The sequence below is a fragment of the Ahaetulla prasina genome, chromosome 3 (genome assembly GCF_028640845.1).
Source record: "Ahaetulla prasina isolate Xishuangbanna chromosome 3, ASM2864084v1, whole genome shotgun sequence".
Classification (NCBI taxonomy): Eukaryota; Metazoa; Chordata; class Lepidosauria; order Squamata; family Colubridae; genus Ahaetulla; species Ahaetulla prasina.
Genome location: NC_080541.1, coordinates 178516636 through 178653603, shown reverse-complemented (window position 1 = coordinate 178653603; position 136968 = coordinate 178516636). Strand labels below are relative to the sequence as shown.

Genomic DNA, 136968 nt, shown 5'->3' with positions numbered 1-136968 from the left:
TAATTAGAGAGGGGCAGCAGAAGATCTAGTAGTCTTACCTTATAATCAGATAGATTTCTCCTGAACATTATGGTGGGAAAAAAATCTTAACAGCTACAATCAAGTATCTAGCAAAGTAGTGAGACTTTTGTTGTTTGGAGATTTTCAAGCAGACCTTGGCCATCCATTAGGACAACTAAACTTTGCACTGAGCAGAGAGTTGGTGGAAAACACACAAGGAAGGATCAAAATGAGTTTAAAATTCAGAAGAAATAAGAGGCTGGAGAAGTCAATTTACGGGGGGTGGGGAGCAGGTAATATGGCATTAGAAGCCACATATGTGGACATTTCTAGATAGACATTCCATCAACATGGGATGATAGATTGTACACAACTTCCCAGCCAAGGAAAGAGAACTGAAAACAAAAGCATCATTTATCATTATGTCCATTAAACAACCATGTACACGTACAAGTTGTTCTGCTTCCAATGCAAAGAACTAGCTGCATTTATAATACTTGAATATAGAGTATATCTCTTAATCTGTCCATTAATAAGAGTCAACATAAATTATTTGTTTATTTTCGATGGCATCTTCAATAGGGCAGAAATCAATGGAAACTCCTTCAGGTGTAGATGCAATTCTCTCTCTCTCCCTCTCCCTGTGTGTGTGTGTGTGTGTGTGTGTGTGTGTGTGTGTGTGTGTGTGTGTGTACATACATATCTATACATATTTATATGTGTTTGTGTGTACACACACACACACACATACATAGTATGGACTTCTGAATATATGATATGATTAAAGTGATGTTAATTAGATGCAAAATACATTCTGCATGAGCATAATGTAACTTGTATTATTTGTCAATGTCAGAGAGATTGCACAATAAATTCATTTAACTCAGGTTAAAAGACTGAAAGCATTTAGTTTAAAGTTTAATTGGTATTTTAAATGCAAAACAACTATTTTTCATAATGCTTTGAAAGATCATCCTAAAAATATAACAGTAAATGTAATACTTTACCACTGAACAATGAGATTTGGCATCTAAACAGGATCAGTCCTTACTCCTCTCAAATTACATTGGGGTTATTCAAGCTAAATGACTCCACTGACATTGATGAAGCATCTAGCTAAATCCTAACCATCCCGTAGATATGTAGAAAGTTGCAACTCACAGTACAAGAAGATCTATTTTAATACTTTAAAAGTATGATTAAAGCATGGGATTATGCTTGCCAAACAATGTTAATTCATATTCCCCCATAATAGAGATCATGTTGTAGGAACTATTACAATAGCAACAAAAGATACACAGTTACCCATCTGCAAAGCTCCTGTTACATACCATTATTTTATCATAAGATAAAATATCATGTTTGCAAAGCAATTTAATCACTAATCCATAGCTTTGCCATAGTTTATGCATTCACTCTAATGTAAAAACATTTCATATAATGATTATGTTGACCTTGAAACAATGTTCAGACAAATATTTTTAAAGTTTATTGGAATGATTCTCAAGTGTGACCACAACAGTACAAAATTGACAAAATATTGTTCAGTATGTTTAGGCTGTTATTACAATGTTCAGATTGAAAGTTGATGTTACTCTGGGAAAGAATCAGATAAATGACAAATTCACCAATGGTTATATGAATACACACTCAAAACCGTAGAAATGGTGGTAGACTTTAGGAGAAACCCTTCCATACTTCCACCTCTCACAATACTTGACAACACAGTATCAACCTTCAAATTTCTAGGTTCTGTCATATCGCAAGATCTAAAATGGACAGCTAACATCAAAAACATCATTAAAAAAGGACAACAAAGAATGTTCTTTCTGCGCCAACTCAGTAAGCTCAAACTGCCCAAGGAGCTGCTGATTCAGTTCTACAGAGGAATTATTGAGTCTGTCATTTGCACCTCTATAACTGTCTGGTTCGGTTCTGCAACCCAACAAGAAAAACACAGACTTCAGAGAATAATTAGAACTGCAGAAAAAATAATTGCTACCAACCTGCCTTCCATTGAGGACCTGTATACTGCACGAATCAAGAAGAGGACCGTGAAAATATTTGCAGATCCCTCGCATTCTGGACATAAACTGTTTCAACTCCTACCCTCAAAACGACACTATAGAGCACTGCACACCAGAACAACTAGACACAAGAACAGTTTTTTCTCGAAGGCCATCACTTTGCTAAACAAATAATTCCATCAACACTGTCAGACTATTTACTGAATCTGCACTACTATTAATCGTCTCATAGTTCCCATCACCAATCTCTTTCCACTTATGACTGTATGACTATAACTTGTTGCTGGCAATCCTTATGATTTATATTGCTATATTGACCATCAATTGTGTTGTAAATGTTGTACCTTGATGAACATATCTTTTCTTTTATGTACACTGAGAGCATATGCACCAAGACAAATTCCTTGTGTGTCCAATCACACTTGGCCAATAAAATTCTATTCTATTCTATGAAATCATTCATTTGCAATGTCTTTTCTTTTGATGATTTGAAACCCACTCAGTTCTGGAATGACTATAACCATAGTGTAAATAACTGATAAGTAAGTTATTTACTAATTGTTTTAAAATATATATTATTTTAATTTTACTTAGAAGTCTAAATCATGTTGATACTTCTTGTAACACTTTGGAAAATGTTTGTTCTTGTGCATAGACAAAGAAAGAATATTGTCTTACGAATGCAGGGTATTTGAGAATAACCTATTAATAAAAGAGAGAATAACACCTTATTTTCATAGTCCCTGTCTATAACTATTTTGTCATTATTCTAGTTTGTGAGATGGACACCTCTTTCTCTTGTGCACAACCTGATACAATCTGTAGTTGGACAATTGTGCACAACAGCAAATGATTTATTGTGCCTTCAATACCCTTCATGTCATCACCAAGGGCATTCAGATGACATACAAAAATAGAGCATGACTCTGAAATGTAATTATCCTCTCTTCAAAGAGAGGCAAAAGAAAATGGTGCCTTGTTTTTAAAAAGATTTTCTCACATTTAAAAAATGGTAACAAGCTTTTATTTATTTTGCTAATGAGATTTGCATCAACTGAATAAAAAGAATGAAGGGTAGGATCACAGGTATAGATAGTCCTAAACCAGACTAAGAATATCGTTTAAATTTATCATAGAAAATAAAATACAAATACAAAACAGGAAAACAAATAGAATGAAGAAATCATATTCCTCAACAACAACAATAACAAAAAGAAAAAAATAGTGTACAAAAAAGGAGGGAAAAGTGGTCAATTAAATTTAACATTTAACATGTACGATCAACCCTGACTGGGTGCTGAAAGAAAAGAAAAAGCAATAAATTGTCCTCCCCTTTCACAAATACATATACAGGTAATATATAAAAGAAGAAAAAGCAGTTAACAGGTTGAGCTAACACTATTCTTCAAATCCCTCTGTTAAACATTTGTTCTTATATTTAGCACATAGAAAGTCCACAAATGATTTCCAGTCTCTTATATATAAACTGTCTAGTCCATTATCTCTAATCAAAGCAGTTAATTTCACCATCTCCACTAATTCTGGCAATGTCAAAATCCATTCTTCAACCGTTGGCATCTCCCCCCACCCCCAGTGTTTGGCAACAACAATCCTAACTAAGACTAAGAATATCTAAGACCCAACTAAGAAAGACCCCTCATATAACGTGGGATTACATTATTCAGTCATCGTATTTGTATAAATCTACAAATGGAAACTTTGGGAAACTTAAATAAAAGGTAAGTTTGCACGAATAGCCAGCAACCAAAACATTCATTCAGGAACAATCAGCTTGTTCTAAAATCCATTACAGCTGTTCAAGGATTCCAGATGTAGGGGAGACGAGAGGGATAAAAGAAATGGAGAAATCCTAGATTGCAGGAAGTGCATCTTACTCCTTTTTAATTTTTGCAGAGTATTTTTGCCCAGGACTGCAGGACTTTTTGCCAGGAGCCCCATTTTACTTGCAAAAGTAGAAAAGTCATGTTCTTCAATCCACTGGAAATTTATCTTTTATATTGATGAAAAAGCTAAGCATTCCCCCGAGTTAAGTTCAACTCTTGTCAATATACAAGTAGTCCTTGACTTACAATCATTTGTTGAGTGACCATGCACTCAACAAAAAACAAAAAACTCAACAAAAAACTTTAGTTTAACTCTATTGTAATGTCCTTCCTGTTAAAGACTACTTCAGCTTCAATTGCAATAATACAAGAGCAACCAATAGATTTAAACTTAATGTTAACCGCTTCAATCTAGATTGCAGATAATATGACTTCTGTAACAGAGTTATCAGTGCTTGGAACGCACTACCTGACTCTGTGGTCTCTTCTCATAATCCCAAAAGCTTTAACCAAAAGCTTTCTACTATTGACCTCACCCCATTCCTAAGAGGACTATAAGTGACGTGCATAAGAGCACAAACGTGCCTACCGTTCCTGTCCTATTGTGTTTTTTTTCTTATATATATATATATGCTTATACTTCCTTATATTTCCTCATATATATGTTTATATACTGTATAATCTTTTTGTGTGATGATTATGTATATTGTTGTGACAAAATAAACAAATAAAAATAAATAAATGCAAAATTACAATGGCACTGAAAAAATGACTTATGACCATTTTTCACCCTCACAATCAATTCATCATCCCCATGGTCACATGATCAAATTCTGGACACTTGGCAACTGGCATGTATTTATGATAGTTGCAGTGTGCCAATGTCATATGATCATCTTTTGTGACCGGACAAGCAATGTGGAAGTCAGATTCACTTCACAATTGTGTTATTAACTTAACTGCAGTGATTCTCTTTAACTGTAGCAAGATTGTAAAATGGGCAAAACTCACTGAACAACTGTTTTGCTTAAGTGGTAGTAAGTCAAGGACTACTTGTAGTTCTTGCACATATATCAGAGTAGTTTGCCACTGTCACATCATTATCCTCCAACGCTCACCCTTCCTTAGATCTATCTACTATCCTGTCTTCTTTGTTTCTATCTTATTGTGTCACTAGTTGACAAAGATGGAATCAGAAAGCAAAGTGAACTTTTTCTGAAGGTTGTCATGCTAATGATGTATGTTCTGAAGTTACAAACTCATACTTACATTAATCCAGGCTTTCCTAGCCAGCTGCTTTTATAATCTATTAGAATGCAAGTCCCATTGTCTTCAACTGGCACAATCAGTACAATTCCCATAATCATACCACCAGCTGACATGGAACGCTAGAGGTGACTAGACTAAATACATAAGAGTCATGTATTTTAATTGCCAATTATGTGTTTCTATATTTTTTTTCATTTGAGCAAACTATGTGTGTGCGTATGCATATTGTCTTAAGCACAGATGTTAGCTCCTACCCTTATTCTGAAAATAGTTGCTCTTTCCACACCACCATTTGCAGCCTAGCTTCACAATGCAAAGTGGAATCAAATAATTAAACATTGAGTCCAGTCACTTCCTTGCTGAATATAGCATTAGTAGCAAAACAATAAGGATAAGAAGTACAATAGCACATAGCACAAATAGACAGAATAGAATGTTCTTATTTGCACTTTCAATATCTGTGATCTCTTCACTTCCTCTCCCATTAACTGTGTTTTGCCTAAATAAACATCAAAGAGCATTCAGAGTGTTCCTTTCATCTATAAATGCCGGAGAAGCCCCACGATTGGATCTCCCCCCACCCCCAATACCAATTTGGAGTTGATATAACAAATTCCATCCATTGCTAAGGGAACATAAAAACATTGACAAGAACTGCTTATTCACTTCTGTTGCCTTAAGCTGGCTCAGCTGGAAAGGCTCAGGAAGCGCCATGACTTTACTTCCATGTATCAAGCTCTTTCAATTATATGGTAACACTGGCAGCTTAGAAGTGGAATTTACTTAATTATTTCTATCATTGGAATTGCCTTGTTAGGATAGTACAGAAGAAGTAGGATGACCTTGGGGTAGCAAGGATAACAAATAGGAGCTCATTTTTAGCCTGCCAAGAATCAACAGGAGAAAGATAGGCATTGTGAATTAATATCATATTGAATCATTTATTTATTTATTTATTTATTTATTTATTTATTTGTCACAACAGTATATATAAGCATAAGCATGAAATAACTATACGATATATAAGCATATATATAAGTATAAGTGTGTAATAACTATAAGAAATTGGATACAATCAAAGGGAACATTAGGACAGGAACAGTAGGCATGCTGGTGCTCTTATGCACGCCCCTTACAGACCTCTTAGGAATGGGGTGGGGTCAACAGTAGATAGTTTTTTATTAAAGCTTTGGGGATTTTGGGAAGAGACCACAGAGTCTGGTAGTGCATTCCAGGCATTAACAACTCTGTTACTGAAGTCATATTTTCTGCAATCAAGATTGGAGCGGTTCACATTAAGCTTAAATCTTGGCCCCAATTAATGCAGGAATCCATAAACAATAACCATGAAGAAATGAAAGGTGAACTGTCTGAAGTGAAAGAAGATATGAAGAAAATAGACGATAGAATGGGGAAGATCCAAGAAACAATAGGCAAAAATGAGCAGAAGATAAAAATAGTAGAGGCAAGAACAGAACGAACTGAAAAGAAGTTGGAAGCAGCAGAGGAAAGACTGATAGCAGCAAATAGAGGCTTAGAGGAGACAATAATTCATCTAGAAATGAGGAGATCCTCTTTCTATTTGAGATTTTAAAACATAGCAGAGAACAAAGAAGAGGATTTACCCAAGCTGATGACAGAGTTGCTAGCAGATCAACAGATAAGCATGAAATATGGAAAACATTAAGCATACAGGGTACATACAAATTACACGAAACAGACTACCCCATGAAATACACGTAAGATTTGCGAAAAAATCAGTGAGAGATGAAATTTACAGAAGATCAAGGGATGACCAACTGATTTATGAAGGGAAGGAAGTTATAATTCTTAAATACCTACTGAAAAGAATCTGAGACCAACAAGGAGTCACCAATATCTCTCGTCGCAACTAATAAAAAACAGAATAATGTTTCGATGGTTAATATCCGAAGGTATGTTAATATCTTGGCAGGACAAGAAAGTAAAAGTGGATACTATAGACAAGGCCCAGGAATTCTACGTGCAATGCCTAGGGGAAGAATCAGACAGCAGAGAGAAGTTAGAAACCAAAAGCAAAGAGGAGCAACAGACAGAGGAAAAAGAATCAGATCAAGAAGTAAGAGAGAGAATAGACAGAACCAGGAAAGAGAAGGAGTAAGGATAAGACACCAAAGGGAAGCAAAAGCAAGGAGCAATAAATAAGTAATAAAATGGAGGAGGAAGTGAAATTAATATCGGTCAATATAAATTCACTTATAAAAAGAAAACAAACGATTTCCAAACTTCAAAAATTAAATCTGGACATCATATGCTTACAAGAGGTGCACATTAAAAAAGGAAAAGAAAGTATTTTGGAATCTCCCAAGTTACGGAAATTATATCTAGCACTGGCTGAAACTAAGAAAAGGGGAATCACAGTGTATATAAAGGAATGGCTAAAGCCTAAACAGGTATATGCAGATAAAGAGGGAAGAACATTATTGATAGAAGTGTCAATAAAACAAAAAAGAGTATTAATTGTAGTCATATATGCACCTAACACAAATCAGACGAGTATTATAGTAAATTACACAAACAGATAGCAGAATTAGAAATGGATAATATTTGTATACTAGGAGATTTTAACACAGTGGTAGATCCAAAGAAAGATTATAAAATGGGGTGGGGTGAGGGGAAACCATGAAAGGAGAACATTAACTGCATTTTTTGAAATGGTCCACAAATTAAATTTAAGAGATGTGTGGAGAGACGTTATCCCGCAAAAGAATCAATATACCTTTTTTTCCAACTCTCATAATTCATGGTCCAGGATTGACATGGTATGGATGGACCCGGAAACGGAAAAAGAAATAGCAGAAATAGAAATTGCACCAAACACCTGGGCAGACCATAACCCATTACAAATTAAGTGGAAAGGAGAAGTAAGGAGGAAAGGGAGATGGACCATGAACCAGAGGATGGTGAAAGAAAAGACTTATGTCCAATATGTAGAAAAAGAATTAGTGCTTTTCTTAAAGGAAAACTGGAATGAACATATTACTACTCAAAATTTATGGGATACCACAAAAGCCTATGGGTGGGGCATAACTACAGCGTATACAATACGAAGAAATAGAAATAAAAAGAAAAAATACACAGAAATCCAGGGGGAACTGGAGAAATTAGAAGCAAAACTGCAGAAAGAACCACAAAATCAGGAAAGCAAAGAAGAAAAAGATATAATTAAACATAGACTACATTTAATTACAGAAGAAGAAGTGGCCCAAAAAATTAGATCAATCAGACAAAACTATTTTGAAAATGCAAATAAACCAGGAAAATGGCTGGCCTACAAATTAAAAAAAGAACAAGAAAAGAAACAATCAACAATTAGAAGATGAAGAATAGATAATACACTTCAAGAAGGGGGGGAGAGAAAAATATAGCAGTAAAATATTTCCAAAACTTGTGTAGTCAAGAGAAAATAGAAGAGAAGGATATTAAGCAATATTTACAAGAGAGGAACCTCCCAACTTTACCGGAATTAAAAAAGGAATTATTAAACGAGAAGATAACAATGTCAGAACTGAAGAGGGCAATCCAAAAGCAAAAAAATAACAAAACTCCCGGGCTTTTGCCATTTCTTTTCTCAAGAATCGCAAGCCCATCTTGAGATCAGAGGCACAGTGTCTTGGAGAACTGCAGTGCTGCCTCATTATTTTTTTTAATGTTACCATTTTTAAAATTAGATTTGTGCCTGTTTATTCTTCTGCCTAGAGATTGATCATATTGTTCAATTTAAAAACACAACAAATATTGTTTGCAGATGATACTGTGTACTATAATAGAACTAAGCAAGTGTATATTCTTCTGATTTGTTTGGACTTTCCTGAAACTATGATACCAACATAGCTAAAACAGCCAAAAAATCCATATGCTGCATTTTTTTTTTACCACACCTTACAGATATCTCCGGCTGGCAGTGATGAGATTAAGTGTGGATGAACATAAAACATTTTCACAATTTCGGGAGTGAAAATAGAGGCAGGATTTGCATATGGATAAGAGATTCTCATCAGCATTATTTTAACCAACTAATCTATGCAGGCAAATCTTGTTATTTTTAATTACTGTTTTGCTAAAGGAGGCTTTAAGTAATCCTCCTGACCTCTTGACTTTCTAACATGCTGCCTGTCTCATTCCCAACAATATATATATAAATGGTATTCGTGTTGCATGTACCATTTTTTCCTGCCACAAGACTTGGTTTGCAGATGGTGATTATACAAGTAGAAATGAAACATGAACAGCAACTGAACAAATATAATTTATACTGTGTATCTCTGCATACAATGACAGTAAAATGAGAAAAGGAGGGAGAGGAAATCAAAGGACCGGTCTTATATAATAATTTAAAAATGATCATGCAGTCAAGAACAACAAATATTAGATAAATCAAACAAGTTAAAATATTAGTAAGCCTTTGTAATTAATAAATCAAATGCTGTAAGTAATAGCTCTCATATTTTTATAATAATAATATAATAATAATAACAACAAAGTTGGAAGGGACCTTGGAGGCCTTCTAGTCCAACCCCCTGCTCAGGCAGGAAACCCTACACCATCTCAGACAGATGGTTATTCAACATTTTCTTAAAAATTTCCAGTGTTGGAGCATTCACAACTTCTGCAGGCAAGTCATTCCACTTATTAATTGTTCTAACTGTCAGGAAATTTCTCCTTAGTTCTAAGTTGCTTCTTTCCTTGATCAGTTTCTACCCATTGCTTCTTGTTCTACCCTCAGGTGCTTTGGAGAACAGCCCGACTCCCTCTTCTTATCATCTATCCCCTTGTCCAAGTCATTGATGAAGATGTTGAAGAGTACTGGGCCTAAAACAGAGCCTTGGGGTACTCCACTGCATACTTCCCTCCAGGTGGATGTAGTTCCACTGAGGACTACACATTGAGTGCGGTTGGTCAGCCAGTTGCGATGGAAAACATCAGCTAATTCAGAGGACCTTATTTATAAATGTGAACTGTGAATTTTAACTGGATTTAATAAAAGTTGCCTTGTTGAAAATGAACAAATATCCTTGCTGGAATGAACAACTTCAATATTTTGTCCATGTAAGAAGATTTTTCAGATGGTAACAGTTTCACCTGCATTATTCATTTAAAATGTACAATAAATCTGATTGCTTCATAACTGTATACTACAGAGAACAGTATATTTGTTTCAACCAAATAATAAATCAGATCAGATCAGCAGATTAATGGTGAGACCTGATGTCACTACTTGCCAGTCCTGATCATTCTTCACCCCCAGCATTCTGATTAGTAAGTGCAAAGACTCTGTAATTACTTATCAGCAACAAAGGAAGCGGTAACATCTTATATAAAGTAAGTGTTAGCTTTAGGAGGAGAGAAGGGTAAAGATAAAGGTATTATTCATTCCATTTATTGATTAGATTGATGCCCATCACAGAGTTCTTGGTCTTGACATCCTCCATCATCAAAGAATAAAAAAGAATAAAAAATAAAATAAATAAAAAGAATGAAAAGATAAGAACCCATGAAAGAAAGTAGCAAAATAAATCCTAACATTCACAGCATTAGGACTGTTGGTTACAACGCATATTTCAAAGGATTTATGAACATCTTCCATTTTTATAACGTTTGAACATTTGATAGCACAAAGATGTATCAAATTCCTGGGTAGGGGCTATTCCAACCAACCAAACATACCAACCAAAAGTACAGAATCTGCAAGCCTCATCCCCCACTTTCTTTATGGAATTGGAGACTTCCAGCAGGTTGTCTTGGGACATAGGTTTTGGACAGGGTGTGACTAGTTGAACCAGGTGGTCCAGTGGTGAAATCCAATTTTTTTACTACCGGTTCTGTAGGCGTGGCTTGGTAGGCATGGTGTGGTTTGGTGGGTATGGCAGGGGAAGGATACTGCAAAATCCCCATTCCCACCTCACTCCAGGGGAAGGATATTGCAAAATTTCCATTCCCACCCCAGCCAGAGTTGGTATTTGCCAGTTCTCCGAACTACTCAAAATTTCCACTACCGGTTCTCCAGAACCTGTCAGAACTTGCTGGATTTCACCGCTGAGGTGGTCCTGTAAGTACAAGGTCAAGGTCAAGTCATGTAAGGTTTTAGAGGTTAAGACCAGTGCTCTGAATTGTATTCAGAGGCAAATACGGACCCAGTCCATACAGAGTAAATATAGAGTAAAGGGGTAAAGTAGTTATGACAAAATCTAGCAACCAGCATCTGGGTCTCTGTGTTGTGGACTAATTGAAGCCTCTGGGTTGTGTGGGTTTTTTTTATTCGCATTTATATCCCGCCCTTCTCCGAAGACTCAGGGCGGCTTACACTATGTTAGCAATAGTCTTCATCCTATTTGTATATTTATATACAAAGTCAACTTATTGCCCCCAACAATCTGGGTCCTCATTATACCTACCTTATAAAGGATGGAAGGTTGAGTCAACCTTGGGCCTGGTGGGACTAGAACCTGCAGTAATTGCAGACAGCTGTGTTAATAACAGACTGCATTAGTCTGTTGAGCCACAAGAGGCCCTCAAGTGTTCAATGGCAGACCCACCTAAAGTGCATTGCAATAGTCCAAACCAGTGGAAATGAAGGCATCTTTTTATTTATATATACACAAGACAGAAAAGTAATTTGAGAAAGCATTTCAGACTTGACCCTTCTTCTCACATAGATAGAAGGGAGAAGCATATCCAGACTTGAAAGATTATGTTTCTGTAACTCTGTGATAAAAATAATATTAGCACTCATAACTTTGGTTTTTGAAGGACTGACACATACTGAAGGGACAGCTGCAACTGGCACATTACCTATGCCTTGAGAAAGGGCAGAGGACACACCCTCCACCTGCTATATAGCAGTAGCCATGTTCAGGAGTATCCACTGTTTCAGAGACAGTGCCACTCCAGCAAGGAACAACACTGGAGGCAGTAGAGAATACCAGTAAACTTGAGAATTCCATCTTGCTTGAATTCAACTATTAGCCTGTATAATCCCATCCAGGTTGTTACAGCCTCCAACATTGGGTTAAGATATTGACAGTGTCTTGTACATCTAGAGACCTAACAATATGGCAATACGTATCACACAACTAAACCACCATACTGAACTCATCTTTCCAGGCAAAGCAAAGTATTGTAACAAAGCTAGCAGTGATACCTACCTTTCTTTCTCCACACAGAGATAATTGCTTTTTTTAGAGGGGGGATCCAGTACTTGCAACCTTTTTTCACAAAAGCGTCCTAGTTATTGCAGTTCTCTGAAGAATACTTCAAAGCACATAACAAGGCCGCATGTCTCCTTCATGAGTGTAAAAATGGTTCTTGTAACTAAGAAACATGTTTGGCCTTGTCTATGCATGGTGCTGCTTTTCTCCATAACTGAAATCCTGTTAGGTAGGTTGGGCCGAATGATAGTGACTGCTTCAGTACCCTATGCTGCTTCTGCTTCAGCACTGCTAACCAGCCACAGTCACGTGATCCACAGTCACGTGATCCAATACTCTCTGACAGCTTCCAACAAATCAATGGATAAGTCAGCTGGATAGGTGGCAACTTGCTTGGGTAAATCTACCACAGCAGCACAATCATCCCAGCCTCGCACTGCACCAGCCACTAGCACACCCCAATGTGCTCTCCATAACTTGCACAGCACCTCTCACAGACTTCTGCACGCCCTTCCCAACCTGTGCAGCTCTGCTTGCACACTTCCACATAGCACCTTCCCAACCCATGCCACATCTCTGTGCATCTTCCCTCACCTGCACAGCATGTGCTCGGTGACCCACATGGCACTTCTCATATACCCACATGCACTACCCCACAACTTTCTGAAGAGATGACTCAGAGGGTCACAAGTTGCCTCTAAAACAATAATCATACAGAATAAACATCATTTGAGTCGTGAGTTAGTCAGAGATGCAATTAAATGCTGTTTACTTTATCTTAGCTAAAAGAACAAAACAATTACAAATCGTAGCAACAGTGAATGAATATGGCAGAACAAGAAGTCAGCTAGTGGACCAGTTTCTTGTGTTTTCTCTCCAGACAAGGAGAGGGGATTGGCCAGAAATCTCCAGGGAGAAGCTCCCCATAAGGATATTGCAAGACAGCAGGTTCCAGTGCATTTAGAGCTCTAGTAGCTGAAGGAGATCATCTTTGCCCAAGCCTTGGGTTGGTGCCTTCAGAAAGACACTGGACTCACATACATCTTTTCATAGTCATTTTTGGAAATTGCTTGTTAACTACTTTTTCTGTCAATGGTACATCCTAATCAGAATCTTATCTGCTATCATAAAACTGGATTTGAAAGAGGTTTTGAAAGAGGAGCATGCTTTACTAGACAAGGCTGATTTGAATGTGGATGCTAAAATGACAAGATAAAAGTATAACATGGGTAAACTGGATACATACAAATGAAGCTGGCTGAGTCTTAATAATTAAAAGGGTTATATAAATAACAAAGCAGAAGAGTGGCTTACATAACTTTCATTTTAGATTTACAAAAGAGATGTACTAAAAGCTTTGAAGGACCTTTAAAGGGAAACTGAAAAGAAATTGAGTTCTGAGACACTATTTAAAAGGATTATTGATCAAGATTGTTAAAAGCAACAGAAAGGAATATAAAGCAGGTTTAGTTGATCAAGGTTAAATATACAGTATATGTTGTTTCTGATAATTCTTAATTTTTTTTTACAAGCAGGATCAAATGAAAAAGTTAAGATTTGATTATATGTTTATTTATAAAATATGACAATGAAAAAAAGATCTTTTTATGATACATAAAAAGATCTTTTGTAATAAAAAATTAATGTTATTATGTTAAAAGTAAAATGAATGTAAAATTACTATGTTAACATATGTAAATGTTAATCAATTTCATTAAGCTGAAACATCTGGTAACTCTTAATAGACTTTTTGCTGATTAGACTTAGATGAGAAGGCTTCAAGAATCTGTTTATAAGTGAGATATGAGATATGGGAAGAAGAGAGCTTTTGTTGTACTATCAGAGAAAGTGATAAATTGCTGGAATTGTTTGTACTTGTCATGATTAAAAGCAAAGTAGTTCTTTTATCTTTTTTCTTTACAGGTGGTCCTCAACTTAAAATCATTTTTTAGTGACCATTTGATGCTACAACAGCACTGAAAAAAGTGACTTATGACCATTTTTCACACTTGCACCCGTTGCAGTATTCCCATGGTCATGTGATCAAAATTGGTACGTATTTATGACCGCTGCAGTGTCCTGGGTCAGGTGATCACCTTTTGCGACCTTCTGACAAGCAAAGTCAATGGGAAAGCCAGATTCACTTAACAACCATGTTATTACCAACAGTGGTAGTAAAGGTAGTAAAATGGGGCAAAACTCACTTAATGGCCCTGCTTAGCAATGGAATTTTGGAGCTCAATTGTGGCCATTAGTTGAGGACTACCTGTACTATATTTTTTATTTGCACTTTTTAATTTCCCCCCCTCTTTTTTACTCCTATATTTTCTTAAATTGTGTTCTTTTTATTCTTGTAACTATAAACTTTATTAAATGCTCTTCTAGATTTTCTCCAGGACTTCAACAATCAGTTTAACGCAGAGACATCAACAACATTTTTATTTAACAATTTCTTCTAGCAATTAACAGCACCTCCACCTTACTCCATTAGATTGTACTAATTAAATGTTAAACATTGTAGCAATTGTTGTGTTATGCTGCATTCTGTTATCATTTATTTGCTTTTGATCAAGCTGAAGCATATCCGTTTTTCATTAAAATTCACATATCCATATCGTATGCTGATAAAGTGCTAGATTAAGATTGGGAAGAAACAGGTTAAAATCCACTGTCAATAACGGATGCTTGCTGGATGTCGGAGCCAGTCATTCCCCTTCAATTCAATCTTCCTCACAGTGGTTGTGAGGAAAAAATTGAGGCAGAAGTTCTGTCACGCTGAGTTTCCTAGAGGAAAGATGAGATGTAAAAAGAATGAATTAATGGAATATTCTTAATTATTATCAAAGACCAGTAACAATTACTTAATCGTTTTCTTCTGCAAATCTACAGCACTAAATTTCTGCATTATATGCTATTTGTATATGATGACATATCTAAAAATATAACGCTTTGGGGGGAAAAGTTGCTTCTCTCCTTGATTAGTTTCCACCCATGGCTTCTTGTCCTACCCTCAGGTGCTTTGGAGAACAGCCCGACTCCCTCTACTTTGTGGCAGCCCCTGAGATATTGGAACACTGCTATCATGTCTCCCCTAGTCCTTCTTTTCATTAAATTAGACACATCCAGTTCCTGCAACCCTTCTTCATGTGTTTTAGTCTCCAGTCCCCTAATCATCTTTGTTGCTCTTCTTAAAGAAACAACCTTTAAAACATAACAATGCTTAATGAAAATGTTGTTCTACTGTACTAGATGAGAAAGACTGACTCTCCCTCTCTCTCTCTCCCTCTCTGACATACTCTCTCGCTCTCTCTCCCTGCCTCCCACCCACTCACCCCCCCACACATGCGCAAACACATGTGTGAGTGCATACACACAGTAATCATTATAGCACAAGATAATTGCTTCACAGCTATCATTTCCCCTGATCATTGACCATATTGGGCTGGTGGGATTTCTAGTCCACACTTTCTACAATATGTAGTCATTAGTTTTGAGATTAAGAATGTGGCCTAAAACCATTGGGATTTTTGCCATTTGCTTCATCCCATTGTTTGCCATTTCTCGTGCTCCAGGGAAGCCCTCAAATCTAGTTGTCCTTTGGTTATTTTTACTCTTGTGAAGCACACATGGATCGCTTTTATTGATGGACAGTAAAAAAAAATCATTATTCTGTGCTTTCCAAGTCTGACAAATTTTAATAACATTAAGAATAGCTGTTCTTTGTTTATTGTTTCTCATTTCTGTTGCATCTGATAGAGGTGAAGAATATTTTGCTTTCTGTGAAGTCATTATTACTAAATGAGCATAAAATGCAGTGAAGTCTGTCCATAAATTAAAGATAAACCTCCTCAGAGTATTGTTGTCCTACATATTTCAAAAGCAACAGGATAATGTCATGTGGCAACCTATAAACCTGCCCTAGTTCTACTTTCTGTATGCCTTGCAGTGAATCACAAAATGTCAAAAGAAACACTTGCAGAGAACAGTTTTTCAAAATAAAGAAGGCCATATCCCAGCTGATATCTATTTGTGTCATTTTGCTAAATTCATCTGAACAATGTTGATTTACACCACCTCAAGAAATCTTACCAAAGGTGATCTGACATATTAGAAGACCAAGAGAATTAATCTCCTTGGGCAGAATCATTTGCCCCAAATTCTACACATTTTGGTCAGATACATTCAGGTTTCCACGGTATTGGTCTGTGCTCTCCAGGGTTGGGATGACATATAGAAAAGATATGAAATGAAATAAGATTAAGATTGGAGGTTAGGGCAGATGGTAATATTGATTTTTAAATTAAATATTAAGTAGAGATGAAAAATAGAAAAAATTAATAATATGGCAGAAATTGAAACATAAAAATTATATTTGGGAAGTACTTACGTTACAAGCTGTAAATTTTGACTCGGTCAATACTCTATTCAGAAAAAAATGTACTGTTTATGTTTAAAAAAATAAAAAAATTTACAAAAAAAAGATATTTAAAATACTTGGGAATTTGCATTGTTCACCTTGTTATCTCTATACTACTGCTCCATGTTATTGCTATTGCACATCTTCAACATTACCTTTCTACTCTTTCTCAAGCTCCCCACTTCTGAGCTGAAGTGCTCTCCAGCGATACTTGAGTCAGCATGTCATACCTTGTTAAACACTTTTTCTCCCTGTGGATCAAAATCAGGGTCTGTATCACATCGTTGCCAAGAAGCTTTGTGCCTCATGGTCACCAAAAAGTTTCAAACAAACTGGCTAATGAAAAGGTCTTCATTTTTCAGAAAATAGACCAGATGTTAGCAAAGGCAATTTAACAAAAGAGGCAGTGGCTCAGTGGCTAAGACACTGAGCTTGTCGATCAGAAAGGTCGGCAGTTCAGCGGTTCAAATCCCTAGCACCATGTAATGGAGAGAGCTCCTGTTACTTGTCCCAGCTTCTGCCAACCTAACAGTTCGAAAGCATGTAAAAATGCAAGTAGAAAAATAGGAACTACCTTTGGTGGGAAGGTAACAGCGTTCCATGCACCTTTAACATTTAGTCATGCCGGCCACATGACCACGGAGACGTCGATGGACAGCGCTGGCTCTTCAGCTTTAAAACGGAGATGAGCACCGCCACTAAAATCGGGAACGACTAGCACATATATGCAAGGGGAACTTTTACCTTTACCTTACCCTTTAATTTTCCTAGAATAAATACAAGCACAGAAGGAAGCTTTGAGGAAGAGAAGAAGAGAATGAAACAGATAAGACTCTGTAAATTGCTGTTTGAAATTGGCTGCTTAGAGTTGAATGTTTATAGTTTGTTAAGCTAAGGCTACTGTTAGATCTTCACCAACTCAAGGTTGACTCAGCCTTCCATTTTTCCAAGGTCGGTAAAATTAGGACCCAGATTGCTGTGGGCAATATGCTGACTCTGTAAATTGCTTAGGGCTGTAAAGCATTGTGAAGCAGTATATAAATCTAAGTGCTATTGCTATTGCTACTGTGTACATTAAATACTACTGCAAAATGCAGTGTATGTAGGGAAAAACCTTGCCTTCCTCCATGAAAATTGAAATGAAACAGGTGTGAAATTTCACCATCCACTTGCAAACCCCTAACCTGTCCCTATTGCCTCTATTGGCAGTCAGTGCCAGTGCCATGATTTCCTCCTAATGCAATGGGTGACAAGTCCTAGTAGTATTTATAAAATTGAGGTTGCTTTTGAATTATATTTTAATGTAGTCTAAGGCAGGGGTGAAATGCTCCCAGTTCGGACCAGGTTGGGCTATCCGGTAGCGATGGGGGCAGGTAGTTCGGAAAACCGGTAGCAAAAATCCCTCCCCTCCCCGCCCATGCCCACCCAATCACCAGGTCTCCACTTGCCTACTTGGTAGCTTCCTGCTTCTTTCAGTCTCGCTCGCTATTTCGGCCTTGCTTCGGCTGCTGCAAACAATTGCATCAGCTAGCAACTGAATCTGCCTGCCTGCAATCCATCTCATCGGTGAGCAACTCAATCTGCCTGCCTTTTCCCTTGAATTGGGTAAGTAGAGGGGGAGCTTTAAAAAAATAGTTAATTGGGGGGTTTTTTAGGAGTTTTATTTTTTTTTAGACATAGCAATTTAAAGTTAAGCAAGTTTTAAAGTTAAGCAAGTTTTAAATTTAGTTGCTTTTATCTAAAAATATAAATAAAATAAAATAATAAAATAAAATATTTGTGCAGCTTTCTGAGATTTGGTGTGTTTCTGTAGTGTTTCACTCTAACTAAACAAACACACAAAATCTCACAAAGCTGTATGTGGCATTTTGTGCGTGAAAGAGAGTCAGTCGTGTTGTGTAGTGTGTGTGTAAAGTGTGAAAGTATGAAAATTTTTAGATTTCACCCCTGGTCTAAGGATGCCAGTCTTACTCATGGTTTTAGGACAAGATAAAGGCATTATTTTGTGGGTGCTGCAGAAAAAGCAAAACCTGTTGTCAAGAATGCTACTGTTTGTACCTATTAGGTACAAGTGAAGAAGGCCCTAAGAGTTGTCTGAGCATCAGTAATAGCCTGTGTGAATATTGCCTTCTATTCATTATCAAGTAAATAAGCTTCGAAAGATTCATTCCATGAAACCACACACTTGTGTTAATTCCATTCATAAGGAGATTGTTTTGAGAAGTGAACAGTGACACCACAATTGTGGTGCAATAAGCCTTATTGAGCTGACTTCAAGCAGATAAAGAAGCAGAAGCTGCAGCTTAACTATGTCATTACAGAATGAGTGAAGGAACTGGCACAGAACTTGGGTCATTATTTTAATGGCATTTTAACTCACAAAAATTTAACGTATGAAACCATACAATCGTAACAAATTGAATTGAAATGCTAGATGAAAGTAGTAGATGCTTGGGTCACATGCAGGGAAAGCGAAATATTTCATCCTGCTTTGTTCTTAAGTGTAAATGTATTTTAATTATAGCTTTTAAATTTTAAAGGGTTTTATGTTGGCTTTGACCGTTTTAGCAATTTGGCCAATTAATATATTCGTTTTAAATGTTTTTTAAATTTGTTATTTATATTATGTATATTTTTGTATTTTTAATATGGCTGTAAACCGCCCTGAGTCCTTCGGGAGAAGGGCAGTATAGAAATTGGATAAATAAATAAATAAATAAATAAATAATCGAATTCGTGATCATGACAATAGCAAAACTATACTCGAAGTATTCTAAGCAATCTGAAAGGGTTCTTATAAACAAATGAATAAAACTAGCACAATTCTAAATGAACACCATTTGCTCAATGCCAAAGGCATTTGGACTTCAACAATCATGAAGTATGTATCTCTGGCTTGCTTGATGTGTTTCCAGGTTTGAACTTTCAAGGTGCTACTAGGATCATATGGGCTGTACGATTAGGCCCTTCGGTCAAAAGAAGTGCCAACTGGGCTCTCCACTAACCACTTCCTAGGAATGCTTGGCTTTAATCTGACACTGAAATAAGAATCTAAAAGGAATGGTTGTACTTGTCTTGCTTTTTATAAAAGTGTGTCCTTTGAGCATCTCTCTATCAAGCTTTGTTCCCTGAGACTCTTTGTAGTGCACGCAGTGGGGTCATGGTGTTATTTTTTTGAGAAATGTCAGCTTGACAGCAGTTCACAGAGTTAGAAGCAGATGCTCTGAAAATGCCATTCCAGCCTTATGACAGCATTGTTAAATTACTCATTTTCATTCAGTGTTTGTCAATACTTAAGATACAGTATGAAAAAGTCCAAGCAGTACATTTAAGTACTGTGGCATCTGCCATGAAATACACATAGTTTGAGATTCTAAAAAGTAGGCTTCTCTTTTTTTTTCCTTTTGATGTATGTGAGCTGCTAACAGGACATCGGGAAAAAAACACAACTTAGGTTACTCTTGGATCTTTAACCAGATCTGCAGAAATCAGAACAGATTACAGGTAATCCTTGCTTAGCAACTGTACTTTTTAGCAACCGTTCAAAGTTATGATGGAGTAGAAAAAGTAATTTTATGACTAGCCTTCGCTCTTACATTTCATTGCATCCTCCCCATGGTTACATGATTGAAATTGGGACACTTTCCAACTAGCAGGTGTTTATAATACCACGTTTCCCCGAAAATAAACCCTATCCTGAAAATAAGGCTTAGCTGGATTTTAGGTCTACACCTAATATAAGCCCTACCCCCAAAAATAAGTCCTAGTTAAGACCCCGCCCACTCCATCTGGTTGTATGAGGTGGGGTAAGGTGCATGCGTAAAAATCAAGCTAGGATGGGGGTGAGGGGTGGAGTTGCCCCATGCACCTTGCAGCCGCTTATCTTGGGACCACTGCAGCCAGGCCTCCCATGCCCTGATACCTGTCATGCTGCTGCTCCAACCCCCACCCTAGCTTGATTTTTACGCATGTGCCTCATCCCACCTTGTACAACCAGGCGGTGGAACAGAGTAGGCGGGGTTTTAACTAGGGCTTATTTTGGGGGGTAGGGCTTATATTAGATGCACACATAAAAAGTCTCTCCCAGCCATGTCTCACTGCCAGTCTCAATTGTTAAGCATGGACTACCTGTACTATTTCTTTCTTCCCTAAGCTGGGCAATGCCAAAGATTCACACCAAGAAGACCACATGATCTGACAATTGAACTTGTGTCTTACTGGCTTTTGTCAAGCCCTGTTTGTTTGACAAAATTAGCCCATTAATGCTTGGAGAACAAATTAGACTTCAAGGACTTCCACATGACAGAGTTTTTATTCATTTTCCACCCTCTCTCAATGCAAAGTTAAAGTGACATCTCCTAACCTGTGAGCAAAGAGAAAACTAAATAGGCATAACATTTGCTTTCCTCACTGTTGATGTCTGTTCTGCCACAGACACCTGTCATCCACCAGACTGAGGTATCCTTATTTACTGGGTGAAGGGCACATTGAGGAAAGTTATTCCTGAATTCCCCTGGGGAGAGGGATGTTCTTCTCTCCCACCAACCAATACCAGCCAGTAGAAGTAGAGCTACCGGAAATCCTCCTTAATGTGGAATGCGGAGGTTAGATTGTGTATTTAGGCACCTGTCAAAACTTACTTCAGAGCAAGGGTAAGTAATATTTAAGAATGCTGTGCTGTGCTGTTAATAGTGCTGACTTTTAATGTGTGTGTTTGCATTTTAAAATATTTGCATTGTGTTTTTATTCTTGTTCGTTACTCAGAGTTGCTACTCGTAATGGGCAGCCTTATATTTGTTAAATGAATAAATGGTGCAAAGCAGGGTTGCACAGTGTAATAGGAAGGACAATGCCTCCTGCTTCCTGGCCAGGTTATTTCTAATCGTCTGTTCGTCACCATTTTGGAAGAGCATTAGGTTCATGTGTAAAAATACCTGACTGAACAACAGAAGGTGGATGTTTAGCAATGTAGTGGAAGAGAAAAACAGATCCAACTTCATACAAAAGCATTCCAGTGCCATTTACCCTCTAGTTGAGGGATGGATGTTGTTAAAAAGGTATCTGGGAAAAGTTAATATATTTAGACAAGGTTCAGATATTTTCATTTCTCTGGTTTCTACCATCTTTTGTAATAGGCCAATGCCTGCACTTTGGTTTACTATATTCCCTAGGCTGAGGCCAATAAAAACTTGACAGTGGTCTGATATGAAAAACATGTGTGTAGGTTGCAGTATCCAAATCTTTCTTGCTCTTTATTTCCAGTTTCAATCTCCAGATGTGCATTCTGTAAGAGATAGGATTTATTTATTTATTTATTTTATTTATTTAATCATATTTATATACCGCCCTATCTCCCAAGGGACTCAGGGCGGTTTACAGGCACTAAAAACAGATAAATAGAATATAAATACAATATAAAACATTTAAAAAACTTATTCTAAAGCCCGTCCAATTAAAAATAGAAATAAAACCCAATTTAAAACCCAAAATTTAAAATCTAGCTCAGTCCTGCACAATTAAATAAGTATGTTTTAAGCCACAAGGAAGGTCCAAGGTCCCAAAGCTGACGAAGTCCGGGGGTAGATCGTTCCAGAGGGTGGGAGCCCCACAGAGAAGGCCCTTCCTGGGCGTCGCCAGACGACATTGCCTCGCTGACGGCACCCTGAGGAGACCCTCTCTGTGAGAGCGCAAGGGACGGTGGGAGGTATTCGGTCGCAGTAGGCGGTCCCGTAAATAACCCGGCCCAATGCCATGGAGCGCTTTAAAGGTGGTCACCAAAACCTTGAAGCGCACCCGGAAGGCCACAGGAAGCCAGTGCAGTCTGCGCAGGATAGGTGTCATAAGGGAGCCACGAGGGGCTCCATCTATCACCCGCGCAGCTGCATTCTGGACTAACTGTAGCCTCCGGATGCCCCTCAAGGGGAGCCCCATGTAGAGAGCATTGCAGTAATCCAGGCGAGACGTCACGAGTGCGTGAGTAACCGTGGATAGGGATGTTTACATCACTTTTATAAGTGGGCAATTGGGCATTACAAAACCATATGGGAATCTACTGGGCAATCTCAGAGTCAGGAAGTGAGTGTAGATAGTATGGCACAATCCAACAGCACATAATTAAGATGCCATTATGGCATATTTTTTTTCTGAGAGGGAAATTCTTAGGCAACTGCAGAGATGCCAATATTCTAAATAACCATTTTAAATAATGAAGAGTTGCATCAAGATAAAATGATAGCCCTAACTCTTAAGTTGGAGGCCTGACAAGCCTGTTTTAAGTAACAAATCTCTGTGAATCAACATTTGACAGCAATATAGGCAAATCCAAGGATTGATGACTTACTTCAAAAGTAAGCAACGTACCTTTTTGAGATAATATATTTGCAGTCATCTGTTTCACACAGGTTAAGCTGTACAGGTAATCCTGTACCTGATTTAATTCTTTTAGGCAGGCAGGAAGAAAACGGAAATCACATATACTAGAAAGCTAAGGCCATCTCTCACTATTGCTGACCTTCCCGGGGTGTTCCTGACCTCATAACCAGATTTCTTCAAAAAATGAATGGTGCCCTGTGCTGTTTGTTCTTTGTCTGATGAATGTAAATCCTTACATAACAAGTGAGTCCTTGTGGGTAATTTCTATTCTAAGCTGATAGATGCTGATAGATTAACTGAGAAATGTTATGCACGTAATTTTAGAGATTACCATGTGCTCACACCCATGGTACCGGGATTCTCCCAGAGCACAAAGCAGCTCAGGGACATGCTATTAGCAGATCTGCAAAGTTGTCTGGTCTCCTTAGCCAGTTGCTGCAAGTTCTGAACATAGGACTGATTTTCTGCCAGGGATGTGTCCTCTCTCTCCAAAAACACAGAAACTGAAGTAGTTTCACTTGCATATATGTAAGGAGAAGAATACATGCTGCAACAGCTAACAGAACATTCTCCTCTGCCACTTGAGTCTAGTAGGCAGTGAACCTTGACTTTCAGTATCCAAGTACCAGTTCCACAACTTCACTGTGCCTACTGCAATTTTTGGAACCAGGGGGATCACAAGTGACTTCATCAGCCATCTTTTGAAAGAATACTATCATCTAAGAAGATGGAAAAGAAAGGAGATGCTAACATCTATAGATGGTAGCGGGATGACCTGAAACAAATATACCAACTTCCATTTGCACTGAACAAGAGAGAGTTTCAGAAAAGCAAAGGAACAAGTTGGTTTCCACTATACCCCATTCTTATGGAAAGTTGTGGGAAATATTTAATATGGCAGAACCTTTCAGGATCATCCAGCCTAAGCACAGATGAAACCTATTGGCATGTGACTCCAGCGACAACTCATGGTTCTTCTACCCCTCTTCTTCCTCTGTCATATTCATCATACATCTAGATCTGCAGTTTATACCTGCATACAGAATATGGAATTCAGGCAGGCCCAAGACATGCTGCTAAATAAGCAGTTAGGTAAGACAACTTCAGCAATTTTCAATGAATGCTTATATGTGCCACCATTTTGTCACCCCATCCTTTTCCCTATAAGAATTATAGGTTATTTCCAGTTTAAATTCCGTCAAGTGGGCATCCTTATCAGACAGGTTGGAGTTTTTTTGCAAATGGAGTACAGATCCAATGGGAGGCATCCAATAGCTGAGGTGAGGTACAAAATTGTGGCTCACCTGGAACAATGGTTGACCGCAACATGGAACCCTTCACGGACAGAGGATGTTCCCATTCTCTCCCAAGTAGTTCTGAAACTATGAGATTTCAGTCTTTCCAGATTATTTCTGGATATTTACAATTGTTAGTCATGTAATTCTGCCTGCTGCCCACAGCACTCTGACACTGAAAGAAGGGTCACCTCTGTGGTCCCAAACATACGGCATCACTGCATCCTAAGTATCAGGCAGTTGATAAGTTTTTTAGGTTGTGCGTGTGTGCACGCACACATCCACATTTTTGAGTCAGTGTTAACTCCTGGTAACTCCCTGCACTTTTATTGGCAACATTTTCAGAAGTAATTTGCCATTGTCTGCTTCCTAGGCAAAGCAAGAGTGACTAGCCCAACTTCATCCAGCTAGTTTCATGCCTAAAGTGGGACCAGCACTCAAAATCTAGTATCTTAACCATTACACCAAAACTGATTCTCTTTAGGACTGATGCTTGCTTCCCATTGAAGAAAGTGGAGAAGCTGAGGGAAGTAGAGGTAAGCTGTTGATTCCCATTCTTAGGAATGGTCACAGACAAACACCTTCCAAAAATATCAGTTGACCATTGTGTGGCAGCCAAAAATAGTGTAGGGGTTTTACCAGAAAGAGTTGGCAGATTTTCATGAAGCTTGGCAGGCTATAAATGCCTAATACTAACATGTTTGACCTGCCTTTAAGACTTTATAACATTTTACATGGCAATCTATAGGTGAACCTCATCAGTTTTGAAGCATGAAAGAAAAGGCTAGCTGGCAGAGGCTACCTTGGGGGGACTAAGGTGAATAACAAAGGCACCATCATGGTGCAAGCTCAACCTCTTTGATACATACATTGTGACTTAACAAACATATACAAAGGGCGCAGGACTTGCAGCACAATGATTTCGTGTGCTTTTGTTATTTTAATAAAAATGTTCAAACCAACTAACACCCCTGCCTGGTTGCTTGACCCCAAAATATACCAAGCCCACTAACTATTTGCCTTTGAAATATAGACATTAAGATAGACCAGTTTTATATAAAACTGAGAAGGCAGGATCTGTTTTTAACATATTTCTACTTCTTGCAATGTAGGAGCGTACACTTCCAGCCCATTTTGCGCTTGCTTTTAAGTGATAAAAAAACTGGGATAACCAATAACGAATCTGCTACATAATGGATAATTTGAGCGCATGCAGCCAATTATCGCTCCACAGTGTGAGCTGAAAAGCTGTTGTTCAGGAATTCCTAATTACAGTTCATGTTAATAAAAAATTTGCCTGGATACATCCCGATATCTGATGTTAAAATTGACTGCCCAGCACCTTTCCCTTCTGTTCCTTTCTGAGCTTTCCTTAACCCCAGTTCTACACCTTTAGTGAGACAAAAATCTATTCTTGGGTCGCTTCAGGCCTTGTGAAAACTAACATTATTGTCACATGCATATAAATTGCTTTACTTGTTGTTAAGATTCCATATTGTGGACTATTTCTCGTTACATTGCACCAAAAAAATAAAAATGATTGAGGCAATGTGTTTTAAAACAATGGGGATAATCTTTTTCCCTTGATTCACTGGGTAAACTGCCTTCTTTAAAGTTATTGTAAATTATTTTTTGCTAGCATTTTAATTTTTTTTGACTTCAGTGGGTGAGATTCTGCAGATGCTTACGGTTCTCAATTAAAATAATGAGTCTGCAGCTTAACAATTTTGTGAACATTTGTGCTGATGGAAGACAGGAGACCCATTATCTTTGCACCAGTCCAGCAGCTGCCAAATCCTGTACTCAGCCCGTCCAAGATGGCAAAGACACAAAGTAGCTACCCCATTAACATCTGGAGCAAAGCATGTCGTGTCCACCTATCCTGGACAATTATAGCAATTGTCTGCCATGCAACTCAAATAGAAAAGGTAGCTAATTCCCTGCCTGTAAAGTTGATCTACTTTCAGCCCAGGATAGCTTCCTGTCCTATATAAATACAGATGATACCACAAGCTTCTGGAATGCAGTTAGCAATGATCGGGTTGGTGAGAATTCCCGCACCCCTACAGGCAAAAGTTTCCCGTTAGATCACAATGTCACACAAACGGAAGGAAGGCATTATTTACATTGCTTGGACCAATTAGTCTTTCCAACACTGTCCTCCCTTGGCAAACAATGTGAACAATCAGTCCTGCTAACATTTATTTCTCACTAGCTTCTTCTTAATGCCAGAAAGCTAAATATAGAAAAGAGAATTCGTCAATAATACTGAGTTTCCCGGTGCCCTCCCCATGATGCCTTTTGAGCCACCATGAAAGCAGACTCATTTAGAATGACGAAAAGGGATTTCTACCATTTTCATTCCATCCGGTATTGCTTATTAATTCTATCTCTTGTTTTCATCGCTTTTTTAAAAATTCTTTTTAGAAACACTTCATTTTTGTAGCAGTTTTCTAACCTGCCCAGAAAACTTTGCTTATTGAATGGTTTAGGTCAGGAGTGTCAAACTCAAGTTCATTGAGGGCCACATCAGGGCTGTGGTTGACCTCAGGGGAGGGGGCAGGTGGGCGTGGCCAATTGGTTGGTATGGCCAACTAGGTGGGTGTGACCATCTTGACACCACTCACTGGGTGTGGCTGACTGGGTGGGTGGGTGTGGCCAACTGGGTGGGCATGGCCAGCTTGATGCGACTTTTCAAACTGTGGTAAACTGGGCCGAAGCCACGCTGGCCTGATGTTTCCTCTTTGCACTGGGTAGACTGGGCCAAAGCAATGCAGGCCGACCCCTTACATTTTCCAGGATGTCTCCACAGACCGGATTCGACCACATTGCGATCCAGATCTGGCCCACGGACCTTGTGTTTGACACCCCTGGGTTAGGTGGAGAAATAAGGAATAAGGGGTCTTATTTTGGGTATGCATGTATACTGAAGGCACAGCAGAATGAACTATAACATGCTAAACATAAAGTACATCATATACGTGACCTGAATTTAAAAAAAAAAATTCAGGATTTGGAAGATATTTTAGAAGTTGTTGTTTTATTCTTTTTCAATACAAGTAGTCTTTGACTTATGGTTGCAATTGAGCCTGGAATTATGGTCGTAGGTCATGCCGGTCATCTTTCCAAAGTCATGCAAGGCTTCCAAAAGCTCCAAAAGTCCAGCATGGGCAATCTGTATTTAGAACAGAAGCCACTTCACAGTTCATCTAAGTTCATCTTGCATAAAAAGCTCTCGTGTAACAGACAGTTTATGTTTATGTTTCTGACTTGGGGCAGAGAAGGAATTTTGAAATCTCTAATTCTAAAGATCTACATGTGGATAAAGTTCAAGTTGAATGTTGATCCACTTAGAAATCCATGAGCTTGCCAGATTCCTGATTCCTTGCCAAATTCCTGATCAGATGGTCCAAAGAGCAGAAATGAAAATTTTAAATACTTTGAAAATTCAACAGCAGACATCTCATGCTGGAAGAATCAGGAAAATGTTCCTTTCTTCCTTGCAGATGTTATACCATGAATTGTTGTTGTGGCAAGTAAGGGAACTTTTTGGAACAGTGAGAGACAACAGTGAGAATCAGCAGAGAGCACATCTGTACCCTGTCTTTTTCTTTCAATGCTGGATCCTGGTGTTTTGATTATAAATAGAAGGAGCTTTTCCTTTCATGAATGACCAAGCTCCATATTAGTTAATATAAATATTCCAAAAGTATAGATTATTCTGCAACAACGAAAACACCCCCCAAGGATTTTGTAGCATGCAGCAGATGTTCTTTCTAGACAGCATTTCATTTCACAAGTATTTAAGAAAGTTTCTGCTTTAATTGTTCCTGACTATATTTCAACTTAGAAAAAAATGCACCTCTTTATGAGTATATTTCTCCAGCAACAGTGTAATTCCAAAAATGATTTGCATTGCCTCAAGTCCTAAGAGTAATAGCAAAATCATTGAAGAACTCTAATCTGATTAAGTTGGAATAAGTCACTTTGTCATGAACCATATAGTGATTTCATTTCCAGTGTTTTCTATCTGAAGCCATATCTCAGCTAAATGCCTAGAAATGCTTTTACTATCTTCTCAGTAGAAATGAGTATTTATTCATTTGAGATACCATATAGGGTTCCAAGTAAAGAGAAGTACATTACTTTTGTTTGCTTATGTGCTTCTATCAGCTTCTGGATCCACTGAAACCACCAGATAAAGCTTTACACGAGTTAATAAATGGGATCAACTGATGTTTGTAGGCTTTGTAAGTTACTGTTGGAAGAAATGTCCATCTGGGTTGAGTTCCAAGTTGGGAAAAAGACACTGGAAACATGGAGACTGCTTGGAAAGATGGTTTAATGGTGGTCAGGATCACATGGCTTGAGTTCCTGAACAGAAAAGGGATGAGATGCTGTGCACTCCCTGGCTTTATGCTTTCCCTGAGCTTTGAACTTCCTGAGGCACAGGAAAAGTATCCTGATTGGTTGTCAGACTCCCAGGGGGTGGGAGGTCTTAGCTAGCCTTGCTGGCTGATGTAATCTTCCCAGGTGCCATGTGGTGAGTTTCTGTTGCTAGATGGTCCTATTGTATTGCAGATGATGGTCCCATTGACAAAGATGGGGAGAATGAGTTTCTGCCTCTGGCCCATTGACAAAGATGGGGGGAGAATGAGTTTCAGTCTCTGACCCATTGACAAAGGTGGGGGGAGGCAGGAAGCTGTAGGGAGCTGCTTTGTCCTTAAAACATGTTTCTCCATTTCTCATCCAGGGAAATATATTCTGCCTTTTTAATATTTTCTAAAGTATTTCATTCTTCTAGGAGGGGGGTGGGTGCTAACTTCCTACATTACTACAAAAGAAATATAATCACAACAATAGCAATGAACAAATGGACACACTATTACATATTCTTTGGTCTTGAGCAGTTAATAAAAATGTGCCACCAGATTACAAACTCTCAGCTTCTAAATTGCTGATGGATGGTTGGCTCATTGTTGTATAAAAACTTATACAGTTTTGTATAAGAAGTGTGGACTTCAACTCCCAGAATTCCCCAGCAAGCATGTTCTTTAGATGAATATTTGTATCAGATTCCTATCAGAACAAAACAGGACTTTTTACCTTAATTTCTGCCAGCAGTCTACTCATCTAACCTGCCTCCCTTGCTAACAAGATAAATACTGGGCATTATTTTGTGGAAATGCAGCCTCAGTTCTGGCCCATTTATTTTCTTTCTCATTAGCAATACATTCTTTAAGCTCTTTATCAAGAGCTGGCAGCTGGGTGCTCTATTTATCACTGCTGCATAGGAAATGAGGAAATCAACAGAGCCTGTCAGATGCAAGACACATAAACTAGGTGTGCCCAGTTTCTGTTCCTGAAAAAATTAACAGATTATGCTTCTGTTTCCTTGAGCCTATAAAGTATCCTTAATCAGGAATGGGCAGCCTTTTGGTAGCTGATGGCTCTTTGAGGAGATGTTGAAGACAAAGTGTAAACAGTGCGCAGTTTGCACTGGCTTCCTGTGGTCTTTCGGGTGCGCTTCAAGATTCTGGTTACCACCTTTAAAGCGCTCCATGGCTTAGGACCCGGGTACTTACGGGACCGCCTGCTGTTACCTTTTGCCTCCCACCAACCCGTACGCTCACACAGAGAGGGCCTTCTCAGGGTGCTGTCCGCCAAGCAATGTCGGTTGGCGGCCCACAGGGGAAGGGCCTTCTCTGTGGGGGCTCCTACGCTTTGGAATGAACTTCCCCCTGGTTTACGTCAAGTGCCTGATCTTCGGACTTTTCGCCGTGAGCTGAAAACGCACCTATTTATTCAAGCGGGACTGGATTAAAATTTTATTGGGGTTATTTATATTTTAAGATTTTAAATTGTTTTAAATTTTCGGCCACATTATAATATGTTCTTTTTTAATCTCTTTTAATGTGTATATAGTGAATTTTTTATTTGGCTGTATACCGCCCTGAGTCCTTCGGGAGAAGGGCGGTATAAAAATCGAAATAAATAAATAAATAAATAAATAAATAAATAAATAAATAAATAAATAAATAAATAAATAAATAAATAAATAAATAAATAAATAAATAAATAAATAAATAAATAAACAGCAGTGTCTAAACTTTTAAGTTTTTTCTGCATTTTTTAAAAGGAACTATAAGGTCTTTGTTCTTTTAAGCCAGGGCCACAATTCATCCTCCTGATTTTCTGAAGGACCAGAGATCATTCAGGGTTGTTATAATTGAGGAAATATAGCTGGGCATATGTTATGCAGTTATTTCGGTCTGTAGGAAGTTAGCACCCACCCCCCTCCTAGAAGAATGAAATATTTTAGAAAACATTTAAAAGGCAGAATATATTTACCTGGATGAGAAATGGAGAAACATGTTTTAAAGACAAAGCAGCTTCCTGACTCCCCCCACCTTTGTCAATGGGTCAGAGACAGAAACTCATTCTCCCCATCTTTGTCAATGGGACCATCATCTGCAACACAATAGGACCCATCTAGCAACAGAAACTCACCACATGACACCTGGGAAGATTACTTCAGCCAGCAAGGCTAGCTAAGACCCCCACCCCCTGGGAGTCTGACAACCAATCAGGATACTCTTCCTGTGCCCCAGAAAATTCAAAGCTCAGAAAAAGCATAAAGCCAGGGAGTGCACAGCATCTCATCCCTTTTCTGTTCAGGAACTCAAGCCGTGTGATCCTGACCACCATTAAATCATCTTTCCAAGCAGTCTCCATGTTTCCAGTGTCTTTTTCCCCACTTGGAACTGAACCCAGATGGATATTTCTTCCAACATGTCTTTAGCAACGGGGGAGGGCTTAAGAATAACAAAGGAGAGAGGAGCCCCCCCAAAGGCAAACTGCTCCTATTCCAACTCTTAAAATCACTTTAAGTCTTGAAAAACAGTTATAATAATGCCAAAATTCAGGAATAATTGCTGCTAAACTTCAGTGGAATGACTTTGGGTGAGGGGAATTGGGTATCCATTCATTACATTGAACTTGTTTTAGAGATTACACCAGTTTCTTGCATTTTAGCTAAGTCAGGACTGTTTCTCATTTTCTTTCCTATTTCATTGTCATTTCCTTTTGAGATAATTGCATATTGCTGTATTTCTACTCTCTGTTTCTTGCAAAATACTAGCACTTCCTACAGAAAGCAATACAAATATATTGTCTGCAGCGTCTCAAAAATTTAGAGCTGTAACCATAATTTGTAGAATTAAACATACACCAGATTACAACAATCCAAATTAAATATACAGTACTAGGATTTTTATTTCATAAGTCAACAACCAGCAAGTATCCAAATTTGAACCTAAGATCCAGTTTTCTTGTCTCCCAATCCTAGGACAGGGAGGACCTCCCAATCCTAGGACCCTAATTTGCTAGATTTCTTATGAAAATTTTGTATCCACGTAGAACTGCAACTTGTGCAAAAGAATATATAAAACTCACAAATGAAGGCAAATATACGTGTGTCCCAGGATAATGATGCACAATCGAATTTGGATCAGTCACTGGGACCAGAGATTTACTCTTCTGAGCTTCCTGAAATCTCTGGTCCAAGTGACCGACCCAAATTCGATTTCACATATATAACTGTTGATTCTGTCTGGTGTTTGATCCCAAAGTGCCCTTTAGAGATTGCTCTGCATTGCCTGGTACTTTAGGGTATCAGTGATAAAAAATATTATGTTTGAACATTGCCAGTGATTCTGCAGCAGTGATTGTCTGTTGCTATGTTTAATTTTTGTTTGTCTAGCTAACTGCAGTGATATTGATTCCACCTCTGGTTGAATAGAAGATTGCAACCATATTATGTGGATATAAGCCTGTCATCCTAGGTACCTATGCACCAAGATCACAGGCCTAACATTACCCATTTGGTTATAAACAACCAAACCTTTTTTAGAAATGTAATGTATATTTTAACTTTATTTGTGCCTGCATAAGGAAACTAGCCATGCTGATAAAATGCTAAAGCATTTAAAATTCTTTAAAGGATTTATTTATCTACTGTTGCATGTGGACTTCAGATTTTTATTTATTTATTTATTTTTGTCACAACAGTATATACAATCATCAACATAAAATAACTCATCATGAGAGAAAAGTATATATAAGTAAAAGTATGCATATAATATTATAATGAAGAAAACAATAGGACAGGAACGGTAGGCACTTATGTGCTCTTATGCACTATAAATCTGCATAAGAGCACTTATGTGCTCTTATGCAGATTTATAGCTATGTTATGGTTGCATCACTTGTGCAAGTCTGCTTCTACAATACTTACGCACAGGACATTTACCTGGGTAAATGGTAGCTATGTGAAAAGTGTGTATTTCGTAGACTGTTTTTTATTTAGGATTTGAAGTGATGTGAATATCACTATACAATACAGTTCATTAGTACTTAAGATAGCCTATGATTCAAGGTTGGAGGGAAGCTAATTTGGACTTTATAAGTCACACTTGCCATAGATGTATCTCTGAAAACGCTGACAGATGCTGCTTAAAAGAAATGTGTGTAGATTAAACTCAGATATCTAACAGTGAAGGATGTTGGAATCTATAGTTCAGCAATTCAACAAATGGAAGGCTCCAGAGGTTTCCTATTTTTTAATGGCTAGGAAAAGAAATTCAGGCATATTACCAAATAATACCAAAATTATACATTTGCTTTTTTTTCTAAACTGTGATCATCTCTTTCTTCAAGTGCCCCAAATATAGAATAGAATAGAATAGAATAGAATTTTTATTGGCCAAGTGTGATTGGACACACAAGGAATTTGTCTTGGTGCATATGCTCTCAGTGTACATAAAAGAAAAGATACGTTCATCAAGGTACAACATTTACAACACAATTGATGATCAATATATCAATATAAATCATAAGGATTGCCAGCAACAAGTTATAGTCATACAGTCATAAGTGGAAAGAGATTGGTGATGGGAACTATGAAACGATTAATAGTAGTGCAGATTCAGTAAATAGTCTGACAGTGTTGAGGGAATTATTTGTTTAGCAGAGTGATGGCCTTCGGGAAAAAATGGACAAAATATATAATGGGAAAAAATATGTGAGTTTCTTCTTACTGATTATTGACTCAAGAGAGCAAACATTTTTTATTTGGTGCAGGACTGATTGATTCTTCCTGAAGTAATTTCACTTTCTGTAAAATCATAATTAGAAGCTACTTTCCCCTAATCTTTTTCAATCTATTTTTCAGCCATACATTAGCACCAAAAAATCATTGTTCAGAGTAGTCCTATTTTTGATAACGTGTTTTTTTCTTCATGATCTTTTCATGAAGAAGTTACTGGTTGGCTATTAAGTAATAGCCAGAGATATGGCTGCCTTATTAGAACCTTGATCAATAGCTGATTCTGCTTGGATGGATAAAACAGGCTTTCTCACAAGAAGACTGGAGCCTTTGCCTCCTACAGATGTTTTGCTCTACATCAGGGGTCTCCAACCTTGGCAACTTTAAGACTTGTGGACTACAACTCCCAGAGTTCCTCAGCCAGCAAAGCTGGCTGAGGAATTTTGGGAGTTGAAATCCACAAGTCTTAAAGTTGCCAAAGTTGGAGACCCCTGCTCTACGTAACTATTAAGTGAAATGAAATGAAATGAATGTAATATACATCATCATAATTTTAGCCATTGTCTATCCACTGCAGGATGAAAGCCTCTTCAGCATGTTTCCAACCCATAGGGTCCTGAGCTTTCTTTTGCCAACTGAGCCCGCAACATCTGCTTATGTTGTTGATCCATCTTGTTTTAGGTCTCTTTTGTGGATGTTTTTTATCAAGTGGGATCCATTCTATGACTTCCCTGGCCCACCTGCCATCAGTTCTTCTTGCTATGTGACCAGCCCATTTCCATTTCAATTCTTTTACTCTCTTGATGATACCATATACTTTTGCTGCTTCTTTAATCCATGTACAGGTCTATCTTGTCTTGTAATGCCGAGCATGTATCTTTCCTTGGCTCTGTGCCCCGCTTAGCTTTTGTAGAAATTGTGACGTTAGTGTCCATGTTTCACCAGCGTATGTTAAGAGCACGTAGCACAAATTGATTAAAACTTTTCTCTTCAGGCATAGGCAGAGCTGTTCTTCAAAATTACACTTAACTTGCTGAATGCCTGCCAACCACATTTAACATGCTGTTCAATTTCCTTTATTGTATCACCTTCCACTGAGATCCATTGGCCAAAGTATATGTAATGATCTGCTATGTCTAGTTCTTCTCCAGATATATAAAAAAATCTTTCTTTGGTGAATTTATTAAACATAACCTGGCTCTTTTTCAGGTTTATTTTTAAGCCAAATGGTTCTCCTGCTTTGTGCAGTTCTTGTATGTGTCTTCATAGCTCTTCTGGGTCTTGTGAGAAATGAACATCATCATCTGCAAATCTTAAGTGATTTAAATAGGGGCCATTGATTTTTATTCCAGTTTTCCCCCAGCCTAGTTTGCAAAATACTTTTTCAAGGCAGGCTGAGAAAAGTATAGGTAATATTGTATTGCCTTGACATATACCTCATTCTATGCTGATTTTCACTTTAAGGCAAATTGTCAGCGTTTTTCATATATTGATTGTAGTAAGTTTATGTAAACAGTGTCTAAGCCTTGGTTAAGCAATGCGTTAATTATTGCTTTCTGAAATACCGAGTCAAACACCTTTTCGTAGTCAATGAAAGTCATGCACAAAAGCATAGTGTGCTCACTGTGTCTTTCAATGACTTGTTGAACAATCTCGATGTGATCCATTGTGCTGTAGCCATTTCTGAACCCTGCCTGCTCCTTTGACTATGCATCATTTAATGTTCTCAATATTCTTTTTGCTATTTTGGTGAAAACTTTGTAGATGACTGAAAGAGGGCTTATTGGGCAATAGTTCTTTAAATCATCTTGAGCCCTTTCTTGTGTATAAGAATCACTTCAGCATTTTTTCATGCATCAGCTATTTTTTCTTCTCTGAGGCATCTCGAGTATAATTTTCTAGTATCTTGAGTAAACTGTGACTACCAGCTTTCAAGATTTCAACAGTCATTTCTTGGAGCTTTGCCATTTTATGGCACTTGATATTTCCTCCACTGGGATATCTGGCATTTCCTCTTTTGTGGGTATTATTACTTTTGAGTGATCTTAATCTTTGTATAGCTTTGAATAGAATTTTCCAATTATTTTTAACATTTCCTGTCTTATTTTACACACAGAGCCATCTTCACATTTTAATGCAAAAACTTTCTTTCTTGTATTTATAAATGTGCATTTTGCTCTATTAATCCCTTCGTTTTCTTCAATTGCCTTTTTCACAAGCTTTATGTTAAACTGAAGTGTTTTTTCTTGGATCCTAGAAATGAACACAGCTCAAATTTTATCCAATCTGCTAGTCTATGATATTAGTGTAATAAGGTACAATGGGCTGTGGTTACTAAGGAATACATAACCTTTAACCTTCTTGGTACAGAAATAAATTAGCAAAAAATGCAGAAAAGAACCATAGAAAATGAAAAGTCTGAGTAGGATAGTTAGTGGGGACCAGTGGTGAAATGTAAAATTTGTTACTACCGGTTCTGTGAGCGTAGCTTAGTGGAGGGGTAATGTGACTGGGTGGGCGTTTACTTTTAAAAACATTTTTTCTACAACCTCTTCAACTGAAGAGGTTGTAAAAAAATGCTTTTAAGGGGTTCTGACGATCCCAGCTGAGTTGTCTGATTGTCGGAACATTTTAAAAGCATTTCTTTACAACTTTTTGGCTGAAGGGGGCAGGGATTTTTGCTACCGGTTCTCCAAACCACCTGCCACCATCACTACCGGATTGGGTGATCTGGTTCGAACTGGGAGCATTTCACCCCTGGTGGGGACTAACCTATCAGTAGAAACAACAGGACGAAAGCTGCTTCCTGGATAATAATTTATTGGGAATTATCATTTAAAGCAAGTTAGAGCTATGATGACAAAAGGCCTCTGGCACCAGGATTTGCCAGCCCAGGAAGAGCACGTGGTCCTAGCTTGGAAGGAGGTGTAGACATGCCCCCTTCATTGTTGGGATGTTCAGAACTAGAAAAAGGCAAGGGGAGAGAATGATGTTCTTCAGTGGCTACAGGGGCAGTGTCATTAGCAGAAGCTGGAGCTTCTTCTTGTACTTTGGTCTGTTCATCAACTGTAGTAGAAGTGGGAACTTCTTCTTGTACTTTGGTCTGTCCATCAACTTTAGCAGAGGAACGGCGTTTCTGCCAGCGACGGCGAAAGCAATAGCAACAGCTGCAAGAGATGGACAGAGAAGCACTTAACTAGTAACACGTGAACCCAAGATATCCACACCATTGTTTTCCCAAAATAACATTCTCTTTCCTATGAGTTGTGTTTTTCAATTCTCTAGGAACCCACCGTATATAACCTTTTACAAAGCATAGTGAGAAATATCATATACTGAAAAGAAGCATTGTAATTGCTAACTTAAAAGAAAGTTTTAGGTAATTATACCTAAATTACTTAATTAGATAATTATAACTACCGTAGATCATAATTCTTCTTTAGACTGATTAATTTAAACTGATTACTCATAAATCAGTCTGGCCCTATGAAATTTTACAAGAATGAAATAAGATAGGAAATGAGAATAGTCAGAACTTACATCACAATGAGACAGAGGCAACCCAGTGGAGGCACAGCAAAGGCTATCATCACTACAGAAAATCGACGTGAAGGAGGGACTACATGAAGACAGATTAAGGAATCCTCAGCATCCAAAGTCAAGCCTCCTATATAGCTATAGCACCTATCCCAATTAAGTATTATATATGGAAGGAAAACAGGAAACTAGGGTACATAAATATTGGGACCAAGCACTACAGTAAATCTACATGTGTTCTTCTATGTTCACCTGCTGTTTTTCATTTCCATTTACTACTATATAAACCTTCCCAAACCTAGTGTTCTTCCCATGTGTTAAGATTACACTGTCAGGCCTGGAAACCATATTAGACTTTAGGGTTCCAGACGCTGCCACATTTTTCCCCTGAGGGGAGGAAGGGGGGCTGAGGGGTATGGTAACATTCTTCAAGCGGTCAAGGTCGGATGGTGTTCACATCTGCAGGAAGAGTGGCAAGAAGATATTCGAATGAACTGGGAGAACGTGGGACCATGTGACCATCAAAGGGGTCAGGGGGGTGGGACTCTTGGGGTTTGTATAACTGGGGAAAAGAATCCGGAAATTCAGTTTTGGAATTTCACTCATCGTGTGCCAGTTTCCTCATGCTAGTAAAGAACTCTGGAAAACAATGGCTTCTGAGTTTTTTTTTATGCAGAAGAGGTTTTTCTGGAACCTTGACATACACATGTATTAAGATTCGGAACTAGGACAGTAAACTAGACAGTAAAATAGTAAACTATTTATTTACAAAAAAAAATAGAGTCTTGGAAACTATTTTTCAGACACCTCCATAACCATACTCAGAGACTTATGGAATATCTCACTACTTCCTTCAATTTATGTCACTGAAAGAAAAACACTGGGAGACCAAACACGGCCCAATATTAACTGCATTTATGCTTTTAGCATGGAGTCCTTAACATGTATAAGTAATGTTAGTAGGGCTATGGGTTTGCTTATGATTATGATTGAAACAAGAGGAAAAAAAATGATTCCTTTTCCTGCTGAAGTCCTGAAAATTCCTTCTGAAAGTAGTATTTATATTTTTAAAAATAATAAAAAACTGACTGCCAATAATTGCTGCCAAAAATGGGACTCTAAGGAAATATTCAGTCTAATCCATACCTCTCATATTCATGCAGTCTGCAGATGTTCTGGCACCAGGGTGAGAGGTAAGCCAGTTGTTGTCACATGAAATACAAAGGACTGTCCCATAGTGCAAGCTATAGCTCCCAATTGGACAGAGAACACAGCTGTCACTGGTAGCCACACTGTATGTTCCAGGAGGGCACAAAGCTGCTCAGAAAATTAGTAGATAAAGGGAAAAAAGAAAGGGTAAAGTGAAAAAAGCAAATGTCATTTTTCTATTAATCTAATTTGTGGGAAGCAGAGTAGATGAATTTCAATGTTAACCACATAAGGGCGATCCCTACAAAAAGTATCTTTTTAAAAAATCTGAGCTCTTCTAAATATTTTTTTTAAAAAGTCTTGATTTGGAGGAATCATAAGCGGTACAGGCTGATAAATAGGTAAGACCCTACATTTGGACAGAATCTGCATAGGTTCCAAGATACACCTGACAGAGCTGCATAAAACATATGAAAAAGACAAGACAAATGGATAGGAACAGAATGGGTAAAAGTCTTCCCACAGCAGAGAGAAACAGAAGTTTATAGACCAAAGACAGTGTCTGAAGACAGATGAGGCAGTAGCTTTTGGATCACCTGCTTAACTCACTACAGCAGTCGGGACAGCGTGACTGTAGCTCCTGTGTCTGTCCATAACCATCTTGACACTTTGCATCTTCTAAGAAATTGAAAAAGGTGTTGACAAAAGTAACATGCGAACCATTTGATGTTTCCAGAGAAAAGTTTTTATTCTTCTCCATATATTCAGTCACGGCTTCCTTGGTCTGTAGAGCAATGGGTCAAGAAAAGAAAACTTTTGGATCCACAAAGTGAAACAGACAACCACTTTTCCTTTGAGTGTGTGTGTACGATTGTGAGTAGTTGAAAAAAGAAGTAAAAAAAGTAAATGAACAGAAAATTTAGGTCAGAAATTGCTGGAAATGTCATGTATATTACATAAAAGTGAGTAGGCAAAACTTAGTTAATTGTATACTAAATGTATTTCATTTCATTTCATTTCATTTATTAGATTTTTATACCGCCCTTCTCCCGAAGGACTCAGGGCGGTTCACAGCCAAATAAAACAATAAAAAGTGCACAATAAAACAATAGTTAAAAAACTTATTAAATGTCAAATTAAAATCCATTTAAAACCATAAAACCCCATAAAATTTAAATCCAAATATTAAAAACTACTAAAAATTTCTATGCCAGTCCTGCGCGAATAAATAGGTATGTTTTCAACTCGCGGCGGAAGGTCCAAAGGTCAGGCAATTGACGGAGTCCTGGGGGAAGTTCATTCCAGAGGGTGGGAGCCCCACAGAGAAGGCCCTTCCCCTGGGGGCCGCCAGCCGACATTGCTTGGCGGACGGCACCCTGAGGAGTCCCTCTCTGTGAGAGCGCATGGGTCGGTGGGAGGCAATCAATAGCAGTAGGTGGTCCCGTAAGTAACCCGGCTCTAAGCCATGGAGCACTTTAAAGATAGTAACCAACACCTTGAAGTGCACCCGAAAGACCACAGGTAGCCTGCGCAGGAGTGGCCAGTGCAGCCTGCGCAGGAATGGTGTTACATGGGAGCCACAAGCGACTCCCTCTATCACCCACGCAGCTGCATTCTGAATCAACTGGAGCCTCCGGGTGCTCTTCAAGGGGAGCCCCATGTAGAGAGCATTGCAGTAATCCAAGCGAGAGGTAACAAGAGCATGAGTGACTGTGCATAGGGCATCCCGGTCAAGGAAGGGGCGCAACTGGCGAATCAGGCGGACCTGATAAAAAGCTCTCCTGGAGACGGTCGTCAAGTGATCTTCAAAAGACAACAGTATTATGGATAAAAGCATGAATCAACTTCTTCAACAGACTTGCTGTTTGATATTCTTGTTTCCCACCTCACAGTAAATAGCCCCACCATCATAGATCAATTAAGTATCAACTATTAGCTTGAGGATGCAAAATGCATATTCACAGATTCTGATTAGGTGTAAGTGTAGTGACAAGAGCAGAATAAAAAAGCTATGCATCCCATTGACCTTTGCCAGATGTGGTTGATCCAAGTACATGAAACCTCTTGTTGCATTTTGAAAGATAAGCTTCCTAGCAGGCATTTGGTGAAAATGTAACTAGCTCCAAATCCAGCAAGTCATTTCCTAGTGGGACAGATTACAAACCTCCTGTAGATTTTTCTGGACTGCTGTGTGGTAACATTCTAATGCCATCGAATCAATCTGAGGGTAGCAGGATTTATCCCAGTCCTTTCCAAATGGAGTTACTGGAAAACAAAAATACATTACTGTTCCTGTGATCAGCTCTAACCAATAGACTCTCTTTTTTACCACCACACACAGAATCCAAACAGTCTGAAATACTGCAAAATAATAATACACAAAACATTTTCAGCACAATCTTTTTTGGACAGTGTTCTAGGCTCTCTGGAGAAGCGGTGCATTGTAAAATCAACTGACAGTATACTACTTGCTTTCCCCTGGTTTGCATGCATGAAGATTATAGTGGCTAAACTTTAGACCAGGGGTCCCCAACCTTGGCAACTTTAAGCCTGGTGGACTTCAACTCCCAGAATTCAAAGCTGGCTGGGGTATTCTGGGAGTTGAAGTCCTCCAAGTCCTCCTGGGAGTTGAAGTTGCCAAGGTTGGAGATCCCTGTTTTAGACAGTTGTCTACTTCATAATATATTTATATAATAGTCCTTGCCCCTCAAACACTATTTCCACTATTCTAAGAAAACAACTCTTTACCCAAAATTTATTATGAGCAATAGACAGTGATTTCAGGGAAAATTTACCTCTGAAAATTTGAAAGCCAAACTTAAGGTAGAAAAATCTTCTTTTCTGCATGAATCTTTCCTATGCTAAACTTCACTTACTCCGCAAAGTACAACTGAAATATATCTTCCTGATTTCCTCAGGGAGCCTCCAAACCAGGGATGAAATGCTCCCGGTTCGGACCGGATCACCCGATCCGGTAGCGATGGTGGTGGGTGGTTTGGAGAACCGGTAGCAAAAATCCCTGCCCCACCCCGCCCCCGCCCAGCTGAGCTGCACAATCATCAGTTGTTGTTTTTTTACTTTTGAAAGCATTTTTTCTTCGGCCGAAAAAATGCTTTTAAAAGTTAAAAAAAAAGTTGGTCACGCCCACCCAGTCACATTACCCCCCCACCAAGCCACGCCCACAGAACCAGTAGTAACAAATTTTACATCTCACCACTTCTCCAAACCATATCCCTTTTTGCTCTGACCTTTTAGCTCTACTTGGAGGTTGAACTCATCCAAAGGCTTCTCCACAGTAGGAAAGCAAGTGGTGCTCCCAGAAAGGAGCTCACAATGTAGGTGAGACACCAACTGACTCAACTGTGTGTGTAAACTCCTCACAAACTCACGCGCCAATGACTTATCACATGAATTGCTCTGAAAAATCAGGAGGACCTGTAATTCTCCACGTATGTGATACCCTGAAAAAAGGAACAAAATTATATTTAAATTCCACTACAAGGATAGTGAATGCACCACATCATAGCAATCAGGAAGAAAAGACCAGACTCTAAATTCTGGAAACAGTAATGAATTCTTAGAAAATTGTAAAGGTATGTTGGCATTCGGCTAGAGGATCCAGTCACGGGAAAACTGTTTTCTTCATACTTATTTCTGAAAAACATTTTCTTCCACAATGTCTCCATATAATCAAATAAATCCAATCAAATGTTTTTCTCTTATCAAGCATCCATAGCGTTGGTTTCCTGTTGTTTAGCTATCCTTCATAACAGCAGGGATATACTCACCCACCACCATATGAGAGAAAGTCATAGTATGGAGCTGGTCTCCCTCTGTGAAAGAGATGGAACAGGTATAACGTCCACTCTCCTCAGCACGAAATTCATGCAAAATCAGGGAGGCACCAGAATGGAGAGTTAGATTTTCTGGAAAGTAGACAATAAAGTTGTATCATTCGAGAATGGCAATTTCATCTTAGTCAATCAATGAAAGCACCTACAATGAACTAGAAATTTTATTTATTCATTTATTAATAAAATTTATATGGCTGCCCAAACCACAAAGAGTGACTCCTGACAGCTTACAATATTAAAATTTCACAGTGTAAGAACCCATAACCCACTCCCCAACTATTTAACAGTCCTTTTGGAAATGAATCTTCTCTGATACGAGCTCTCTCTCTTTGCCCAGTTCATAAAACCTTGAAACCTAATTTCTCCTGATTTTATGACTATCCCACATAACATCAGTACCTTACTTTTTCATATCATCCCTTCACTAAAAATTTACCTTCTGAACTTCGAATTTAAAAATTTAAAATTAAATATAAATATATCATTAACGATATGGCAACGACTAGCATGTATGTGCGAGGGGAACCTTTACCTTTACCTATCATTAATCATATAATTAAATTATATGCTTAAAATATTAGGTTTTCTCATGACTTACTCCAATTATTATTTTCCAGAGTCAAGGGTCTTAAAGATAAAAATTATGTTTCTCAATTAAATAGAAAAAAAATAGTTATGTCAATACATTGTTACACTTAATAATGTCATTCAAAACAGCTGTTCCAATATTTTCTGCATTATAAAATAGATACTAGGAAAAAAATTAGCCTAATCTATTGAATTGCCTAGACAAATATAGAGAAATTATTATTAAAATTAGAATTTAAGGGCCGGAATAGCTCAGGCTGTTAAGAAGCCTGTTATTAGAACACAGTAGCCTGCAATTACTGCAGGTTCAAGTCCGGCCCAAGGTTGACTCAGCCTTCCATCCTTTATAAGGTAGGTAAAATGAGGACCCAGATTGTTGGGGGGGCAATAAGTTGACTTTGTAAAAAATATACAAATAGAATGAGACTATTGCCTTATACACTGTAAGCCGCCCTGAGTCTTTGGAGAAGGGCGGGATATAAATGTAAAAAAAAAAAAAAATCTGATCAGCTTGGCTTTTTACCTGGAAAGTTGAAAAGCATATTTGCAGATTTGTCTTAGGGCTCAAATTGTATGTTTGTAGTTGGATAAGAGTCAAATAATTAGGACTATCTGAACTGCAAAAAACTGGAGGACCACTAAATGACAGCAGAATTTTCTGCATCTCTTTGTGCCATCTAGTTTCTGTATAATGTTTTTGTAGCCCAGTTATAGAGGACTTAGTTAAATCTACTTGCCTCACTGTCTCAAACCTCCTTACTTTAGACCAATGTTGGTCTGCAATCAGTAGCATCTGGGAGGGCAGCCCATTAGTAAGCCATTAATGTAATTACAGCACTACCATCAGCACTTCTTAAGATTTGGATCCAGGAGACAGAAATTGGCTTGACAATTAAATTTCTTTCTCTAGACTGTAATTTCCATCTCTGTGTGTGCACATTCAGACACACATAACTATTAGCAAATCAAACATTATACATTCGTCCTTTGCCTAAGGAAGAAGTAAACTATGTGCGCTCCAGGTGCTTAGTTATATATTTATACAGGCAATACATTAACAACACACTGAAAGGAATATCATGAAGAATAAAATACAATACAATAAGAAATGAATTCAGAGATATTTGCAGTTGTACATTTGTAATCTTTTGGAGAGATACAACATTTTAAACATCTACATTCAATATTTATGCTCAGAAAATGAGACATATAAATGAAGATTATCTGTTGGTAATTATTTTATTAATATAACTAAACATTTGAAATTGTAAAAATAGCAAATTTTAAATAATTCTTTCTTGGGTTTACTTTTTCAGCCAATGTTATATTCCACACTTTTAAAATGTACTGATGCAAAAAAAAAAAAAGCATATGTGAGACCAAGTTATACAATACAAGCAAACAGCCTAGTACCTGATCCACCTACTAGCAGAATAAGAGACAGACAGAAACCATCACTCCCATCCAAAAAGAATAGCCCCTGATGCATTATATTACAAGAATAATATTTGAACTTCGAATGCACCATAAATAGGGTTCTCATTTAATATACAGCAAAGGCAGGAATTCTTTCATAACTATAACAGTAAATCTACTTATCTGAATTCATCTTTTTTTTTTTAACATGTAACATTTATTTGGGCTAAGGGCCTCTTTTGGGTTAGAATAATTTCCTGAGGATGGCAGTCCACAGATTCAATCAATAGCAATCTATAATCCATTTAGATATAAATTAAACCTGATTACAATTAATATGACTACTTCCATAAATTAAGTTTTCCCTTGAATTTATTCCCTTGAATGCCTGTTTATTTGTTTCTTGTAGAAACCTGATAGTGAACTCATATCTTTTGCTACAGTAAATTGGCAATAAATTATATTTCACATTTTACAAAAAATAAAATTAGAAAAAATACTAAAGGTTGTTGTGCAATATTTCCATCTCCTCAAAACCTTTTGTCCAGATTCAGTAACTGAATATTATTCAGAAATAATATTATGTTGGAAACCAACTACAAATTTAAAGGCCAATTTAATAATATAATTTTAATGGTATGTGATGCCCACCTGTAATTTGTACTTATAGTCAATTCTTAATAACTTGTTAAATTAGGATAGGAAAGAATTCTATGTTCTAATTTAATTTAGCAAGTTCAAATCTTTTAACAGTCTTAAAAAACAACCCTCCAATTAGTTTGAAGTCCAAAAGTCCTAACTAGCATGACCAACCATCGGATATCTTAAGAGTTACAGACCAAAGCATCTGAAGGACACCAACTTATCTACTGCTGCTCTAAGGTCTAGCTCAGGGGTTTGCAACCTTGGCTCTTTTAAGACTTGTGGACTTCAACTCCCAGAGTTCCACAGCCAGCAAAGTCCACAAGTCTTAAAAGAGCCAAGTTTACAGACCCCTGAGCTAGACATATGCAAGACACTGTCAGATCCACCATCTTCAGCTTGGTGCCTTGCCAGTGTTCTGCCATCAATCGGGGAAGGGATGGGGAACAAATGGGCAATAAAGCTGTATATCTTAATGATAGGAAACTGGGAGACTGAAGTTGAGGAAGAATAGAGTGTTTTGGAATCCAGTTTGTGATGGCATGCTGGCATCTTCAAGACAGTTTACCCTGAGAATGGAATTTCACCAGCCCAAACAACCTCAGTGTTCCCCAAAACATCTCGGTGATGCCAGATTGGCTACACAAAGCTGGACATTGGGTTAAGGGGAACTTGGGGTTAGTCCTGTATTGGTGCACAGGAACTTTAGATTCCGCTTGACTCTACTGTAATCAGCATCTCTTAGTAAAAGTGCTTTTTCACTTCAAGCAAATGTAGTTGAGTTTTACTTCCCTAGGAGATCAGACTGGGCAGGTCTGACAGGCACTTGGAATTTATTCCTACTATAAACTATTTATAAAGTATTTGATTTCAGCTCTCCAAAAATCTGAGGCAGAGTATCTAAAGAAACATTGAAAGCCAGAACATATTCATATATACTTCCACTAGAAAAAATGCTATTTCCTGCATCATATATACATATGTCTGTTCTCTATAAAGAAATATTCAGCCCTGAGCAACAAAGTCGAACCTCCATTTTCCAGGTTCCAGTTGTAGGTAGGATTCATACCAATCACAACATCTGTTTTCTCAGGCTTGCATGGTACAGTGAATTCCTTGACACCAATGTGGACAAAAATGAGTTCTGAAAGAAATGAAAGGGAGGTAGGGTTCTAAGTAAGTAGGATGACAAGGTTCTTCAGCTGTATTAATGCATAGTTCTAAATAATACCTATATTTATGATTAGATCAGTTGGATAGAACATGATGCCATGACTAGAGATTTAAGACTTTAACATCCAGGAATTACACATGTGGAAAAGTTAAATATCCCCATCTATTGTTAGAAATCTCAGTCTTCCTGGAAAAGTGTAATTCAACTTTATTAATTTTTTTACCTGTCTCTTTCTCTTCAATAGGTGCTTGCCCTGAAAAAGTTTCATTATCAGACTTGTACAAATCAAGAAAGAGTGCACGGCCTGAAAAACAAGGTAAAACCTCAGCAAGTTGCTATGACTGGAAATTATTTTATATTCAAAGTACTTTTCTTTCAATGTTTACAAAACTGCCTTTTCCAGTATAAAGGTGCACTGCAACTCCAGAAAGCTAGCTTACACCTACCAACAAAGAGTAAGGTAAAATTAAATCAGAATATAATATCAGACCTTTGGATCACAACCTGATTTTATAAAGATTTCTCACTCCCAGTTTAATAACAATCAATATCATTTATTCATTACAGTTGGCCTTGTTCTAATACAGTGAGTCTCAAATTAGGATTCACAGCTAGTTGAACTCATCAGTTTCCTCATAATCAGTGAAGATCAGGTGGCCAAATCACAATAAGTGCACTTACTGTACTGCTTCCACCACTGCCTTCCTGCATTCACCTTCAATCCATTGCCTGGCAAAGTTACATCAGTGACCAAAAAGTGGCTCACTGAAACTAATAGCAATACGTACGTACGTAGCAATGTGAGTATTAAGAAAACTGAGAGTAATGAACAGATCTGAAATATAGTTACTGAGTTCTCAGGTGTTGTCAAGTATTACTGTGATCTCATATAACCAATCTTTTATTCCCCCCCCCCACAATGTAAATGAGATTTCTTTGTATTATGAATCTATCCATCCCAAGTTATTAATATTCAAAGATCACCTTATAAGAATGTTCTTGAATAGGAAGCTTGTGCTTATAATTTTCACTATTAGAGCATAGGGAATCTAAGTAACTCAACAAATAATATTTAGTTTGGGCAATATTTTTGTACACAATTTAACTGTCTTTTAAAACAGAAGGGATGGTAATATAACTATAATCATTATTTGCCAAGAAATATGAACTTCCATGCTCTTAAAATTGAAAAGGTAGAGATGGTTATTTGTATAACTGGGTAGCTCTCAAATTTCTAAATGTTTACTGAATGGACTACAAATATATTGTCCTTATAGAAAGTCTGTATATTATGTCTTAAAGCGCTTGCTCAAAATATGACTCATGAGTGAATATTTATTTTAATAAACAATCAGCATTCTCCTATTAACTGTGAGACCTCCTGTTTACTCTTCTCACCTCCCACCTCTCTCCTTCCATTTGCCCTTGCCTTCACTTGATGTGTTTTAAGCGTCTGAATAAAATGAATCGTGCACATCTGTGATTTAGGGTTTCACCCAAACTTAAATTTTTCATGAAATAACACAGACAGCCATTTTGCCTGGGAGCCAAGATGAGTGTTGGTCTATTTCATCTGATAATGGCCAAGTCAAATCATTTTTTGAATGTTCCCAACAAACAGAACTAAATTACTGATAAACGTTGCTCATCAGTATGAAGGCGCCATCATGGGGAAAGCTGTACCTTCAATCTTTTGCCTAGGGCTACAGCCTCTTTACGACACAACAGCCTTATCTATCAAAGGCTTGTCTTATTCAAGGCGTTCTACATCCCCTGGAATCCCAGCCTCCAAGCGATAGGAACCAGAATAACAGAGTTGGAAGGGTCATATAATATAATATAATTATACATAATAGAGTTGGAAGGGACCTTATAGGTCATCTAGTCCAACCCCACCCACCCACGCCTAAACAAGAGACCCTGCACCATTTCTGATAGATGGCAGTCCAGTCTCTTCTTGAAAGCTTCCCGTGGTGAAGCTCCCACCCTTCTAGGACAGGCCACCTCACTGCAGTCCATCTCCATACCAGGTCTCTCCCAAAGAAAGACGATTATGACACACAAAGCAACTCCAACCCCTCGACCTGACATGGACATGCGGCCAGACTCGAGGATAATTTGCTCCGCGCCGGAGGGCGTTCCCACCGTATCGCCATGGTAACGAGCGGGAGACGAGGCATTCTACGCATCCTCCTTAGTTACCCCTCAAAGCCTTCTGTGACTCCCCGACCGCTTACCGGCCCCGCCCCTCCTTTGGAAGCGTCGCCTACGTCACCAGCCCCCTCTCCTCCTCCTCGTCGCCGGTGATTGCGTAACTCTGTCTACGTCATCAGAACGCGAGCCTTGGAAATCGCACCTTGGCGAACCTTGTTGCTGATTTGTGTACGAAATGCGGTCTTGAGCCGCGCGCCCTGCGAAACTTTGTGGAAGGGAGGGAGCGGCGAAATTTATTGCGCGGGAACGCGAAGACGGTTTTTTTTTGCTTTTTCTTAGTTTGGGACCTGGGCGTTTCTGTGTGGAGAGTTATGAAGCCCCCGTCGAGGCTGCGATCGGCGCCCGCTCGCTTCTGCCTGGACCCCGCAATCCGGATTTGGACGGATCGAGAAAAGCGACGTCTTCTCCAGGCTTTGAGAGCTCAAGCCCAGACCCCGGGCCCGCTGCGGCCGGAACAGCTGAAGAAATACTTGCCTTCCAGAAATGAAGATGAGGTGGGTTTGATAGGCGCCGTCTGTGGGTTGGGATAACTTAAAAGGCTCCGATGGGATCCTCCTAAAACGAAAGGCAGGAATATCTGAAGAATTTGTGGGAACAGAGAAACTGCTAGCCTCTTTAGACTGTGATAAGATCACTCGAAGTACACAGGATATACATATAAAGGTCAAAGTTCCCCTCGCACCAGAGGTGGGTTCCAGCGGGTTCTGACCAATTCCGATGAACCCGTAGCAGAAATTTTGAGTAGTTCGGAGAATTGGTAGTAAAAATTCTGACTGGCCCCGCCCCCATCTATTCTCTGCCTCCTGAGTCCCAGCTGATCAGGAGGAAATGGAGATTTTGCAGTAACCTTTCCCTGCCACGCCCACCAAGCCACATCCAGAGACCAGTAGTAAAAAAACTTGAAATCCACCACTGCCTCACACATACATGCTAGTTGTTCCCGACTCTAGGGGGCAGTGCTCATCTCTGTTTCAAAGCCGAAGAGCCAGTGCTGTCCAAAGACATCTCCGTAGTCATGTGACTGGCATGACTAAAAGCCAAAGGTGCATGGAGTGCTGTTACCTTCCCGCCAAAGGTGGTCCCTATTTTTCTACTTGCATTTTTTACATGCTTTCGAACTGCTAGGTTGGCAGAAGCTGGGACAAGTAATGGGAGCTCACCCCGTTACGCGGCACTAGGGATTTAAACCGCTTAGCCACTGAGCCACTTCCTATTGTGTGTATTTTTGTTACATTTCCATCCAGCCTTTCTATCAAAGAGCTCAAATAGCATACATGGGGTCTCCCTGTATTTTAATCCTCAAAATTACAATTCTGAGATATGACTTTGGACTAATTATTTCTCAGGTCCAAAATATCCATGAACTGGGTTCCATGAGACAAAAAAACATACTCAAATACAGCTTTCTATTAGTAAAGTTTTGTCTCTTAATAAGGTGTTCCGGTTTGTTTAACTAGCAGGTTACATAGCCTAAAACAGTTTGAAAATCTCTGGATCAGATTCCCCTGAGTGTTAGACTTATATATGACTTCATAATGCTTTACAGCCCTCTCTAACCAGTTTACAGAGTCAGCATATTGCCCCCTACAATTTGGGTCCTCATTTTACTGACATTTTACTGGAAGGATGGAAGGCTGAGTCAACCATGAGCCAGTCAAGATCTAACTCCTGGCAGTGGGCAAAGTTTGCCTGCAATACTGCATTCTAAACACTATGCTGTCACAGCTCTTAGGATTCACTTTATACTTAGTATTTGTAGCTAAAGAATTTTCATTATTGGGTGACTCTAGTTCTCCATTTTTGAAAATGTAAAGTTAAAATTGTCTGTACAATCAGCAAAACTAGCAGTTGGGGGCTTTCATGAAGTGGGCTGGATATAAATATTCCTATGACTGACAAAGCTCAAAGTTACAGAAAACAAAATAATTCTTCTTCGATTGTAATGTTTCTCTTTTGCACCAGGAATAAACTGCAGTTTTTTTCTGAAAATAATCATTTTCAGTGCTGTTTAAAGAGTAGAATGTGCCGCCTTCTAAACATTCATGTGTGATATTTTGCAGATCATAGCATTTGTAGACCTGCTGAAAGAACGTGTGGCAAGGGAAGCAGTCAAGGCACGGTATCAATATCGCCAGTGCAAAGAGAAGGATGCCCCAGTTCCAGCACCTATAGAGGTCTGCAATTATTAAAAGTATGGTTTCAGAAATAAGACAAGTAGGCTAAAAGATACTCATTTATTGTATCATATTGTCTATTCCAGGTATGGATTCGTTTAGCTAAGAAGTTAACAGGTTGCCTTGAGGATGCAGTAACAGCTGCTTTTTCCCAGGTAACAGTGATATCCCCTCCGTGACGTGATCTTGTTAAGATAAATATTTCTATGAATATAATAATTTCAGAAAATTTTAACTTTGGATATGCAAATATTGCCTTGAAACAAGCATGTCTACCATTGCTAACTACAGCTATTCAATCCTTTGATTTTCATCTTTCCAAGCAAAGATGCAGTAGTCGAAAATATACTCTACAGAGAATTTCTGTTTTCTGGCACTTGAGTTATTGGATATTTTTTCTTCTGATTATCTTAATTAGGTTTTAACAATTGCATCTGCAGAGCCACTTTCTTTGCTTCACTCTGTGCCACAAAAGCCTGTAGAAATAAATGCTGCTCAATGCGTGACCCCAGCTGTTCCTAGCAAGAATATGAAATCCAGTACAGAATCTGAGGAAGCAGATATAGAACAGTTGACTCCTGCAGAAAATGGTGAATTAAATGTGGACTTTGAAAAGATATACAAGTATCTTTCAGTGATCTCACGGGGATCTAAAGCACCGGAGCTACCACCTGGTGGTAAGTCAGGATTTAGACCAAAATGAAAAGATAGGATGAACTATTCCTGCATCTATTTATTTTGTTTGTGGCAATAATTGTTTTATTTACTCTATCTTTAAATCTTAGTTGCTCTTATATCTAGTTTTTAATATTGTGTTGTTCTTTATAAATTAATTTTTTGTAAACTGCTCCGGGTTCTTATTGAAGGGAAGACTCTTAAAAGCTGCAAGGAATGAAAAAGCCCTAGAACTGGAAAGAACATATTGAACATCTCCAAGGTTTTCAGTATATTTGAAACTTTATTTACCAATAAAGGAGAATATTTGTAGCTCAGGGTTGAAATCAGGGATCCTTGGTGCTCTCTGAGCTTGGTAGTTTTTATCTAGATGTTTCATTACCCCAACTAGGTAACATCATTGGTGCTTGCCCTGTCAGTGTTAATGTAAGTGGACTTGGAGGTTCTGCTGTTTCTGGTAGCATTTGGTTAGACTGTTTACTGATATCTTGTTCTGCAGTTCTTAATTAAAGCAGTAGAACCTCCAAGGCAACATCCATTAACATTGACAAGGGAAATATTAACACTGGTGATGTCACCTAATTTTGGTAATGAAATATCTGCAGAAAAACTACCAAGCTGAGAACACCAAGGATCCCCAAAAGCTTATTCCAAGTGTGACTGGTGAGAGATACTATATATTTTTAATTGCAATATTGACGTGTGAAACCTATAAAACGAGCAATATTTACAGTGAAGGAAATAAGAATATGGCAGTGGGATAAGCATGTGAGATTTTGGTTGTGTTGTTGATGTGCATTACACATATATACAAATTTACAAACTCAGCTAGTAATTTTACTTTACAGTTTCAAAATTTTCACTGTAAGAATCAATAGAAATTCAAAGCAGTTCCCTAGTTTCCCAGTTGCAGAGATACAAAAAAAAGTCCATAAAGGCTCCACCTGCAATGCATTCTACAGAAAAATTATCCATTATAAACTATAGTAAACAAAAGAGCAGTGATGAAACATAGTCTGTACTGCAATGTTTTAAAATATTTTCCCTCCAATATTCTAGAACCAGCTCTGTGGACCACCTACTTTTGCACTTTTAGGATGACAAATGAAGGAAAGGCTTGTTTAAAGTTCCAATTATTCCTCATGAGCTCAAAATAAAACATGTGCTTGTTTACTAGCAATGTTTTTAAAACAATGGTTGAGATTTTCAAATGCAAATTTCTCCATGTGAAACTAAAAATGAGAAGTGAAGTAAGAGAATTTTCTACATATATAAGTAGGGAAATTATAGCTGTTACTGTAATGATGTTTTCATTTACCTTTTCATAAAAAAAAATGTTAGAAATTACCATAAATCTCAAGATTTAGAGATAATTAAAATTCAAATAAGTTGATGCAGGAAAGAGTGAACAATGACAATTATTTTGCTAGACCATTTGGGGAGGTATAGGAGAAAAAACTTGTGAAAATGTCAATTAGAAAATAAAATACAAGTATGAATTAGCTCCCAGTCACTACTTACATTTTGCTTCCTTTATTGCTTTCTGCAGAGTCAGCTGTTCTACTGGATCTGCTTTTGTCATTACCGGAAGAACTGAGTCATCTGGACTATAAGAAACTTAAGGGGCATATGTACAAATGCTATATTGATTTAAGTGGACACTATAAGAATGAAAAAAGTACAAGGAAAGCAAAGATCAACACGCTTGTAAACAATAATGAAGAACTTCCTGAAACATTTTATAACGTGCCATCAGCCGGAAATAGCTTTTCACAAGAGCAAGAAGATACTAGTTCTAATGCTTCTTCTACAAGTGGCACAGCATCAACATCTTCCACGGATTGGAAGACACTGGGTATTTGCCCACTGAATTCATTTTGGTTTCCTTTGGATATTTTAGCAGAAAAAAAAGAGATTTTGGATTAAAGACTCTATTTTATTACATGTCATGAATGTTGTGTCTTGGTATGTGTTAACAGTGGAAAAACAACTGTCATATTTTGGCCAAGCATGGTCCCGTAATTTGGTTCAGTATTTAACACTGGACTTATGAATATGTCTACTTTGTATTTTTAAATTAATGATATATGTGACTGTTTAGAATTTTTCCTCCAAAAATCCTGAAGTTTACTGGTTATTCCTGGGAAATCAGTCTCATCTTGGAAAGTTTGTGCTTACATAATTAATGTTCTGATTATGCATCTTTGTTGTCAGGATATGGATTATTCCAGATGTATCAAATGCAATCAGTGTTATTAAAGTGTTTCTGCGGTACAATAGAGCTGAAATGTTTTTTTAGTGCTATGAAAAAGATTGTATGCTCCTTTATGTATAATTGGCCAAGTTTCTTTAATTCAAGATCACTAATCAAACTTCTATGAGGCAAAGCTCCTGTTAAATTTCTGGTTTCTGATTTCATGCAATCACTTCATAAAAATAAAATAATTCCAAATTGAGTGAAAACTTCAAAATCTCATTTAATCTGATGTCTGCAGTATGGTCAACCTGCAGTAGCTTGATTGGTCTGCAGATCATAGACAGGGAATAATTAACGTAAGGGTAGCTTTGTAATACTTTCAATACAATATAAAAACAATATTTTTATTTATATACTTGTATCCTGCCTTACAAATAACTTTTTTACAAATAACTCAAGGCACCAAACATACCTAATATTCCTTCCTCCTATTTTCTTCAGAATAACCCTGTACAGTAGGTTTTGCTGAGAGAGAATGATTAAAAGTCACCCAGCTGGCTTTCATGGCTCAGGTAGGACTAGAATTCACAATCTCCCATTTTCTAGCCTGGTGCCTTAACCGCTAGACCGTAGCATTAAATTATTTTCTTAAATAGTGGCCAATAAAGCTCCCCTGATTTGTGATCTTATTCAGGGGGAGTCCGCGAACCTTATGGGCATTACAGAGACGTGGTTGGGTCCAGAGGGGGGGGGTTCCCCTTGTTGAGCTGTGCCCTCCGGGTTTCCGAGCATTTCATCAACTGAGGGCCCAAGGTAGGGGTGGTGGGGTGGCGGTTGTCATTAAGGAAGATCTAGAGCCGAGGGAGGCCACTGTTCCTCAGATTGCCGGCTGTGAATCCCTCTGTGAGGTGGGGCCATAGGAATCAGTTGGGCTTGTTGCTGCGTGACCACAGCCCTGTCCGAGCTGTTGGAGGTACTTGCCGATGTGGCGGTTGAGACCCCCAGACTTATAGTCATGGGGGATTTCAACTTGCCATCAGCTGGCTTGTCATCGACTGCAGCTCGGGAGTTCCAGGCTTCCATGACGGCCTTGGACCTGATTCGAGTAAATGATGGCCCTACGCACATGGGAGGAGGCACGCTGGATCTAATTTATATCTCTGGACAGTGGTTAAATGATCTGGAATTAGATGATTTAGTAACAGAACCGATGTCATGGTCAGATCATTTTCTCCTTCGCCTAGACTTCCGAACCGCCACCCACCATCGCAGGGAGACGGAACCTATACGTTGGTTCCGTCCCAGGCGCCTGATGGACCCCGAGAGGTTCCTGACGGAGCTTGGGCCATTCCCTGAGGATCTGGCCCACGGCTCGACTGAGGAACTAGTTGTGGCCTGGGAACAGGCCGCGGCTGGGGCCTTGGACCGTGTCGTGCCTTTGCGGCCTCTGACCCGGCGTAGGTCTCGTCCGGCCCCTTGGTTTTCCGAGGGGCTGAGGGAGATGAAACGCCGGAGAAGACGCCTAGAGAGTATTTGGAGGTCCAGTCGTTCCGAAGCTGATCGGACACTAGTTAGGTCCTATTCTATGACCTACCTAGTGGCAATGAGGGAGGCGAGGCGTTCCTACGCTTCCACCCTCATTGCATCAGCAGATAACCGCCCGGCCGCCCTGTTTCGGGTGACCTGCTTCCTCCTTCATCAGGAGGTGCGGGATGTCCCTTTGCAGGGACGTGCCGAGGAGTTTAGTGGTTATCTATACGATAAAATCGCTCAGCTCCGGGATGGTCTGGACCGAAATTGGGATGATCCAAGCGAGAGAGAGGAGGCACGTCTTGTTGAGTCTGTTTGGGATGAGTTTGACCCTGTGGCTCCCGAGGACGTGGACAGGTTGTTGGGGAGGCTCCACGCCACCACATGTTTACTGGACCCGTGTCCTTCCTGGCTGGTACTGGCCACTCAGGAGGTGACACGAGGCTGGCTCCAGGGGATTATCAACGCTTCTTTGTTGGAAGGGGTTTTCCCTGCCGCCTTGAAAGAGGCGGTGGTGAGACCCCTCCTCAAGAAGCCCTCCCTGGACCCAGCTATTTTGGGTAATTATCGTCCGGTCTCCAACCTTCGCTTTGTTGCAAAGGTTGTAGAGAGTGCTGTGGCGCGGCAGCTACCCCAATACCTGGATGAAGCTGTCTATCTAGACCCGTTCCAGTCCGGCTTCCGACCCGGATACAGCACGGAGACAGCTTTGGTCGCGTTGGTGGATGATCTCTGGAGGGCCAGGGACAGGGGTTATTCCTCTGCCCTGGTCCTATTAGATCTCTCAGCGGCTTTTGATACCATCGACCATTGGGATTGGGAGTGGGAGCCACCGTGTATCGGTGATTCTCCTCCTATCTCTCCGACCGGTCGCAGACGGTTTTGACGGGGGCAGAGGTCGGCTGCGAGGTGCCTCACTTGTGGGGTGCCACAGGGGTCGATCCTCTCGCCCCTTGTGTTCAACATCTATATGAAGCCGTTGGGTGAGATCATCAGTGGCTTTGGGGTGAGATACCAGCTGTACGCTGATGATACTCAGCTGTACTTTTCCACCCCGGGCCACCCCAATGAAGCTGTTGAAGTGCTGTCCCGGTGTTTGGAAGCCGTACGGGTCTGGATGGGGAGAAACAGGCTCAAGCTTAATCCTTCCAAGACGGAGTGGCTGTGGATGCCGGCACCCCGATTCAGTCAGCTGCAGCCGCAGCTGACTGTTGGAGGTGAGTTATTGGCCCCAAAGGATAGGGTGCGCAACTTAGGTGTTCTCCTGGATGAATGGCTGTCGTTTGAAGATCATTTGACGGCCGTCTCCAGGAGGGCCTTCCACCAGGTTCGCCTGGTTCGGCAGTTGCGCCCCTTCCTTGATCGGGATGTCTTGTGCACAGTCACTCATGCGCTCATTACCACTCGCTTGGATTATTGTAATGCTCTCTACATGGGGCTCTCCTTGAGGTGCACCCGGAGGCTTCAGTTACCTCATGCCTCCCACCGACCCGTACGCTCTCACAAAGAGGGACTTCTCAGGGTGCCATCTGCCAAGCAATGTCGGCTGGCGGCCCCCAGGGAAAGATCCTTCTCTGTGGGGGCTCCCACCCTCTGGAACGAACTTCCCCCGGGTTTACGCCGAATACCTGACCTTCGGACTTTCCGCCGCGAATTGAAAACACATCTATTTATTCGCGCGGGGCTGGCTTAAATTTTATTGGTTTTAAATTTCTATTATTAATTTTAAGGGGTTTTTTAGTTTTATATATTTTAAAGTTTTTAGGCCAACTATATAATAAGTTTTTTAATTTGTATTTTTAATTGTATATTGTACCGTTTTGTTTTACCTTGGCTGTACACCGCCCTGAGTCCTTCGGGAGAAGGGCGGTATAAAAATCGAATAAATAATAATAATAAAAAAAAAACCAGAAAATGTACCTAGCATTGCTTGCTGTACATGTAGGAGAGAGTGCATTTTAACAAATGTATGCAATGTTATTTAAGTAGCAAAATTAATTTTGCTTCAAAAGGTGTTTGGATTTTAAATTGAATGATTTTGTTTCAAATTCTGCTAAGGGAACTAATTCTATTCTTGAAATTGCAATGTATACAGTAAATATCTTTGTAGATGCTAGGATATGATGCAGATTACTCTTATCTGGTTAGCTTTCTTTTAAACTTGAGAAGCTATACTTCAGACAATACTGTATAGTACAAAGGAAATGAAAGTGTCTCTGTTCAATTAAAAAAATCTAAGACCTTTCTCAAAATAGGTACATTAAGAGAAGCAAAATAGTCCAGGGTATAGAATTATCATACATTTATAACAATCATTAAGTAAAATATCATTTGGTTTATTAAGGAAGTAATATGAGTCCTTAAAGTTAAGTTTTATTCAGTAATATCAAATACTCACAATACACACAGTGTAAGTGCTACTGTATTTGAAGTAAATATCCTAGCAAAATTTGACTATTCCATCAAGGTGACTTCAAGTAATTTTTAAGATCTGATCAGTGCAAACTCAGAAGCAGAACGATTTGGGTTAAAACTTCAGTGTTCATTTTAGGCAGATGGACTGTCCGTGTTTATAGAAAACGATGTCTCATAATTGTTCTCTTCTTCACAATGCTCCAATACTTTATAGAAATACTGAATTTGTAGAAGCAGTTGTTCCAAAAGAAATGAATTAATAAAATGGCACCAAGGATTCTCAGCCTGTAAATGTTCCTTTAACTTTTTCATTTTCTTTATCAGCGTGAATATAGGAATGCAAAGAGGCCTAAAGAGTAAAAGCAAACAAAGTCAGACTCAAGTTGTTAAATATCTTATACTGGTCAGCCCCTTATACTGAGCAGTTTGATCTGTTAAAACTTTTTTTTTTAAGTAAAAACGTTATGGCCTGCAATTTATTAAAGGTGATGAGGGCAAATGGAAAATACCTTTTGCAACAACTGAGAATTAGAAACCAAAAATATTTGTTCAAAGTGTTTGGGACTGTTCTACCCAGAAACCTCAGTAACGCCACTAATCAGTTAAGAGACTTGCTCTAGTCTCCTCTAATTCTCACCCACCCACCACCAAGTATTCAGTCTGTATAGGAATATATTGTCTCCAAATTGTACTACTCTGGAATAGCCTACTGACAAATTACCTGATTTAAAAATTGGTCTCTCTTCAGCTCCTTGTAAAATCGCAGTACACATGGATTAGCTCTGACTACCTTGGCTTCAAAATCCAAAACTCGGAGACTTGCCAGACTACGAGCTCGAGAAAGTGCTACATATGCCTGCCCACTTTCAAAGACGCGAGCTAGAGAAACCTCGGCACAGTCTAAAGACATACCCTAGAAAAAGAAATAAGCAAAGATTGAAAGTCATTAGTAGACAAGACTGAGTTAGCAACACCAACAGTTAAATGTATATTGAAGTATGTACATAAGTCATCTGCTAGGATGTATATCCCAGGTTTAATCTTTAGAATAATAATGGAAAAATATTCAGTAACTGGAATTACAGCTATGAGCTTGCTGTATTCAGACTGCAGCACAAATATAGTAACTACCGTATTTTTTTAATGTTTGTAGCCTCAAGATCTTATTTCCAGCTCCACTTATTCTACTTCTTAATGTAGCTTAAACTATTTAGTTCCGGTTTTAAAGTAATTCTCCCTGCACAAGTTTTGCTATTGACACTGTCTTAACATACTGCTTCTACAAAGTAATTGCTGACATGATCAGAAGCTGGATCTGCTCAGCTTCTATTGCTACTTTAGGCTGCTGCCACCAACATGCACCTCTCCTCCAATGAACTGCCTTGCATGACCTTTTCTGCTTGAGCAGCAGAAGAGACGAGACGCCTGGCCTCTACAGATAAATTTACTGGTGCAATGTCTGATTGCTGCTTTCTAAAGCAGGGTTCTCCAACCTTGGCAACTTTAAGACTTGTGGACTTCAACTCCTAGAGTTCAGCAAAGCTGGCTGAGGAATTCTGGGAGTTGAGGTCCACAAATCTTATTCGCCAAGGTTGGAGACCGCTGGACTAGACCTTACAGAATTTTCTGGCTGAGGAATTCTGGGAGTTGAAGTCCACAAATCTTAAAGTTGCCACGGTTTGAGACCCCTGTTCTAAAGCACATACCAGATTTTATGCAAGCTTCTTATTAACATGGGTAGCACTCGGCATTAAAAATAGCATGTCTTACTGCCCAGATGTTCAGCTTAAACCAGGGGGGTGGGATATTTGGGTTCTGCAAACTACATCTTTGCTTGTTCTGTTAACTTCCAACTCATTACAGATTTTCTGCTGCTCTGACAAACGTATTTTTGTACAGTTACGCTGATAGCACTATTTTGTCTATTCTTTTCTGCTTCATGGACATTCATAGGGTACTTTCAAATGCTGATGGCCATGAGGACAGAATTGGATTAATCCTGCAGGCACTGCCATTCCTTGCAAGATTACCTGAGGAGGAAGTTGACATGTTCTCAGTCACTTTTTCTTCCTTTAGCTTACTGTCCTCCTCCATGACTGTGACCTGTCATCCAGGCTATTTTGGGATATATATTTAGCATTCTTTTAATTGGAGAGTTTGACAGAAGGCTAATTATGCCATTCTGAGTACCTGAGCAATGTTTGATAGGAAGGGAAGTCAAGGAAAGAGAAACCAAGGGAATCCTCCAATTTCTTTCCTTGCTTTGTCCCAGATAAAACCCAAAAAGGAGGGCACCAATCATCAACGTAATTACTGGGTAGCAGTATATATCCTTAGAAATTGGGGCAGCATATTTTAGGACAGTGTACTTTTCTGCTGACCCCAGAATTAGGGGATAGGACTTTAAATGGTATAATGGGGTTACCAGATTAGGGCTGCAAACACCCAGATACCTTGGTGCCCTCTGAGCTTGTTGTTTCTCACAGATGTTTCATTACCTAACCAGGTAACATTAGTGCTGATATGGGGGGAGGGGTTTGCTCTCTGTTTATGTACAATAGCTTGCCCTGTCAGTATTGGTGGAAGTATGGTTTTCTCCTTGGCAGTTCCTTGATTAGGGTATTGTATAGTGTGATTATTATTTTTTTAGTGCTAATCCCCGATTATCTGGATGTTGGCTACTGGAAATGATGTGTTTTGGGGTTTTTTTGGTTTCCCACCAAAATTGGCAGGGGAAGCTACAGGTAGTCCTTGACTTATGATCATTCATTTAATGATCGTTTGAAGATCTAATGGCCTATAAAGATAAAGTTTTGCACTAATGTGGTTGGCCTATAAAGATAAAGTTTTGCAACCATATGGTTGTATATGTTAGGTGCTTGGCAACTGGCTCTCATTTATGACCAAGTGCAGCATCCCATAGTCCCATAACCATGATTTATTATTTTCCCCCCAGTTTCCAATGGCATTTTTTGCCACTTTCCAGCCAACACCATCCATTTGGGATAATGGTTTTGCTTAACCATTTTGTATTTCACTTAATAATTAGAATAATTAAATTAGTTATAATTTAGAATAACAGAGTTGGAAGAGACCTTGGAGGTCTTCTAGTCCAACTCCCTGCTTAGGCAGGAAACCCTATACCACTTGGATAATCAGACAAATGGTTATCCAATCTCTTCTTTAAAAACTTCCAGTGTTGGAGCACAACTTCTGCAGGCAAGTTGTTCCATTGATTAATTGTTCTGTCAGGAAATTTCTCCTTAGTTCTAAGTAGGTTCTCTCCTCGATTAGTTTCCATCCATTCCTTCTTTCTCAGGTGCTTTGGAGACTAGCTTGACTCCAGGGGTGATATTCACTTATTTTCCCTATCAGTTCGCAAATGTGAGTGTGGGCGTGTGGATACTCGCTTTGCGTGCACGCACCCCATCCACACATGCAATGGCCTTCCACGCATGCACTTTGCTGCAGCACATGCCTTCCACGCATGCACTGGCCTCAAAAAGGTGTCTAAATAGCACGATTTGGAGCCAGGGTGGGTGGGCCCACACCTGTGATTTTCACTACCAGTTCAGGTGAACTGGTCTGAAATGGCTGAATACCACCTCTACTTGACTCCTCTTTTTTGTGGCAGCCCCTGAGATATTGGAGCTGTGCTATCATATCACCCCTAGTCCTTCTTTTCATCAAACTAGACATAGCCAATTCCAGCAACCGTTCTTTTTATGTTTTAGCCTCCAGTCTCCTAATCATCTTTGTTGCTCTTCTCTGCACTCTTTCTAGAGTCTCAACATCTTCTTTACATCATGGCATCCAAAACTGAATGCAGTATTCCAAGTGTGGCCTTACCAAAGCATTATAAAGTGGTATTAACACTTCACGGGATCTTGATTCTATCCCTCTGTTTATGCAGCCTAAAACTGTGTTGGCTTTTTTGGTAGCTGCAGCACACTGCTGGCTCATATTTAAATGATTGTCCACTAGGACTCCAATTACTATGTGATTTGGATTTAACAACTGCTGTAAAAACAGCAAAAAAAAACCTAGGTCCAATCTCACGAGTACCTTGACTTACAACGACAACTTCTGACCAAAATTCCACTCCCAATTATGTTTGTAAATTGAGGACTACCAATAAACAGGGAGGAAAACCCACACCCTCACTGACTCTCACTGATGGTATTATCTCTGTGTGTGTGCATGTGTGCATGCATCAGATAAAGGAGAGATTGCCTACAAAAATCACTACCTTTATTTATCCTCCCCACTGCAGAGTAGAGAGATTGGAGAGAAAGAGATTTCAAGAGAATAAGTCTTTACTCTTTTACACTTCAATAGAACGTGGCAGTAGGAAAAGGTCAGACAAATAAGAGCTTGCTTACAGAAATTACTTGCTTTTTTCATCCCCTCCCTCTGCTAACCAGAGAGATTGGAAAGATATTTTAGAGAATACTATGCCTGAGGTTCCCAGCCTTGGGCTGTTGATGTGATCAGATTGTTTTTAGAAAAGCAAATAGCTTATTTTCTTCCAATCCCCTTCTTTTCAATTAATCTGTGAGGTGGGGATTGGGGAGGAAAAAAACACAGGTTGGGCAAAGAACCACGCCTATGGACTGTAATGGTGCTCACATGACTGAGGAATGCCACAGAGGTCATAAATGAGCTGTAAAGTTATTTTTTCCACCATTGTTGTACAAGTAAAAAGTCATTAATGAATGTAGTTAAATAAATAAACAAGTTGTTAATAAATGAGGATTACCTGTACATGATTTCTTTAGTATTAGAATATCTACTTTAAAAGTTTAAGCTGTGTCTTAATGGCATTTAGCGTGCAACTTTAGTCTGCTCAGTATTATAAATCATTGATAGGAACAAAACAAGTTTGATTCCATCAGGTATGGGCAAAAAAGAACAAACAGGCTGATAACTTTCCAGGATTTTAACATTGATAAAGAATCCAGTACAAAAATCAAAAAATTTTGTACATAAAGAAGCCCAGTGATAAACCATTATTACTGTATATTTCCTACAAAAATCAGATATATTACAAACCTGGCTCTTGTGGATAGAAATGGCCCAAGCAAGCTTCAGGGGCAGCTGCTGGCGACTCAGGTAAGTGCCTGCTGGCCCCTTAAAAACCCATCTTTCCAAACCAATAATATTAGTTACACCACAAAGAAATCTCACTTTTGGCAGGCCTGTAGCAAAAAACACAAGTCTACAGTTACTATTCGGTACTGCAATATGTCACTACTACTGGTTCTAGGTAGGTCTCAACTTACAACCATAATTTAGCCTGAAATTATAGTGATAGGTTCTGGATGTTTTTAGAGGGACACACCATATGACCAGTGGTGGATTTCAAAAAATTTTACTACCGGTTCTGTGGGTGTGGCTTGGTGGGTGTGGCATGGCAGGTGTGGCTTGGTGGGCCTGGCAGGGGAAAGATACTGTAAAATCTCCATTCCCTCCTGACTCCAGGAGAAGGTTACTGCAAAATCCCCATTTCCTCCCGATCAGCTGTGACTTGGGAGGCAGAGAATAGATGAGGGCAGGGCCAGTCAGAATTTTTACTACCGTTATCTGAACTACTCAAAATTTCCACTACCAGTTCTCCAGAACTGGTCAGAACCTACTGAAACCCACCTCTGCATGTGACCATGACTGATTTTACCTATTTTGCAGTGGTTAAGCAAATACTGAAGTTAAATGAAGCCATTGTTTTTTTGCCAGAAAATAGAAGTAAATGGCAATTTCCAGTTTTTAAAAAAATGCCAAAAATTGCAGTCATGGGGGACACTAAATAAATAAATAAATCTAGTTGCAAGTGCCTTAACTGTGCTCATGTGACACGAAGCGGGTCACATGGGGCAGGAGCAGCCATTAGAACTTTGAAACTAGATTGTAAGTATCAAATGGTTGCTATGTAACCAGTTGTAAATTGAGGGTTACCTGTATAGATAATATGCCAAACTACCATACATCACAGTATTTTCCTACATTTTCTCATTTTATATAGAATGATTGTCAACTATATGTGAAGCAAAAATAGAACTGCTTCTGCTAAGAAGTTGTGGCACAGAGCAGAGAAACCTAAGACTATAGTAAAACTTTTCTAAAGGGACAATGCACAAAATTACATTAGAAAGTGAAATCTAGACTTGATTTGGAGCAATGGAGTTTGTTAGAACTGAACTAGATTGTTTGGGACAAAGGGAAAGGAACAGCACTTTCAAACAAGTTTGACAATGGAAGATGGCTTTCCTTGCTATTTTTTATTAATATTAATGCCAGTGTTGCCTTACAACAGTTGAATGCATTTTCTTCATTGCAAAAAGAAATCAAACCACATGACTACCCCATGAGGAGATCTTCCAAGGTATGCCTGTCAGAAACCAACCTTTTCCTTCAGTTTCAAATCCAACCACAACTCCACGAGCCCCATTCACCAGACCTTGAGAAACATCAAGATTCTTTGTAAGCATCACCTATTAAAAAAGGAAAGTCACAGGAAATTCTTTTGTGGATTTTTCCATGGCAAAGTAAATCTAAAGTAGATTTACTTCCACTGCATGCTGACAAAACCATCCTCCACCCATTTGTGGGTAAGGAATCATCCAGAGAAGTGCTTAGAGATTAGAATATAGGCGTTAAAATCAAGGAGCCCCTTTCCATGGTGGGGAACCTATGGCATGCATGCTGGAAGAGCCATCTCTCTGGGAACGAGCTGTTGCTTCGGGTTCCGACACATTGGCCAGCTGGTCTTCATGTGCGCAGGAGCTCCAGAAACTGAAAGAGCAGTCGCCCAGTGCACATGCACGCACTGGGAAGATAAACTTCCGGTTTCCGGCGTGTGCATGTTCGCCGGCCACCTGGTCTTCTAATTTCTGGCACGCACGCACGTGTGAAGACCAGCTGGCCAGCATGCATGCATGCGCTGGAAACCAGAAGATCAGCTACTCTTCCAGTTTCAGATGCTCCCGCGTGTTTGAAGACCAGGTGGCTGGGGCGCTGGATCCTGGAAGAGCAAGGGGAGCAAAATTACCAGCCAGGATAGGCAGGCTGGGGCTTCCCTCCCTCCCCGCCCGAGCGGGCTTCTTGCGCAGCCTCAGCCTTACAGCCTGTGGCAGCGACATGCATCCACAGTCCAGAGCGCCTGGCCGGCTTGGGCACAGGGAGCAGCAGGGCAGAGTTTACTGGCTGGGTGGCTGGCCACCCCACCGGCTGCTCCTGCCACCACGAGTTCGGCAGTGGCGGTTCTCATGCTGCCGATTTCAGCCGGGATGCTGGAGCAGCCAGGAGGAAAAGGAGACCCCATCGAGGGGTAAGAGGCACGCCGGCTGGGAAGCAGGAAGGCACCGCTGAGGGATAAGAGGCACGCCTGCCGGGAAGCAGCCACGAAGGGGTGGGGAGGGAGGGCTGCACTGGCTTGTTATCAGTGGTGGGCTGGAGGTTGGGTACTTCATCCCAGCCAGAGTTGGGGCGAAGCTCTCCTGCCTTCTGGCCCCCCAGGAATGCCGATGTCCCTTCCCTCTGAGGCCAGGAAGAGGCTCTGGCTTTTCAGCGACGGGAGATAGCATTCTCTGCCCAATTTTCTCTCCCTGTCCAGGGCTGTGGAACTGGGTCATTGGTAGGGATGTCCCGCCACCCCAATGGGGACCAGAGGGGCAGGCAGGGGGATGGGCAGGGAGGCACGAGGACCCCCAAAAGGCCAGGCACCGAATGCGCACCAGATAGGTGGTCTTTGCACACACGTTTGCCAGAAACCAGAAGACCATGCGCGCTCCCATTTGGGCAGTTGGTGTCAAAAAGGTTGTCCAACACTGCTCTAGAATTTGGCAAGATCTGATTCCAGTTATGAATGTGTTGTGAACAAAGAGAAGGATCTCAAAAGCAGCCACAACACCTCTGTCCCAAGCAGTGCTGTTTTGTTTGTTCACCTGGGCACCTTCCTTGAGTTCAATCATGCTCTTCACAGGACATTGTGCATCAAGAGTCTTTGCCAACATAGGATCACTGTCAACAGCCTTAAAAGACCTTAGCTGTCCTGCAAAAGAAATAACATTTTATTCACTAGATTTCTGATTGCAGTGTTGCAAACTTATATCCTCTCAGACATCCTGCAACACTAAGCTTGTTAACATTTTTTTTTCAAATTAATAAATAGGAATGGAAACTGGCATGCTTTAAACTAAAACTCCAGCCTCTAGAAATAAAGACCTTTAAAGTATTTGAAGAAATAATATAGCAGGGGGCTACTGGGCATGGATTTGTAAATAAGTGCAATTGCTATAAAAGTAGTAGCAGGGAGGGAGGAGAATAGGGGAATAACAGAAAAGTAAAGATTTCACAAGCAACATACCTGTCTGGTTAATTTCTGAGAAATGGACTTTTATATGACTCATATAAAAAAATATGTGAATAGAGAACCCAATATTGCATCTAGCTTATGAAGCTGCTCCGAAGTATGTTCTCAAATTTCCAAATTTATCCAGTTGGTGCAAATGAGTAGGGGACTGCTGGCTAAATTTAGTTTGAAAAAAATACCGATAGCTTCCTAAATAATGTTTCAACAACTGACTACAAGCCTCTCAGTTTATTTATTTATTTATTTATTTATTTATTTATTTATTATATTTGTATACCGCCCATCTCCCGAAGGACTCAGGGCGGTTCACAGTCAAAAAAACAACAGAAAACATATAATAGATAAAAAACAGCTAAAAGAATAGATAGTTAAATTCAATTGATGCTCTAACTTTTAAATACAAATTTAAAACCTCATTTAAACCCCTTTTTTAAAAATCCCAATTTAAAACTACATTCAAGCTAGTCCTGCTCTTCGAAATAGCAACGTCTTCAGCTCGCGGCGGAAGGACTTGAGATCGGGGAGTTGACGAAGCCCCAGAGGGAGCTCGTTCCAGAGGGTAGGGGCCCCCATAGAGAAGGCCCTCCCCCTAGAGGTCGCCAGCCGACATTGTTTAGCTGACGGTATCCGGAGGAGGCCCTCTCTGTGAGAGCGCACTGGTCGGTGAGAGGCTAATGGTGGCAGTAGGCGGTCCCGTAAATATCCCGGCCCTAGGCCATGGAGCGTTTTAAAGGTGATGACAAGTACCTTAAAGTGAACACGGAAGACCACTGGGAGCCAGTGCAGATTATGCAGGAGGGGTGTTACATGGGAGCCAAAAGGTGCTCCCTCTATCACCCGCGCAGCCGCATTCTGGACCAGTTGGAGTCTCCGGGTACACTTCAAGGGGAGCCCCATGTAGAGAGCATTACAGTAGTCCAGGCGGGATGTAACAAGGGCATGAGCGACCGTGCATAAGGAAGCCCGATCCAGAAAGGGGCGTAACTGGCGTATCAGGCGAACCTGATGAAAGGCTCCCCTGGTGACGGCTATCATATGATCTTCTAAAGACAGCCGTGCATCCAGGAAGACGCCCAGATTATGAGCCCTTTCCGTGGGAGCCAATAGTTCGCCCCCAATGGTCAGTGATGGAATTAGCTGACTGTACCGGGCCACCGGCATCCACAGCCACTCGGTCTTGGTGGGATTGAGTCTGAGTCTGTTCCTCCCCATCCAGAAGTTTATCCTTCTACAATTTAAATATTTTGAACATCAAGAATTCAGAAGATTCCCAAAGTGCAACAAACATAATCTCTACAATTAGTAGGATAGTATATCACATTTTGCCATTTCATTCAAAACAAAAATGATATGAAATAATTCCTATTATTGGTTCTAAGTTTTTACAACTCATATCGGAAGTCATCTTCTTTCTCAAAGGCAAGGAAAGGGCTATTTACTGTACCTCTCTAGGAGTTGCTGCGTGAGTCTTACCAGCTAATTGCTGCAGCTGCATGGTATTTGTGAACTCTACATCATCCTTGTGAGTACACAACCGTGTAGCCAATATTCCATTTCTCTCCACTTTTTGCATTACTGTTTGAGTCAGCAGTCTGGTGACTTCCTCTGTACATCTGTCAGATTGCAGTAGAGGTATTTAAAATTACAAGAGCTAAGACCTATAATCCATGGATATGTAGAAATCCTGGCATCACAGCAATTCTAGAAAACACTAAATATTTCTCTATTTGACAAATTGTATTGTATGTTTCCCTGTCTGTTGAGGAAAAAAGGCCATTCCTGCACTCTAACTTCCTATTCCACTTAACTCATGGCAGTGGTGGGTTTCAAAATTTTTTATTACTGGTTCTGTGGGTGTGGCTTGGTGGGCGTAGCAGGGGAAGGATACTGTAAAATCTCCATTTTCTCCCGATCAGCTGGGACTTGGGAGGCAGAGAATAGATGAGGGCAGGGCCAGTCAGAATTTTTACTACCGGTTCTCCAGAACTGGTCAGAACCTGCTGAAACCCATCTCTGACTCGCCGTGTCATGTTGCCATCATGTGACATTTCTCCCATTTGAGGAGCTGGGGTGGGCGTGGCCTATATGTGACACATCCGGACAGCAAACTGCCAGTTTGACATGCCTGTCTTAACTCCCTGCATGTTACGGCACAATTTCATCAACCAATGAATCAGGAAGGTTGGCATAACAATTGTTACAAATTATTTCATTGGTGGCAAATATCAACCAACATTTCTCTTAGGATCCCAGCATTCAAAGAATGTTACATTTGAAGTTTTGTGAACAATTAAAAGAAAATGATGACATTTTAATTAGCATTCAAACTTGGCAGATGTAACAAGTGTCAACATTCAGAAATAAAATTAGGAAGAGATGGGAAAAGAAGTATTTCTAAGTTTCAGTTATCCCAAAAGGACAGATCCCCATCCTTTCCCACCTTATGGTTCTAGTGAACAAGAAGATGATATCTCACCTGCCAAGACGGATAGCGTTCAAAAGAGAAATGAATTCTTTGTCAGTCTGTCTCCGAACCTCTGTCAACTCCATGTTCAGATGGATGCACTTTCTCCAGCTCTTTGCCTATAAAAGCACACTCCGAGTCAGCTTGTGACCGACCACAGAGTTAGAAGTAGCAGCAGCAACTATAACAAACCTGGAAGCAGAACTTGGGCTGTCTGTGGTCCTTGGTAACAGGAGGCAATTGCAAGAAGTCTCCACAGATAATAAGCTGGATTCCTCCAAATGGATCCTCACATTTCCTGACATCTCTAGCCAGAAAGCAAACAAAAAAAGATTCAAAAATGGTTTTTTTAATGCTATGGGCCAAGAAAACTGAGAACAATCTTTTTTGGTGCTTCTGTAATCCCAGGATTCCCAATCAAGCTGGAAAAACAACAAATTATGAAAGGGTGTCTTAAAAGTAAGTCATACTCCCATTTTCAATAGCTGGCATTCTTTCCTTTCCTCTTCTTTCCTTCTTTCCTTCTTTCCTTCCTTCCTTCCTCCCTCCCTCCCTCCCTCCCTCCCTCCCTTTAGAAGGACAGTGAAAATATTGGCTACAATCCTGATCCCTTCCAGGCACTCAGTCCATTGCAAAAATCCACAATTCCTCTAAGGGAATTGGCACACTCCCTGCCAAAATCTGAAAAATGTTTCAGAGATTTCAGACACTTTTGATAGGGTGCATGGGGAAGTAGTAAAAAACTGGAGAATATAATACATGCTTCATAGTATATTCAAGAGTTAGTGAAATTAAGATTGAGAGTCACAGCTAGAAACTAAGCCAGTTCATGAGTTAACAAGATGTCCAATCTTTTAGTTACTCACACTATATTATTGTGGCAGAGAAGTGGTCATTTTATGTCTGTTTGGTTGAATCTAGCTGAAACCTCATCATTCTCAGCACTTTATATAAGTAAAAAAATATCAGAGTATCTATGGTACAATATGGTTAAAGTGATGAAAATAAAGCATAAAATTAATAACCAAGATAGAGATTAACAATAAAACTAACAAAAATAGAAAATAAAAAAAAGATGGCATAGCGGTTAAGCATCGCAAATCTTCTCTGGAAATATAGTTTTCATCAAACTTCTAAATGTCATCCAGGAAGAAACTAATCTAATATCCATAAGGTGACTACTCCTTAGCAGTCTGCAACACTTCCTGTGGTATTCTAGATCCATTTACTTAGGAGCAATGCAAATATAGGAATACCATCCAGAAAAGAAGGTTCTACATACCTAGCCACCGCTTCCAGTTTATCAAAGAATTCCCCCTCCACCATTGAGATCTCATCGATGATCAGACAGCGGCAATTCAGCCATTGGTGCCGAACCCCAGGTCTCTGGGCCAGCTCAAGACACTGATGCAGAGGGGCCTTTCCTGACCCAATACCTACAAAAGGGAAATTAAGAGGGCATAACTGTGGCATACCAGCCCCAAATTCTTTCCAACCCTTCTCCTTCTCAGGATCTGAACTCCAGTTACCTGCAAAAGCATGGAGGGTGATTCCCCCAATCTGACAAGCTGCCACTCCTGTGCTGGCTGTGACATAAGTGCCATTTGGAGGAAAGGAGGCCACAATCTTTTTCAGTAAATAAGATTTTCCAGTTCCTTTGAAAACAAAAGTTAATTTTAAAGAAACACCATTCAGCTCAATTCATTCAAAGTTGCTCATATTTTCCTCTCTCCAATTTTTTTTATTATTTAGGGAGTATTTAAATGGCAAGTACAGTATCAAGTTTCCTGTGCCTAAGTAGTGGTACTTAGGATGCTTAGGTACTTAGGATGCAACACTGAGTCAATTTAAAACAGAAATTCCAAAGAGTGTGTGTGTATTAAAGGAATTTTTAACAAAGTAAAAACCATTGAAAAAGAAATAGAGTACATAAGGAAAAATAGTACATAGTGAAAAAGAAAAAAAAGGAAAAAGAAAAGGAAAAAAATAGAAAAAGAAAAAAAGAAACGGAAAGATTATAAGGAAGTATCTTATGATCTTTGCAGCAATTATAAATGCATTTATATTTTATCCTCTCTTTAAGGTTACATCATAGCTTCCTTCTTTCTATAAACTGCCCTTTTTTAATTGTCAAACTCATAAATCACAAGGTCAGTAAAAAGTCCAGAGGGTAAGAGCAAACAGGGTTAAGGTCATGCTGCAAATAAAAAAGGAAGATTTCAATAGGAAGTGAATAAATGTAGCTCGGAGTTGAATGATGGAGTCCTTGATGATCTCTGAGCTTCATTATTTCCCCGCAGATGTTTCATTACCTGATTAGGTAACATCATCAGTGCTAGTGAGAGTGGGGCTTGTTCCCTGTTTATATATAGTAGCTTGCCCCACCAGTCTTGGTTTTCCCCCCCTCTTGGTAGTCCCTTAATTAGGATATTGGTTTACAATACACTAATGCTTCGATTTAGGATTTTACAATACCCAATAATCCTTGAAATTAAGATTTTACAGTATCCTAATCAAGGAACTACCAAGGAGAAAATGACAACCCCACTAACACTGGCAGAGCAAACTACTTTATATAAACAGGGAGCAAAGTCTACACCAGGTAGCATTGATATTACCTGGTCAAGTAATAACAATAGCACTTAGACTTATATACCATTTCACAGTGCTTACAGCCCTCTCTAAGCAGTTTACAGAGTCAGCATATTGCCCCCAACAATCTGGGTCCTCATTTTATCGACCTCAGAAGGATGGAAGGCTGAGTCAACCTTGAAATGTCTGTGAGCAGACAACAAAGCTCAGAGATTACCAAGGATGCCTTTGTTCAACTGTGAGCTACATTTATTTACTTCTATTGGGATCTTCATTTTTTATTTGCAGCGTGACCTAAACATCATTTACTCTTACCCTTTGGACTTTTTATTGACCAAAGTAACCTTGTGAGTTATTGGTTTGACAATTTAAAAGGGCAGTTTATCTCGAAGAATTCCACAAAAAAAATAAAAATAAAAGTAACCTATTCATGCACACTCAAAAGAAATCCCAAACCATTATAGCAGTGGGAAGTCTTTAGCTTGAATCCCCAACATAGTCATAGAAAACATCTGGGATTCCTAATTTGAAATGACTAATCATGACCCCTTCCCACCTTTTCATTTACCAGCACTCCCTGTGAAGAAGACATTCTTTCCACTCAACACAGCATTCAGCACTCTTGACTGCTCCTGGGACAGTGTTGCTCGGGAGCCCATCAACCAAGGCTTCTTCACTTGCTTTTCTTCAGGCATCTGGTGGGACAATCCATATTTAACTTACATCCCTTACATACAGTTATATCTCAGGCAATCAGAACTGGTTATTATAGTGACTGCCATTAAAGGTTTACACTTTTATCTTTTTGCCAAAAAGGGAAGGAAAGAAAGTTCCTGAGGAGGGAAGAGGAGTTGGGAGTGCAAATTCAGTTCTGGTAGGAATACAGGGAGCCCTCAACTTACAATCACAATTGAGCCCAACATTTCTGTTGATAAGTGAAATGGTTAAGTGAGTTTCCCTCCCTCCCCCATTTTACAACCTTTCTTGCCACAGTGAATCACTGTAGTGGATAAGTTAGTTAAGTGAATCTGGCTTCCCCATTGATTTTGCCTGCCAAAAGTTTGCAAAAGGCGGTCACATGACCTTGGGACATGGCAATGGTCACAAGTAGGAACCCTTTGCCAAGCATCTGAATTTTGACAACATGATCATGGAGCTGCTACCAAGGTTGTAAGTGTGAAAAACGGTCATAAGTCATTTTTTTCAGTGTCATTGTAACTTTGAATGGTCACTAAATGAACCATTGTAAGTTGAGGACTACCTGCATGTGTACATATATTATATGTATATTCTGTTTTTTCTTTCCACATTTCTTCTTTCCTTCTTTTTTATATTTTTCTTCGTTTGTATTCGAAGGGACGCGGTGGCTCAGTGGCTAAGATGCTGAGCTTGTTGATCAAAAGGTCAGCGGTTCGAATCCCTAGTGTCGCATAATGGGGTGAGCTGTTACTTGTCCCAGCTTCTGCCAACCTAGCAGTTCGAAAGCACGTAAAAAATGCAAGTAGAAAAATAGGGACCACCTTTGATGGGAAGGTAACAGCGTTCCATGCACCTATGGCATTTAGTCATGCCAACCACATGACCACAGAGACATATTCGGACAGCACTGGATCTTCGGCTTAGAAACGATGAGCACTGCCCTCTAGAGTCGGGAACAACTAGCACATAAGTGCAAGGGAAACCTTTAGCTTTTAGTTTGTATTACTTTTTATCCTTTTTTTGTAAGCTTTAATAAAAGTATTGGCAAACTCTATCTTCCCAACATGTTATCCTCTAGTCCAGGGGTCTCCAACCTTGGGAACTTTAAGCCTAGCAGACTTCAACTCCCAGAATTCCACAGCCAGCTTTGCTTTGCTGGCTGTGGAATTCTGGGAGTTTATTTATTATTTATTTATTTATTTATTTAATCATATTTATATACCGCCCTATCTCCCGAGGGACTCAGGGCGGTTAACAGGCACTTAAAAACACATAAATACAGAGTAAAAAACAATTTAAAAACTTATTCTAAACGCCAAATATTTAAAAATATAAAAAATAAAACCCAGTTTAAAACCCGTAAATTTAAAATCTAACTCAGTCCTGCGCAAATAAATAAGTGTGTTTTAAGCTCGCGGCGGAAGGTCCGAAGGTCCGGAAGCTGACGAAGTCCTGGGGGTAGTTCGTTCCAAAGGGTGGGAGCCCCCACAGAGAAGGCCCTTTCCCTGGGCGCCGCCAGACGACATTGCCTCGCTGACGGCACCCTGAGGAGTCCCTCTCTATGAGAGCGCACGGGTCGGAGAGAGGTATTCGGTAGCAGCAGGCGGTCCCGTAAGTAACCCGGCCCTATGCCATGGAGCGCTTTGAAGATGGTCACCAAAACCTTGAAGCGCACCCGGAAGGCCACAGGTAGCCAGTGCAGTCTGCGCAGGATAGGTGTCATGCGGGAGCCACGAGCGGCTCCCTCTATCACCCGCGCAGCCGCATTCTGGACTAACTGCAGCCTCCGGATGCCCTTCAAGGGGAGCCCCATGTAGAGAGCATTGCAGTAAAGCCTGGAGTTGAAGTCCTCCAGGCTTAAAGTTCCCAAGGTTGGAGACCCCTGCTCTAGTCAACATGATCAATAGGCCGTTTTGGATTTGGGGAAAGCACCATCAGAGGGTATGACTCTCTGCATCTTTTCTTCAGCGCTTAATATTACCTATTGATGCTTAATAGTATAAGCAAATACCGTAGTTACCTTTTCAGACAGAAGATAGCTCTATTTATTTATTTATTTATTTATTTTGTCAATCATATATAAGATAACAGGTAAAAGTATAAACATAATTTGGATACTTTAAAGAGTAAGTAAACCTTGTAAAGAGTAAGTAAAAAGGAATATTAGGACAGGGACTGTAGGCACGCAGGTGCACTTATGCACGCCCCTTAATCAGCTTACCTGCCTCCCATCCACTGATTCCAGAGGACGCTTCCTAGACCTGCAGCGTAGAGTCTGTCCTTTCGTGGGGGTGGCTGTAACGTTTGCCAGAGCTTCTCGGGCACTCGCTTGTTGCAAATCGCGGGCTTGCACCGGGCTTACCGTGTCGAATGTGCGCGGCAAGCTAGAGAGGAGCCTTGTCCGCTCAGGCACCGGCCGCCCTCCGTGCCGGGTAGCTTCAAATTTGATGCGCAGAGTCTGAACGAAGCGACGCAAGCGATCCGGAGGGCAATTAGAGAGCAGTAGCTGCACGTAATTGGAACCTAAGGGACCCAACCGGATCGAGCTCTTCCCGTCCTTCACAAAACGTGTGAACAGGCGCATTTCGTTCCGCCGCAAAGGGAAGTTCTGGAGGCGGCCGGGACCCGAGCCGTTCGTCACCTGCAAGACCAGTTCGCGAAACTCATTCCGTCCGAGGTTGACCCAGGCATCTCGCAGGAGCAGCCGATTCGGGGCCGCCGCTGCACCCAGATGCTCCACTGCCACCGTGCAGCGAATCCTCCCATCCAGCTCCGAGTCTGCCGCCGGTTGCATTCTGCAGGGTGAAGCCGAGAGAGCAAACACGCAAACATGACAAAGAGCGAGAGCGAGACCCGCTTAAAAAAAGCCTGCCTCGGGTGCGGAGCAACAGACACTTCTTTAACCCGCTGCCGACCGAGCCGGGTTTTGAAAAGACATCCTCACGTTAAAGTTACCCTGCTTGAGCTGCGGGACGCAGGCGGATTCAAATTTTTTCGACCGGCCGCCACGGCCAATCAGCATTAGGGAAGCTTTAATTTTTCAGCCAATGAAAAGAGGCGAGGCGGAGTTAGACTTCCCGGCTTGCGACTTACTTAGATCAATAGCTGGGAGACCAGAAAGCGACGGTCTCCGCCCCTGGATACGCTCCAGCCATACACAACGTCGGCGGAGATTCTGGAGCGATTGAAATAGCGGTCCAAGTAACGCCGCATGGCTGGGGTTAAGGGGGTCGTAAAGGAACCACTGGATCCAGTCAGTCAGAACAAGATCTTCACTGAGACGGTCCAGAAAGAGCTGCGATGCCAGCGCCTGCATACCGAGTATGCGTTAAACCCGCTCATAAAAGGTAGGTGGGCTGGAAGAAGGCGCTTTTGTCAAATGCAGGTAGCCCGTGACAGTTCAGTTACAAGGGCACTGAAAAAGCGACTTGTGGCGTTTTTTTCACACTTAACGACCGTCGCAGCATTCCCCCATGGCCACATGTTCAAAATTCAGGTGCTTGGCAATCATGGTTCATGTTTATGACAATTGCAATGTCTTGGGGGCATGTAATCAGCTTTTGCGACCTTCTAACAAACGAAGTCAATAGGGAAACCAGATTCACTTAAACACTATACCAACAACTGCAGTGTTTCACTTAACAACGGTGGTGAGAAAAATTGTATAAGTGGGGAAAAGCTCATCTAACGAATATTTCACTCAGCAACATAAATGTTGGGTCGTAACTCAACTACCTGTATTGCTTCCTTTCCCTTCCTTTTTTTTAAAAACATATCCTAGCCATTGAATGTAATAAACACCTGATGTAGGCCGTATTGATATGAAAAGGGAGTGGGACGAAACAATGATAATGACCTGACTGAAATCATGGGTTCTCTGTGTATGTTTGTTTTTATTTTTATAGTTATAATGTACACTGAAGATTGCATTTAATTTTGTTGTACCATGTGCAATGACAATAAAGTAAAGTAAAGTAAAGTATGCGTGTTTTTGGTTCTGCAAAAGTCAGCATTTCAAACTAAATGTTACCCAAAATATTCCCAAAACAAATCAAGGTAAGAAAAAAATATTAACTTTTTCTTTCTCTTATAGAATAGAATAGAATTTTATTGGCCAAGTGTGATTGGACACACAAGGAATTTGTCTTGGTGCATATGCTCAGTGTACATGGTAGTTTAAAGCAAAGTTTAAGAGTGCCTTAATTTGAAGATCAGCAATAGCTAATTTTATAATGTTGCTTTTGCTCTCCAGTTCATGCCTTAACTGGGAAACCTGCCTCTTGGCATGATAACTTAGAGGAACCTGAAGATGGTAAGATTCTGTTACAGTATTTTTTTTTGAATTGCCGTTTGTTATGGATGCCACTGATATTTTATTATTATGGTTGGTTGCAAGTGAGCCAGATGTTTAGACTGTTATCACAAAAACGTGAAGTCACAGCTGCCAGTCCTTACTTACGTTTGCTTTCATATGCAGTTTTCGCAAGCACCTAGGATGTCTTACTTTTATTATTATGGTTCATTGTAGTTAGCCAGATGTTCAGATTGGATGTGGCATTTTTGACCACCGATCCCAAGGATCTGGGATAGGCAGTGTGGATGTTGGGTGATATTACAGACATCATCACAAGATGTAAGGTGTTCCAAATAAAGCTGTTTTTTTCAATGGACTCATGATGAATTTGTCAATGCTGATGGTTTTCAAGTGGTGCTCGTTGTTTTGGGATTGCACCCGAGGGACCTATTACTAATGGTACTTCCTTTGCTTTCTTAAAGTTCAAAAAAGTGCTTACATGTCCTGTCTTTAAAATGGTGCCATCAAATTTGGCTTCAGCCCTTTTATTCACATAAGCCTATCTCAATCATATTAGTCCTTTTTGGGTTAACCAACATTGTGTAAAATTCTGCAAAGAAATTAGGGCATGAGGTAAGGTGGGGAGGGGAGAGGATTTTTTTATATATACTAAATCTGCTTTGCAGGATCCACTCTGGGTCGGTCACTGGGACCAGAGGTTTAGTCTTCAATGCTTTTGGCCTCCTGCTGGAGCCCATCCTCAGGGAACTTCTTTCTCATCAGAATGTGAAACAAAACACATTCAAACACAAACAAAAATCTAAAAGTACTCTAAAACAAAAAGTGAGTGCTTTAGATGGGTGTAAGGGTTGCTTCTTGGCCAAGATCAACTGTGGGACTTTTTTTTTCTCTCTCCTACATTTTCAGAAAAGTATCTTCTGCAATATTTTGTATGTCTATAAATTATACAAAGTATTGTCTAAAACTAATAGCTGGATAGAAGTTTTCTTAAGAATTGGAATGGAACCAGATAGATGCCAAGCAAAATCCATTTTCAGAAGTCAAAATCTAGATCAGAATGAGAATCTATGACACAAAAATATGAGCATGTTACTAGGTAGAAATTATTCATGAACTACAATTTTGCATTAAAAACAGGAAAAGGTCAAATGCATAGTTTGACATTAAAGTATTATGTCAAAAGGAATATATGCCTTGCAGTTTTGCTTCATTAAACACACAAGACATAAAGGCCTGCCAAAACTGCTTAGCTTTTTCCCAGAAAGAACAATTAAAGCAATTTAATAAACTAAAAATTTATGCGTTTGGTGTTTTATTTTATGTCATCTTGTGACAGTATTTCTTGAATAGCATCATATACTGTATATTCCAAAGTTTAAAAAAATACCTAATACTGATAAGAGACCTGTAAAAGATACGCAAACCAAAATGCCATTAAATGTTAAATAGAACTCATTATTTACATAACTCTAAGTCAGGGGTCGGCAATCTTAAACACTCAGAGCCATTTGGACCCATTTTCTATAGAAAAGAAAACACTGGGAGCCAGAAAACCCTTTTGACATCTAAAATGAAGATAACACTGCATATATCGTTTTTTACCTTTATGCCAGTGGTGGGATTCAGCCAGTTCGCACCACTTCGGGAGAACCGGTTGTTAACTTTCTGAGTAGTTTGGTGAACTGGTTGTTGGAAGAAATCATTAGGGCAGAGAACCGGTTGTTAAATTATTTGAATCCCACCACTGCTTTATGCTATGAACTAGTATGAAACTAATGTGTTGCATTTATGAAATCAATGAACTGCTACAGAGTTCATTGAAAAAACAAATTTTTATTTCTGCATGCAACAAAAACATTTTGGACTCCAAAAAAAAAAAAAAGACACTGGGTTAAAGGTTACTTTCAAATAAAATACTCAATGTCTATTTGAGTCCTCCTCCTATTTATGAAATAAAAAGCTGAACTTAAATTATCCACTTGCAGCAAACAAAAAAATGCTGTCTGCTTCTATGTGCCGTCATCCTTTTATCACATGTTCTGGAGGGTTAATGTAAAGCTCAATAAATTGCATGCCAGCGGGTGTCGCACATTGGCGCACATGTATATTTTGAGCAACAGGGAGCCGCAGCAGAGGGATGAAAGAGCCACACGTGGCTCCAGAGCCACAGGTTGCAGACCACTGCTCTAAGTAAAACTCACTATATAACTAGTTCCACAAATTTACTATTTCACACCCACCTAATTGAAACAACCTAATAATGACTGTCAATGCTTTAACCCAACAGCTGAATTCCTACAGCTTATTCATCATGCTGCACTTGAGCCCCCCAAGAAATACTCAGAACCACAAAGTGAAAGTCAGGAAATTGGTTGGTTTTCCACACCATTGGTAAGTAGGATTTCAGGGAAAGCTAAATATTGTGGGACAAGCAGCACCCCAAATTTTGAAGTACTGTCACATAGAGGAATGTTATATTGAAGCATCCAACACTTTGTTCCTTCTTCTATTTCAATGCTCTTACGTTATAATCATATTCTCTTTCACAGATCAGTATCAACCGGAACGATACTAGGCTGCACTTCCCAAGTCGGAGCACTGAAATCAGCAGGTACATGGCTGCTTTGTGGCGCCTGAAGCAGATGACCAAAAGTAAATAAGGGCATAGTAACATTGCGGGATCTTACTGTGAAGATGTTGTAATTGGTTATTTTAAGAAAGGAAGCTGTCTTGCCCTTTGAACTTTTAGCGGTTACAATAAACTTGTTCCCAAATTGTGTGTATGTGTTTCATAAGATACCTAGGCAATGAATTTCTCATCCGTAACTACGCCATCTGTCTGAATACTTATATGCATGAACGATTAATGCACAATTCATGATACTTGAAGGGAAGGAGCAATTTAGTGCATTATGTGAAGGAAGTAATGGAGAGGTCAGACACAGGCACTACTGCCATATTTGCAGACCCAACATTGCTTTTGCATAATAGGCAAAGAACTGAAAGACTTTGATATCCTCCCCAATTATTTCAGTGTGTGTCTTCTCAAACCTTAAAAAAGGATGAAACTATCAATACTTTTTAATTCACTTAAGGCATTTTCAAACTAGTCTGAAAGGAAAGGCAACAAAAAGCATCCATTTGCCATTTGTGTGTGAATAGTATTGTGCTCAGAATCAAACAGAAACATCTGCCATTCCACAGCACACCCATAACCAGAAATTCAAGTTCCATATCCGTTCATGGTTATATGCCAATATTGTGTATGGAGCTGGGCTCAAAATGTCATTCCATTTCCAATCCTGATCATGAACGGCTCTTAATTTTCTGCCTCATCTTTTTGCCAGGCCTCTTCTGAAAAGAGAGGGAAAAAAAATATAGAATTCACTTGTATTATCAGCATAGTCACACATTGTTGTGGCTCCGGCCCCCAAGCCTGTCCTCATGGAGCAGGATGACTCAGAGGGAGGGGGAGGAGCCAACAAGGCCTCCCTCTCCAGGACCCTCCTCTCTGGCTCCACCCCAGGTTCCAGCTACAGGCCAGGAGGAGGAGGAGCTGACAAGGCCTCCTTCTCCCAGACCCTCCTCCTCTTCCCTGGCAACGCCCCAAGCTCCAGCTGCTGAGGATCAATCCTGGATCGACCCAAGGCAGCGACGAAGAGATAAGCGTGCGCAGCAGAGGAAGGTGTGGCGGGCTCAGAGAGTGCTGAGTCACAGAGCCACACCCCACAGGGGATAAAAGCGGGTGGAGCTGCCATTGGGCTTTGTGACAGACAAAAAACTACCCAGCGTGTGTTGCAGCTCGGGAGTTAAAAGCCTTTCTTTCCTGTAAGCTTGGCAACGGGACTTGGACACGAGTGCTTTTATCTCTGTCCGAGATAAAGACTTCAGAACTTGGCAGCCTCTGCACGGTCGCTGCCAAGTCTTGTGCTTCCTACAGAAGAATCAGGTCTGCGTCAAAAGGACTGTGAAACTCGCGTTTCTCCGTGAAGTGGGAGGGGGGACAGAACACACATGCTCCTCTAGTGAGTCAACTGTAGCATGTAATAACCCAACTGTAACTTACTTTGGCACCCCTTTTTCCTGCTTTGCCACTTCCCTTCTTGTGGGCTTTGCTAGCACGGAAGCTGGACACATCATTGTAGCTTTCTTTGGTGTTCCATTTGGACCCTTTCTTTTTGCCACCAAAGCCGAATTTCTGATTCTTGTAACGTCTTTTTGCACTTGGTCTGAAAGAAAAGACAATATGTCAGTCACGACTGGGTATTTGTTCCTACAAATTAAAAAAAAGATACTCTGGCCCATACATGTTCAGTTTCTTCAAAAAGCCAAATATTACACTTTCTACCAGACTGTTTCAGTAAACATTCCTCTTTAATCTTTAAGGATCGGGCTTTCTTATGCACAGTCACCCATGCCCTTGTTACATCCCGCCTGGACTACTGCAATGCTCTCTACATGGGGCTCCCCTTGAAGGGGACCCGGAGGCTTCAATTGGTTCAGAATGCGGCTGCGCGGGTGATAGAGGGAGCACCTCGTGGCTCCCGTGTGACACCTCTCCTGCGCAGTCTGCACTGGCTCCCAGTGATCTTCCGGGTCCAATTCAAGGTGCTTGTTATCACCTTCAAAGCGCTCCATGGCTTAGGACCCAGGTATTTACAGGACCGCTTACTGCCGCCAGTAGCCTCACACCAACCAGTGCGCTCTCACAGAGAGGGCCTCCTCCGGATACCGTCAGCCAAACAATGTCGGCTGGCGACCTCCAGGGGGAGGGCCTTCTCTGTGGGGGCTCCCGCCCTCTGGAATGAGCTGCCTCCGGGGCTTCGTCAACTCCCTGACCTCCGGACTTTTCGCCGCAAGTTGAAGACGCTATTGTTTCGACGTGCAAGACTAGCTTGAATATAGTTTTAATTTTAGGGTTTTAATTAGGGTTTTAAACGGAGTTTTAAACTGTATTTAAATTTTTAGGCCGTTATTGAATCAGTTTTTTATATAGTTTTTAAATTTGTATTGTATGTACCGTTTTTATTGGCTGTGAACCGCCCTGAGTCCTTCGGGAGAAGGGCGTTATACAAATATAATAAATAAAATAAAATAAATAAATAATCTAACAAAAAGACTATTCAATCTGTATTCAAGAACATTTTGTAAATGCTAGATGTTAGCACCCGATTTAAATTTTCTCCATATGTACAAGTCGCAACATAGTTAGTTCTGCTTTATAAGACAGTTCTTGCATTTTGGGAATGCAAGTCTTAAATGTTCATATTTATGATATACCATATTTATCGGTGTATAAGACACACTTCCCCCCCCCCCGCACCCAAAAGTGGGTGGAAATATCTTTGTTTTATACAGCAAATGTTCCTGAAGCCCCGCCCACCTGCCAGCCCCCACCCTTCAGCCTCCCAGCAATTTGCCTCCTTGCAGCAAACAGTCTGGTCTGCATCAGCATAGTCTGATTTAGCACGAGCAGCTGATTGGCAGTTGGATCTGCCTCCCAGAATACCACCTATCATCAGCTGTTCCAGGCTGCAGGGATCGCCGCCGCCTTTGCATGCCCCATTTTCAGCCTCTACACATCCCATTTTCAACCCGTTCCAGGTGGCGGGGATTGCTGCTACTGCCACCAATCCCCGCCACTTGGAATGGGCCAAAAATGGGGTGCACGGAGGCCAAAAGTGAGACATGCAGAGGCCAAAAATGGGGCATGTGGAGGCAGCGATGGTGGTGAACCCCACAGCCTGGAACACCGGATAGGTGGTATTCTGAAAGGCAGATGCAACCAGCAATCATTTGCTCATGCTAAACCAGGCTGTGCTGAAGCTGACCAGACTGTTTGCTGCAAGGAGGCAAATTGCTGGGAGGCAGAGGCAGATTTTTTTTTCTTGTTTTCCTCCCCAAAAGCTAGGTGCGTCTTACTAGTCCAGAGCATCTTATAGTCCAAAAAATACGGTAATTCTTTTTAGCTGATTTTATACATGATGCTCACTCCTTTGTTTCATTCTGTTATTAAGGCTTCTAAAAGACACTTTTTAAACATCTTGAAAATGACAGGAGTGCATACAATCACTGACAGTCCCCCAAATAAAGAAATTGCACCACAGAAATTATGATAACCTTTGACCTTGGTTGTGTGGACAGCCACTTGTCTGAAATGGTATAGTCCAGACGTCTCCAACCATGAAGACCCCTGGTATAGACTCTCCTGCTCGTATAGGGAGTTGGACTAGATGACCTCCAAGATCCCTTCCAACTCTTCTATTTTATTCTATTCCATTCCATTCTATTACAAAAGACTCATATTCAGAACAAAGATGCACTTTACTCTTACCCCTTCTTTATCGGCTGCCTCTCTGTTCCTTCCTTCTTCTTCTGAGGCTCGGATGATTTTTCACCTTCCAGGAATTCCAGCTTGTCCAAGAGACCTTACATGAAAGAAGGAATAAGGGGCTACAGCCTTCTGGCGCTCTAAACCCTTGGATCCCAAAGTTCTGTAATATTTTATGCATATCGAACCAAATTTAAAGAAAGTCATTCTATGGTTAGCTTAACATAAAGAAGTGTTTACTTTTTAGAAAGTCCTAAATACATCCAATCACTGACTACCAAACAACATAACATTGGGCTTGTTAAATCTACAGTGATCTTACTGGATTCCCAAATCTATCAACCAGAAAACGGATATTTTGAGGTGAGTATCTCTGGATCTGGTAGTTTGTTTTCAGTTCATAAGCCGATTATTCACAAAATAGCCACTCTTCTGTCCTCAAATTTTCTTTATTTCAGCTGTCTATATGAAACCGTCAGCTGACTGATGCAGCTATTAAACAAAGCTTACAGAGCCACTAAAATCTGTTAGTGGCTCTACGATCCAAATTCTACTTTTTCTTTTTTGTAGTGAATTAATAGAATGGAGAAAAGTAGGCAAAAGGAGAAAGGAGGGGCCGTGGATAGCTCAGGCTGTAAGGAGCCTGTTATTAGAACACAGTAGCCTGCAATTACTGCAGGTTCAAGCCCGGCCCAAGGTTGACTCAGCCTTCCATCCTTTATAAGGTAGGTAAAATGAGGACCCAAATTGTTGGGGGGGCAATAAGTTGACTTTGTAAATATACAATTAGAATGAGACTATTGCCTTATACACTGTAAGCCGCCCTGAGTCTTCGGAAAAGGGCGGGATATAAATGTAAATAAAAAAAAAAAGTCTGCAGAAAATCAGAAGTCAAAGGAAAATATGAATGACCATAGCTGACATTTAATGGAGGATCCCTTATCAGTTAACATAGGTGCTGATTGTCCAGTTGTAAATATAAAACTGTTGCCAACATATAGGTGGTTTGATGATTCAGCCACAGCAGACTATTTACTGGCACAACAAGCCTTTATTAGGCAGCTGATGCCTAGACTCATGTTTTCTTGTTATCACAGCTTCTTACTCCTTTTCTAAAATTGAGAGGTGGGAAGGAAGTGACTCACCCTTCTGATATTTTTTGACTGCAGTCAACATTGTGGTCTTCTCTTTCTGTCTTTTCTGCAACACGTCAATTTGAACCTATCAACAAGAAATCAAACATGAGCCTTGCTCTCCCTTGTACCTGAACTTTTCCAAAATGTTCCAATTTTATGGATCTGCAGGTACATACGGTTGTCATACAGCTTCTGAGGAATCCTGTCTGTTGACTGAAAATCTTCCAAGCAAAACAATTTGAATGAATAGAAAGGATTTTGTCATCCAATTGCAAGTGTACCTGTTTGCCGTATTTTCTTAGGGCACGGAGTTGTTTGGCCTTTTCAGACTTTTCCATGGCTTCTTTTTTGCTCTTCAGCTTTTCACGAATCTAATGCAAAAGAATATGATTTTTGTTGTTTTTTTAGCAGATGGAAGCATACTCCTACCGTTTAGACATGACAAAGACTTTTTCAGGTTTTTGTAACAATGCTACAGCGTTTTAAATACGTTATTAAATTTTATCATCACTTTACATCTTCAGGGCCTATTCCGACAAGGTTCACCAGAATTTCACATTATGCAAGATAGCCATGTCAGAATACATATCCAACCATAATACATAATAGTCAAAGCAAAAAGCTATTTTAGGCACACAAATACATATTCAAGTTCAATGTATTGTAACTTTAGATGGCAACTTTCACTAACTTAAGGACCACACTGGATTTCACACTGCACATCATTCCAAAAGTGAGTGGAGCCGGGTCCCAAAGTGGGAGGTGGAGAGGACATAACTTAATTTTAACCTTTTTTCAAAAATTGATTAATAAGATAAAAGCTGCTCCCTTTTTCTTTAACAATAAGGGACATTGTGGGACTGAATCCCTTTTCTTTTGTAGAAATCTCCCCTAAAAACACTATAGTATTTGCTGCCTTGAATTACTTATAAAATAATAAAGGTGGGATAAAAATCTAATCTATAAATAAAAACTAAATGGATGTTTCTAAGGGGGAGGGATAAACTCTCCACAGGGAAAAAGATCAGCCTGAATTATAAGGAGGAAATGAAGAAATGAGATAGGTTTCATTTATTAAAATTTATAGCCCATCAAAGTTTCCAAGACTTCAGGTAGCTCAGAAAAGTTGATAAAAAACATAAAAGCATTATTAAACACATAAAACATTATTAAATACTATGCATTATGTCTTAAAATTAATAGTCTAAGATATTGTGAAAACTAACATTGTTTTTACATATCTCCGTTTCCTGTTTTTCCCAGCAGATGTTCACTTGTTTTATTTTAGATATTCACTGGCATAAATAATACTAACTATAAAATTCTACATTTCCATATGAAACTATTTTGCATATACATACAATAGAAAGATAAGTAGATGATTAAAAGCTATGGAATAAATGAAAGACCAAAAGTTACAATATTTATTTCAATATTGTTACTAAGGAGGATTTTGCATTAAATGGTAATTATATATGATATAATTACATAGAAGTAATAAAATCTAGTAACTTATTCTGTATGTTCTAAAAAGGAATTTAGAGAAGTAGAAATACGACTCCAATAGTAAATCCCTTTTAATATTCTGTGCTAAAAGAATAAGCAGCATATCTCAAAATAACTAAACAACAATACAGGTCTATGTCTAATTGGTCCCATATCTTTTATCAAGAATGAGTGAAAGAAGAGCACTGCAGTATAGCAAGGTAATAGGCCCTTCTATATTACAGGACTTTTAGCTGCATAGGTTATGCCACAGTATATAATTTTGACTATTAGTTATATGAAGATTAGGAGGCTTAATGTTACTCTTGTCAATTATGTAAACATAACCACATTAATTCCCATTTCTACATTTCTGTGCAAGCTTTGAAACCAGTATCTTCAAAATTTTAGAACAGACGTGACACAAGTTTCTCTCCAACAGAGCAACACTCATTAATAATGACAGCTAGAAGAGGTGTGAAATATCTTACTTTTTGCATCTGCTGATCAGATTTTGCCATCTCTGCAAAATAATCATCAGGCCGCCTTGTGGGGATTTTAAACTGATGTAACCGAGGTAATGCTTCCAGAACAGAGGCTTGGGCTTGATGATAACTGGGGAAATCAGAACCAACATTACTATTTCTAATCAATGGCTAAATATTCCATAAATTTCAGGATTCATGACCTATTAAACATACACTTCACCAAAATCAAAAATATCTAGTCTAGCTGCCCTTTCATGCTGAAATCATTACTGCTATGGAGGCATTCAAGAGGTAAGCTTTTTAATATGCATTGTCCAACAACTGCAGCTGTACAAATAGTGTCAATATGCTAATGTTGATACATGTGTGCGGTGGGAAGTAAAAGAACTTATTATTAACATTATAGCAACATATAGTTTATACACAGTGTGGTGGACCAGTTAACACACATTATTAAGCTATATTACTTTTTGTTTCGTATATAAGAATCCATTCATTATGGATCAGTGCCCTATATAGACCAGTCTACCACTTCATGTGAACTCACACTGTATCATATATTGTGCATGAGAATGAAACAAAGGCTGCATATAAGACTCACAGCATAAGAGAAACTTTTTCCTCATACACTAAGACTTACAAGTTCATTTCTCTTTTAAAGTCATCTTCAGGGTCAACCGAATCCTTTTCAACTGTGTTTTTAGAAGCTGCACCAGTGACATTTGTTTGCAGCGGAGACGTAATATCAAGCCTTTCAACCCAGGACAGGTTTCTTTGGAATTCAGACAAGCATCGTTTCAATCCATCCTAGGAAAATCATATTAATTCTACATAACCTCAATGCTTAGATGTTTCTTCATATCAGTTAATATGCCGTTTTATCCAAACTACCATTCAGAATGGTTGCAGGTGATATTCATTTTAAAGCAAGCAACAAGATTTTGCACTAACACAGCAATTTCTCTCAAAAAGCCAGATTCCAGTTACATGCCCATGAGACAAAATGTGCAATATTTAAAAATTTTAATCAATGAATGTCAGGTATTCTGGGTTTAAGATCCTCCTAACAAAGATCTACATAGAAAACCTAGTGCTTTGTTACACTGACAGCATGCTCCACAAGTCTTTCCTCATATTACGTTCATATTATGTTCATATTACGGTACAGTAGGTTCGTAATATATCAAACAGAAAACACTGTACCTTTATAAATGGAGTGTTTTACTTGCCAACATTTCCAACTTTTTTTTTCAAAAACCAAGGAATTAAAACTTGTAACCCATGAATGACACCTAATCTAAAAGGTTGGACCCACCGAGCTGTCAGATAAACAGACCAAACCAAACACCAAATGCTTGGTGTTGAATTTAGAATTCCAATTCGGTGTATTAAAAGGCTGATGTTTTAAAATGCAAAGTAAATGAGTTGTTCAAAAACAACCAAAAAAATTCAAACAACTGATATCATAGTACTTACCACATTATTACAGGCTTTTGGTCGTCCCTCCAACACAATATTTAAGCCCGGTTTCAATGAACCTTTAGCAAAGGCTTCCTGAAGCTACATTGAAAAAAGGTAGTATTTATGTTAACGCATTACAAAATTAATATATACAAATATAAAACTGATCCCACTGATAATAGAAGTGAGCATGTGACATCAAAGCACATAAATGAGCACACAAGGGAAAAGAAACATCTTGTCAGTGATTTCCAAGCTACAGCATTTATCCTGATGCCACATGAGTACTTCTGGTTTAGATTAGATACTATGTATTATACTGTGCAATTCTTAAGTGTGGCATAATAACTGTCATTAATACACTTTAATATGCAAGTCTAAACTCACTATACTTTCAGGCAAAGCCCCTTAACCTATTTGGGATAACAGACTGTTTTAATTATTACTAAGATAATTCAGCCTCATCTTAGTGACAATTGGTCAACCTTATCTGACCTCAGACTCTAAAAAGGGCAAGATTACAGGGAGACAAGAAATTCTATGGTTGCAGATATATTCCTGCAGAAAGACAATGGCAAACTATTTCTATACCCATTCATGGTTGAGTTAATGTAGTCATCAAGGATATCATTATCTTAATACAATATAGCAAGTCACAATAATACAAAAATGGAAACATGTGCATAGTTACATCACAACACAATTACCATCTTTATGCACAGTACTTGCATACCAATGTCTAATTGTTAGTTATCTCCCTTACAGATGTCCCAAAGGTGCTTTTTCAGGAGGCAACTGGACTTTTGTTTTTTCTTTGAAGACGTTTTCTTTGTATCCTCAGAGTCAACGATAAACCTCCAAATGCTTCATTGATCCTCTAAAATAGGAGTCACCAACCTTTCAGACCTTAGGGACCACTAAATTCATAATTTTAAATCCCGCGGTCCACTACTATGATTTTTAAAAAAAAGATAGATAGTATTTAGTACAATATAAAAATGCAAATTATTTTTCTATAGACCACTAAAATTTTCTCACAGACCACCAGCGGTCCGCAAGACCACCAGTTGGTGACCGCTGCTCTAAAAGGATGCAAATGACCAGCTGTCCACAAGAAATATATATCCTTCCATTCCCCACCATCTAGTCAGAGCTGAAGAACCTTTAACAGATTGTTGGAAGGGACCTTGTAGATCTTCTAGTCCAACCCCCGCCTCCATCGCCCAAGCAGGAGACCCTACACCATTTCTGACAAATGGCAGTCCAGTTTCTTCTTGAAAGCTTCCAGTGATGCAGCTCCCACAACTTCTGGAGAAGTGAAACATCTTCAAAGAAAAACCAAGAAAGTCCAGTTGCCTTCTGAAAAAGAACCTTTGGGACAGCCATGACCTGGATGACTGAGAATCTCTATAGACTCTCCCTTACAGATATCTCTACCTTTATGATAATCATGTTTTGAATGTTTGAAACACCTTGTATAAATATTAAATAGAATTATTTTAGCTATTTAAATAAGTGCATATCTCTGATTACAATGCAGCTACAAGTAATCTAAAGCAGCTATAAATCTTAAGATTATTGAAATTGTATATAATTGTCCTAGACAAATTAAAGCAGAATAAGAGAGTTGGAAGGGATCTTGGAGGTTTTCTAATCCAACCCCCTGTTCAGGCAGAAAATCCTATACCATTTTAGGCAAATGGTTGTCCAATCTTTGCTTAAAAACCTCCAAAGCACTGCTCCAAAACAGCAGTGCTCCATGTCAGCCTGCATTTAACAATTCACACAAGATATTTTAAAATTCAGCTTAGATGTACAAGAAAAATATCTAACTGAATGGAAAAAATGATTGAATATACGCAAAATAGATATCAGATTAAGAGATATCAGATTGCTTTTGAATGATTAGGATGTATTTATCTTTGATTTGTATGGGGGAAGTTAGGATTTGAGAAGAAGGGGAGGATTATAATTTGTGTTAGGGAAAATTTAGTGAATGATTGTTTTTTCTTTTGAACTATGCCTTGTGTTTGTTCTGGGAAGTGGGGGGGGAGTGAGGAGGGTGGTTTTGGAGGGAGGGGGGAGGGATGAAGTGGGGGGAGGGGGGAAAAAGGGGGGTAAAATTTTTTGTAAAAACTTTTTCAATAAAAAAAAATTCAGCTTAAATGTTAGTTTCATTCCTATAGTTTATACACTACTAGAATATTGGGGTGTTTCTCAGGTGCCAAACATACCTCTTGATCTGCTACAACAGATTCTTCAGAATCAGAGGATAATGACAATTCTTGCTCCATAGCTATGGGTGGCATCTTAGACTGCTTTTTGAGATGTTTTGAATTTTGCCTCCAAGCTATATCAAAACCAAGAAAATAATCAGACAACATATTGCAAATTCAAGCCATGGAACAAATTCAGAATTGGACTGCTAACGTCATCCTTTCCTCAGCAAGGCACATACAACGTTAATCAATGAGGTTTCCCCCATCTATACATAATCATAAAACATGATTATGCTTCATCAAACAGAACTCTCAGCTAATCTAAAACCTGATTTAATAGTTAAAAGTACTATTGAAAGTGTTTAACTGTCATGAAGTACTAAAAGTACTTGTGAAAAGTACTGAAGTGTTTAACTATCATGACTTTGCTTTATATTTGTTTTAATCCAAGCCTCTATATAAGGAAATCCACCTCCCCTTGGAACAGTTACTTTAAATTAAATGCAATGATATTCCACGTAAGGTCGGCATTTTGTAATTTCCATCTTTTTTTTGCTTTTAAAATAAACAAAATATAAAACATGATAATCTACAGCCTATTGAATGTCCAATTACTCCCCTCCTTCCAATTATTAATTTTGCATTAAACCGAATCTAAAATTCCTTCCAGACTTCCATTTTTCGGGAATCCACTCTATAAACTATCTGCTTAAAAAATTCGATGCGGTCCCTATTTTAGAGATTAGCTATGATCGATGCTTTTGTGCCTGTGCGCTTTAGATGTTTCTTTTTAAATTTCTAAAGGCGTCCTACTCACTTTGATCAACCGGTCCCCGATTAATTCAACTTTGCCCGAAAAAAGCCCCTTCAGCCAGCCAACCACCCTCTCGAACACCACGAGGAATTGTTAAAAAAAAAAAGACTTCCGCTTTCCGTGGCTGTTCCATCTATTTCCGGTTCCGCTCCACCAAAGGGTCAGCCTTGTCCTGGGGACGCTGTCGCCATGGCAACCCCTTCTCTTCCCTCGCGCTTAGCCTTAGGGCCGCATCTTCTTCCTACTCTTTTCACGAGCGGGGCTGCGGTCCTGAGAGAAAATTCTGGGCAGTTGGTAGCAATTTTTGAAAACGGATCGGAGCGAGCAACGAACAGAAGGAGCGAGACCGCCGAGAGTAGCCGAAGAGCCAAGTCCCGGGGAGGCTATCCGTGAAGGGAAAGACCCCCTCCGCCTAATAAATACTCTCCCGTTTGTCTCTCCTCTTTCTAACGCAGCTTTCTGAATTCAGTCGCCATGTCAGTGATTGTGGCTCAGGCTCTCCACATCTTTGGGTTCCAGTCCCGAGTAGCAAATAATATTTGCTTTTTTGATGAGCAGATAATAGTCTACCCCGCGGGAAATAGCTGTGTGAAATACCACATAGAACAGAAATGGCAGAAGTTCATCCCAGGTAAATTAGCTTCCCCCCTTTTCCCCTCTTATCATTTCTAATGCCGATACAAGAAGGGGAAACCCAAAGGTGCTTTTTTCAAGAGGCAACTGGACTTTCTGGTTTTTCTTTGAAGACGTTTCGCTTCTCATCCAAGAAGCTTCTTCAGGTCCAAAGGAGAAAGTTGACATCTTCTCTATACCCTTGAAACTGTTTCCTTTGACTATAATACTCTTTCAAAGAGATAATGGTTCTTAATATATTGTTTGTTATTTTCTCTCTTCACTTGCAGGACTTAAATCAGTGGTAGTCAACCTGGTCCCTACCGCCCACTAATGGGCGTTTCAGCTTTCATGGTGGGCGGTAGGGGTTTTGTCCAATACTGAAACACTTTCCTTTTTTTTTAATTTAATTGACTTTTTAAAAAAAATTCATAGCATTATTTAAAAACATTTTCCTTATGTTTTCATAAAATTCTCCGTGACAATTTAAATTTCTGAAAATGTACTATTTGTATCGTCCGTGCATAAGTTTAGTTCACGTTACGTAAGTGAAACTAAATGGCGCTATAGTGCGACTGCAAACAAAAGAGCCTCGTCCCAGAATAGCTCGCACATCTCCCCCTGAACCGGTGGGCGGTTAGAAAATTTTACTACTAACAGAGATACAAAAGTGGGCAGTAGGTATAAAAAGATTGACTATCCCTGATTTAAATACAGGTGGTCCTCAATTTACAACAGTTCGTTTAGCAGTGGTTCAAAGTTGCAATGGCGCTGAACAATGTGATTAATGACTATTTTTCACAATTACGACCTTTGCAGCATCCCTATGATCATGTGATCAAAATTCAGATACTTGGCAACTGGTTCATATTTATTACCATTGTTATGTCCCAAGGTCATGTGATCACCTTTTGCAAAATTCCGACAAGCAAAGTCAATGGGGAAAACTGATTCATTTAACAACCAGGTTACTAACTTATTGGTTGCAACGATTCACTTAATAACTATAGACAAGAAAGGTCATAAAATAGGACAAAACTCATTTAACAAATGTCCCATTTAACAACAATTGGGCTCAATTTTGGTCATAAGTCAAGGACCACTTTAAGCTCATAAACTAACAAATTTGAAAACTTTAAAACTATGTATTGTGTTAAGTCCAATGTTAGTTGGTCTGAGAGAAAGTGACTTACCTTAAGTCACCAGTGAGCTTCCATGGATGAGAATATATTACAACATGGGTCTCCAAAATCATAATTCAACACATTAATTATAGTGGCTCTCATAAGTAGCATATTGAGATAACATTTTGGGGGGAAGAGAGCTATTTTACATCATTCATTCTTTCCAAATGTGAGATACAAAGTTTGTTTTCACTATTCTGCTCTTTTATCATCAGTGCTGATAAACAAAATACAGTAATCTCTTTGTCTTTTACTTTACACGTTAAATAAAAATATAGGCAATATGAACTTCCAGTTTACTTTTTAATGTTCACCAAGCTTTGGCTTTTGTTTAATGTACTCAGGATTGGATGCTTTTGCTTCTGTTTATCTCTTTTTACTGTCACAGATGAATAACTGTTTATTGGAAATAGTTACATTCTTAAAACTTAGATCTAAATTAGTATAGTTCAATACTGTAAAACTAGCCACAGTTGTTAGATGCGTATATACTATAGATTATAGTAGTTTAAAACCTATATGAACTATTCCAGTTTTCATGTAAATATGCCAAGAAGGACAGGAGAAATTGTTTGAGGCTAAGCTAATTCAATTCACTTGAATAATATGAATTGCAAGGCACTAGAGTTAAATCTAAATGAGGCAGTGATTGCACGATCACAGTTAAATATGAGCCAATAATGTGCAAGTAAATCAAGAATTCTGTTGATAATTTCTATCTCTATTATAATGCAGAACAGGCATTTAAGCATTTTATGGATTTTTCATAATTTACTTAATTGCATTATTACTTGGGGAATATATTAAAGTGTTTATTAGAAAATCAGGTTATTTATGTGAATAACCATAATATTGTAATTTGGTGCCATTTTCTCCCTAATCAAAATTTAACATTACAATGTTAAGCTTACAGGAATTTTGTATTTTTGTGTATGTACTATGTAGGCTCAGAAAAAAGCCAAGGGATGCTTGCTCTAGCAATAAGTCCCAATCGACGCTATCTGGCCATTTCAGAGACACTTCAAGATAAACCAGCTATCACAATTTATGAACTGTCATCTGTCCCATGCAAGAAGCGGAAGATTCTGAATACCTTTGATTTTGCTGTGCAGGAATTTATCAGCCTGGCTTTTTCTCCTGATTCCAAATATTTAGTGGCACAGGCAGGACCTCCTGAATCACAGCTTGCCTATTGGATGTGGGAAAAACAAAGAACAATGGCAATTATTAGGGTTGATGTTCAGAATAATGCTCTTTATCAAGTAAGTTAAAGATAAGTAATATCTTGAGAACAATTAAGTGTCACTAATTATGTTGGCCCTCTGGATTTTTTGTTGTTGTTAGTTGTGAAGTCATGTCTGCCCCATCGCGACCTCATGGACAACATTCCTCTAGGCCTTCCTGTCCTCTACCATCCTCTGGAGTCCATTTAAGCTCATGCCTACTGCTTCAGTGACTCCATCCAGCCACTTCATTCTTTGTCGTCCTGTTCTTCTTTTGTCCTCAATCTTTTCCAGCATTAGGCTCTTCTCCAGTGAGTCCTTCCTTCTCATTAGGTGGCCAAAGTATTTGAGTTTTATCTTCAGCATCTGGGCTTCTAAAGAGCAGTCAATCCTCTAGGATTGACTGGTTTGATCGCCTTGCAATCCAAGGGATTTGCAGTAGTCTTCTCCAGCACCATAGTTCAAAGGCCTCAATTTGATGCTCAGCCTTTCTTATGGTCCAACTTTCAGCCTTCTAGATACAGTATTGAAAAACTCTGTTACTGTACAGATAGCTGCAGTGTGCAATTCCAGTTATCTCTGTTCTGTATGTGTTTTGATATATCCACAAATGGTAGAAATTTTAATAGTTTGAAGATTGGCAAACTTGGGATAGCTTGTTCTGTTGTTGCTGCCACTTGTGTAACAATCTAAACATGATATTGCTTTTATTGTAAGGTTCTGATCTGAAAAGTCTTGCTTGTGTTTTGGATACATGGCTGTCAATTTAACTAGATGATCTCTAAGATATCTTCCAGCCCTTACATGATATAATTATGTGACTAATACAATAGAATAGAATAGAATTTTTTATTGGCCAAGTGCGATTGGACACACAAGGAATTTGTTTTGGTGCATATTCTCCCAGTGTACATAAAAGAAAAAAAATACCTTCATCAAAGGTACAACATTTACAACACAACTGATGGTCATAGGTTGCAATTTAACCCTTAATGATAGCAACAAAAAGTTAGTCATACAGTCATAAGTGGAAAGAGATTGGTGATGGAAACGATGAAAAGATTAATAGTAGTGTAGATTTAGTAAATAGTTTGACATTGTTGAGGGAATTATTTGTTTAGCAGAGTGATGGCCAAAGTAATTAGCAGAATTAGAAGTAGTTAGCAGAGTAATAGTGCTCACAATTAAAGTAAGATTTTTATTAGAGTTTATGGATACAGAATTATGTAACTATAAAGGAGTGTAGGATAAATAGAATAGAATAGAATAGAATTTATTGGCCAAGTGTGATTGGACACACAAGGAATTTGTTTTCGTGCATATGCTCTCAGTGTACATAAAAGAAAAAGAAATACCTTCATCAAGGTACAACATTTACAACACAAATGATGGTCATAGGGTACAATTTAATCCTTAATGATAGCAACAAAAAGTTACAGTCATACAGTCATAAGTGGAAAGAGAATGGTGATGGAAACGATGAGAAGAGTAATAGTAGTGTAGATTTCGTAAATAGTTTGAGGGAATTATTTGTTTAGCAGAGTGATGACCTGTTCTTGTGTCTAGTTGTTCTGTGTGCAGTGCTCTATAGCGTCGTTTTGATGGTAGGAGTTGAAACAGTTTAAGTCCAGGATGTGAGGGATCTGTAAATATTTTCACAGCCCTCTTCTTGATTCGTGCAGTATACAGGTCCTCAATGGAAGGCAGGTTGGTATCAATTATTTTTTCTGCAGTTCTAATTATCCTCTGAAGTCTGTGTCTTTCTTGTTGGATTGCAGAACCAAACCAGACAGTTATATATACCACTTATCCAAAATTTCCAATATACCAATTATTTTTTAATTACTATAGTTTGTTCATTCTGTGATGATAATGTTGTCAAATCTTTATAGCCTAAAATTCTTATTTTCACTTTTTTTCTCATTATTTATTGTGTCCGTTTTTTATCTCCCACAAGATGCTATTGGACTCAGAGAAAAATGATTATTTTTATTATCATTGTTGTAATATTTCATTAAAAGCTATTATTTTTATTAAAATAACTAATAAAAATATTTCAATGCATTCATTATACTTAAGTTGTGGGTAATCAGTTTTCTTCATTTTTTAACAGCTGAACAACTCACTCCTATAACTTGAGGAGAGTAGTGCAAAATGATAATGATGTAGCACTGAATTAAGTTATATGTAGAATGACCACTACAATTTTGCTTTTAACAAAATGGGGAACAGTAATGTCTAAATAGTTGAAAGAAATCCTTTTCAAGATTGTGTAAAGGTTTCAGGCTAAGAAAAATAATAATAATATGCTGAACAAAAAGAAAAAAAAGTCTGATGACATAAAGTCGTAATCAACTTGCATGACTGCGTATGAAGCCTTCGGCGAACCACTCCTCAGGGATAATGCTAGGTTTGCCCATTCATCCATCACTATATCATGTATGAATGTGTTCTTATTACACTTGGTCTTAGCACCAATTAATAGCAACCTGAGGTTCAGTATGTGGAGGAAACTGGCTTCCAGACTAGGAACTGGCCTAAAAATGGAAATTTGCATAAGGTTGCTTCTCTTGTAAAAGAGGTCAGGCAAACTTCTTTCTTATATTGTTTAAAAATTTAAAATTCTAAATAATTGATTTTTCTTCCTCGTTTTAAGAACAGTTGGCTCTCATTATAAGTCTATAATATTTAAACCATATTCATTTTTGTTTATGGATTTTTTATTTAGCTATCTTTACACAAAAAGCTGCCATGAATCAATCTGGATTTGGTGCCATACAAATCTAATAAATATACCTATTCATGGTGTAGAGCAGGGGTGAAATCCAACAGGTTCTGACAGGTTCTGGAGAACTGGTAGCGGAAATTTTGAGTAATTCGGAGAACCAGGAAATACCATCTCTGGCTGGCTCCAGAGTGGGCTGGGAATGGAGATTTTGCAATATCCTTCCCCCAGGAGTGAAGAGGGAATGGGAATTTTGCAGTATCCTTCCCCTGGAATGGGGTGGGAATGGAGATTTTGCAGTATCCTTCCCCTGCCATGGCCACCAAGCCACGGCCACCAAGCCACACCATGGCCACCAAGCCACGCCCACAGTAGTAAAAAAATTGGATTTCACCACTGGTGTAGAGAGTAGGAAAAATGACCTCGACAGAAATATACAGGAACTGGTACCAAGGCAGCATCTGAAGGAAGAAATAGCAGACTGTAGATGGCTTTGTAGACTGGAGTCAACAACTCTGACAGAATGAAGAGCTGATGAATAGATTAGTTCTTCAATAATTTATTTTCAGAGAAGGTGTTACAAAATTGTTTATACCTGTTGTGATGGAGATGATAAGTCACATGAATACCTTTTCTTTACTATATTTTTAATTTTCTTTTTCTCTTTTTCCCTTTCTCTCTTCTGCACTTCTACTATTTTTACTTTTCTACCTTTTCAGTTTATATATTTAATTGTTATAAATAAATCAGTTTGGTAATGTTAATGACATTACTATTTAAAAAAGGAACAATTATACTAAGGCAAAAGTGGGTTGAAACATTTTTAGGTCCAGAACCATGAGTTAACATTCAGAAGTGGTTCAGGTAGATACTGGTACTTTCCTAATTCAGTGGAGTATAAGAAGGAGGCAGGGGCACTGAATAATTACATTTGCAAGATTCTGTTAACATACCGGTAGTCAATCCCAATAAAAATAAGTTTAACCTTCCTGTGGATTTCATGGTCTGGACTGCATAGTAAGATTAACATACTGTATGTATATATATGCAATAAATATAATAGAATTGTGTTGCCCTTGATTTTAATGAATTAAATCAATTAGTTGAATTGCACATACAATAATAATTATCAAATGATCGTGTATGTGTGTTTCTTTTCAGGTGAGTTTCAATCCTCAGGATAATACTCAAGTCTGTGTCATAGGAAATGGTATTTTCAAGCTATACAAATATACAGAAGGAACCTTAAAGCAGACCAATTTCTTACGGGGAGAGCCCCAAAACTACTTGTCCCATGCCTGGCTGTCTGAAGATAAAGTGATCGTGGGTACTGATATAGGCAAACTCTATTTATTTGATTCTGGTGATTTACGGTGGGAGACAAGTATTGAGCGGAAAGAGCCAACTGCTGACATGTTGAATGAAGAACCAATTATAGAATCAGAAAGGTGAGATTTCTGCAAATTGTTTAATCAAAGTTCCAAAATAAGCATGATTCAGCAATTGGACTAAATTGTCAGTTTCTGATAAAGCTATATTATGATTATTATTGTATGATGACCTTGATCAAGTTATTATCTTTGTGTATTTTAAGGATATCATTAAATGTTTGCTTCCAGGAAATGTTCTTGGTTTGGAAGGTAATGTACTAAATTCCAACCTTGAGTTTGTAAAATGTGTTTATTCAGAAAATAAGCCATACTTTAAATCCTAGAAATGTATATACAGCGCAGCAACTTTAAAATCACATATTGGGAAAACAACTATCTTAAAATAAAGGAGCACACTATTTTTTTTATACACTGTACAACAAATATGTTAATTTGATATCATTATATCAAATTAACATAGTTATTGCATAGTTTTGCTTATATATATTTTTTCTTTTATGATGTGTTGTTGTTTTATGTCGATATTTGTGTATACTGTTGTGACAAAATGAAAAATAAATTGAAATTCTTAACAATTCTTTCTCTTTGTCTCATTTACTTTTCAAGCCTCGTTGAATTTCCTGTTACTAATTCCCCTGAGTATTCTACTGAGGCAGTTTCTGAAATTGAAGGGCAGCAGCAAGCCTCTCTGCCCCGAGTCTCTGCTATTGCTGCATATTCCAAGGGATTTGCTTGCTCTGCTGGTCCGGGTATTGTTTTATTGTTTGAGAAGTCAGATGAGAAGGATGGTTACCGAGAAAGTCGAGAGATTCGGGTATGTAAAAGTTATGTAGGGTATAATCCTTCATTTTGCTACTGTGAAGCACTATTTCCCAGACCAGACTAGTAAAACTGATGCTTTCTAAGCTGAAGGGATGCTGCCAAGCCAAACAAAAAGCATACTATAGTGTTTGATAGTGACAAAGTTGTTATGTAATCCTCTCACCTAGTTCTGGTCCATCATATATGGTTTGTCATAGGGCCACACTCAAGATAAAACTGTTCTGCTTATTTGTGGCACAAATGAATTGTGCACTGTGATTATTAATCATCCCATAGGAATCAATATTCAAGTTTTGAATATGGTGGTGCAGTGGTTAGAATGCAGTACTGCAGGCAAACTCCACCTACAACCTGGAGTTCAATCCTTGAGGTGGTTCAGAGTTGACTCAGGCTTCCATCCTTCTGAGGTTGGTAAAATGAGGACCCAGATTGTTGGAAGCAATATGCTGACATAGTAAACTGCTCAGAGAATGCTGAAAAGCACAGTGGGGCAGTATATAAGTCTAAGTGCTATTGCTATTTAAGATGTATTTTTAATTGCTATTTTTCTTGCAGAATTGCTGTAGGCATATATTTGAGAAAACAAAGTCTAATGTTATTTTATTTTATAGATTCCTCAAGATCCATGCAGCAGTGATCCAAATCAATCAGATAAACAAGAGGTTGTGTGCATTGCCTTCAGCCCTGCAGAAGAGACACTTCTCATCAGCACAACTAAAAATCAGGTGTATTATCTTTCCATGTCATCAGCTGAGTTAACTAAAGTAAGTTATCTCAGGGCCCTCCTCTCAGGGAGATGGGAGGTTTAGAAATATAAATATAAATATAAATATAAAAAATAATAAGTTCACGCCAAACAATGAAAAGAAGTTCCACACAGGCAACATTTAAAAATGTATTTCTGCAATGTAGAAAACACTCTTAAAAAGTGGGCATCACATCCTCATGGTTGAGTTAAAATATTATTCACTACACTTTCAGTGAGTAGAAAATTTGCTGCCCCCACTAAAGATCCCTATCCTGTTACAGGTATTGTACCAATAAATATAATTACAGTGTCCTGGGCACATTATAAAAGCCTCCACAGATTTCCCTCCCATCCCACTAAGTATTACCAGTTTGCAGAAAAATATCCACTAATCATACCTTAATATAGAATGAGGTTAGGGCAAGAGACAACTTTTGAAAAATGGCTAGACATACTGTTTTTAAAAAAGATCAGAAATTCAGGTAATTGGCAGTATAATAATAAAAATAGTTCTTTACAATCCAGAAATTGGGACATATTGTTTTGTTCATACATCTGCATTTTATTTCTGAATTCAGCTTAAATTGCTAGTTCTTGTCTTTAAAGCCCTAAACATTTTGAGCTGGAGTCATCCACTCATAATAGATTCCACTTTAAGGTTGGCAGCTCTTCAATATAAAAACAGATTGGCAGGTATTCATTACCAAACTTTTCCAAAGGAGGGTTATTATGAAAAATGCTTTCTGCTTGAACATCTATTAGGATTTTTTTAATACTGTGCTTGGATATTTGTTGAAAACCTTTTTCTGTTCATTTTTTTGAATAATTTCATCTGTTTAAAACATGCAGCTGTTTTAGAAGTGTCTGTTTCTAGCTAAGTTACTTTAGGTAATTTGTGTAGATTCAGGTACAATATAAATATGTGAAGTCTCCTTCAAGGGCCGTGGTGGCTCAGGCTGTAAGATAGCCTGTTATTAAAACACAGCAGCCTGCAATTACTGCAGGCTCGAATCCCACCAGGCCCAAGGTTGACTCAGCCTTCCATCCTTTATAAGGTAGGTAAAATGAGGACCCAGATTGTTGGGGGGGCAATAAGTTGACTTTGTAAATATACAAATAGAATGAGACTATTGCCTTACACACTGTAAGCCGCCCTGAGTCTTCGGAGAAGGGCGGGATATAAATGTAAATAAATAAAAAAAGTCATCCTGGCGATTTTATGGACAGGTCCATGCAGTTTTCTTGGCAAAGGGGTAGAAATGGTTTGATATTGGCATTTTTTTTTTTTTGGAAGGATGTTTACTTCCCTCATAGCTCAAGTCCTGGAATTTCCCAGAGGTGCCCTACTAAGATTAGAACCTGGACCTAGTAACTATTGCTATAATCTCTTTGTTTTCTCCTTTTTGATGATAATTTAAAGCTAAGGTCATTGCACATTTTGTCCTGATAGAGAATTTGTTCCTTATCTAATCTATTTGTAGATTTAGTGTTACACATCATGTAAGTATTTGTTTGATAACGCATATGATGTTTCATAAGGGAGAGACGGCTCATTTTGAATACCTGAACTTCCCAATACACTCTTCTTCTGTTACTGGCTTGGATACCTGCATTCGCAAACCACTTGTTGCTACATGTTCGCTGGACAAATCTGTCCGTATCTGGAATTACGAGACAAAGTAAGGAGTCATGATTTCTTTTGCATCTGTCTTTTGACTAAGTGAGCAATATAATAGAACAAATGAAAATTTCATGTACTTGCTAGGACAGCCATTTTTTTTTAGACTGGAATAGAATTATTGACACATAAGGAATTTTTCTCCGGTGCGTAAGCTCTCAGTGTACAATAAAACAATGAAGTGATAGGTCATAAGTCATAGTCACCATAATTAATCATAAGATACAAACAATGTGATAAATCATAAGATACCAATAGGAGAAGATAGTAGGAAAGATTAGAAGAAGAGAAAAGAGAAGAGGAGAAAGATGAGAAAGATTTGGAATAGTACAGGTAGTCCTCAACATACGATCACAATTGAGCCCAAAAGTTGATGTTGCTGAGTGAGACATTTGTTAAGTGAGTTTTGCCCCATTTTATTATCTTTCATGCCACAGCTATTAAGTGAATCACTGCAGTTGTTAAGTTGGTAACATGGTTGTGAATCTTGCTTCCCAATTGATTTTGCTTGTAAGAAGGTTGCAGAAGGTGATCACATGATCTTGAGACACCGCAACCCCTTATGAGTCAGTTGCCAAGCATCAGAATTTTGATCACATGACCATGGAAACGCTTAATGGTCATGTGAAAACACTCAAAGTCTCTGTTTAGTGCTGTTGTAACTTTGAACAGTCACTAAATAAACTGTTATAAATCAAGGACTACCTATATAGGCTCTCCTGTTTGAGCACGGGGCTGGACTAGAAGACCTCCAAGGTCTCTTCCAGCCCTATGATTCTACAGTTCTGAAAACAAGTTCCCATTACAATAATGTGGTTGCAGTAGAAATGGGTCACTGGCACTATGTTTAGTTTTATGATGGTAGCTTAAGAAAGAATTATCTGTATAATGGTTTTAAATCCGGGCAAAAATCCATGTAGTATTTTGAGCTGTCCAAATTAGAAAAAAATACAAATATTTTTTAGATAAATATAGTGAAATGTTCATGTTGTTTCTCATTATGTCAGATAATGCAAATAGAATGTTAAAATATTCAAAACTATTATGTAAAATATTGGGTTAGCTTGATTCCTAATTTTTTGCTCATGGGAAGAATTTGTTCAAAGAGCTGACCATTCCCACTTAATGTTTTATAATACCTATGTTGTATTGCATATTATTATTAAAATGTTCTTAAGTCTTCTGACACAGCACAAGATAACAAAGGGGTCAGTTAAAATCTCATACCCTAGGTTAAATCACACAGGGTGAAAGCATTCCTTATTTGTACAAAATCATCATCTGACACATATCACTATCCTCTGTTCCTTCTTTATTTTGAATGTAATTCTTCTGTTGGAAATTAGAGAATGCTAGACTGCTAAAAACTGATTATGTCCAATTCACAATCCCAAAGGTGCTTTTTTAGGAGGCAATTGGACTTTCTTGTTTTTTCTTTGAAGACGTTTCGCTTCTCATCCAAGAAGCTTCTTCAGCTCTGACAGGATAGTGAGGAATGGAAGGATTCCTTGCATTCGTCACTACCTTGTCAGAGGTGAAGAAGTTTCTTGGATAAGAAGCGAAACGTCTTCAAAGGAAAAACAAGAAAGTCCAGTTGCCTCCTGAAAAAGTACCTTTGGGACAACCATGACCCGGATGACTAAGAATCTCTACAGATGTCCACTTCATTACAAACTGAGCATAAATAAATCTTACATAACTTTTATAGTGATTACAGTCAAAAGGTGCCACATATCTAAGTAAGTAGCCTTCTTAAAACCCTTCTCTTCCTCAAATAAATATGAAATTAAGTGTACACCTCCTGCTTTATATTGTAATATATCTTCAGAAGCCATAGCAGAATGGAGGATATAAGGCAGGGGTGAAATGTAAAATTTATTACTACTGGTTCTGTGAGCTTGGCTTGGTGGGAGGAGTAATGTGACTGGGTGGGCGTGGCCAACTTTTTTTTTTTTACTTTTAAAAGCATTTTAACTGAAGAGGTTGTAGAAAAAATGCTTTGAAAAGGCCTCTGACAATCCCAGGTGAGCCGCGTGATCATCAGAGGCTTTTTTTTTTTTACTTTTAAAAGCATTTTTTCGGCCGAAGAAAAAATGCTTTTAAAAGTAAAAAAAAACCTCTGATGATCGCGCGGCTCAGCTGGGCATGCAGGGGGAAGTGGGGGAAGGGATTTTTGCTACCGGTTCTCCGAACTACCCGCCGCGATCCAGTCCGAACCAGGAGCATTTCACCCCTGATGTAAGGCAACAATGCTTCCTGTAAGTCTATAAATGTATGGTAATTTAACAATTAGATGGAAACTGTTAAATTATATCACTTTTGTCAGATATAGTAGTGGCAGTTCTAAATGTGCCAGTTAATTAAAATATAAATGTAAAAGCAAATATAAATGGGAAAAAACTGAGCTGGTTTCAGGAGTGGAGCTTTAACCATTCTCTAAACAACTGGCTTTCCAACTGCATGAAATCCTCAGATATACTGAATTGCTTCTTTTATGGTTATATTATTTTTGCTACTTTGTTTACATGTACTGAATTTGATAGTTTAGACTTTGACCCTGTGGCCCTTCTCTTTGGTTTCCCAGTATTTCATCATAAATTATGGCCAAGAATAGCACCAGCTATAGGGTTTTTTATTAACTATGTTGTACATTAATTGCCATGGCTGATCCTGCTACAGCACACTCGACTTATATAAAGAGTACCAAGAAGAGGCATATGCACTTGCTTTTCACCCTGGTGGTCTGTGTGTTTTGGTTGGTTTCGCTGACAAACTTCGACTGATGAATTTACTTATTGATGACATCCGGACTTTTAAGGACTTCACTGTACGAGGATGCCGAGAGGTAAGCATTTAGAGAAAGGTAGTGATATAGAAACTTGTGTGGAAAATATGCAAAAGCACGATCACAGAAAAAAGTTTATAAGCAGATTGAAATGAGGCCAACTGTTTAGGCAGCAATGAGCTACATGCCTGCATTCAGGAAATATATCTTTCTAAAATACAAAACATTCAAGGAAAATAGTTAAAATATCTCTGATGTCCAATTTCCTGTTGTTATTATTTTAGTTCTAGTCTGTTAGATAAGTCTACTTTCTAATTAGTCAGTCTGGAGCAGGTGCTGGCTCATGTGACAACTTGGGCAGGCTATATTAAGAATCATTTTATTTATTTGTTTGTTTCTTTGTATTCCTTTATTATTTTTTTACAAATAACGTAAGGTGGCAAATATAGCCAACATTCCTTCCTCCTCCTATTTTCCCTACAACAACAACCCTCTAAGGCGGGTTGGTCCAAGAGAAAGTGACTGGCCCAAAGTCATTCAACTGGCTTTCATGACTATAGTGCAATTTAAACCCATGGTCTCCCGCTTTCTAGCCTAATGCCTTAACCACTACACCAAACTGTCTCTCATCATACTTAAATGATTATATAGGAAGACATGTGGGAAATGTTTTGGTGACAAAAGAATATGTTAGTCCTGGAATGGTAATTCAGATAACTCAGAGCACACAAAGTATTGATTTATTGCACACACTATGCTTAAGCATGCTTTTCTTTATACATCGTTTGGTGAGTAGACCATAGTAACTGGATTCACCCATCATGCAGTGATATAACAGTGGTTTACAAGCCACAATACTTATACAGTAATATGTTAACCTAATGCAAACAAATTACAGTATGAATCAATGTGAAATGTAAACCCAGTTAATATCTTCTGACAAGACAGAAGGCTTTAGATAACTTTCTTTTATTTGAAAGGCACTCAAAATCCTAGCCAGATCCTTAGTAAGCGAGTAAGCTTTGATTTGATTAGGATTTGTCATGGTATAGCTAATTAATGATAATGTACATTAAGTATGGAGGCAAGTCTTGCAGGTGGATAACCTTCTACTAATTTGAATATGGTACTGAACTCAAAAGTTCTATTTTGAAAACACTTGTGGGATGCTAAAGTATATTGAATATTTAATGTACCAAAAAGTTAGTGTATAGATCATTTCTTTGACAGATTTTATAAGAACTCTGAATACATTTTTGGATGTTCCTAGATACAATTTAGCTTTTTGGACGAAATTGTTTGTTGGGGGACATTAAAAGAATAGCTCTATCTGTTAGTCAAAGGGGTACAGGATTATTAGATGCTGCTTTCTGCATAATTTCTAAATTATGTATATATTACTGATTCTCATAGTCTCCTGTTTCTTTCTTCAGTGTGCCTTTAGTACAGGTGGTCATCTGTTCGCAGCAGTTAATGGAAATGTGATTCACATTTACTCTACCATAAGTTTTGACAATATCATAAATTTGAAAGGACACAATGGTAAGGTAAGTGATTAGAGCTATAAGATAGGTAAAATGCAAGTTAAATGCACACACACAGAGGGGAACTATCTCCAAGTGGGAAGTGAAGAATATGAACTTCCATAAATCTTTTCTGTTTATAATCAGGGAGGATGGAAAGAGACTCTTCCAGTTGTTCAATAGCAGCTAATGTATTTCCTTTAAACTATTTGGGCTGGCTTCTTCCATGGAATGTATAAGTTTTTTTCAAAGTTCCTCCTGGGCTTGATCCTTCAGTTCCTCTTCTGTTTCAGACAAGAACCCTGCAGGAGGAAGAAAGCACTAATACTGTATATAGGATAAATTTAGATATGAACATTGTGAAAAACATTATCAAACCAAACCAAATAACATAATTAGAAATGCATGTGTCAAATTAAACATGTATTATGTAAATTTCACTGATCATAAATAATAATAATTTATAGAATAATTGTGAAGCCTAGAGCTCCCTAACTCTGGATTCGGATTACAGCAGAAGTGTCCTATGCAAGGCACAATGTGGCCTTCAAAAATTTTTCAGTTTAACCTTTCAGAGCCCTCCAAAATGTGATGGCATATTATAACGTTCAGGGTGACAAAAGGGGAAATGATTGAATGCATGACTGAAGTTGCTTATAGTTGCTTAATTGTAAATATATTTACACGGAAATCCAATTAATCAAGGTTTTTGTCTGGTTTCCTATAATGCTTTTTGTAGTGCAGCCCTTGGCTTTTCACATAAAGGCAGACCATCTTTATCCTGACCTGCTGTGTTCCCATCAGACTTTCTCATAAATAAGCTGTGAGCACATAGGTTAAAAACCCGTACTATGATTCCAGCCTAAAAACAGAACGAACAGTGGCATAAATAAATGGGAATAATCATGTAAAGCAGAAGACTGCTTAAGACTAATTGTCTAAATATTGTGCATGCTCATCCTTTTATCTTTCCCTTTCCCCATGCCGTCTTCAGGTACGGTCAGTTGTGTGGAGCATGGATGATTATAAACTGGTATCCTGCGGCACAGATGGAGCAGTATATGAATGGAACCTCCAGAATGGCAAAAGAGAATCAGAGTGTGTACTCAAGTCTTGCAGCTATAGTGGAGTAGCAATATCACCTGATGCAAAAGTCATCTTTGCTGTTGGTTCTGATCATTCTATCAAGGAGATTTGTGATTCTTCGGTGAGCCATTGCATACATACAGTACATGCATACATGGTGGGGACTAGTGAAATTGTATCTCTTGAAGTTAGGGTCATGCTCTGAAATAACCTCATATACATAATTTTCTATAGTTCAGGCTATCCAGCGGTGCTAGTTTTCATAATTTTCTCTATGGCAATCCAGTTATTAAATCGTTTTTTGGTACCATAGATTCTTCCTCCTAAAGATCACTACTGGAGGTAGTGCAGTCTTTTCACACAGATCGGGGTAGGAGGGGTGGGAAGGAAAGCAGATATGAGACTTTCACTGTGGTGGAATATGGTTGGGATAAAGTGAATCCTGTGCTGAATAAATCTTTATTGTGTGAATTACTACACATAGTAACACTTACAAATTACAATTACCAAAAGTTGTAATGCTTAGAAGGAATGCTATGTATGTTTCAGATACTGAGAGAAGTGCCCTCTTTTGACGTTACCTACACTTGCATTGTGATAGCTCATAATGGGCGGATGGTATTCACTGGAACATCTGCTGGGACCATCCGGTCCATGAAATACCCATTACCTGTGCATAAGGAATTCAATGAGTATCAAGCTCATGCTGGTCCAGTCACCAAGGTAAAGTCCTTGTATTACCTTCACTGCCTGAGCTTTCCTGACTTTTTCTTCCCCCACCCATCCACCCACCTTAAGCAACAGAAGGTAGTTTTCATATGGTTGGGGTCTATACTTAAATATATTTGCCTTTTTAGGAATTCCAACAGATTGTTTTGTATTGGGATTTCTTCTGCATTGGGGTTTTTAAGGCAGGTTCAAAAAGTTCTTAAATCTCCTTAGAAAAATCAGAAGAAAATCAGCTGGGGTGCTCTAGGGGCTCCAGGAATGGAGCTGAGGTACTACAGTACCTAATAATGCAACTATACATAATTTAAATTACCAGATAACTTGTAGTCTCTCCCTCATAGATACACACACACACACACACACACACACACACACACACACACACACACACACACACAGAGAGAGAGTACATCAATGTATCATTATCAATCCATTTAATGGCATTACACCACAGATTTCTGTAGTAATGAGGAAAGTGTGCATATGAATCATCAATCTACAATTGGAATTATTATTACTAAGCGCTGTGGTGGTGCAGTGGTTAGAATACAGTACTGCAGGCTACTTCTGCTGACTGCCGGATGCCTGCAATTTGGCAGTTCGAATCTCACCAGGGTCATGGTTGACTCAGCCTTCCATCCTTCCAAGGTCGGTAAAATGAGGACTCAGATTATTGGGGGCAATATGCTGACTCTGTAAACTACTTAGAGAGGGCTATAAAACATTATGAAGTGGTATATAAGTCTAGGTGGTATTGTTATTGCTACTCTCCATACTGATCTCATTTATCTGGAGTATGCAAGGAAGAAACCTCAGTATTTTAGCATACTGCATTAATAGGTTTAAGCATCTGTATATGCAATATAAATATCATGAACATGTTTGTCTTATTTGTAAAACTGATGCATTGATTTGATTTGATCTGATTCGTATTCCACTTTTTTGCTTAGGTGTTATTGTACCTAATTAAAAAGGCAAGAAGGGGAAAGGGGACATGTTCAGAAACTGTTCATGAGAAGTAATAGAATTAGAGTAGACACTGGATGAGGTGAAACTGGCTAGAATGAGGAAAAAATCCTAATTAATATGAAATGCATTTTAAGAAAGGGAAGAAGTTTGTGGTGTGCATATTGAGCAATGGGGGGAAATGCCAGTGTAATGGATATTGCTTAGATAGTAAAGGAAGAGCCTAAGTGTAGGTTGTTTTTATTTTTAGAAAGTGCAATAAAACTTTGATAAAGAATAGGAAAACGCCAGTTTAATTCTGTGAGAATAAATATCTATCCTGTGCTTCATTATCACACTGGTGCCTATTCATTTATACTCCAATTCATGTCCAGATTATGCATCTAGACTAATGGTATTTTTCTTGGGGATTTGAAAATGATAATAGGATTAGAATACTCTGTGTGAATTCAGATGTCAATGATCACAATAATAACAATGTGGTGTTATTTTATTTGTGAGAAAGTCAACATTAAATATGAATAATACAGATTTACTTATTAAGGCCCTATTGAATCTGGTAGAATGGACCTTTTAAACTAAAATGTACACATGGCACCGCAGACTTCCAGACTGAATTATTTATTTCTGGTGAATATTGTATACATTTTAAACACAGACCTAGCTGACAGTAAGTTGCTTAAGCTTTCTTTACACCCAGAGTCTCATTATATAAAAGATGCACAATATTCTAGAAGTGCAAGAAGATATTACATAGTGTAAGCCGCCCTAAGTCTTTGGAGAAGGGCGGGATATAAATGCAAATTAAAAAAAAATATTCAGTGATGATTCCTGTTTTATGTACTTATTTGCAATGGAAAAGCCATTCAGAGGTAAGAAAAGAAATAAGTAGAAAACCACCGTTCATTATCATTTTTCATAGAAGTCCTTACTAAATAAGGACTACTAAATTTTATTACTACTTATTTATTACTAAATAAGGATATATTTACTATCACTATTGTCTGCCTTTTCTTTTCATCACTCGCTCTTTAATAGTGCTGTCTCACAGTTAAGGAAACTTTTTTTTAAACTTCTACAGATATCCATAACATCTGATGATCAGTTTTTGTTAACATCTGCAGAAGATGGATGTATAATTATCTGGAAAGTATATGACAAAGAAGGACGGGGATTGAAAAGGGAGAGAGAGGTACCATATTCTGATGAAGTGTTGATTACTAGAACAGACATGGAAGAAAAGGTCAGTATAACTGCAAGGTATTGGTTTGAGAATCATTACTATATGTATTTCAAATTAAAAAGTTTAGATCATCCTAAATCTGAGAATCAACAAATGTTAGTCAATAAGCAGCACTCTGAACCATAGCAGAGATATAGCAGAAGTTAAAATGGAGTCTATAGGGTAAGATTTAGACATTCATGACCTAAAGCTTAGCTCCTAAGCGATACTTCGCCATGTTTTTAGGAAATGTTTTAGGTATTAGAGAAAACTCAAGTTTATTTTTGCTTATGTATGTGCAATTGCAAAAAACATATCTTGATTCATAGTTTTTCAGGAACCCATAAAAACTGTATGTATATATGTAACTAGATAGAACACACTAATATTAACCTGGAAACATGTATCGCAAATTTCAGTGGGACCTCTAAAGGTTGTACTGTTAATCCATATAGGTATTAATAGCAAATTGCAATACACAATAGCAACAGGATAGTAATGTGATAATGATGAGCCATCAAGTTGGTATCAACTCTTAATATCCACACAGATTTTCTTCAGGAGGCTCTGTCCCCAATCTGGTCTGTCATATTTACAAATGGTGCAGCCAACACCACTATAATTGAGTCCATCCACATTGCTACTTGTCATTCGTTTTTTCTTTCTTTCCACCTTTCCCAGTATTATAGACTTCTCCAAAAGTTAGTTCTTTGTATGTGCCCACACTAGGATAATCTGAGTTTGATCATCTGTGCCTCAAGTGAGAATTCTGGGTTGATTGCTTTGATGATTGACTCCATGGTATTTTCAAGTGTCTTCTCCAACACCAGAGTTCAAAAGTGTGAATCCTGTTTCTAGCCTGATTTTCAAAGTCTGATTTCCATCGAGTGTTACAGGAAAAATCACGGCCTACATTTTAACCTTTGTTAAACACATCCTGGCACCTGAATGTCTTTTCCAAAACCTTCATGACTAAATATTTCTGGACTGCTAATTTCTTTACCATTCAGGATAACAATATACCAGTAGGATCACACTATTAATATAGGAAACCAGTTATACTTATGATAGATAACATGCACAATCATTAATGTCCATATATAAATTTAAATATTTACACATTTATTTCTTTTACTGATAATTTTACAATTTCTTATCCTGCAGACTCAGGTCATGCTAGAACTAAAAACACGGGTAGAGGAACTGAAGATGGAAAATGAATATCAGCTTCGTCTCAAGGATATGAATTATAATGAAAAAATAAAGGAATTAACTGAGAAATTCATCCAGGAAATGGAATCATTGAAAACTAAAAACCAGGTGTGGCTCAAATATTAATTGCATCTCTCTCTCTGTATTATTGCATTACTCTGTTTCCAATCATGCAGTCAGTTAAATAAATTAAACATTGTCAATAAATTTCAAATGAAAATGTTATCTGTCTATATTTCAGGTTCTGCAAACAGAAAAAGAAAAACAGGAAATACAACACCAGGAGCAGCTATCAGAATTAATAGAGAAACAGTCAAGAGAGGTGCAAGATTTAGGTTAGGAGAATCTGATATAACTGAATGGAAGTTTCAGTCTTTATAACAAAAGATAAAAATTTTATGTATAGGTAACAAATGCACATCTTTCGGGTTTAAACTTTATCATGCCAAACAAGTCATGGAGTTGATTTTATTTTTCATTTATTTTTATAACTTTTTTGGTTTTCTTGATAATGAAGGGGATCACTGCTCATGCATAACAAGTTGATACATTTTTCAAGAATATTTTCAAAGCATCTATTCCTGAAAATCACTCACATTTATTTTGTCCTTCTTCCCTGCCCTAACTGTTAAGATTTATGCTGTTTCTGTAATAACCATTTAGCTTGAAGTACCTAAACATTTACCAAATCCTCCAATATATCATTCTTGTCTTCTTTTTCTGCACAGGGAATGGATTGAAAGATATTTCCAGTTTTATTTATGATCTTATCTTGAAAGAAACAAAAAAAAAACTGAATAGAAAAGTTTTATGAAGATATAAAGCTGCCAGAAATATAGCTCAAAGCTAATAGTGATTTAGAAATAGTGCAAAATGTAGGGATATGGATTTTACAAAGACAGGTTCTAAAAGATACAGGATACAGTACTAAAAATGCCCCTTCATTACTAATTTGTAGGCAGGAAAGGGCAGGATATTCATTACCATTTGATAGTGCTATTTTTAAACCACATTTTTAAAAATTACTCTGATGTTTAGAATCTGGCAATAACCAAAAACTGCTGCTGGAATATGAAAAGTACCAAGAACTGCAAATGAAATCCCAGAGAATGCAGGAAGAGTATGAGAAACAACTTCATGAAATGGAAGAGAACAAAAGCCAAGCACTTGAGGAACTGACAGAATATTATGAGGCAAAGCTGCTTGAGAAAGCAACTTTACTGGAAGAGGTATTACCTTTTTTTTCTTTCTTTTTCTTTTTAAAGCAGAATTGAAGCAAGTATAACACACCTTTCAATGTCCTGTATTCCTAGCTAATTTTGGCACAATTTTGTATGACTTCATTCTTGAATTATTTTCAGAATAAGAGAAAGGCAGTAAGCATACAAGACAAAGAAATACTTTAAAGAAAGTCATTACCAAATCACTTCATTATTTTATTTATGTAGTAAATAATGTAGTACTATGTAGTATAAGCTTTTATTGTCAACTACATGGTATTGGTTGATTGAAGTAGTATAAAACTCTTATAAATATATATTTATAACAGTTCTTCAAATAGATACCCTCCAATTAGGTTCTTATTTATACCGCTTTGCCTTTATAAATATTCCTTTTTTAAAACTAGTGGCTTGTAAGCATTCCAGCTCCTGAGAAGCAAATTCCACAACTTAAAATGCTAATTTAAATATTTTCAGTTGTATTTCCAATCATATATCTAGAAAAAGATGTCTTAACAAGCATTGGCTGAACCACATTAAAGGAGTGTTCAGTTTTAGTCTTACTAAAATTAATACTGAACTCCCACATCATTCAAGACTTCCATGTCTAATGACTGCCAAGGTTAAGTGATTGTAATTGAGTTCTATATCAGAAGGCACTAGCAAATAAGGCCTTCAGACCCATAACACCATGCTGCTGCTTTGGCATCCCCAGAATACTGTAGCCCAAGGGTGTCAATCTTGCAGCGTCATGTGATATATTGTGACCTTTTTCTCCTTCACGGAGCTGGGGTGGGCGTGGCCTGCGTGTGATGCATCCGGCTTATGGGCCGCCAGTTTGACATCCCTGCTGTAGCCTCTATTTTTCAGGATTTTGCCTTTTCCAGGCCACTCTTAAGACTTCATTTGTTTTCCCAAATAGTTTTGCCAAGGTTCTTTCTTCCCGTGACTTACTTTTACTTTTATTCTTTTTATTTGTCTAACAGGCTCAAGATGATTCTAGACAGCAACTTAGGGAATTTGAGGAAACCAAAAAGCAGATTGAAGAAGATGAGGATAGAGAAATTCAGGATATCAAAATTAAATATGAGAGACGGCTTCGAGAAGAAAGGGAATCCAATCTACGATTAAAGGGGGAAACAGGAATCATGAGAAAGAAGGTCTGCCCGGTGTTTTCTGTTTTTTTGTGCTTTTTTGAGCAATGTATTTGTGTGTATGAAAATCAATAGCAAGCACATTGTTTTCTCTGCTAACTTGGCAATCAAGATATTAGCATACCACATGAATGAATTATTTAAGACTAAATAAATAAAAATATTTAAAACAACACCATAACTTTTAAGATCCAAGCACCTGTTAAAATATTTATAATAAAAACTTACTGAAAGAAGAGTCAGCAAAAATCACAGTAATATTTATTAGGCTGATTACTACCCATGTCTTATCTTGAATCTAAATTTTGTAGCTCTCATTCAGCCAGGTTGATGCATTCACTGAGGAAGTAAAATGAAAATTAGACATGGGTATTGTTAGTATTTTGATGACATATTACAAATTGCTTTTCTCCCCAAGTCTTCTATTACATATTAGTTTTTTACAAACCATTAAGATAAACTGGAATCCTGTTGTTCTCCAGAGGTTAAATTTCTTAAGGTATTGCTGTCAGAAAAATCTACAGCAGAATATAGACCTTTACATTCTATCCACCTCTAGAAAAATATTTACAGATAAATCAGTGTATCCCAAACCCTTCCCTGAAGTTAGACTCAAATGGGAAACAAACAAACATACAAACAAACAGTACATTTTTTTTTAATAGTGTATTGACCGAGTCAAAATTTATATGGCTTATAACGTAAGTATTTCCCAAATATATATATTTCAATTTCTGCCATAATATTCTTTTTTTTCTACTTTTTTATTTTTCATCTCTATTTATATTTAATATATAATCAATATTACCATCTGCCCTAACCTCCAGTCTTAATCTTATTTCATTTCATTATCTTATTTCTCCATTTATTACATATATTTCTCAAAGTCACCACATTTGTAAATTATCATCAATTTGTTTTCTTATTTTCCTTTTTCTATTGAAACCCTTTAATTTAAACATAGTTAATTCCATCCTTAGTTTCTATTTTTTTTATTATAGCTTGATATTTTACATTTGTCTCAAAGTCAATTATTTTCTAAGGTGGACCAATTTCTCACGTCTTATTTTCCCATTAATCATTTTACCAAAAACAATATATTTCTTCAAATTTGTTTTTCACACCACCTTTTTCAGATACAAACATTATCTTAATTTCTTAATCACCTTCTTTTTCTTAATTTCTATTAATATCTTAATCAATTTGTGAATTAAATCTGCTTATCAAATGGTTTTCAAGTTTCTTCTTTCTCTTCTTAATTTCTATTAATATCTTAATCAATTTGTGAATTAAATCTGCTTATCAAATGGTTTTCAAGTTTCTTCTTTCTCTTCTTAATTTTATATATCTCAAATTCCAATTTCAAATCCAATTTCAAATCCAATTGAAAAATTTCCTTTACAGGGCTTTTCTATTTTGAATTTTTCTTTGTTCTTCCTTTAAAGTTCAAAACTTTTAAAATTATGTCCAATCTTGTTCAAAAGCTATGTTTTTTTGGGTTTCTTTTTCTTATAATAATTTTAATATCTCCAAATCCAATTTTCAATCCAAATATCAAGCTCCGTTCTGGGCTTTAGTGCTTTAACTTCTGTTTTGTTCTTCTCCCTCCATTAACATTCCCCAATGCCAATTAGGTGCTATTTCCTCACCGGGACTTCTTTTGAAAATTTTAAAATGCTTCTTTTTTATCTGTGAATTGTCCAATCACTCACCCGATACCAATACTCTGTCCAAAACACTGCTCCTGCACAAATCTTATTTTGGTTACTCCAGCTTCATGAGGGTCGCAATGGCCACCCCCACCCCCCACCAAATCAAAGAGTTCCTCCAACCTCCGAGGAACTTGCCTGTTCTTCTTGGTCAAGTGAGGTGCCTCTCCTTCTTCACCATCCCTACAAGATGGATCCAGTCCAAAGACCACCCCAACAGTAGTTTATCTGGCTGGATTTTTGCCAAGCTCGTCAGAGCCTGCTATTTTCAAGCCAGTCTCGCCACGATGCTTCCGGTTTCTCCTCCTGAATTTCTTATTTGTCTTGTTTTTTTCTTCATAAGATTTTCAAAAAATATGACAATTTACATTTTAAAGTAATTATTTCCATAAGATTGTTTAAATTTCAGATCTTTTATATGGTCACCGAAAGTACGTTCAGAATGTTTTTGCATACAGTATGATTTTTAGTGCAATAGGTTTCTAAAAGGATACCCAGATGTCCAGTTTGCTATAATTTTAATTGATTGTTGCAAATGATTCTTTTGTTGCTGTTACAGTACTGCAGGAAATACTGACTCATTGTTTTCAGCTTGAAAGATAACACATTTTTTTAACAGTTTAATAGTCTCCAAAAAGAGATTGAGGAGCGATGCAGCGATATTGAAGCAATGAAGTTGGAGCAGCAAAAGCTGCAAGGGATTATTAAGGCTTTAGAGAAGGACATTATGGGGCTGAAGAGAGAGATTCAAGAAAGAGATGAGACCATCCAAGATAAAGTAAGTTGACTGGGTAGTTTTATCTGAGCTGCTTTCACATCCCAAGATCTTTTTACGATGTTGATCCTCACATAAAATCCTCAGTAGTCCTCATTCAGAATTAGTTCTCAAATTGAAGAAAAGTTTTGTTCAGGATCAACTCATCCCATTCTAAGGGGCATTGCTCTGAGTTCTTTATAGTTTCTCTAGTATTTCTGATTTGGTAAGCACCTTTCTCCTCCAATGTCCTTATTCAAATCACAATGGATTGCTTTTATCTGATGAAAATCTGAAATGTCCTTACTGCTTCATAACTACTTTTTTCCCTGCTTTGCCTGATTTAGGAGAAACGAATTTATGATCTAAAAAAGAAAAATCAGGAACTGGAGAAATTCAAATTTGTATTAGATTACAAAATTAAGGAGCTGAAGAAGCAAATAGAGCCACGTGAGAATGATATCAAAGCCATGAAGGAACAGATCCAGGAGGTGAGAAATAAACAATGCAACCCACTTGCTGCTCTTTTAGACAAGCATTGCAATGCTTTTTTTTTTTTTTTACTTTTCTAGTATGGTTCATTTTTTCTTTTCTCCCATTTCTATCTTCTTTCCACAAAATACGTTATGAAGAAGGAAGGAAAAAGCCAAAAGGAAGATCAAAAGCATCATTTTACTACCTCCACTACTACTTGTTCTTATTGACCCAGAGATTCAATATGAGTAAAAACAAATGCAGTTTTTATGTTCAGTTTCTGCATTAAAAGATTTTTTTAATTTTCACATACCTCTAATTAACTCAAAAAATAGCTGGTTAAATCAGATTTGAGGTACTGAGGCAGGACTCCCATGGCTTATGAAAATTTTACTGTACTTAGGAATGTTCAAAGACAATAAGGAAATAAAGAAATGTTTAGAAGAAAATGGCAACCCGTTCAATCATTTAATGTAAATTATAAATTGTTTATCGGTTCTGTGTACATGTGTGTGTATATTACTATAGATATACGATGCTATTGCCCAATAGCTTTAGATTAGTAGTATTAAGGGATCTGTCTGAAAGCACCCCATATCAAGTAACAGACTTTGTGTAATCTTTTATTGGTACTCATCTCATCTCTTCAGATGGAGGGAGAGCTGGAACATTTCCATAAACAGAACACACAATTGGAACTTAACATAGCTGAACTGCGCCTAAAGCTGAGAGCTACAGATCGTGAGATGCACAAAGAGATGCAGAAAGTGAGTATATTAAGAGTGAAGAAAGTGTTCACTGAATCACACCAAGGACTGGAAATGATGGAGATTCAAGAATTGGTTCCTGAAAACTACAGTTAGTATTAAATGTTTGCATCTTATTTTCCCAGGAGAGGTGAATCTGAGATATCATCTACATGTGCCTACAGTATTACGGACGTATCACTATTAAATCTTGGCATTATAAGATTGCAGAATTTCTTACCATTTGGGTGTTTCTTTATCCTAAATTTATCATTTTCATCAAGTACATTATTTATATTATTCTATTGTGTGATGAAGCAAAAATGCACTTTAGGTAACAAAATAGCCTTCAGATTTTTTAAAAACAATGTACAAGTTATCAGTACAGGGCATTATTATTCTTTGTTTGAACATCATACAAAGAGTGAATGAATTTTGAAATTTCCTTCTTTCTTTACAGTTCTGTTATAGTTGCATTTTTTTTCTAATGAGTATGAAGTAATGTTGAATCAATTTTGGTTCCCTAATATGAGCAATTGAATAAGTGACTATATATGTACCTTTGCACGAGGAACAATTATCACAATTTAAAAACAACCAGCTCCCAAATTTTCATATTTTGTCCATATTATACTTTTCACAAACGTTGTTTGCATGTTTATTCATCATTTAATAATTATGGGGCCATCATTTAATAAATAAGGGGCCGTGATAGCTCAGGCTGTAAGAAGCCTGTTATTAGAACACTGTTATTAGAACACAGCAGCCTGCAATTACTGCAGGTTCAAGCCCGGCCCGAGGTTGACTTAGCCTTCCATCCTTTATAAGGTAGGTAAAATGAGGACCTAGATTGTTGGGGGGGCAATAAGTTGACTTTGTAAATATACAAATAGAATGAGACTATTGCCTTATACACTGTAAGCCGCCCTGAGTCTTCGGAGAAGGGCAGGATATAAATGTAAATTTAAAAAAAAAAAATTAAGTCATCTGGGATGAATTTTTAAATGATGGAAGTTTATTTGAATTGGTCCAAGGATTAATCAATTCAAAGTGATATGCTGAAATATTTATTTGGTTATCTACCATGTTTCTTTTGACTGGGTGCCATTTAGTTGATATGAATTTTGCAAAAAACATGTATGCCTTTATTTGGATCGCACAAGGAAATGTATCAAAGGGAGCAGCATTCTGCATATTGCCTTAAATATTTCTTTGGTTGCAGGAACGAGATATGGAAGCACTTGTCAAAAGATTTAAAACAGATATTCACAACTGTGTAGGTCTCATCCAGGAGCCTAAGAAACTAAAGGAGTCCATTAGAGATATCTATGAGAAATATGTACAGAAGGCAGATAGGGTGAGTAAGGACGTACATCAATATAAATCTGGTCCAATTTACTCCTCTTAATAAATTAGTATATTTTTAAAATCTGTTTTTTTAAAAAAAAACATGCATGCAGACATATTTTACTGTATTTGGTATTTCCTCCTCAATACACTGACAGAGAAGCTGTATGCTTTTTCTCCTGATGTATTAGGTTATTTACATAAGTTTCTTGACTGATTTTTTTTAATGCTTGCATCTTTGATATACATTATTTTATTGTCATATACATTTCCCCAGTGGAAGCCAAAATTGCACTGTGCGTTGAGTCTAGCAGACCTGCTGTTTAGTTATGTACAGCAGATCTCTTTTACATCCATAATAATTGAGTCATACCACACCACCACCCCCATTTGCAGTTGAACACAACCTTGTTTCTTCAGGTGGAAATTGTTGGGGTCGATTCAGACTTGCATCAAGAGTATACCCGGCAGCGAGAGCATCTTGAACACAACCTAGCAACACTGAAAAAGAAAGTGGTAAAAGAAAGTGAGATCCATCGTGCAGATTATGTGCGCATTATGCAGGTAGGAACTTAGATTTAAAAAGTGGAGTGCAGGTTTTTTTTAATTGAGGGAAATTTCAATGTGTTCTGTGTACAAACTCAAAACAGAGATTAATTATTTCCAAACTCAGAAGATATATTTGAGTCTCATGATGATATCCAAATATATTAATATGAAAAGTGAGGGAGAAGAAAACATTGAAATTTGGTTGCAGAAAATGATATTTTCTTCAGGCTGGCAGATGTGAAGAACACAGGGTCATGGATCTATACTACATTGTATATCAAGTTTAAGGCTTGATATTTTGCATATACTTTAGCTATGTTGATTGTTGTAAGCCACCCTAGTACCATTATATGAATTAGATGGCCCTATAAGTCCAGTAAGTAAGTAAGCGAAGATCATGTTCACTGTCCTAGTCAACAACTGTACTAATTTAAACCGTGTTGTTCTTGAATCTCTAGGAAAATGTAAGTCTTATTAAGGAAATCAATGATTTGCGGAGAGAACTGAAGGTCACTCGTATACAAGTCCATGACCTCACGTCAACTCTGAGCCTGCTTAAGAAGCACAAGAAACCGGGAGCACAACCCTCAGGTGATTCCTGTTTTTTTAACTATCACTTCCTTCTACTTCTTCACAGCAAGTAATATTCTATCTTTTTCTTGCTGATTTTCACTAGAGGCTCTGAAGCATGAAATAGGTAATGAGAACCAGTTTGGTGTAGTGGTGAAGGTGCTGGTCTAAAAACCTGGAGACTGAGTTCTAGTCCCACCTTAGGCATGAAAGTCAGTTGAGTGACTTTGGGCTGCTCTCTTCACTCTAAGCCCACCCCACCCCACAGGGTTGTTGTTGTTGTGGAGAACATTGGAGGAGAAAGATTAGGTATATCTGCTGCAAAATCTAATCTAAATAAAAAATGCATCTTTGTCTTGGATGGTTATTCATTAATGCTATCAATTGGTTATTTTTGAATTGCTGAAAGAAAAAATAGTTTAAATCTCTAATGTAATCTCCTGGCATTATTTTATTGTAACAATTTTATGTAGATAGGACTCAGCTTAAACATATACACATTAATTCATTGATTAAATATATATGAGTATTCTAACCACCAAGAGGAGTTGTTTCAAAGTTGTACGTGGAACCATCCTGCTTCATCTGGGTATATTGTGGGTGACACATTTTAAAGAGGAACAGGGCTTTAATTACTCAGACCTACCATTCTGAAGCCAGTTTCTATTGCTATGGACTTCCCTGTAAATGGTTTGACTAGCAAGCAAGTAGATGGAATCAAGTCAATAAACTTATGAAGTTTAAGCCAACCATTATCGTTCAGCCCAACCAAGGTTTGATCTAAATTTTAAATAAAGAAAATGCAGCCTATGACTTACCTGGTTTCTTGGAGAAACAAAATGTAAATGTGATAAACACAAAATGACTAAGAATCAAAGATTCGACTATTTCCTATTTGTGTGTGCCAATATTCTTATAATTCAACTCTTTTTGTAAGGATTTTTTCCCCATTAAACCACATATATGAGAGTGAACAAACAGTCATGCCCGTTGTTTCAGTGGTGGCTGAATTGCAAAGCCAAGCAGTACATAGCAAAACTCCATTCAGTCATAGGAAGGACAGGTGAAAGAAGCAACAGAATTAAAATTACAGTGGGTATTTGGTAAAAAGAAAATTGCACCTTCAGAGGGTACTCATCTGTTTCAGTGGCTTTTTAGTTTGTACTATCTAAATTATTGGCCACCAGATGGCGATAATAAGCAATCATGGAGCCTTTCAACTCCAATAAAGGTAAAGGTTCCCCTCGCACATATGTGCTAGTCGTTGCCGCTAAGGGGCGGTGTTCATCTCCGTTTCAAAGCCGAAGAGCCAGCGCTGTCCGAAGACGTCTCCGTGGTCATGTGGCCGGCATGACTCAACACCAAAGGCGCACGGAACGCTGCTACCTTCCCACCAAAGGTGGTCCCTATTTTTTCTACTTGCATTTTTATGTGCTTTTGAAACTGCTAGGTTGGCAGAAGTACTTCTGGGACAAGTAACGGGAGCTCACCCCATTACACGGCAGCACTAGGGATTCGAATCGCCGAGCTGCCGACCTTTCGATCAACAAGCTCAAAAGAAAGACTCACTGGAGAAGAGCCTAATGCTGGGAAAGATTGAGGGCAAAAGAAGAATGGGACAACAGAAAATGAGGTGGCTGGCTGGAATCTCTGAAGCAGTAGGTGTGAGCTTAAATGGACTCCAGAGGATGGTAGAGGACAGGAAGGCCTGGAGGAATATTATCCATGGGGTCGCGATGGGTCGGACATGACTTCGCAACTAACAACAACAAAAGAAAGCTGTTTCCTTTTTCCTCTATTATAGAACCTGTCTAGAATCTTAGTACGCATTAATGTTTTCCTGGATCCCCCGAGTTTAATAGCTTGCTAAGAATTTCTCTGTCTCCAGTGGAGGGATGAGAGCTCTTGAACTCTCCATTAAAAGTATTTTTCCTTTTAGCAGATCTCGCTCTTTCAATTCTCACATGAAAGTTTGGTTATGCTATTAAATACTTACTGCAGCTTCAAAGAAGGCTCTGAGAAGAGTCAAGATAAGATGACTCTTGGCAGTACTTCTGAGTCATGTCCATTTATTGAAGGAAGAATTATGTTTCTTTTTTTCCCCTTGAAATTGGAGTAACAGAACAATTCTTTCTGCAGAGAAATTCCTTGTTATAGAACAAATATTCTACAGGATTCTAATGAGCCATAATCAACCTAAAATACTTTAAAAAGTCAAATATTTAAAATATGAACTTTTTCTAGCACTCAGGCCTCCCTATCAAGATGTTTTCACTAAAAGTTCTCAAATAAAAATAACAGTAACAATAATAACAACTACTACTATTAGTAGGAAATTCTACATATGGTAGGTATCTTTTCAAACAGTTTAGGCATGCCTATATTTGAAGTTTTAAAAATCAAGTCATTTTCTCTCTGCACATTGCAATACAATTTCTATGCTGCTTTCATTTATGCAGCTACAGTTTCCAATAGGGTAAAAATGATTTGCGTATGAATGCCATACCTTAGTTACCACTTCAGGGCCGATAACTGGGCAAGAATGAAGCACTGACTCATGTCTAAGAGAACAGCAACATTATGTTCTATTGGAAAAGACCCTAGGGTTTCAAATGACCTTAGTTACTTTTCTACTCTCATTTTTTTTGTAATTCTCTCATTGCTATTTCAAAACAGTCACGTGTTTCTCTGACTTCCCAAGTGAAGGAATCCAATTCTTCAAACTATGCCATTGAATTCCTTCAGGGCCCTCAGAACAGATGCTATGTCAAATAGTCAGGGCCATGTAGATGAAGGACAAAAACTACTGCCATTAGGCTAATTTTCTTATTCTCCTATCTCCTTCATCAGTTTTCTCCCCTCAGGATATGTGATGTGACATCTTGCATAAATCAAGAAGAGAATGCCCCTTGTGGCAGAAAGTGAGGGCACTCAACTTCAACCTTTTTGTTCTCCAGAGTATCATTTTTACCATGACTACTTAAATTGCATCGTTCAGTAAGATGTGTCCTTGAAAATTGTTTAAACAGTTTGATCTTTCTGGTTGAAAACTAATTTTCTTTATAGTTACAACTTCAACAGAAAAGTATCTGAAATCAGTTCTTATCCATGAAGGACAATTAGTCGTGTTCTGTAAGAACATGACAATTAGTAGACTAGACTCTTCTTTCATTTTAAGTTATCCAAAAGGATTTATTAATCATGGGTCACCCAGCAGTCTACAGCCCTGAGTCTTTCAGCAACTATGCATTTCTAGTGTGTTTAGGCATTATATGGTAAAGGTTCCCCTTGCACATATGTGCTAGTTGTTCCCAATTCTAGGGAGCAGTGCTCACCTCCGTTTCAAAGCCAAAGAGCCAGCACTGTCCAAAGACATCTCCATGGTAATGTGGTTGGCATGATTAAATGCCAAAGGCTGTTACCTTCCCACCAAAGGTGGTCCCTATTTTTCTACTAGCATTTTTTACGTGCTTTCGAACTGCTAGGTTGGCAGAAGCAGGGACAAGTAATGGGAGCTCACCCCGTTACATGGCACTAGGGATTAGACATTATAATGTGATATCATTTAACATTTTTACTAGTTGGAAGCACTCCCAGAGCCAGTTATATTGGAACCTTAATGCTATAGAACAGGGGTGTCAAACTATTTCATTGAGGGCCATATCAGGATTGTGTTTGACCTTGGGGGCCGGGGTGGGCATGGCCAGCTTGATGTCACTCATGTTGGGGCATTTGTGGTGTCCTAAGCATTCTGTCAGCGAAAATGGGCTGCCAAACTCTGTTTTCAGCCATGATGGTCTCCTGCCGCCCTCTGCCAATGAAAATGGAGCTCGAGGGGGCTGCGCACAGCTCCCCGAGCTCCGTTTTTGCTGACAGAGGAAGGCAGGAAGCCATTGCGGCTGAAAACAGAGCCCAGGAGGGCCACACGCAGCCCTCCGGAGCTCTGTTTTCACTGGCAGGGGCACCACAGGCTGATCCTTTGCTGTTTCTAGGGTGGCCCCACGGGCCAGATCTAAGCACCCTGTAGGCCACATTTGACAACCCTGCTACAGAATATACAAAAGTATATTCTGGAATGCAACAAGTACAAGTATTCCAGATGCCAAAAATGAAAAATTAGTTAATAATCAATCAATACAATTTATTAGATAATGTAAGCACATCTCTTCTTGTATCATTTCATATATGGCAGCATCTGTATTTTTCTCTATTTCCTCTTGAGTTTCTAAATACTGTACCACCTTTCTTGACTTCTGACAAAAAAAAAGTTGTTTATGATTTTTATTGACTTTTGACTTCTTTTTTTATCTAGGTTCCTCCCCAGATAGGCAGCTAAGTCCAGGCATTTTGCGTTTGAATCTTGAAGAGGAAACTGAGAGAATAATTCAAATGCAGCGACTGGAAATCAAGTGTCTTCGAGAGCAAACGCAGGGGCAAGAGAAAGCCCTCGCCCTCCGGCCTTTGTCTAGTGGAAAACTCCCCATTCTGGAAATGGACAAAATTAGGGACATACAATCACATTGACCTGGCTAGAAAGAACTCCATGGTGCAGTTCTCTGTATTTCTAAACATTCCCTAAATGTAGCTCTCTGCACTTGTAATCTTGTCCAAGTGTGATTGGAGGATGGCTTTTTCCTGTTCTTTTTTTTTTTTAGCATGTCTAGTTTTTGGTTTGAGACAGAATGTTAAAGAAACAGTAAACAAGCTAGTCTGGATTTGCCTGCCTCCTGTTAGTATGTTTCAAATCTCAGAACTGGAAAATCAAGTGAGAACATACACAGAGCTTTAGGAAGGAAATTGGTCATTTGGCTTCAACTTAAAGCAGAATTCATTGGAGATAAAACCCTTGTGTGTGGCATTATTGGAAACAGGCTAAGGGATGTAAACTTTCAATATGTTAGTGTTTGTTCTTTGTCCACAACAATTTTATTTCGCTCTCATACAACTCTTTCCCCTTCCCCCCTTCTTTCTGGCCATTTTTGTTCTCCAACACAGTCCCTATTTTAATGTTATACTTTCTTTAGCTTCTTCTATGTACATAATAAATTTCCCATTGACTCAGATACTAAGGAATACTTGAATAATAACATTGATGAGACCACTTTAAATAATAATTAAAGGTTCATGCTATTTCCTTCGTCTTCCTGTAAGTGTTAGGTTTTATTGCTTGACTTTCTGTCATAGCTTAGATGCTGATTTTTGATTCTGTACATTTGAAAAAATGCTTGGAGTATTATGGTCTCTGGATATCAGTGAAATACTCCCACTGTAAAGCCAGTTTGGTTAAGATGCTGGTCTAAAAACCAGAAGACTGAGTTCCAGTCCAGCTAAAGGACCTTATAAAGAAAGGTCCTGGTTACAGCTCTTTATAATATCTTACAAATTACATCTTTCATATTCAGCATTCTTCTGTACATCTATCATCATTTCCTGCAATGAAAGCGGATGTAATTGAACTCTATATCATTGATAATTACTAGCTAATTATTCTCCTCTGATAGCTTATATTAAAATAGCTTAGTTTTGGCTTCATCAAATTGTGGTGCTGCCCTTAGGTGAGACATTTTCTCGGTACCACATGTCTTTACATGTGCATATACAACTTTTAAAGAGGAAATCTAAGATCCCCTTTAAAAATAGCTAACAAAAATAGCTAACTGTTTCTGATAGAAAAAAAGGGCCAAACAACTCATGTTGAAGAAGCACTTTGCCATATAATTGCTCTCTTGCATTAGAGAAAAGACAGTTCTCAAATAAGATTTTTTTAAATTTTATTTTGTCACAACAGTATACACAAACATTGTCATAGATAAAAACAACACATCATGAATGAAATATATATATATATAAGTAAAAGTATGCAACAGCTATGTTAATTTGATATAATGAAGGGAACAGTAGGCACTTTTGTGCTCTTATGCACGCCCCTTATAGTCCTCTTAGGAATGGGGTGAGGTCAATAGTAGACAGTTTTTGGTTGAAGATTTTGGGATTTTGAGTAGAGACTATGGAGTCAGGTAATGAGTTCCAAGCATTAACAACTCTGTTACAGAAGTCATATTTTCTGTAATCAAGTTTGAAGCGGTTGACATTAAGTTTGAATCTATTGTTTGCTCTTGTATTATTGCGATTGAAGCTGAAGTAGTCTTTTACAGGAAGAATTTTTTTACATTTATTGATTTATTTTTATTTATTTATTTATTTATTTATTATAAAAAGATTTTTTTACAGGAAGGATTTTTATATTTTTATTTATTTATTTATTTATTTATTTATTTATTAGATTTTTATACCGCCCTTCTCCCGAAGGACTCAGGGCGGTTTACAGCCAATATAAAACAATAACAGTGTACAACTAAAAGAAAGATTAAAAAACTTATTATATAATTGGCAGAGATTTAAAACATTTAAACCTAAAAACCCTTAAAATTCATATAAATTAATTCAATCCCAATTAAAATTGATATTTAAAATTTTAAATTTAAGCCAGTCCCGCGCGAATAAATAAATACATTTTCAACTCGCGGCGAAAGGTCCGAAGGTCAGGCAATTGGTGCAGGCTAGAGGGAAGTTTGTTCCAGAGGGTAGGAGCCCCCACAGAGAAGGATCTTCCCCTGGGGGCCGCCAGCCGACATTGCTTGGCGGATGGCACCCTGAGAAGTCCCTCTCTGTGCGAGCATACGGGTCGGTGGGAGGCGTGAGGTAACAGTAGGAGACCCCGTAAGTACCCAGGCCCTAAGCCATGGAGCGCTTTAAAGGTAGTAACCAAAACCTTAAAGTGCACCCGAAAGACCATAGGCAGCCAGTGCAGCCTGCACAGGAGTGGTGTTACATGGGAGCCGCGTGCGGCTCCCTCTATCACCCGCGCAGCTGCATTCTGAACTAACTGAAGCCTCCAAGCCCCATGTAGAGAGCATTGCAATAATCCAAGCGAGAGGTAACGAGCATGAGTGACCGTGCATAAGGCATCCCGGTCAAGGGATGCCTTATTTTATTTTATATTTTATTTTTACAGGAAGGATTTTTATATTTATAGACTTGCTGCTTAATTGTAATGTGGGCTTCACAAAATTTGTTCCAAAATATACAATTCTGCTTGGAATTCCAAGGTAGAATAACAAATCTTTGTGCGCAAGGCATGTCAATGTCACAAAAAGATGTTTTCTCTACATGAACAGGTGCTAATGTTGTTTTGTATCCATGGTATATGGAATGTAACTCCCATTATTAAGCACACAATGTACACTTCATATGGTCAGTATTGTCCTAGTAACAGTTACAATTTAAACAGAAATCAATGTAAGCTGAATATCAATATATCCTGCTAAAACATTGTAATTTAAACAAGAGCATTCAAGACAGAGGTAGCTAAAAAAGATTTAAAGCATAATCTTTGTAGTGAGGAGGTATGTTATTAACCAACAAGAAAATATGGTGGCCAACTTCAGTATTATTGCCAAGAAAACTTCAGTTCTGTCTAGGAAGTCATTGTTAGTTAAATTGGACTTGGAAACTTCAGTTATAGTATGTTCATCAAACTAATAATTATATCGGCTAGAAGAGAGTTAGATTGCAGGAGGAACTTAACAAGGTGCCAAAATGTCTATGTATTGTATCAAAAAACCCTACTGTCATTTGGATATGCTGCTGCAAATCACAAACAAGAAATCAAGAAACAAAAAACATCAAAGAGTTTGCCATAGTTTAGAAATATTATGAAATAAACTACCGGTAGTGCAATTTTCCCTGATGGTGGGCTTCCAGACAAGTTCAATTTCAGTTTCAACACTTTCCCTATCACTTGCCTATGCCATCAGAACAGAACAGATCTGAGCATCTACCAACTTTGTTGAATGCTCTTCAACAAGGGACAAATTTGCCTGATATGGGGCAACATATTTTTTTTTCTATTATATCGCCATTATATTACTTTCCTATTGTCCTCAGCCCATATGTGAGGCAGGTGTAAGCTATCCCATTGCTAAAGTAAGTTTCCCTTTAAAGTAATAGCAACCCGCGATTGTTCCAAAGTGCTTAAATTTTGATGTGCTTCACCAACCATTCTGTTGGCAATGGAGTCGGGGAAAAATAGGGAGATGGGATCAATTTAGGACTAGTAGCCAGCTCAGGCTGATTTGGGGACACGCCTGTCAGTTACTGGGCCTACTCTACCGCCACCTTCTGGGTTTCCCCACTTCTCCCTATGTCCACAGAGAACTGGAGATAACTTTGAGGCCACTGCCATGTTCCGTTTTACAAAACAAGTTTTGAAAAACAGATCAAAGCCCTCCTGCAGAGTGCATGAGTCTAGCTATTTGTCAAAACTCAGCATCTCCAGAAGCCCACTGAACAGATGCACTTGGCACTTTCCTCCTGTATATCAAACCAGGAAAGGCAGATCAAGCCACTTGTTAGCTTTCCACCGGTCCCAGCCCCATCTTCTCATCACTGCCATGATTGGCTGCTGCTGGTTGGTGAAAAGTCAGGGGGCAGCAAAGTCATAAGTAAGGTTTTACCAATTACTTTGTTTAATCAACCTGCAGGCATGAAATAAGGACACCACTATTTGGCTTCCAGCCAAAACAGGCAAGCAGTGCAGAATAGATACCAGCAGTGGGGACAGAAAATATTACGCTGGTATAGCTTTCTGCCAACTGGACAGATAGCATTTTAACAGACCCCAAATCCAGCCCAATTAGCCAATGTTTCTGCAACAGTCTATAGACTTTCTAATGACCATTGCATGCTGTTACCTAGTCTTTTTAGGGGTCATCAGTGACCTGTTCAATTAATATGTTCACTCCCCAAACAGATTTAATACTTCCTATTAGGACTCAAGAGCCACTCCTACTCTAAAGAAATCTGCCAAAAGTTCCCAATTTCCCAACAGCGACAAAGTATGATACTAATCTATACCATTTCCTTACTGCCCCTGTGCAGTTCTTTGAAGGAAAAAAAAAGTCAATTATCTTGCAAGAAGCCATCAATCTCAATCATCCTGTATTGTTTACTTCTACCTGTAATGTACATCCTTCTTTTTTTGGCTTTACCAGCCTTATTTCCACTTCCCACGTGTGCACACACCGTCATCAGGCTGGAATGTTTCCAAGGACAACAGGTTGTCTCTCCAACCCCACCCTGCTAGAGAATGTACCTGCCTGGGCAAAGGTCAGTGACTGTTGTAAGCCTATCAGATGAAGCATCTGGTGTTAGACGGAAGAAGGAGGTGAAACTAGCACCTGTTACTTGATAGGCATACGTAGGCAGAGAATGAAGAAGGCAGGTTTCAATTTTATCTTTGGACCATACCCTAAAAACTGACCATTAAGCAACCACAATGGAAGAGGAATATGGCATAAGGATCCTAGGAAACCCAAGAAGACGGCCCAGGAAAAGATTCTGGCAACAGCATCTTCCATGATTAATCAGCTGTAGGTGAGTGAAGCCCATTCCAGAAAATATCTGTGCGTCTATGCCATGCTATCCTTTCTCTTTTCAGTCAAGAAACTGCCTTCTGAAAACTTTTCAGACGATTACAGTGTACACTCAGACATATTCTTTCTTCAGCTGTATTATATCAACATATAGACAGATTTATTTCCATATGAATTGCCATGTATTTCAGTTTATCTTTTACTTTCATTTAAACTTCAGGAGTTCACAAAGTAGGTGGTGGAACTGGCATACTTTTAAAGTCTTAAAACCATTCTTCCTCTCTAGGTTTCCTTACCCAGTAGCTTCAGTCACTAACAGTTGGAAACGGTAAGGAGGACAAGTTTTTTCCCATATGGGTTAATGCTGAACAGCTAAAGCCAGGCTGGGTGCTAACTTCTCCTAGCTACAGGCACTCCAGCAAAACATAGCAAACATTGTCCCAAGCTAGTGAGCACCATCCATACACAGCCTCAGGGCAAACAGTAGGTATATAGTAACTCTTTTTCACTATTAAAATGAAGTGGATGGAGCCATGGGTATGGATTTCATGTTAATACTGTACCCATAATTTAACATCCACGGGAATCAACTGTTTGTTTTTCATGAATTCAAGCTTCAATCACACTAGCAGAAAAAGATTTGGGGATGTTGGGGGGGGGGGCGGAAGAGATTTATCTTCTATCTTGTTCACTTTCCAGTGATTTAGTACTAGATTTAGTACTTTGGTTTTTCCAGTCATGTGGCTTAGCTGGCAATCTGCCTTAAATAGGCCTGATCTCCATATAGTTTTAACAGTGATCTCATGTTCTGTGCCGGTTGGAGGGGAGGGTTTGAGCTGATGCTGTCAGGCTGTGTCTGGATCAGAAGCCTCCTCTTTCTGCTCACTTCTTCTGCAAGGGAAACCTCCAGTAGCCTCTGATTAAATTATTAAACAATTGCCTGGGATAAATGAGATCTCTTATTTGAGAAGCAGTGGGGGAGGATTAATTATACTTCTTTCATTCTTATGTGCTGTACTAAATATCCTCTAAAACCATTATCTGCTGTTAGATCCCCATAGGTAGTTATTCTCAAACACATCCTTCTGATTAAAAAAGAAAAACATGCATTAATTGTGGCCTTTGACTACCAGTGGTTTTATAAATGACCACCCCATTGCTTTGACTCCAATGTCCTATGTATTGCAAATATGTGAAGTTACTTTTTCTAACTTACTTAATTCGACAGCTAAGATCTGCTAAAATACAAAAAAGGGTAATGATTTTAGCCCTGAGTCAAATCAAAATAACACTCTCTCTCAGATATGAATCCCCTTCTTTGCAGACCTCTTTGCAATTTTTGGTAAAGAAGATGTTAAACTAATCAGGGTTCATTTGAAGTGCCAACTTTCCCTGACTTGGAGATATGTTGAGGGACAATTTTTATACAGAGAAACCTGGAAGTTGTAGGAGCTCAATATATCACTTGACCACCAGGCTGGCAGAAGGTTTACTTTCAAGGACATGTGGACAGTGTTATATCTTGTATGTCCATTTCATGTGCGAACAAATACAAGAGAAGAAAGAAAACAAGAAAAACAGCATTATAAATAGATTGCTTTTAAACCTCAGTAAAGAATGTAAAGGGTTTTATGCCAGACTGTACATTTCAGGAGCTTCTCCTGAACATCTTCAGATTCAGTTTCTGAACTTAGATTTCACACGGTACTGTAACTTTTTAAACAAAGGGACTTTCTGGTTTCAGAGGTCAGCAAAATAAATAGGCCTCAAAGGATGAAGACCATCCAGATTTAATAATTGTCATATTTGCCTACGAAAATAATTTCATTTTCTAGTCTCCGATACTTCTGATATTCTACAGAGAAAGATACATAGAATTTGCCAGCCAGAAAACTTAAAGCCATTTAAGCCAGAAATTCTAAATTCCTTATTAAATATTGAAAAGATTTTAAAATGGACCAGTGAGGAATCACCATCTTGATACCAGAAATACTTTTTTCTGCTTTTCCTAAATACTGTAAGGTATTCAGCATCCACTTTCCAACTAGATTCCTGCCTAATTTCCAGAATATCTAAAGGGTGCTGGGGGGGGGGAGCCAGAAGAGCAAAGTAGTATGAAATGGTTAAATGCTGGTCAACGACTTTATCAAATTATAAAAATGAAATCCTGTTAATTGTACCTTAAACTGGGGATGAAGAAAAGAAGCTAATAATAAGCCCAGGTCTCAATCGCTCTTGGAGAAAAAATGTGTATCAAGGGTTAAGACAGCTTAGATGCAAGCTTCTATTGTCTCACAACACAGAGAACCAGTTGGTGACAAGAGGCAGATGCTGATGAGGGACCATGTGAGACTGGAACAGTGAAAGAAGCTTTCTTATTGTGTGGGATCTCTGCTTCAATCATCAGCTTTTGCTAGTACAAGAAGCAAATGCTACTAAAATGAAGACTTGTACCAAGAACCTAAGAATTGGTGCATGATATGAACACTCTTATGCCAAAGAAGAGCCAACCTGTTGAAGACATAGCCAAGACTGCAACAAAACCTATAAGTGGAATTCCTGAAAGGCAAGGAATCATTGACCCAGCACCTTGGAGCTAAGATGCCATAACAAGGACAGCACATTGAAGGTAACACGAAATTTAGACCAGTCCTTGAGGGCCTGCATGGAAGAAGTTTCTTTACAAGGCATGTGTGCAACCTTTCTGGAGTAGATCAATGTAAACTTTATAATCAAGTACTAAAGAGGTGTTTAACAGCCAAGGAAATTAATGCTTTACGATCGTTGCTTGTGTTTCCAGTCTAAACGTTTTAAAAGTAGCTATGGATACTCCCTCCATTCCCCCAACCCGGTATGTAGTATGTGCTTTATAAGAAAATTCATCTCGTTTTTAAATCACATTTCAGTTTTGTTGGATGACCACTGATTCTATTATGATAAAAATACTTCTCCTAATTACATTTATCAAACTATTCTCAACCGTTAACAATCAAAATATGTCGCTTTCTAGTGCATATTTTTTATCTAGGTCATTCAATTTATATTGTATAGGTATTCCTTATGATGTTGATTGTTTTTATTCACATAATCATTAAGCCTTTATAGCTCTAGATTGATCAGATTTACAAAATTACAGAATAAGGGTGAGCTATTGCTTCAACAGAAGCAATTCTGATATTTTTTGCATTATATCTTTCCTTATCTATTTTTGCCTTTTTTCCAAAAATATTAAGATGCTCTCATGGGACACATAATAGCTACATCCTTTTTTCTGCAATTAACAGAACTTTGGACCTAAACAGCACATTGCATGTCTTCTGCTTGCTCTTTCAGGGTGATACTTCACAAGTGTATTAGCAGATAAAAATTTAATCATGCATCTTTCATTTTTGGGGGACAATTGTGAGGCCTTGATACCATGATTGTGTTTTAATCTGTTGTTTTGGTTTTGTGATACTCAGGACTAATTTTATACTGTTTTAATGTGCGGCGTGAAATGTTTTAGAAATTGCACCAAGGCATTTTACACTGTATGGCAAAACACGTTGAAAAAAGATGGAAAATACCACTTGACAGTAGAACAACTGCAGATGTCTTCAAGGTGCCTTTGCAGTGGGCTGGAGAAAAGACAGAAGTGATCTCATGAGTGGGTGTCCTTTAATAATCATTAGAGAACCATCTTTGTACTGTAATTAGAGGGACATGATGTTGAGCCCTAGAATCAGAATAATTACTCTATTTTATGAAAAATATATATGTGAAAGAACAGACAATTTTATATTCTTAATATTGTTAACAAATGCAAAGCTAACCGCAACATGATGTAATTTCAATATAGAACATAGATTTCAATATAGAACCTGTTTATGCCTTTTCACACTGGAAAACTTTCCCCCCCCTCTTTCAACCTCTATCATCCTGACATCATGAGACATGCTTGCAGCAAATATAATTTCTCTTTGCCTTCCATCAAGACAAAAGCTAGTACAAAGAGCTGAGTTTGGCAGCTTGGAGAATATCAAACCCATCTTTTCTTAACGAAGAGATTATAAGTATATGTATATGAGTATATGAGTATATACTTATACTTATATAAGTATATACTTATATAACTATATGACTAGGTGGCTCAGTAGCTAAGACACTGAGCTTGTCGATCAGAAAGGTTGGCAGTTCGACAGTTCGAATCCCTAGTACAGGTCTCCTGTGTGAGCAGGGGGTTGGACTAGATGACCTCCAAGGTCCCTTCCAACTCTGTTAGTTATTATTATTTTTTTTGCATTTATATCCCGCCCTTCTCCGAAGACTCAGGGCGGCTTACATTGTGTTAAGCAATAGTCTTCATCCATTTGTATACTATATACAAAGTCAACTTATTGCCCCCCAACAATCTGGGTCCTCATTTTACCTACCTTATAAAGGATGGAAGGCTGAGTCAACCTTGGGCCTGGTGGGACTTGAACCTGCAATATTGCAAGCAGTTGCTGTTAATAATAGGCTGCATTAGCCTGTTGTGCCACCAGAGGCCCTTATTAAAGATAAAGTATTTTTAAGATGATTGTCAAATTGATAGAGGTGGAGGTGTTACTAAAATAGCATTAAAACCTGAGACTAGAAATAAGAGAAGCATTTCTTGCATGTTTATATTTTGCTGTAAAATTATTGAAACCATGTAAATGAGAAAATGCATCCAAAGGTTTCATAGGGGCAAGTATCGGTTATAAGTTACTTATTATTAGACAATCTTGCTTTTCCTGGCACAAACATTTTGCCACAAGGAAAATTTATGATTCAACTTTCCTGGACAAGGCATGGAAGAATGGCCTGGCCCATAAAAACAGAACAAGGCCTGGCCCATAAAAACAGAATTGACTTGCATGAACCCTACTTGACCCCATGGGGAGTGGTCCTCCTTACTCTTTCCTTTCACTTTTCACAGAGAAAGCCCTTTTCATATTTTATCACTGTTTCCTTTACAGATACTGGCAGGATCTGGGCGTGCTCAGAAGGGAGCTGCAAAAGCTGAAGCAGGTTTCGGCCTCAGCCAGAAAACTCTTCCATTTCTGCTGTTCCCTTTCAACCGTTTCCATCCAAGGGGGTGGGGGGGGAAGTGATTTGGATAGAAATCAAATAAAAGTTCATTGCCTCTATCCCTGGGAAAATGTGTCAAGTACCCACCTTCCTCCTTGTTGCCATCCTCCGGGCCAGTTGAAAGCAGCAGTTCCTGAGGCCCATTGTTGCTGTATATGAGCCGGTTCAATATCAACCATGGCAGAACTGGAGCACCTGAATGAACCCAGGCTCCCAGCTCATGCCAGCCGGATCCAAAGGAACATCCTGGAAGAGCATGTGGAGCTATGGTGGTTCCAGGAGCCCAAGAAGTCCCTTATTTGCTATGGAGTAGCAGTGGCCTTGATCCTAGCCTGTGGGGTGGGTGGTATTGCCCTGCTGTACAGTACTAGCAGTCGCTCTGGAGAGTGGAGGCTGGCAGTGGGCACAACACTCTGTCTGCTGGCACTCTTGGTACTACTGAAGCAGCTGTTAAGTTCTGCCATCCAGGACATGAACTGTATTCGCAGACGGGAACAGGTGGAGTTGCTGAAGAGCGGTGGTGCCTCGGACTGTGCCGTGCTTCTACTGACAGCCTTGGTGCTGCTGGTGTGTGGCACTGTGCTCACAGCCATCTCTACCACCAGTGTCAGCACTAACCCCCCAACCCCGCGCCCCTTTGCCAGCATGTTTATCAGTGGCATTGTGCTTACAGCCGCTGGAGCAATTATTCTCTTCAGCCTGTTGTTCTATTTGACATGGACTTCCTGCCGTACAGCTACTCGTCAGAACCAGGGGGCTGCAAACAACAGTGCTATTTTTACTGTATCAGGACATATTTCGGCCAGTCAGCAATTTCCTCCTACCTCCAGCATGGCAAACTTAATTTAACTATCAAGGACATAATGGTGACTGCCTTCGACTCTGAGATTGCTCTGACTTTATGGTTGGATTTGCCCTACATGTCATCTGACCCAACTTCAGCAACGTGATAAATTTTTCACCACAGAGCAGTTATTCTCAGTCAGTATTGAGGCCTGGCTTCTTGGCAAGATGTTTGCTTTGGAGCACCGAGAGATTCACAAGATGTGTAAATGAAGGAAAACAAATGGGTATCACTCTCAAGCGTGATCCTAAGTAACTAAGGCAATTTGAACACGCAGGGAAGCATCTTTTTCTCTCTCAGCGGTTCCACTGAAAATTCATTTCAATCTAACGTTGGTTTCTGAGGCATTACTGTACCACCTATTTCTTTTTTGCATTCAAAAGGACTAGAAGCTTGCTTTTACAAAAAGGAAAGCCACAGCTCTGTAGAAATTAAATCAGTTTTAAGCTTATGTGCTGTAATAGTGAGAAACCCCAAATGCACAAAGTCCTATTTAGAACAACCAAAGTAGGAATGCTAAAGAATAACTAAGCTACATATTTCCAACGAAGTATATATTCCTAGCCAGAACACTGAGGATCATGGCAAAATACTCTAAGATTCAGCTGCCATGGCTACTGGATGTAGACTATAAAAATCCAGGTGATCACAAGATGATAGCAATGAGTAGTATTTGTATATTTCTTTTTGCTATTTTCTAACAATCCCGAATGTTGTAACCCAGAGATGGTAATTATGCCACTTGCCATTATTATTTATTTATTTATTAAATTTATTGGCCATCCATCTTATCACAGACTAATGGTACTTGATAGGAATAATATTTTCCAGGCTTAAGATTTTGGTGTTCTTCAGTTTGGAAACAAGATAAAGTCACCTAGTCATTGGGAGTCAGGTGGCATGTAACTTTCATGAATGTTTATTAGTAGTATTATAAAAGGAAGTTTACAGGAGCAGCATACTGTGTGAATCCAGGGAAGCATCAATTCATGCAATATATGGAAAACAAAAGTTGTATAGGTATGCTGGTGTATGAAGAAATAATACTTGGTTTACCTTTAATAATGGAAGTCCCTAGGTCTGATTATTTCAAGAAACATCTTGCTCCAGACAAAGAGCAAAATGGAGGTACAGCATCTGCTGATGAGGAGCTTTATAATATCTGTCCCTTCCTGCAATGCCAGCTTTCTCAACAGCAGTAAAATAGCAAAGAAAGTCAGTAAAGTTTACTTAAATTGTACTGTACAGGTAGTCCTCAACTTACAACAGTTCCTTTAGTGACTGTTCAAAGAGAAAACAGCACTGAAAAAGGTGACTTATGATTGTTTTTCACTTACGACCATTGCAGTATCCCCATGGTCAGGTAATCAAAATTCAGATGCTTGACAACTAGTTCATATTTATGACGGTTGCCATGCCCCAGAGTCATGTGATCAACTTTTGTGACCTGACAAGCAAAGTCAATGGAAACGCCAGATGAACAATGTTACCAACTTAACAACTGCAGTGCTTCACTTAATAACTGTGGCAAGAAAGTTTGTAAAATGGGGAAAAAGTCACTTAACATATCTTACTTAACAACATAAATTTTGCGCTCTATTGTGGTCATAAGTCGAGGACTATCTTATGAACGGAATGATATGTTTAAGAAATGTGAGGATGCTTGCAAAGATGGGGGTCCTTTTATCTCAACTAAACTACAATACAGCTACGTTTCTATTGTTTTTAAATGATTTTAGCACTTTCTACAATACTGGAAGAAAAAAGATGTTGCTTTGTTCAGCTTCTAAGCCCTTTTGAAATGTAATTTGATTCATGTGTGTATCTTGAAAATCAAAATTAAATAAGATAATATAACAGCTTGTTGCTTCACCAGGTACCCCTCTACCTATAGATAGCTTACAATCAGTTACCATATTACTAAAACTTAGTTCTCACATACAAGCTTATTCACTCATCCTCAGATGTTATAGCAATTTCCACTGGAATTCAAATGAAAAAACATGTGGAGGAATCTGCTGCTATTCCCCACATTCTGTGGCTCCTACTTTACCAAGTATCATTTTACAGCCATAACCCAGGATCCATTCACACGTCTTCAAGAAACCTGGCTATAGTTGTGAGCTATGAAACTGTGAGGCAACCATTCCCATTTCAAAAGTTTACTGGAGTTGGATAGCCAATTAATTTCCTCACATTTATGGCATCAAAAGTATCCTCACTTTGCACCTTACCAAAACATGTGAAAAACCAGAGAATATGCATTTTTTCCTTGCTATAAACATTAAAAGTTCAACAAGTTCATTAAGGCTTTCTACATTTGCTTGGGGGTTAGCTCCACTGAATTTAGTGGGAAGAATATAAAATTAAAAACAATCCGGACACATGTTATGCCAAAAGTCAACAATATTCCCTTCTAACCTTTCCAACAGAGTGGCTCTAAGCAAGGTTTTCTATGTCTGCTAGACATTTGGGACTTTTTAGGATTTTAATGTAAACCCTTTCTAGTTTCTTTAAATTCATAATTCCAATTTCAGACAAAACTGAAGCCTAATTCTAGAATAAAAATATTTATATAATTGAGGGGAGGGAGCATATCTCCACCCTTTAGCCAACATCTTCATCTTACTGTCCTATTAATATGGTCTCTCTTTCTATCTCCCTCAGGTGGAAAACTAGTAGACATCCTAAAAACCTAATTTCTTTCTGGTTTCAGAGCCAAAGAACTTGGGATGCAAATGCTGTAAAGCAGGGGTCTCCAACCTTGGTCACTTTAAGACTTGTGGACTTCAACTCTGGTAGTTGAAGTCCACAAGTCTTAACTTAAAGTGACCAAGGTTGGAGACCCCTGCTGTAGAGGAGCTACCATAAGTTTAACCATAGTAGCCATAAGCTAAACTTGCAAAAGCCTGCAAGTTCAATTACAGGTATCTTTGGCTCATATGATCACAGGCAGCAAGTGCTGAGAAATGTCTCTGCCGAGTCATACCTGAAGGAAGGAAATTTAGAGCCCAGGATGCAACAGATCTGAAATTAGTAAACAGGACTTTGCAAAGCAACGGAAGGGGCACTTGGCAAAGCATGTTAGGACAAATAAAGCATTGCTTCCTTAAGCATTAAAGTGGCTGCATCCTCTAGAGAAGGGGTGTCCAACTTCGGTCACTTTAAGACTTGTGGACTTCAACTCCCAGAGTTCCTCAGCCAGCTTTGCTGTATATGCAGTATACATGAAGGCCATGAGTGAGAGTATTATATGCAATGATCTATCCCAGTCTTCCCCAGCCCTGTGCCTTCCAGGTATGTGATGTGCTAGAGGAGAGTATCTGGGAAAAGGTGCTGATGGTTTCAGACCCATTTTTTCTCCCTCTACTCTAAAGTGGTCATCCAGAAGTTTTGCAACCTGCATCTGTTCTGTATTGGCCTGACTGCCAGAAGTTTTTGCAAGAGGCCAGGCACGAACTCACAAAACCACCCCGTCCACATACTTCTCAGTCGCCTCTTGAAAACATCCCAATAGAAACTTCCGTGCGATGACGTCATCCGCGGCAGGTTTTGTATTACAGTACTTCGGTTTAGCGCTCTTAGATTTAGAAAGAAAAGAGTCGCTCACGCTTTCAGGGGTCTTGAAATTGCTGCCTTACGGAGCCTTAAGGTGTTAGCCGACTTTTTGCTCGTGGGACGACGTTGTCTTCTTGTTTTAATTCATAAAGCAGGGC

General features: G+C 38.6%; 7 protein-coding genes across 16 annotated transcripts; 4 read left to right on the top strand and 3 right to left on the bottom strand.

Annotated features, from left to right (window-relative positions):
* Positions 1 to 36336: 36336 nt before the first annotated feature.
* On the bottom strand, positions 36337 to 48123 carry LOC131196065 (zona pellucida-binding protein 2-like). Of its 3 annotated transcripts, none has more exons than XM_058178491.1 (10): positions 48023 to 48123; positions 46101 to 46181; positions 45734 to 45847; positions 41992 to 42129; positions 41452 to 41664; positions 40368 to 40468; positions 38813 to 38987; positions 38201 to 38371; positions 37058 to 37136; positions 36337 to 36684 (listed from the first exon to the last, which is right to left on the bottom strand). In XM_058178491.1, exons 3-10 carry the CDS (start codon positions 45768 to 45770, stop codon positions 36369 to 36371), a joined length of 1230 nt encoding a protein of 409 aa, XP_058034474.1. In that variant the 5' UTR covers positions 45771 to 45847; positions 46101 to 46181; positions 48023 to 48123; the 3' UTR covers positions 36337 to 36368. The 3 variants fall into 3 exon arrangements, with proteins under 3 accessions (XP_058034474.1, XP_058034473.1, XP_058034475.1); XM_058178490.1 differs by having other exon boundaries at positions 47905 to 48098; XM_058178492.1 differs by lacking the exon at positions 48023 to 48123 and adding an exon at positions 46559 to 46757.
* A 78-nt stretch (positions 48124 to 48201) lies between these two features.
* SNAPC2 (small nuclear RNA activating complex polypeptide 2) lies at positions 48202 to 53219 on the top strand. The gene is made up of 5 exons (XM_058178139.1): positions 48202 to 48585; positions 50152 to 50265; positions 50352 to 50420; positions 50684 to 50942; positions 52490 to 53219. The coding sequence occupies exons 1-5, from the start codon at positions 48403 to 48405 to the stop codon at positions 52864 to 52866; spliced, it is 1002 nt and encodes a 333-aa protein (XP_058034122.1). The 5' UTR covers positions 48202 to 48402; the 3' UTR covers positions 52867 to 53219.
* Positions 53220 to 56497: 3278 nt separating this feature from the next.
* Positions 56498 to 74142, bottom strand: PIF1 (PIF1 5'-to-3' DNA helicase). Its single transcript, XM_058178138.1, has 12 exons — positions 73427 to 74142; positions 71075 to 71201; positions 69444 to 69569; positions 69197 to 69350; positions 68107 to 68221; positions 67927 to 68033; positions 66924 to 67063; positions 65023 to 65129; positions 63483 to 63570; positions 62135 to 62280; positions 57804 to 57995; positions 56498 to 57431 (listed from the first exon to the last, which is right to left on the bottom strand). Exons 1-12 carry the CDS (start codon positions 73997 to 73999, stop codon positions 57363 to 57365), a joined length of 1944 nt encoding a protein of 647 aa, XP_058034121.1. The 5' UTR covers positions 74000 to 74142; the 3' UTR covers positions 56498 to 57362.
* A 163-nt stretch (positions 74143 to 74305) lies between these two features.
* CFAP144 (cilia and flagella associated protein 144) lies at positions 74306 to 78380 on the top strand. 2 transcript variants are annotated; one of them, XM_058178183.1, is made up of 4 exons: positions 74306 to 74552; positions 75458 to 75517; positions 77808 to 77911; positions 78070 to 78380. In XM_058178183.1, exons 1-4 carry the CDS (start codon positions 74417 to 74419, stop codon positions 78178 to 78180), a joined length of 411 nt encoding a protein of 136 aa, XP_058034166.1. In that variant the 5' UTR covers positions 74306 to 74416; the 3' UTR covers positions 78181 to 78380. The 2 variants fall into 2 exon arrangements, with proteins under 2 accessions (XP_058034166.1, XP_058034167.1); XM_058178184.1 differs by lacking the exon at positions 75458 to 75517.
* A 208-nt stretch (positions 78381 to 78588) lies between these two features.
* On the bottom strand, positions 78589 to 89569 carry EBNA1BP2 (EBNA1 binding protein 2). The gene is made up of 10 exons (XM_058178182.1): positions 89458 to 89569; positions 88656 to 88771; positions 86437 to 86520; positions 85601 to 85767; positions 84964 to 85087; positions 83269 to 83358; positions 82997 to 83072; positions 81855 to 81948; positions 79587 to 79749; positions 78589 to 78874 (listed from the first exon to the last, which is right to left on the bottom strand). Exons 2-10 carry the CDS (start codon positions 88728 to 88730, stop codon positions 78827 to 78829), a joined length of 921 nt encoding a protein of 306 aa, XP_058034165.1. The 5' UTR covers positions 88731 to 88771; positions 89458 to 89569; the 3' UTR covers positions 78589 to 78826.
* A 181-nt stretch (positions 89570 to 89750) lies between these two features.
* CFAP57 (cilia and flagella associated protein 57) lies at positions 89751 to 122972 on the top strand. The gene is made up of 22 exons (XM_058177146.1): positions 89751 to 90085; positions 92196 to 92512; positions 96360 to 96646; positions 97196 to 97403; positions 98023 to 98175; positions 99699 to 99838; positions 102517 to 102682; positions 104056 to 104169; positions 105140 to 105352; positions 105781 to 105954; positions 108008 to 108169; positions 109313 to 109468; positions 109602 to 109695; positions 110399 to 110589; positions 111567 to 111740; positions 114063 to 114221; positions 114545 to 114688; positions 115322 to 115438; positions 116640 to 116774; positions 117185 to 117328; positions 117772 to 117904; positions 122196 to 122972. The coding sequence occupies exons 1-22, from the start codon at positions 89929 to 89931 to the stop codon at positions 122405 to 122407; spliced, it is 3750 nt and encodes a 1249-aa protein (XP_058033129.1). The 5' UTR covers positions 89751 to 89928; the 3' UTR covers positions 122408 to 122972.
* A 3140-nt stretch (positions 122973 to 126112) lies between these two features.
* Positions 126113 to 135970, top strand: TMEM125 (transmembrane protein 125). 7 transcript variants are annotated; one of them, XM_058177152.1, is made up of 5 exons: positions 126113 to 127318; positions 127604 to 127645; positions 129621 to 130168; positions 130823 to 130963; positions 132297 to 135970. In XM_058177152.1, exon 5 carries the CDS (start codon positions 132586 to 132588, stop codon positions 133255 to 133257), a length of 672 nt encoding a protein of 223 aa, XP_058033135.1. In that variant the 5' UTR covers positions 126113 to 127318; positions 127604 to 127645; positions 129621 to 130168; positions 130823 to 130963; positions 132297 to 132585; the 3' UTR covers positions 133258 to 135970. The 7 variants fall into 7 exon arrangements, with proteins under 7 accessions (XP_058033135.1, XP_058033137.1, XP_058033138.1 ...); XM_058177154.1 differs by lacking the exon at positions 127604 to 127645 and having other exon boundaries at positions 129621 to 129946; XM_058177155.1 differs by lacking the exons at positions 127604 to 127645; positions 129621 to 130168.
* Positions 135971 to 136968: the final 998 nt, after the last annotated feature.

Coding starts and splice junctions, on each gene's coding strand:
- LOC131196065 (XM_058178490.1), bottom strand. CDS start 47,974: ATGTCCATGTCAGGTCGAGGGGTTGGAGTTGCTTTGTGTGTCATAATC. Junction 46,182..47,904: donor CTTTCTTTGGGAGAGACCTG/GTATGGAGATGG, acceptor CTTGTTTTTCAG/GCCGTGCACTCTTTCTTGAT. Junction 36,685..37,057: donor TGCCTCTGTCTCATTGTGAT/GTAAGTTCTGAC, acceptor CATCTCTTGCAG/CTGTTGCTATTGCTTTCGCC.
- SNAPC2 (XM_058178139.1), top strand. CDS start 48,403: ATGAAGCCCCCGTCGAGGCTGCGATCGGCGCCCGCTCGCTTCTGCCTG. Junction 50,266..50,351: donor CAGTTCCAGCACCTATAGAG/GTCTGCAATTAT, acceptor TGTCTATTCCAG/GTATGGATTCGTTTAGCTAA. Junction 50,421..50,683: donor TAACAGCTGCTTTTTCCCAG/GTAACAGTGATA, acceptor TATCTTAATTAG/GTTTTAACAATTGCATCTGC.
- PIF1 (XM_058178138.1), bottom strand. CDS start 73,999: ATGCAACCGGCGGCAGACTCGGAGCTGGATGGGAGGATTCGCTGCACG. Junction 71,202..73,426: donor AATCAGTGGATGGGAGGCAG/GTAAGCTGATTA, acceptor TTGTCCCACCAG/ATGCCTGAAGAAAAGCAAGT. Junction 62,281..63,482: donor ATTTGAAACTGAAGGAAAAG/GTTGGTTTCTGA, acceptor TTTTTGCTACAG/GCCTGCCAAAAGTGAGATTT.
- CFAP144 (XM_058178183.1), top strand. CDS start 74,417: ATGGCTGGGGTTAAGGGGGTCGTAAAGGAACCACTGGATCCAGTCAGT. Junction 74,553..75,457: donor GTTAAACCCGCTCATAAAAG/GTAGGTGGGCTG, acceptor TTTGCTCTCCAG/TTCATGCCTTAACTGGGAAA. Junction 75,518..77,807: donor CTTAGAGGAACCTGAAGATG/GTAAGATTCTGT, acceptor TTAACCCAACAG/CTGAATTCCTACAGCTTATT.
- EBNA1BP2 (XM_058178182.1), bottom strand. CDS start 88,730: ATGCCACCCATAGCTATGGAGCAAGAATTGTCATTATCCTCTGATTCT. Junction 83,359..84,963: donor CTGATCAGCAGATGCAAAAA/GTAAGATATTTC, acceptor CTTTTGCATTAG/ATTCGTGAAAAGCTGAAGAG. Junction 79,750..81,854: donor AGGCAGCCGATAAAGAAGGG/GTAAGAGTAAAG, acceptor CTTTTCTTTCAG/ACCAAGTGCAAAAAGACGTT.
- CFAP57 (XM_058177146.1), top strand. CDS start 89,929: ATGTCAGTGATTGTGGCTCAGGCTCTCCACATCTTTGGGTTCCAGTCC. Junction 108,170..109,312: donor GAACAGACATGGAAGAAAAG/GTCAGTATAACT, acceptor CTTATCCTGCAG/ACTCAGGTCATGCTAGAACT. Junction 117,329..117,771: donor ATTATGTGCGCATTATGCAG/GTAGGAACTTAG, acceptor TTGAATCTCTAG/GAAAATGTAAGTCTTATTAA.
- TMEM125 (XM_058177150.1), top strand. CDS start 132,586: ATGGCAGAACTGGAGCACCTGAATGAACCCAGGCTCCCAGCTCATGCC.